General features: G+C 52.7%; 1 protein-coding gene across 1 annotated transcript; it reads right to left on the minus strand.

The window, feature by feature from the left end:
• Nucleotides 1-302: 302 nt before the first annotated feature.
• PTPRF (protein tyrosine phosphatase receptor type F) lies at nucleotides 303-83,995 on the minus strand. The gene is given in 35 exon segments (XM_043875635.1): nucleotides 303-1,969; nucleotides 2,320-2,455; nucleotides 2,535-2,689; nucleotides 2,937-3,062; nucleotides 3,252-3,378; nucleotides 3,592-3,770; nucleotides 3,879-4,164; nucleotides 4,242-4,396; nucleotides 4,703-4,822; nucleotides 5,554-5,729; nucleotides 5,875-5,998; nucleotides 8,984-9,081; nucleotides 12,910-13,025; nucleotides 15,540-15,694; nucleotides 15,972-16,187; nucleotides 16,724-16,817; nucleotides 16,905-17,158; nucleotides 17,301-17,398; nucleotides 18,070-18,648; nucleotides 18,728-18,845; nucleotides 20,131-20,157; nucleotides 23,093-23,286; nucleotides 23,953-24,258; nucleotides 27,655-27,799; nucleotides 28,248-28,384; nucleotides 28,594-28,633; nucleotides 28,635-29,176; nucleotides 30,669-30,938; nucleotides 40,071-40,181; nucleotides 48,640-48,828; nucleotides 60,645-60,786; nucleotides 60,974-61,119; nucleotides 69,713-69,848; nucleotides 76,911-76,987; nucleotides 83,815-83,995. Coding segments are annotated over 33 exon segments (5,721 nt in total). The 5' UTR covers nucleotides 69,804-69,848; nucleotides 76,911-76,987; nucleotides 83,815-83,995; the 3' UTR covers nucleotides 303-1,900.
• Between the last annotated feature and the right edge of the window lie 51,567 nt (nucleotides 83,996-135,562).

The following is a 135,562-nucleotide window of genomic DNA, read 5'->3' on the forward strand; positions in this document are numbered from 1 at the left end:
AGCAGGGGAAAAGGAGAGGGAGGAGGTGAAGGAGAAGGGGATGTGGCGACCCAGAATGTGGCAGGGGGTATGCTGCCAGCCGGCGGAGCTGGGGCTCATGTCAGGGTGCTCCCTCCACACACTTGGTGGCTCAGTCATCAGGCTCCCATCTGAAACTGGTCACCATGCCGAGAGCCTGTCTCATCACCAGATCCTCAGGACAGTCACACTGTCTCCTGAGGAGCAGGAAATTGGCAGAACCCACCCTGAGGGACTGACAGCCCAGACTCGCATTCCAGAAAGAGCGGAGACAAGAGACCCGATTTGTAAGAAATCTGATTATTCAAATTTAATACCATCAAGAATTATGCAATGATGCTGTAGTTTTCTTAACAAATAGAAAACAGACTGTGTACAACAGTGAACTCTACAGCACTAGCATCCACAAGGTAAAAATGAATGTCTCATTCAACATTACCAACCCTGGATTGTTGATCTTGACAGCCTAGCTAGATCTGGGGACGTCCGTCTCGCGTCCCTTGGCTAAAACAGCTATGCACCCTTCCCGCCCCCACTTACCTACCTAGATAGTGCTGCCCAGAGGAAGAGGCCCTCTCCCTGCCCCTCAGCAAGCCGAGATAATAAGAGTTGAGGATAGTACCATTGAGAGAAGTCCAGTAGTCTTGCCACATTGGTTTAGGAGGGCATCTTGAAGAAGTGGGAAAGAGCACTCCTTGGGGGCTTTGAAGACAGCTGCAAACCAGGGAAGGAAGTCATCTGGCCCCCACTCGGAGGACAGACGTGTGCTACCAGGCCCACTGGCCTGGACCTGAACGGCCAGCCGCACCCCTGCTTGGCCCTGAGGTGTGTGGGGTGTGGCACACACCCTGACCAGTGCCCACGGTCTCGGCCACGTGGCCAGACCCACAGCCTACCAACACTGTGCCATCCTGCAATGCTGGACAAAATGCAGGCTCTGTGGACCCAGAGGGAACCCCCAGGCGCCCAGAGTCACCTACCCTCTCATGGGTTTGAAGAAGAGGCCAGGGGGTGCCTCTCTTTTTTTTTCTTGGGTTTTCCTTTTTTTTGGATTTTTTTTGTTTTTCGTCTTTGCTTTATCTTTAACCTTTGCAAAACACGATGGTGATGAGGAACGCCTGCTCCCCCAGACACATCTGTGGTTCTGGGCTGTGAATGTTACACACGCACTGGAATAGAGAACTGGGGGTGAGGGCTTCCCATTTCCTCTCCCCCACCACGGTCTGTGGGGCCTCAAATAAGGCTCTTACGGAAAAATGGAACAGAAATTAAACCCCCCAAATGTGTTTCCCTGCACTTGGCTGAAATAGGGTCTTGTCAGCAGGACGGGAAGGGCAGCCGGGTCAGCGGTGCCTCTGCTCAGGCTGGCGGCCCCGGCTCCACACACGGGGAAGGCACGCTCCGTCCTGCAGCAGCGAAAGTCGTACCAAAGGAAAGGATCCAAAGTGAACTCAAGGAGAAGACAAACTATTCCCCCGTCCCCCACAGCAGCCCAGTCTGCAGTTAAGAATTTGCAAAAAGAAAAGTCAGAGGGAAGAGGCTATAATCCCTGTCTACCCCACTTAACGTATAAAAAGGGAGGCTTCGCTCCCATCCCCCCACCCCATGAGAAGAAGCATGAGAACCGGCAGCAGAACAGAGAGTTCGCAGTGGCTCTGGGGCGGGCCTAGAGGGCAGAAACAGGGCCGTGGTGCCTGCCTGCTGGCCCGCCCCCTCGCCCAGGGCAGTTCTGGGCTCTCTGTGCGGTGTGGCAATGTTCCTGAAATGCTGTGGTCCCAACAGCATCCGTGCAGGAGGGCTGGACGATGGTCGGTATGGCTCAGAGGAGCTAGGTCCCCTCCGGAGCCCCCAGGCGGGGGTGGCGGAGGAGAGGGGGCGGTAGTTACGTTGCATAGTGGTCAAAGCTGCCGAGGTACTCCAGGGCCGCGCGGTAGCACAGCTGGTACTGGTCCTACGGGACAGGGGGCCGGTCAGCACGGGCAGATACCCCCTACACATGGCCAAGGGCACATGCACTGCAGCCAATGGTTCATGGACTTAGCCTTTGCTGGCCAGGAGCAGGGGCTGGACCCAGACATCTGCTCGGGTTTCCCCCCACCACCCCAGTCTGCCCCTAGATCGTGTACCCCTGTAAGGACGGCCACGTGCGACCCTAGCTGGGAGCCAGGCATACCACCGGCACCCAGAGCACAGCTGCTGACGGGGAAGTGGGTCCGGCTCACCCCTCCCCTGTGCTTTGGGCAATGCCAGTGGCATGTGTCTGGGAGAAGCCAGCCTCAGCCTGGCCAGTGGCCTGCATACCTCCGTCTGCACCATGGCTGGGCGCTGTGTGCGCAGGGTCTTCACGGTCTGGAACATGTCAACCACGCCTTCATAGCGCATCCGCTCCAGGACGATGCTCAGTGTGATGAACACCCCGGTGCGGCCCACGCCAGCACTGCCCAGGGAGAGCACCGGGTCAGGGCTCCCACCCCCAGGTCCCCGACCCGCCCAGCCCTCCGCGGGGCCGGCCCCACCTGCAGTGCACCGTGATGGGCCCGTCCTGCCCGAACTGCTCCTTGGTCTTGTGCACCTGCCCGATGAAGTCGATGAAGCCCTCGCCCGTTTTAGGCACGCCCTGCTCTGGCCAGTCTGTGAACTGGAACTGCCGGATCGTCCTCGACTGCCCATCCTGGGAGAGGTGGCAGGGCCCGGGGTCAGGGCTGGACTGGCAGCAGCCCCTGGCCAGGTGGGCAAGGCAGCCCCACAGCTAAGCACCCTGAGGCCATCCTGGGAAATGGGCTTGTCGCCCCCACACCTGACCTTAGATTCCTACGGTTGGAGCAGGGGTACCATGCAGGCAGCCCCCACCCCAGAGGGACTCGGCAGTGTCATACACATGCCTTCATGCACATATACACACTCCCCTGTCCACTCACCCGGGCGTCTGTGACCTTGAACTCACGCAGAATATACTGGGGCATGTTGTACTCGGCCATTGGGTCGACGACAAAGTACTGGTAGCGGGCAGAGCGCTCTGCAGGCCAGTACTGGTGGCATTTCTCCTGTGGACAGAGGGCCCGGCCCTGGGGTCAGGAGGGGAGGAGGTAGGGAGCGGAGGAGGGGGGAAGGGGACCTCCAGATTTCAGAGGATTTGGGAGCGGAAAGCCACAGGTGGTGGTAAGGGTCTGAGGCTATGCTCATGGGGCCGGGAGGGAAAGGCCGCGATTGAGGAGGGCCACTGGTGTGCTCACCCTGCCCATCTCCCGAAGCCTGGTCAGCATGACAATGATGGTGGAGTTGTGCTCCCACAACATGCGCCAGAAGTCCTCCGTGCTCTCCGCCAGAGGCCCCTGCGTGGCTATGTAGGCCTTCTGCTGTCTGGGGCGGACACAAGACTGGACATGCTGGAGGTGCTGATGCCCCCAGGGTCTCCCCATGGCTGCCTAGTCCCTTGGGGCCCCACTCAGCTCACCCCTCCTCTAAGAAGCCCACCCAGGTCTTCCGGGCCAGCCCGACCCTGTTGTGCTCCCCACCGGCCAGGCGCAGGCCCAGCTACTCGTGGGCGTGGTGGGCAGTCACGAGCGTGCTGACCTATAGCCATCCAGGAAGCTGGCGTTGATGTAGTCGGAGCCCTCCACGCCGCGGATGGGCTGCAGACACACACGGGTCAGTTCGTAGGGCATGATGTTCACCAGGCGGTTCTTGAACTTGTTGCAGGGCAGGTTGGCGCTGATGAAGCGAGATGTGTGGGCCTTGGAGTTGGCCAGCAACTAGCGAGAGGGAAGGGCTGGTCAGGCAGGGCTTCCTGGGCGGGGAGGGGCGGAGGGGCGTCCCCATGACCCAGTCCAGGCACTGGAGCCAGGCAGGCCCAGCCCCACCTTGAACTCCAGCTCCATGGCAGTCACACTCTCCCCGGGAGGCACTTGGCCCAGCTTCTGGATGTGGGCGTAGAGGTTGCGGGCGGGCACCTCCGTGTGTCCACACGTGGCGGCCTCCAGCAGCGCCTCGTGGATGAACACATACTGGTCCTCAGTCTGCACCATGTAGTTGCGCTGCGCCCGCATGCACGTCACATGGCCGTAGATGTCCACCGTCTTCTCATGTTTCATCCGCTCCAGCATGGCGTCGATGACGATGAAGCAGCCCGTGCGGCCCACGCCCGCACTGCAGGAACAGGACTCAGCCTGGGCAGAGGCCTCCCTCACCTCTGACCCACCCCCACTGGAAGCCCCCCACCTCACCTGCAGTGCACCACCATGGGCCCTGCGTCCAGGGGGTTGCAGGCCTTGACCCGCCGCAGGAAGGCCAGGATAGGGGTCGGGTACTCGGGGACTCCGTGGTCTGGCCAGGCCATGAACTGGAACTGACGCAGCTCCCGCTTCTCACTGGAGCCACTCTGTGGAGGATGCAGCAGAGATGGAGTGAGTGACCAGGAACCATGCCTGCTACAGCCTGCCCCGACACTGAGGCTGGACCCCGGCTCTCCGACGGGACTCAGAAGTCACACGGGGCAGCCTGAAGGAGCTCGTGTGCTGCTTCTGTCCATCCTGCCCACGGCACCGGCGGGCATGGCCTGCTCACACCTCCAAGCCCTGACCTCCAACACTGACTCCCACTTGCCCCCACTCGCCCAGCACACCACGCACAGACCACGGTGCTCACAGGCTCCAGGCTGGGGCCAGGCACCAGGGCAGGACTGTACCTTGTGGAGCGCGAAGGTGCGCACAGTGTAGGTGGCCAGCTCCACCGTGTCCAGCAGGGTCACCTGGATGAGGCCGTAGGTCTCGGTGCCACGAGCTGGCCAGTACTGATCACATTTCACCTGCAGAGGGACAGCAGGGGAGGGCAGGCAAGGGTGTCAGAGGGACCCAAAGGCTCAGACAGGCAGGGCCCAGGGCAGGAGCTGGCGGAAGGCCCAGCTGTGCTAGCTGCCAGGCCCCTAGCCTCCGAGATCTCAGATTTATCTTGCCACCCCCTCACCAGACCAAACCAGGGCCTCACACTAGGCCGCCACCCCTGCCCTCGCGAGGGGAATGAGGGACGTAATTGAAAATCATTTATTCATGACCAGATCGCACCAGGTGCGTTTTCTGCCAAATTTACCCATAACGTTTATACACCATTTTCAAGCTCTGTAAATTTTATGTTCCAGTCAATGCTTTGCTGTGCAAAAGCAGATAACAGCAGCTCTTTCCACTAATTAACTTAGGAGATGTGTTAAGGCCCCAGCAACACTCCAGCATCTAGGGAACATGTGAATGTCCCAGAAACATGCAGTAACTGGGGGACATATTAACATTCTTGGAAAACGACAGCATCTGGGACAACACATTAACACGGTAGGAAACCACTGGCGTCTGGGGAACATGCCATGTCCCAGGAGCACCCAGCAGCTGGGATACGAGGACAACCCAGGAGAACAATAGCACTTGGCAAGTCCCCTGAAGGGCGTCTTCCCACAGGGACAGGCAGAGGTGCCCAAAGTCACCTGGTGGCCAAGTATCCATACCTGCCCCCCCTCACCCCCAGCAGGGCCCTGCCGCACAGCCTCACCCGGGACTTCTCCTCCAGCCGGGTCATCATGACCACAGTGGCTGTGCGCTGCTCCCACACCATCCGCCAGAAATCGCCCATGGTCTCAGGCAGCGGGCCCTGCGTGGCAATGTAGGCGTTCTGCTTGCGGTAGCCATCGATGTAGTTGGCATTGATGTAGTCGCTCCCGGGGACACCTACAGGCAGGAAGGGACACAGGAGAGCATTATCTCGGGGCCTCCAACCTAGTCCGTGGGCCTCTTCTGGAGGAGGAGACATCACCCACTAAGGAGGAGGAGGAGGAGAGCCAGGGGATGGGAAGGGGCCCCACCCTAGGCTCACCGTCGATGGAGGTAAGGATGACTCGAGAGTGGTCGTAGGCAATGACGTTGGCGTAGCGGTTCTTCGGCTTGTTCACCTCCAGGTTTGAATTCTCCCACGTGAACTGCTGTCCCGGGTCAATCGACTGCAGGGAATGAAGGAGGCAGGTGGAGCGGGGCAACAGCCCATCTCTACCTAGTGCCCCCAGGAGACCCGGCCTTCCAGGTGGTGCCCACATCCCCCGCTGCTCCCAGGCCACAGTCACTGGCTCTGTCCCGTGGTGCTGGGCAAGGCTGAGCCCCAGCTCCCCAGCCATGGGGCACAGAGAACTGGTCAGCAATGTGACAGACTGAAGACTCCTCTGACCAAGGTACCAAATCCGCTTGCCTAGGAGAGTGGTAGGGGTGGGGTGTGGGCAGGGAAGTCCCTCAAGCCCTGCACCCAGCTAGTGAATAAGGGCAGAAGCGAGAGGCGGCCACCTGCGCATGACCCAATGCTGCTGGGCTCCAGACACGCCTGCATGGCCTCGTGCAGCTCTCCTCCTCCCTCTCTGGCTGTTCCTTCTCGGAGGCAGGACACAGTGCTTCTCCGGGGCTCATTCCTCGGCCCTCTTTACACCCTCCAACCTTTCCTGGATGAGCTCACTGGCTCTCAGGACCTCACGCCCATATGCTGGAGCTGACGTAACTCAGCTGTAGCCCAGAGTCTCCCCTGAGCCCCGGTCTGCAGAGCCCACAGGCCCCGGACATCCCACCAGGACGCCCCACACTTCTTCAGTCTCAGCCCTTGCCGAGCTGAGCTCATCGGCTCCCCTGTGCAAACCCGGCTCTGCTGCTGTGGCTCTCAAAGCTGCGGCCACAACCTGCCAGTCATCCTCCAAACTCCTCTGTGCCCCCCGTCTCATCCGTCACCACGTCCCGATGCTCCCTCAGCTCCTTGGCTCTCGCCAACCTGCTGCCAGGGCCTCAGCTGGGCCACCCCCGCTCAGGCTGGGCATCTCCCTGCCTCTTTCCTTTGCCTCTTTCCCTGCCTCTTTCTGTCTTGCAGCCAGAACAATCCTTATAAAATGCTGATCTGATGATCAATTCTCTGCTTAATGCCTTCCATGGGTCCTTGTCACTTCGGATGATAATAACAACAGCTGAATTTCAGCAAAAACTTAACTGTGTGCATGGCGCTATTCTCTGCACTCTATGTATTCCCTCTCCCAATCCTCCTATGAAACCAGTTCTATTATTACCCTCCTTTTACAGATGAATACGACCCAAAGTTCTCAGCACAGCACAACACCTGCCTGTTGGTTTCTGTACCAGCCTGTTAGTCTCCCCAGGTCAGTAAGCACTTCCGTGAGACCCCAGCACACCCCAGCCCTAGCCTGCCCGCTTCGTGCTGCTGTTGGAGGACCTTCTCTGTACATCTGCATATTTAACACCACGGCATGAGGTCACATTTAGCGTTCGCTGTCTGCACTCATCTCCCTACCGACTGAGTTCCCTGCAGGCACTTGTCTCCATACTCCCAGTAGCTAGCAGGGCTAACTGCTTGATGCTGCTGATCATTAAAGGTAACAGAGCTATTGGATCCTGGCTGCAGAAAAGCTCTCGGCAGGCCAGGGTGGCCAGAGGCAGCTTCCTGGAGGAGGAAGGTCTGTAAGGGGAGCGCAGATGGGAGCAGAGAAGCGGCAGAAGGTGAGAGGACACTGCAGGTCTGGACAGTGGGGTGCGGGGCCCCACAGGAGGAAGGGTTAGTGGGACGTGGAACTGGATAAGCGAAGGCCTCGTGGGAACTGGAGGCAGGGAGCCGGACTCGGTGGCTCCATCCCCCTTGTCGGGGGGCCCTGGGCAGGGCAGGCCCCCCAGTGGGAGCTCCACAGGAAGAGGCAGCACCCTGTCCTCTAGGCAGATGTGATCATCAATTCGCCTGCCAAGCTCAATCTCCTCTGCGGAAACCTGACCCACAGCCCTTGGAAGTGGAGCTCTGGTGCCCAGGACAGCAATCAAAGTGGAAGGACGTGTGACCGGAGGGAAGTGGATGCACAGGCAGGGCAGAGCTAGCCCTTCGATCACCCATCCATCCATCATCCACCGAGGCGAATCCTGTGCCAGGCCTGCGCCGGGAGCGGGCACTGAGTGCGTTGAGGCAGAAGACGCTTTAACAACACCTTCGCCAGGACTCCTCACAGAAGTCTGGGCTCTCCTCATCACGTCCTTCATGAGCAAAGCATCTCTCCAGCTGGGAGCTGGAAGCCTTGACTCCAGGAGCAGTGCTCAGAAGCCTGAGCCCCCAGCATGCATGCGTGCTCGGTTGCTTTAGTCATGACCCCATGGGCTGTAGCCCGCCAGGCTCCTCCATCCATGGGATTCTCCAGGCAAGAATACTGGAGTGGGTTGCCATTTTCTTTCCAGGGGATCTTCCCAACCCAGGGATCGAACCCATGTCTCTTATGTTTCCTGTACTGGCAGGCGGGTTCTTTACCACTAGCGCCTCCTGGAAGCAGGCAGAGTTGAAACCATGGTTGAAGGAGGCACCTGGAGGGCCCGGAGCAGGAAGGTTTATGCAGCCCGGGCAGCAGGAGTCAGGCTCCCAGACTCCCCATCTCTGTGACAGGCACTCTGAGCACACGCATGTGCAGGCACAGGCTGCCAGATGGGTTCCACTACTCATCAGTGACGTGACCTTAGGCAAGTCATTCCCCTCTCAGAGCCTCAGCCTCCTCATCTGTAAGATGGGATAACACCAGTTCCCATCTCATAGCATTGTAGGGAGGACATAAATAGATGGTGCATGCAGAGTCCCCAGCCTGGAGCTGGCTGGCACGGAGCTGTCTACAAACGCCAGTTGTTATTACTGATTGTGTTTATGACCTTCCATCTGCCTCCCTTAGCTCAGGGGCATGTGACTTTTGTGTCCTCATCTTGGCGTGCCCGAAAGGGTCTTGACCAGGCCCAGTACCTAAGAAGCTGAGTTCCCCACTGGCTACTGCTGACCCCTTCCGTCTGTGCTCTTGGGCAGCAGTCTAGAGCCCACCACCCGCTCCCCAAACACAGAGCAGGGGCCTGAGGCAGGACAGGAGCTGGCCTGGGGCCAGGCATATGGTGGTGGTGGGGCTGGTGGGGAAGGGATAGCTCACCTCGTACTCCTGGGAGAACTTGAGGCCGTCATTGGCTTTGAGGCGCTCGATGTTGTCAGCCAGGTCGGTGATGGGGATGGGCGGGTGGTCTCGCATACCTGGGAGCAGGGCGGGTACATGAGCAGAGTTAGCGTGAGGCCTGAGCAGGTGGCGGAGACAGCCTGATGCATGGATGTGCGTGTGTGAACACGTGTAACCATGGAGCACGCGGCACTGGTGGCATGGAGATAGCGGCGCATGCGGCGACAGGGGTGGCAGGGCACACAGCGGCCGGGGGCGGGAGGGGACAGGGTGGGGTATGTATGCCGTGGACACGAGTGGGCATGGCCAGGTGACACGGTGTTGAGTGGCTGGTCCTCCTCCCAGGTCAGGGCCGGACACCCAGGCGGAGGGGAGCGGACAGGACAGGGCTGGGCAGCCTCAGCCTGTGCCCTGCCCGCGGGCCCTCCTCTGGATAGCGCTCCTGCCCTCAAGGCGCCAGTCACCATGGGAGGCTCTGTGACGTCATCGTCCCAGCACCCAGCATGTGGATGGAGTGATCACGATGTACGGAGATACGGCAGAGTGATGAGGAAGAAACTCGGAGGGAGAGGTAGAGAAGAGGAGGGAGACACTGGGGCAAGGAGATGGGAGAGGCACCGGAAAGGAGTCGGACTGAGGCGGGAGGTGGAAGAGGCAGAGACGAGAGGGGGCGGCTGGAGGAAGGGGGTGAGGTGAGGAGAGAGCGGGACGCAGAAGGGAAAGACGGGGGGTGAGAAGGTGGAGCGAAGATAGGAATGGAGAAGAGAAGAGCTCAAGGAAGGACAGAGGCAACGGGTGAGAGAAGTAGAGGAGACACACAGAAGCTAGAGTGGGCCCCAAACGGGGAACGTGAAAAACTAACTTGAGATATTCGGGCAACTGGGGACACTGGAACCTGCAGAGAAAAAGAACAAAAACAGCGGGGCAAGAGAAGGACACCCGTTAACCTCTGGTTACATCGCTGTTGGACTGCAGCCAGCAGGGGTCTGGGGGGCTCGGAGGGCCAGCCCACCGCAGCCCCTTCTGCTCCACCCCCCTCAAGTGACAGATGCCCCCCTCCCACCCCCCAGAGCCTGCACGGCCTTGGGGGCCTCTTTCTGTGATGAAATTCTAGGTCCAAGCCAACCTCGTGGCCTCTGGTAACCAAGTTTGACCCTGGCTATTTCCAGATCATTTGGCAAAAGAGAAGTGTGCTTTTAGAGAGAGGGAAGGCACGTGCGGTGAGACAGAAGGGTGAGTCCCCGGCAAGGATGGGCAGATGAGGACCGCGTCGCTCTCTCAGCTCTTCTGTGCATTTCAAGCATTTTCAGAATGAAAGTTAGATCACAAGGGAAAATAAAAAACATTTGCTGAACTAAAAACATGGGAAGGGGGACCCTCAGCGGTGCCGCCATTCCAGCCAACCCTTCTTTCTGGTCACTGGTTCCCTCCCTGGATAACCCTGCGCACAGAGACCCCTCTCCTGGCCAGCAGCCTCGTCCCCTGATCTCAGCACCTCTGATGACCCTCAGCGTGCCCTGCCCCAAGGCCCGCCTCCTGTCCTTCTGGTCCCCCATCCCTTGTAACACCACCTCAGATCCCCTGTGCTCCACCCTGCCTTCCCTTCTCAGATCCCTACAGTCACGGGGATTCAGACCCCGGCAGGGCCTGCATGTCCACTGGCTCATCCCCCACTGGCAGTGCCTCAACCCACTGCAAGGCTCCTTGCCCAGGACTTGGACCTCTCCCAGGTTCCAAGTGCTAAAACCACAGGCTCTCACACAGCCCTCTCAGCCTGGCCTCAGAGACACTCCTCTCCCCTACGTTCTCTCTCTGTCTGCCTCCCCCTCATTGACCATCCTTCCATCTGTCCTTTCTCAACATTCCAGCTCCTTCCCTGGCTGCTCTTGGGCCGCTCTCTCCCCTCCCTGCACCGTTCTCCGGGGGAGAGCTCATCTATCTGCAGACTTTGACCACTGCGTGCTCCTTGGCACCTCCCTCTCCTGTGGTTCCCGCCAGGATGCTGGCGTGGAGGTCCCCCTGGACCTCCCATTCCACTGCTCAACCAGCAACCACGGAGCCATCCTGGGACCCCTGCCCCTATTTCCTCACCCCACGGGGAATCAAGCCCAAGCTCTGCTCAGGCAGGCCTCTACGGCCAGCCCCACGTCCAGGTCCTTCACAACAGTCTGCCTCCCCAGGTTCTCCCCCTCCAATCTGCCTTCCACACCACAGCCAGGATGACACTTCTAGAGCACCCCACTGCTCCCCTGCTGAAAACCCTTCATGCCTCCCTGGCGCCCTCAAGATGAAGCCCAAACCCCTTAGCCTGGCGTGCAGGCACCCTCTGTGACTCACCCTCCAGACTCAGCTCTGGGCTCTCAACACGCCCAGCTCCAATGCTACAGGACACAGTGCCCCCCAGTTGCTTCTGTACCTGCCACTGTCACCGAAAGGAGCTCCCTTCCAGCCCCTCTGCCTGACTGAGGCCCCCAGGGCTTCTCATCCCTCTCAGGGGAGGCTTCTCTGCCCTCCAGGCCCCAGCACCCTGGAGTTCTGATTCCTTGCAGCTCTGCCCACACCTGGTTGCAACAGCCTGGCTCTCCCCCTCTCAGGACACGTGCACTGGAGCGCTGACAGGAAGCCCAGGGTGCAGGAAGAGAGCTGAAAACCCCAGGTGGACCCACAGCCGACTCCAGTGTCAAGCACCAGACCCAAGAATGAATGAGTCTCCAGAATTCTGTGGTCAGCAAACTTTCCCATAAAAGGCCAGAAAGTAAATATTTTTGGTTTTGAAGACATATGGTATGTGTCATATCTACTAAACTCTGCTCTAGAGTGTGAAAACAACCACCGACAGTACATGTATGAAAGGGCATGGCTGTGTTCCAATAAAACTTTATTTTCAGGAACAGGTGGTGGGCCACATTTTGGCCCCAGGCCACAGTTTGCTGACCTCTGATTTAAATGATCCTGGCCTTTGAGTCTTCCTGCTGAGGGCCCAGATATTCTGGAATAGAGACAAGCTGCTCCTGCTATGCTCCCATCTGAATTTCTGACTCATAAAAGCTGTGAGACTAGTACATCATTGCTGTTGTTTCCAGCCATGAAATGGTGCGGTCATTCAGCATGCAGCGCTAAGTAGTTTGTGCACACACAAACCCTGTGTGTGTTACAACTCACTCATTCATTCAGCCGTGTGTTTCACAGGCGCTCAACAAGACCCACCATGCGCCCAACCCAAGAGACGGCAGAGGAGGAAGACAGTTCCTGGCTTCACAGAGCTCAGACTGTCACTGAGGCAACCCCAGCCCAGGGCGAGGGGTGTCATGATGGAAAGGAGCACCTGGGAGCCGAGGAATGACCCCCTCCCCCAACCCCGGGAAGAAGTCTGAGCTGTGTCTGCTGGGGTGCAGACAGGGAATGACAGCCAGAGAGCCCACGACAGTGGTGGGGAAGGAGGGGCAGGCACCAAGGCCTGTGCTGCCTCCTAGGGCTCACACGGAAAATCTGGGCCCAGCCACCAGGAAGGGTCAGGAGCAGACAGCCCCATCCTGCCACAAGATCTGATGAGGCCCACCAACTCACCCCTCTCTGGGTGCAGGGGTCAGAATTCAGGTACAGGGGCTGGCACCCCGGGGCTGGGATATGGGTTCTGTGAAGGTCCCAGCCCTACATCTGGAGGGCTTGACTGAAGACAGGTCAGGGTATAAGGAGCGTCACCCCACCCGCCGAGGCTTCCAGGCCTTGCAGCGCCTGTCCAGCCGCAGGGTACAGGGGTTCCTTGGTCACTTCCTCACAGTGGGTGGGTTCAGGGAGAAGGGTGGAAAGCAGGAACAGGAAACGGGGGCCAGGGTGGGGCCAGGGTCCCTGGGCAGAGAGTGGCAGACCCAGGTGGGGCAGGCAGGCTGGGGGAGCCACCCTACCTGGGGTCTGGTAGTTGAGCCGCCGCATCTCCACGGGGTCGGAGGAGTGGGCCAGCAAGGAGTCCTTCAGCCCAACTGACTGCTCATCCTTGGATGATGGGGAGTGGGTCCTTTTCCTGGAGAGACAGAAGGGTGGTTGGTGAGAACCGAGGTCCAGGCATAGGCAGAGACATGTGGCATGGCCGGCTGCCCCAGAGCTCTGAGTCCACGGCTCTGCCCCTCCCATCCCAGCCTGGGGTCTCTGAGCACAGGGGGAGCCAGGGCCACAGGGTGGGGATGGGCAGAGAGCAGGAGTAGGGAGCAGACAGTGGGCCAGCACAGCAAGGAAGGAAGGGGTCGCAGAGGCTGGTGGCTCCTTCCCACGGGGACAGGTCACAGCTGGGCAGTGGCTGTTGTCCACAAGACCCCCACGCTGAGGCAGCAGGACCCACCAGGAGTAAACATGCAAACGACACGTAAGATATGCAAACATCACAGAGAGCTGGACCCCCGCTGTCTGGCTCTTGGGATCAGGGTAAAAGCGCAGAGCAGCAGGGGAAGGCGTTCCCCTAGCTGGGCAGAATCTTCCCTTGCTGGCCTCGGCTCCCCGGTCTACGGGGACAGGATCAAAGACAGACTGTGGGGTCCATCTGCTGACAAGTATCTAAGGCTTCTGCGCAGGGGACACAGCTGTATCAGGGGAGGAAACTTACGCGAGTGTGCGTGAGTGTGCACCCCACACTTCCCCACTGCCCTGCAGCCAGCGCTCCTTGCACACAGGCCAGGCTCTGTCTCCTGCAGCGCTGCAGTAACCTCAGACACCTGGGAGCCTGGAGGTAGGCTCTGGGGAGTTCAGAGTCAGCCTGTGCATGCATGGGAAGCACTGGCGTTCTGAGCTAAGCCCGTCTCTGGAGAAGGGGCACCCCCTGTGCAGGCCACAGGTGGAGAGAGTGACAGAGCCAGCCCCGGCATCTGCTGAGCTGACCAGACAGCTGCAGGCCAGGAGGCTTCTGATCCAAGCAGCGCCCCTCCCCGCTGGGCCCACACTGTGCACGGGGACGAGATGTGAAGGGGGAGGCGTGTGAAGAGAGAAGGAAGGACTCCTACCTTTCTTGTTTACTAGGTCCCGAAAGACAGGCAAGGACAGAAGAAAGGAACCGTCACTGTTTCCGCCACACACTCAGGCCCTCTCGTGACACAGGGGGACACTGCGGACTGATCTACGGCACCCACGTGGCATACACAGGGAGGGGGTCACCTCTCCTGGCGTACACCAGGACCCAGACAGCAGTGGAGGGGGCTTGAGTGGGTGTGGGAGTCGCTCCTCAGGTTCCCCACCCATGGGTCTTCCAGCCCTGAACCAGGCGAGCTGGTCCCTATTTACCCTGGGAGGAAGGAGCTAACTTCAGGTAGCAGGCACTGGGTCTAGGTCAAGGGTCAGGGTCAAGGGTCGGGAGAGATGGGGCATGGGGCACAGGCCCCCTCGTGTGTGTACCTGTGTGCAGACACAAGGACCAACAAGTGTGCACTGACAGCCTTGTGCTGAGTGCTGGAAACAGGTCCAGCAATGTTCCCATGGAAGCACCACCAGACAGTGGGGGACAGTGTGAGGAGGGGGTGGGAGGGGCCTGGCAGAACCTCGTGGCACCAGAGCCTGGAAAGGAGTCTCCAAGGATGGGACAAGAGTGCAGTGGAAGGGTGCAGGCCAGGCCGGCCAGGAACTGAGTTAGTTCAGTGATGATGTAGGGGGTGGTGGCAGGGGCCAGAGCAGCCAAGCATCTGATGGACTGTCAGGCTGCAGACAGGCTATAAAACTCTCTAGTGAAAGCTGAGAAGTTTTATATTGAGGGTGACAAAGCAAATCTTTGCAAATACTCTTCAGGCTGGGAGGAGGACAGAGAGGAATGGGAACAGTAAGAAGAGGAGGCGGCAGCAGCTATGCAAGAGATAGGACTGAGGTGTACCACATGTGTGTGCGTTACCTCGTGGGGAGCTCACGGTGGGGTGGGGGGCAGGTCAAGGGATATTCATGAGAGACTGGGGGGGGGGTGGGAGGGAGGAGGGTTGAGGGTGACGCTTGGATTTCCGGTTGGTAACTGGGGGGGGGGTGCCCATCCCCTGTGACAGGGACCCTCAGGGGAGGGCTGTGGCAAGGTCAAGACACCCTCTGTCTGGGACAGTTGTGGATGCTGTGGTCACAGTGGGCACTGAATAAATATCCGTCAAGTGAGTGTCCGTGGGCATATGGACCTGGAGCTGGGTCTGCGCCCCTCAAGGCCTGGGCAGGGGAGTCAGGCTGGAAGTTGTCTAGGGCTGGTGTTAGAGGGGATGCTGAAGGTAGGAGACCAGGAGGAGGTGGTGCTTTGAAGCTGAGAGACAGACATGCTCACATCCACCAAAACAGAGACGGACAGACGGACATGCCCTGGGGATGCACCCGAAAAGTCCTTTGTGAGGGTGTGGCTGCTCATCACGCCCAGGCTCACACCAGTGGGTGTGCACACACACTGCTTCTGCTCTCCTGGCTTCTCTCTGAGCCCAGGAGCGTGCACCCCGGGGTGAAGGCCGGTGTGGCTGCCCCGGCCTGCATGTGTCTGGCCGGGGAGGGCCTGGGGGTCCAAGTGAAGGTGGCCGTCCACCAGAGCTCTCACCTCTTGAACAGGAGGATGGCAATGACGATGAGGACGATGAGGATGACTGCCAGGACAGGACCCGTCACCCACAGCAGCTCGGGTTCCTCCTGCTGCTGGACTGGTGTCACCTGGACCACGATCTCGTCAGAGTAGGGGCTGCAGGCATAGCGCTTCTGTGACCCGGTGGAGGAACAGCACAGCGCGTGAGCCCCGGGGTGAGATCCCCCATCCGCCATCCCCCAAACCTGGAGAAAGGGCTCTGGGCTGGGTCTCCCGGAACTAAGAGGTTGACCTGGGCCTGGTCAGCTCACTGGGCCCCTAGGGACGGGTCGGGTTGGCTTTCTGGATCCTAGGGGTCAGTGCCCTGAGACCGCAGTGCAGGTCTGGGGCCTCTGGGGTGTCTGAGACTGGTCTGGGGGTGTCTGGTCAGGCCTGGGGTCTTGGGGAGACCTGATCCACGGGTTCCTTGAGGGAGGCGAGCACAAAGCACTGGTAGCTCAGGTCTGGAGACAGCGGCCGGTTGTAGAAGCCCTCGTAGTTCTTCTTGTCCCCCAGGGTGAAGGTCTCCGGGAGAACTTCCACCTGAGCGGCCACGTATGGCTTCAGCCGCTCTGTCTGCCGCCGGCGCCGCCGCTCCGCGCCGCCCTGCTCGATGGCCTCCAGCAGCTGGCGGCAAAGCACGAGTCACACAGGGGCCTTGGAGCACACGCTCCTGGGCCGAGGCTAGGCTCGCCATCCACGTTAGGGGCCTGGGGCTGGCCTGACTCTCTGGCAGCACAGAATCACGCCAGACACCAGCAGGCAGCGCCACTCCTCCCAGCCAACCTGCTAAGAAGGGGCCCGCTGGGCAACCTGCCCCTCACCCTCACCAGAGAGGGCTGGGGGTCCACCCAAGCCCGTCTGTGGCCTCTAGACCCCTGGAGACTGCGAGACTCACAGGGCCTGAGATTCTCTAGATCTCAGAGATGTCTCTGCCACTTTGCACCCCAGGGGATCCTCCACAAACCCCTCTGGGGAGGTCTCAGTAAGCCCTCCAGGAGTTCTCTGAAAGCTCCCAGGAGCCAGCTCAGAGTGCGTCTCCTCGGAGACACGGGCAGGCTGCCAATCAGAGAATAATTCCAGTTTGGGGGGAGTCCCCAGGGCACAGCCAACCAGCGCAATGGGACTGCCATCAGGGCTGCCCCGGCCGGGTCCCCAGGCACCTCGTCCAGCTCCAGCTCCTCGGGCGTGCTCCACCGTGGCGCCAGCATGCTCCCTCCGATGCGGTCGATGGGCACCACCATGATGTAGAACCACCTGGGCGGGCAGAGAAGAATCAGGACCGTCCTCCCCTGGCTCTTGTATGGCTGGCCTTGCCCCCGGCCCCAAGGTGTGTCTGCACACCTGACCAGTGCCGGTTCCTGCACGCGGGGCATGGTGAGGGTGAAGCAGCCGTCCTCGATGTAGGCTGAGGTCGGCAGGGGCTTGTGCGGCAGGAGGTCGGGGGCCGTGCGGATGGACACGAGGTGCTGCAGGCCCCCTGCGCTGCTGCCGCGGTTCATCAGCACAAACGAGTATTCGGTGTTGGGCTGCAGGTCTGCGATCAGCTTCCGCATGGAGTGCCCGTCCACCTCCACGCTCTGCCCGTTGTACAGGATCTGCACAGGAAGCGAAGCGGGGCGGGGGCGCAGGCGGCGTGTTCGGGTGAGGGGCCCCCTCCCAGGCCTGCGGGACAGAGCTCTGTGAACGCAGACGCGCGGGCGGGGACTGAGTGTGCTGGGCCCAGCCGGCCCCACCTACCCTGAAGGGTACTGCTGACTTGTAGGAGTCGGGCACCTCCCAGCTGAGCAACACGGATGTCTTCATTGCAGCCTCCACACGGAAGTTCTTGGCAAACACTGTTGGGAAGCAAGGAGGGAGGAGTCAGCTCTGGCTGCCTACGGGGAATAAATGGGCCTGGAGGGCTCCCCGCTGGGAAGAGATGGGGGGCAGGGCGCAGGGGCTTAGGGATGGCTGCAGAGGGCCAGAACCCCCACTCCCACCAGCTTCCACTGCACACAGTTCAGCTCCCAGCCCCGGCTCTTCCTCATGGTGAGAACCAAGTGGGACAGAAGCCACAGGACCCTTGGTCGGGCTCTCCAGAAGGGCGCAGGTGAAGCTGGAGCTTACAGACAGCAGGTCAGAGTGACCAGAGGTCAGTGGGACTCAATCACAAGAAGCCATGTGGCCGCACACCAGAGCACAGTGGACCGTGTTCACTAGAGGTCAGGGGGTCATGGCCCCAAGAGGTTAGTGTTGCATACCCAAGAGCGGTGATGCAGTCATGAGAGATCAGTGGGTCAAGGTCACGAGAGATTGGAGTTGCCCAGCAGAGGTCAGTAGGCCAAGGACAGCAGAGGTCAGGGGCCACACACGAAGAATGTGGCGCCTATTCACTAGAGGTTAGTGATCATGGTCATGAGAGATTGGAGTGTCACACACCAGAGGCTGGTGGCTCACAGTCGCCAAAGGTCAGTGAGTCAAGGAGAGCAGAAGTCCCCAGGCGTAGCCATGTGCCCGCAGCACACACCTTGCTCCACGGGCATGGTCCGGGACTGGATGCTGGGGCTGAGCGGGCCGGCGCCTTTGCTGGTGCGTGCGCGGACCTTGATGTCGTAAGTGGTGTCTGGCTTGAGGCCGAAGAGCGTCAGGTGGGTCTCGGCAGTAACGTTCTGAAGCTCCTGCTGGCTGTTGATGTCACGGTACACCACGGTGTAGTTGGTGATGCGCCCGTTCCTCTCCGCCAGCACCGGGGGGTCCCAGATCAGTTCCGTGGTAGACGTGGTCAGCCCTATCACACGCAGGTTTTGGGGGAAACCGCTGGGCACATCCTCGGGGGTCGTGATCTCCTTCTCGAACTCCTCACCCAGGCCGGCCCGGTTCTTGGCAGCGAGCCGGAAGATGTAGGTGGCCCCTTTGTGCAGGCCAGTGACCGTAAAGTGCTGGTCGTCCTTGCCAAAATCGATGGTGTTGGGCCGCGCCTCGTCGGCTCGGCGGTACTGCAGCCGGTAGCCCAGCAGCTCCCCAGGCAGCTCCTTGGGTGGGTGCCACTGGAGCAGCGCCGTGTTCATGGCCGTGGTGCTGACCATCATGGTGGGCCGGCCTGGGACTGAACAACCACGCACTGGGCTCCGGCCCTGCCCTCCTCACGGCCCCGCCCTCAGTTCTGACCCCAAACCCTCACTCACCTGCCCCCGTCGTCGTGACAATTTTGGGCTTGCTGCGGGCACCGTCCCCCTTGGTGGTGTAGGCGGCCACAGTGATGGAGTAGGTGGTCTCCGGGGTCAGGCCGCTGATGGTGGTTTCCTAAAGAAGGAGGAGGGGCCCATTCCCATCACAGGACAGCAAGGAGGGACCAGACTGGGCCAGCCACCCCAGGCACATGGGGCCAGAGGTCTTGGGAGGGGGCTGTGTGGTGCTGGACCCTGTGGGAGGCAGTACAGGCAGGTGGATGTGTGCCCAGGAGGACCCAGCCTTTCTGGGGAGCCACAAGCCTCAGGCAGACAAGCTGCTCATTCTTCCTTTCAGACAAGAACAAAGGGCCACACTGTTCCTTCACTGCATTGTACTGTGAATGACACCTCGTGAGGTCCGGGCACACGTGACACACAGGGCAGACAGCCTCACACGCACGTAGCACCTCGCTCGGCTCTTGGCACGCACACCCATGCAGCCTGCGGCTTCTCCTGCACCAGCAGGCGGAGGGCCACCTGTAGACACTAACGCATGCACACGCACACCACAGAGGGAGGTGGAGGGTGGGCCGAGGCGCCACCCTGCAGGACTGGGTGGGACCCCTCCTGTCCCCATCCAGGCCCTGGCTCTGTGAGCACCGTATGCCTTGCAAAGCTTGCTGGGGCAGGGAGGAGAGATGAGGAGGACAGGGACCCTCCCCCCCTGGGGAGCACACTGTCCCCAGTGATGCCTGAGAAGTCAGCCAGGGCAGTGTCCCCCTGCCTTGGCAGGCCCTGCCCATATGCCCATTTCCAGCCAAGGCATCATTTCCAGAGACATGCGGAAAAACACCATGGGAGGCCAAGCCACACCACACAGAAGGAATAGTGGGAAGACAGGAGGGGACCTGTCACCACCAGCCCTGGTGTCCCTCCAGCTCTGAGCCTTAGGTGGGGCCGCTGCAGCAGCCACCAAACCCTCACAGGCCCCTTCTGCCCTGGCTGGAGGGTCTCCCAGGGCTGGGGCTCCAGAACACACCGATGCCGGAACCCAGCCTCCAGACCCGCCTCCCAGCCTGGGCCTGGAGCAGGTGATTTTTCACTCCAGGGATCAATAAGGCCTAACGATCAGGATGGGATTTAACTCCATCCCCATCTGGGCAGAGCAAGGGCCAGGGCCCAGTCGATCTCGAACACTGGCCTGAAATTGCTGCTTGACAGGCGAGAAGTTAAGGATTAGAGAAAATGCCAATCGCTGCTCAGCTCGGGGCTCAGCGTAAACGCCAATTTTCTCCAGATGTGGCTGGTGCCCTGTGGATCTTGGCAGCTCAGGCTGGGAGGAAAGGCGGGGGCGGGGGAGTGTCCCATGAGCCCAGCCTAACCCAGGTCTTGCCCGCGCTCGCACACCTCTTACTTACATAGTCCTCGGACTCCTCTGGCCGCCACTGACCGCGGGAGAGGGAGAGAAAGGGAGACAGGATGTGAAGGACTCTGGCCCCGAGGGGGCCTGGTTGGGGGAGGGCTGGTGGCAGGCACAGGCCAGAGGGGTGGCACCCCCGGACCACTCACCATCCAAAGATCCCAGCCCCTGCCTCACAAGCCCAGCCAGGGGCACCAGGGCTGAGGGGAGACCTGGAGGGCAGAGGGCCAGAGCAACAGGGCTCCCTGACATTGAGGGGTCGGAAGGCGCCGCCTGGAGGTGCTTAGAGGGAGAGGCTGCCAGACTTGGTGGGGGTGGGGAGACACGGAAGTGTCTGTATGGTACATGGAAGTGGCTGTACTGGTTTGTCAGGAACAGTCCTAGTCTAAGCTTGCTGTCCTGGTATGATTATTCGCAATGTCTCCTTTCCTCTCAGAAGCATCCCAGTTGGGAAGACAAGATTATGAAGTGTGCTCTAGGCAAGTGATGTTGCCCAGGAACAGCAGAAGCTATGCTGTGGCTGGAAGCGGCGGGGCAGACTGGTCAGCAAGATGACAGAGACCGTGAGTGCCAAGTTCAGAGTCTAGACCCTGCCCCACAGGCACTGGGAAAGACCCAGTTCCTTCCCAGGATGCCTGAACACCAAGATAAGAAGGGACAGATCTGGGCTGGCACTACTGCTGCTGCTGATTCTCAATATGTTCTTCTCCAGGCTGTGGTGCATGTAGGTTTACTAGCTGGAGGATGGAGAGAAGAAGGTCCTGGGGCACTGGAGGGCTGGGGGTTGAGAGCTATCCGGCACAGCTGGACATGGGCCATGGGCCATGCCATCCCCAGACCACGGGGTCCTCTGGGCCAACCGCCTTGCAGTGCTGGTCTAATCTCTGTCCGGCAATCCCAGTTGCTCCTGTTCTGGGAAGCTGTCTTGGAAAGTCCTTGCAAGGAGTGTGGGACAAGATAAGGGAGGAGGCCCTCAGCAGTCCCTCCTCCTAGCCTCCGCCACTTTCTAAGGTGTGGCTGGGCCCAGCCCTGCTCTAGGTTCCTTGCCTAGGGGGATGGGGGATGCCCTTGCTATCCAAGCCAGGCGTAGGCATGGAGGGCCTCGCAAGGGGGAGCCTGAGACAAGAAGGGAAAGAGAAACAGGTTGAGGCAAAACACAGGGCCAGAGGATGGAAGGGATCACAGGAGAGAAGACGACAGACAGGTGAAAATGCAGCCAGCGTGAGGGAGAGACAGAAACAGAGGGGAAGGAAAAACAGATCACAGGGATGAAAAGAGACAGGGAGGCGGAGTCAGAGACCACGAGAAACAGACAAACTCGAGATACAGACACACACATGAAAAGAGACAAGTCTGGCCACACAGTCGTGGGGAGTCTGCACCCCACTGATGAGGCCTGGGCTGAGCAGATGGTGCTGTGGGGAAGGACAGGCTGTGATGTCCTTGACCAGGCGCTCAGGGGACAGCTGGGCCCTGTGGCCAGGCTGGGGACCAGGCCCCATCTGCTCATCTCCTGGCCTGGAGCACAATGACCCCAGTCTGGGTGTTGGGGGCTGTAAAGGCAGATCCTCCATCTTCACTCGGCTTCCCTAGAGCTCGGGCACATGTTCACCTCCTGTCACAGGAGATCTGAGGCCAAGAGGACAGTGCCCTTCGTCCTATGGCCCAGCTCCCTCCTAACCACTTGGGACCAGAAGGGGGCACCCGAAGCGGAGCAGCTTCTCTGGAGCCGCAGTGGCTGCAGCTGTGCTGCTGGCCCCCTGGGGCGGCATGGCCAGAGGGAGCCCATTCCCGGGATGCTTCTGGGTGGGTGTGTCCACCCACCGAGGCTCCAGGAAGAGCCCTCAACCTGCCCCAGGAATGCAGGCGGGTCCACGGGCCTGCCTTCTCCCCCTGCTCCCTTATCGCTGGGCAGGCCCAGAGGAGGCAGAGAGCGCCCTCTGGGCAGAAAACTGAACCCAGCCGGAGCTGCAGACATAAAAGCCCTGCCTGCCTGTGGGTGAGTCCAACCCTAAGTGCAACACGAAGAACACCAGCCTGATCCCAGCCTGGGGGACAGGGGTGGTATGAAGAGCCAGACAGGGGTGGAGGGGGAATGTTTGCATTCTGGGGGGGAAGTCAGGCTCCACCCCCTCATGGCCCTGATTCTGGACAAAAAGCCCTTCAGCACAGACACACCGCCAGGTGTCGTGAATCTTCAACAGAATGTGTGGGGAGGGAAGTCGTGGTAGTGATTACAGGCCTTTCCCCGGAGTCCTGAGACCTGGTCTCTTATCTGAGCTCAGCCACCCCTTACTGGGAAGTTCTGGCCTGCTTGTCCAGTCTCCCAGTGCCCCAGGTTCTCCTTCTGGATAGCCAACCAGTGCTGAGAATATCCCAGGAACCTCACCCCAAGCTCCCGGGCAGAAACGCCATCCCCTGAGGATGGAAGAGTGGAGAGGTGTGAGTGAGCCAGGCCGCGGGCCCAGCCCTTGAGAGCAAACATCAGCCTGACCTGATTCACCGAACTCTGCCAAGACAACGGCCAGACAGGGCAGGTGACCGCCCCAGCTGGGAGAGGAGGCAGGCACGTCTCAAAAACCCAGCCTAACTGACAGTGGGTGCATTTCCTGGGGGGGCGGGGGTTGAGGCCTGGGGGCATGCCGACAGAGCTCTGCATTGCTGGCACCGGTGGGCTGAGCCACCGAGGTGACTGCCAGGCTGGGACTGCCACCAGGGCAGGTGGGGCTGGCCGAGCCTGGGTTGGGACAGCTCGGGCAGACCCAAGACAGAGGAGGGAGTGATCCTGGCAGCTGGCCCTAACCTCCTGATCTCAGCACTTCCCCTAATGCCACAGCATGTCTTGGTGTCACCGTCCCTCTGACAGCAGGCAGGGGAGGGGAGCGAACCTGGGCTCCAAAGAGGAAGTGGAATGGACGGTCTCGCCCGCCCGCCAACCCCACCACCTCCGGGGTGCACACCTGGGCCTCGGCCAGCATGACGTCCTGGATGACGGGGGAGCCGCGGGGCTCGCCGTTCTCCAGCCGCACGTAGGTGACCTGGTAGCCGCGGATCTGGCCGTGCTGCTTGCTGGGGACGGGCAGCTTCCAGGAGACGCGCACTGCAGTGGAGTTGAGCGGCTCCACCTCCACCTTCCGCGGTGGCCCGCTGGGCACTGGGGACCAGAAGGAGAAGGAAGTCAGGTGCGTGGGCGAGGAAGTCAGGCGGGCACAGCACAGATCCAAGGCCGTGCCTCCGCACCCACAGCCCAGGAAAGGCCCTGATGGGGATGTTCCTGCAGAGCAACGTGGAGGGCTTCCTCCACCTGCAAGGGGAAGGGCCTGGGACTCTGCGACCACCCTTGGGCCCAGGACTGCCTCACTCGGTGGGGAGGTGGGGCACCAGGCCTTCGACCTCCCCGAGTCAGCACAACCTGTGCTATCTCCCCTGGGCCCCCGTCACCCCGATGTCTAGTGAGGTGAGCCTCGCTAGTGTCTCTGGCACCAGTCTCCCTGGTTCTTGCCCTCTTTGGCCTCAGCCTTTTGAGGCTCCCCTGCTTGGGGAGCCCCGGGGCTGGGATTTGGCCACAGGCTGTCCCACGAGCTCCATCTCCCCAGGTGGGGCCATTAAGCCTGTACCGGGAAGATGGGGAGTCCCCCAGGGGTGCTCAGGAGGCTGAGCCCTGGGCGTCTGTCTGGTGGGGACATCTCTTGCCTAGACCGAGGCACAGCCTCTCCTGTCTCCAGCGTCCTGTTGGGCTGTCCCGTGCGTCCTCACCCTTAGCCAGGCAGCTCTCCTGCACCCTGTGCCCTCCCCTCGCCTGTCCCCCAGCGCCGCCTACCGTCCTCGTCGGTGCGGACCAGCACCGGGCTGCTCTCGGGGCCGGGGCCCACGTCCGTGTGCGCCCGCACCCACACCCGGTACTCCGTCCACTTCTCCAGGCCCACCAGGTCCCAGCTGGAGTGCTCGCGGCCGATGCCGTCCACCACGTGCCGCCCGCGGTCCTCGCCGTCCACCGCCTCGTAGGCCACCGAGTACTGGGTGATGACGCCGTTGCGGCTGTCAGCCGGTGGCGGGACCCAACTTACCCGGACGGTGGTGGAGCCCACGCTCACACACGTCACCTTCTGGGGGGGTGCGGAGGGGGCTGGGGGAGACAAATGGGGGGGGGAAGCAGGCAGATGGAGGGCGGGGGGCCACAGGCATGGCGACCGGTCACAGAGTACGGAAACTCACCCAGGCGGGCTACTCCCCGGGGGGTGGCGTGGTTATTCCCGGGGCCCCTCCAGGTAAGCTGCCGCCACTGGCCGCAGGTCAGCCCGGCTCTCCCTCTGGACCGCAGGCTCTCCCCACACACACAGACACACACGCAGGGCTCTAACACAGCGCCTCACACATCCACCGTCTCACCCGAAACACACACAGACAGCATCAGACACACACAAGCAACGGGGGCCGTGCCACCCTCACCCCCGGTCACACCTACAACCACTCACGGCTGTGCCCACAGCTCTCTCCCTTCCCAGGACAAGTGACCCAATGGCTCTTCTGGCGCGAGGCAGCCTGAGCCTGTGCCTGCCTGGACAGGGTGTCTATGGCCAAGGCGCAAGGCCCTCAGGGGCAGTCTAAGGGAAAGGGCCCATCGGAGGGGCCCTCACTCATCGTTTCCCAGACCCCAGTCGCACTGAAGACTCTAGTGTCATCACAGGGGTGTTCTCATCGTGAGTTCTGCCACCACCCTGCCTGGGACGCCAGCAGCCCCTCAACCCACTGGCTCCCAAGCCCCTCACCTTCAGAGCCTTCTCCTCCCTGCGCTGCGGGGGTCCTGCCCCAGACGCTGCCACCCTGTCTACAACCGGCCTCCAACACCCCCCGACAGGCCCTCTCCTCGTGGCCCAGCTCAGCTGCTCAGGGTCCCCAGCCCACCGCCTGCCCTGCAGCCCCAGGGTCCCCATCTGCTGACCTACCTTCCTCACTGCCCTTGCTATTCAGCTTAGACTCTCACCACTCATACCAACACGCCAAACTGAGCTCCTGCCTAGCCTGCAGCAGGCTCTGAATGACCCCATCCCCCACCTTCTCCCAGACAGCACATGGGGCAGGCAGAAAAGCCCACCAAGGCTGGCGAGAGCCCTGTGAGCACCCATGGCTCCCCAGGGCCACTGGCTGGTCTCTGCTCTCTGCCTGCCACCCCCCACCATGCCGCTTGACGCAAAACACCTTCCACCACCTCCACGCTCCTCAAACCTCCCTTCCTCTCGGCAGATAATCCCACCTCCTACTCTGCAGAGAAAACCAAGACCTCCCGACAGCAGCTCCTGCATCTCTTGGTACCAAACCCACCACCCAGCCAGCTCTGGCTCCGAGTTTCTCCCTCCCCCACCCTGGGAAGGCGGGGGGTGCCTTCCTGTCCAAGGCCAGTCTCTGCCCTCTCCCCCACTTCACAAGGTGCCAACCATCCTTCTCTTTTCCACACTGTCTACTCCTCACGGACACATTTCCAATGACATTTACGTGTGCTCGAGATCTCCCCATCTTAGTCTTCCTACATCCCATCCTTGGCCCCACAGCCTCCCCTACTGCACCAGCTGCAGTGTCCCCCTTCTCAGCTAAGCCTCTGTCTCTACCTTCTTGTCTTCCATACACGCCTCCTGGGGCTCCAGCTCCTCACGCCGGGTCCACCCCTGCGTACTACTACACCCAGTGGTCACGCTCTGGCCCTGACTGCTCAGCAGCAACATCTGGTCTCCTTCTTGAAACCCTCTTCTTCTGACCTCCAAGACACCCCCATCTCCTGGATTCCCTCCCATCTCTGGTCCTCCTTCTCAGTTGACCTCCCACCCCAGCTTTGGATTCCGGCAGCCCGCCAAGCGTCAGCACCCGGATGGCACACAACGTCTTCAGCCTAAGGGCCTTGGCACCAGGTGGGTCCCTCGTACCTGCTTCTGTCTCATTTCCCATCCTAGGGAGCGAGCGGCACCACTCTCCTCCCAGGTCTACACACCACGTACAAGGCTGCATCCGAGGCATCCCTCTCCCTCAGCCCACCTCCACACCTAATCCGTCACGAAGTCTGGCCAGCGGGATCCCAGACAGCTCTCAAAACCACCCCCAACCCCCACCTCCAGCTCACCTAAGCCGCCATCTCTTGCCTAGACCAATGCATAGCCTTTCCTGTCTCCAGCGTCCTGTCGGGCCGTCCCATGCGTTCTCACCCTTAGCCAGGCAAGCTCTCCTGTTCCCTGACCCCAAAGCCCAGATGCTGTCGTCCAGGGGCTGCTCCGGCCATACTGGCTGGCTGCTCGCCCTGACCATAACCAAGCGCCTTCCTGCTTCAGGGTCTTTGGCACCTGCTGACCCCCCTGCCTGGGGCTTCCGTGTCACCCAAGGAAGCCCCCTCGACCCCTCAGATCACACAAGGTTCCAATCACATCTTCTCTCCACTGTTTGTTTCCTCCACGGCACTTTACACAAATATAATTAAAAGCTCATTTGGGTAATTGTGGGTTTAATGTCTGTCTTCCCCGCTAGACTAGGACCCCCATGGGCAGAGGCCACGTCACGGTTGTGCTACTCCCAGCAGGGTGCATGGGCCCCGGCCGGAGTGTGACAGGTGCTTGTAGAATGAATCCAGGAGCACCAAGTCACACACGGCACAGTCACACAATCCCATGTGACATAAGGGGCCTCACAGGACCATCACATGTCATCACACATGCTGTCTCAATGCCATGACCCCAACCAGCCCCACATACTTGGCCCCATTATCACAGGTAGCCTCACAGACGATGGCTCACTGTGGCCATGTGATCAGAGAGCCCATGGGCTTGCGATCTGTCACCGGGAGGGAGAGGTGCGGAGACCCAGACACCCTGAGACACTCTGGTTGGGTCCCGATCCTAAGAACGGCCAATGGACACACCCAGACCCAGCCACAGTGGCAGACACACTCAGGGGCTGCACAGCTTGGGGCTCAGACGTGGACACACTCACGGCATCAGTCTCACGCAGCACACAGGAGCACACAGCACTCCTAAGTGCGTACACACACGGCCTCATGCACATTCCAACACACAAGTGCCACATGGTCCCAATGCGGTCTCGTCTCTGCCCGGGCAGCTGGCTCACATGGACGCTCATGGAGGGGGCAGGAGGCAGGAACATGGGTAACAGGGAGATGAGATGCGCGGATACAGGAGGGAAGACGCCGCTGGAGCAGGTCTAAAACACAGCGAGCACGGCGGTCCCTCCACAAAGGGTGGCCGCGGGCTAATGTGACCAGCGCAGAGCGGATGGGGGAGGAGACACGGAACTTACCTGGGCGGGGGCGGGGCTGAGGGAGGGCAGGAGGTGGGCGGGGAGCAGCGAGGGCAGCAGCCGCCTGGATGCAGACTAGAGGGCACTTACCTGTCCCTCACTTGGGATCCAGACTGAGCCCAGGGCCCAGCGGAACCGACTACCCGCCTGGTCGAGGGGGAGGGGGTGTGTGTGTGAGTCCGTGACCCGCCCAGCTGTAGCAGCCGTGGCTCTGGGAGGCACTTACTGGACTGTGCCGTGCGAGCCTCGATGGTGGGGGTGAAGACGCCCACCCCCAGCTCGGAGCGGGCGGCCAGCTGGAAGCGGTACAGCGTGTCGGGCTTCAGGTCCTCCACGGTGTAGGAGGACGTGGGGTCGAAGGTCACCTTGTGCTGGAAGAGCAAAGAGCACTCACTGACCACCCTGACCTCAGAGGTCACTCAGAGGTCACCCCGAACATGGGTTGTGGCGGATCCCTGGGGACCCACCGTGGCTGCGGGGCCGGCTCCCTGCCACGTGGCCATATGGCCCACGCAAAGGCACCTCACTGACCACATGGGCATGGGAACACCACGGACACGTGGGCCGGGGAACTTGAGGGCTCTGCTGGTGCCATGCGAGCCACAGAGCCGAGGAGACCCAGGATGGACTTAGGGGCTCTGTCCCCAGCAAAGGGGTGACAAAGACTACAGAACCACACAGGCCAGCACGGGTCCCAGCGCCTGAAGGGGCTGTGTGCCCACGACCCCAGAATCCAGGAAAGCCTACCTGGGAGAGCCCAGCACAGACCCCCCAGGGACTGGGAGCAGCCGTCCTCCCTCCACACTGCTGGGTGCTCACCTGCTGGCCCTCGTCCTCCGCCGCCCAGTACACCAGCTCATACTTGACGATCCGCTCCTGCGGGGGCAGCAGCCACGAGAGCTGGATCCTGGTGTCTGAGTCCGCCTCGGCCTGGAAGTCCGCAGGCTGGGCAGGCACTGCAACACCCCAGCCAGGCTCCATCAGCCTCGCCAATCCCCCGAGGGCAGGGGCCCCCAGCGGAGGGAGGCAGGGCCTCACCCCACCCCTGCCCTGCCCCCCCAGGGGCCATGTGTGCAGATATGGGCTTTCATCGTCCCCAGAGCCGCCCCCGCCCCGGCTCACGGCCTGAGGGAGGGGGGTACCACCCAGCCTGGCCTGCACCTACCTCCCTGCTGCGTCTTGACCTGGATGGTGGTGCTGGGGGGGGCCGTCGCCCACGGCAGTGAAGGCTAGCACGCGCAGGCTGTAGGTGATGCCGGGCAGCAGGCTGCCCACGGTGGTGAGGAGCCCGGCGTCCGTGTTGTGCTTGTGCCAGGCGCTCAGAGGGCGGCGGGAGTCGGGGGTGTAGTAGACGCGGTAGCCCCGCACCAGGCCGTTGGGCTCCTCGGGCGGCTCCCACTGCACCAGCATGGTGCTGGCGCTCAGCATGCGTGCCTGCACGCGGCGCGGGGGGCTGGACGGCGCCTGCTCCCCCGTGCGCGCCCGCACCGCCTCGCTGGGCGGCCCGCGCCCGATGCTGTTCACCGCCAGCACGCGGAAGGCATACTCTGAGAAAGGGCTCAGGCCGCCGATGCTGTACCGGGTGGTGGCCACGCCGTCCACCTCCTGGAAGGGGCCCTCCGCGCCCGCTGGGCGGTACTGGATGCCGTAGTAGGACACAGGCTCCGAGTTCCCAGAGTCCCAGGTCAGAGTGACGCTGGTGGCCGTCGTCTCTGTCACCACAACATCAATTGGAGGCTTCGGCAGGGCTGGGGACAAAGTGGAAGGCTCAGGGCTGCCTGAGGTCACGACCCCAGGAGCCGACCCTGCCCTGGGGTTCATCCAACCAGAGTGTGGTTGACCCCCTCCAAGCCCTCCCCCGCAAAGAATAGCCTGAAAAGCCCTCGGTGACCACTGAGGTCACCTAGCAGGGGCTGGTGGCCAGGCCCGTCAGTGCCTGCAGGGGCCTTGGGTCATTCGGTGTCCACCTAACTCGCTTCTAGGATTCCTCTGGACCTCACGCCAGCCCTGGAGGCTCATCAAGCAAACGGATCCAGAGGTGGCCTGCCTGGGCCCGTGCAGATGGGAGACACACAGGCCTCTGCAGTGCATCTGGGCTCACCCATTGGTGAGTGTGTTTAATAGGGGCGGGGAGAGGGAAGGGATTTCCTCAGGGAATGGTCCTGGATTTGAGAGAGATGGATGGGGCTGCTGGCCCCACAGACACCATCACTTGGCTCAAAAGGAGAGGAGAGGCCTCAGGTCCACAGCCAATCCCCGAACAACAGGCACTCACAGACTTGAGTGCCGACGGCGCGCCAGGCACTGCGCTAGGTTTGAGGACACGCTGACACACGGTCACACCGCTGTGCTCATGGGGTTTATACACCAGTGAGAGAAGCAATCAGTGAGTGATAATCGTGGCTCTGGCATGTGTAACGACAGCAGAAAGCAGGGTGCTGAGATGGAGAAAAGTCCAGGGTGTCGTTGAACGGGGTGATTGGGGAAAGCTTCCCAGGACTGAGACCTGGAGAGCTAGGTGGAGCCAGGGATGGCAAGGGTGGGGTGAGGGCAGGGTGATACTCGGGACTGTCGGCCTGCTCCGTTCACAGCAGTGAGGATCCTGCTCTTTATCTTAAAAGCAGTCGGAAGCCACCGCAGGGTGTTTCTCCCTTTTATAACATGACGCTGCTCTGTTAAAAAGATGACTCAAGCTGCAGAATAGGGGGTGTTATCAGAGGGGAGGGAGGAAGCAGAGCACCCCAAGGAATCTGGTCTACATGTGGCTGTCCCAGGGCTCCGGGCAGAGAGAACCCACCTGCCTTGGCTACTGTTTCCCATCCTTCTTTCTGGGAGGCTGGGAAAGCTGAGGGTCCAGTTCTATGGTTAGAGGGGTGTGTGGTGGATTCAGACCCCCAGGGTTCAAGTCCCTGCTCCATCATTTACTTCCCTGTGACTCTGCGCCTCAGTCTCCTAACTTATAAAATGGGAACAACAAGAGAATCTATTTCCCAGGGTGACACCACCTGAATAATATAACCTGTGTTTCCTAACCAGCACAGCATCTGCCTCCCAGGGACCTAGCACCTGTTAGCTCAAATGATTAAGCCAGTCTCTGACAGAAAGCCCTCCGTCCACCACTGACGGCCAGGAGGACCCCCGGGGCCGGGCACCAGCAGAGTAACAACCTCAGCCCCGCCCTTCCCGCCCCCCAACTCCAGGGAAGGCCACGGGCCACGGCCAGCACACCAGCAAGCTCACCTTTCACAGTGACCTGGGCCGTGGCCTCGATCATGCCCAGGGAGGAAATGGCCACACAGGTGTAGTTGGCGGAGCGCACCACGTTGCTGAGCTCCAGCACGTTGCGGCCGACTGGCATCTCGTCCTCCTTGGTGAGCTCTTCGGCCCCCATCATCCACTTCACGTAGGGCATGGGCGCGCCGACGGCGACGCATGTCAGGTTCACGCTGCCGCCTGGCATCACCTCCTGGCTGCTGGGAGGGATGGAGAAACGCGGAGCCACGCGGCGCACTGCGGGAGGAGGGAGAGAGGCGCTCACAGGCCGGGCCGGGCGCGTGTGCGGCGGAAGGGCAGGGGCCCCTCGTCCAGGAAGCCCCTCTCATCAGAGCCAAGGGGTGGGGTCCCTGGGCTCCAGCTGACCCCCACCCATCCTGCTTTGGGGACAGAATAGCCCCCACTCTCAGGGACTGTCTGGAACACGAGAGATTCTGCAACCACGCTCCCGTTTTACAGCCTAGGAAACTGAGGCCCAAGATCACAGGGGAATCAGTGCAAGGCCTCCTAGGGGCCACATCCCAGGTCACTCTCCAGTGCCTGCCACTACCTGCTCCGACCCCCGCCCCAACTAAGGAGGGTCTCCAGCGGGGCTAGCTGGGGCACTAGTGCGAGAGATCCAGGCACGCTAGGGTGGAGGGTCCTCAGAGCAGGACTGGGGCAGGGCAGAGGGTCAGACCGGAAGTGACGTGGCCACCTTCTCTGAGGCCACTGCCTCCACCTCCAGGCCATGATCCCCGGGGAAGAGATGAGGGCAGCAGCAGGACCACCTCTCAGGACCTCAGCCACGCTCAAGGCAGAGCCTGAGAACCCAAGAGGAGGGGCTGCCTCCAGGAGGAACTGGACAGGGGCCAGAGTTCTGGGCGGGCCAGGGACGTGGTCCGCGGGCAGGATGGGTATGACGATGGCAGTAACATGATGAGGGTACCGAGCAGACGGCTTTCGGCACCAATGGACAGGGTCTCAAGGGGGAGGGTGGCTGTGCCTGGCCACAACCTCCAGCCTTGGGCTCCCCAGGAAAGAAGCTGTTCTGAGCTTCTCAGTTCAAGGTGCAGCCTGGACCCCCCCACCCCACCTGCCAAAGTCTCGAGCTTGGTAAAGACATTCGGAACATGCAGAAGGAGGGAAGGCAAGCAAAACCTAGCCATGGGCAGACATGCTTGGCATGCAGACAAGGCATGCAACAGATGGGCAGAGGCTGGGGTGTGTCCTTCCTGGGCACCCCTACACGCAGGGCTGAAGAAGGCAGGCAGCGAGGCGAAGAGACCCAGAGGGGACCACTCAGGGTGCAGGTCTCTAAGGGTCCTTGCTGGGGAGCCCAGGCATGCAAAGGACCCACAGTGCCACATCGGGAACACCTCCACCAGAGGTGCCAGACTGCTGCTCGCTCAGCCTAAAAGCAGAGAAATCAGAGCTGGAAGTAACTGCAGACACCACCTGGTCCAACCTGTGACCTCAGTACACAGAGGTCAAAGCTGCAACCCACAGACCAGACATCCAGCAAATCACCATGTCCTGCTCACACACCACCTAAAATATCTTTCCAACACTTTTCTTGCCAAGTCTACAGGTGAATGACACCTCCAAAGTCCAAGCCACCAGCCTTCCCTGGATTACTATACTGTGTTCTCCATTGCTCCTCCTGCCCTGGTCATCCTCTGACCCAGTCACTGGCCCTCCACAAATAACCGGCACAAATCCTTATCTGTTCACATCACCTGCCCTGTTAAAAACTGCATGGAGCTTTAAACGACTCCTTGGCCCAGACTACGGGACCTCACTTTGCTCAGCCTCAGCTGTACCCACGCTGCCTCCCTCCAAAGCCTCCAGTCAGAGCCAAAGGACTGCCAGTGCCACGGCCAGCACCAGGGACCGAGTCTACTTCCCTCTGTGACCCACGCTTGCTGGGGTGTCAGCGTGTCTCCTCCTAGAATTGGCATCCACGTCTTCTTAGGAGAACCATCTCAGCCCCCACTCTTGGTTCAGGGATATGCGACCCAGATGTGGCTCAAGAGATAGAACCTTTGGCCTTTTGTGAAAACTATTAAGACACGTGGCTCTTCCTCTCCACTTCTGGTCTCTAACCTGGGGGGTGGGGGGCTGGGGACCACCTTGCACAGCACTCGAAAGGACCTGCTTGAGAACAAAGGAGTTACTGAGGAGGGCAGAGGTAGAGACAGAGACAGACAAATGCCTGACCAAACTGTTTAAACACCTGGATCCAGCCCTGCCTGACGCCAATCTACTTATACTTCCAGTTTTGTAAGACAAGTTTCCGTGTTTCGTGTTAAGCTGACAGAAGTGGGCTTCTGTCATCTGTCCTAAAGCTGGGGGGGTCTGCAGAGTGATGACGGAACTGTTCAGGTAGAGCAGTGCTGTGTGGCAGGGGGACACGTGGGTCCCGGGGGCATGGCTGGCAGGAGAAAGCCACGACAAAGAGCTTCCTTTGAGCACTCCCCACAAACGGCAAAAGGTGAGGTTGGGAGGCTCGGACACGGTGCAGGCACTCCCTGGGCTCTGGTGCTGAGCCTGGGGCACAGGTCATGAGGCGCGGCATGCCCGCTGGTGAAGATGCAGCCTGGCTCAAGCAAAAGGGCTCAGCGGTCCTAACTGACCAACTCTCTCCTTGCCGCTCCTCTCTGCCAGGGGCTGCCCCGTCTCCTCCTCGTGCATGGGCATCCAGTTAAAGAGGCGGGAACTGACAGCTGACACTCAGGGACGTGTTCATACACGTACTGGGAGCAGGTCCGTGGGATGAAAAGCTCAGGCCCCTTTGAGCCCTGGCTCACAGGGTGAATGGAGAGACCGGGGCGACTCCGTGAAGAAGCTTCTGGGTCTGTTGAGGCTGGCAGGAGAACACTCTCCAGTTGGCATGAGGATGGGCCCCAAGCCTGTGTCAGGGACACACCTGTCAGCTTGACAGTGGTCAGTGGCAGAATCCTGGGGCCTGATCAGGTCCCTGGACGTGAGAACAAAGAGCCCCAGGAGAAGGAAGTAGGTCCTTGGTGGATAAACCTTAGGTCTCAACCTAAGCCGTGAAGAAAACTGACCAGGCTTTACTTCAAACAGTCCCGGAGGACAAGGTCTTCTTGCCAGCGCCAGGAAATAAGGGCCCTTGGGGAACTAACATTGAGAAGGGTTTGTTTTTATTTTTAATTCCCCCCCTTCCAGATGCAAGTGGAAGGGAGAACCCCAGGGGCTAAGGATGAGTGAGAGGTCAGAGGTGAGCCTTAGCATCACCCCTAGCACCAGGGCAGGGCCTCAAGCCCAGGGACTCCTGGACAGCACACTCCAGTAGGGCACCTCCCTTCACAGGCCTGCTGGGCTTCAGCCAACACAAAGAGCCTGAATGGGTTTCACTGCAGAGCAGACTCATCTTCCCCGCGGTGTAGGGGCTAGGACTACAGAGAGGAGGTGGGGGTGACAGAGGCGGGTGACCACTTCCTGGGATCCTGAGTATCTGTGGAGTCCCGAATTCTGGATGGTCACCCCCCTGTCCCAAGTGCCACGAGTGGCTGGTGCCTCCCTGCAGCAGTCTCACCGCCACTCCTCCTGCCGTCACTGACACGAGGCCTCCAGAAGGGGCAGGACTCGCCCTGGACTCAGTCTATTGACAGCAGCAACAGCAGGGAAGGAAAAACCAGGGCCGGGGAAAAATGCACTTAGGGTCTAATCTTGAGCTCCAACAATGACGGTCTATTACTGTTCCCGAGCATCCTTACTGCTGACATTTTATAGACAATTTCCAAAACAGGGCCTTGCCATTTCTGGATTATATTTCAGCTGTAACTTTTAAGTCTAATTATTTGAGCTGACAACCCCCTATAATAGGGCGGTGCGGCGCCTGGAGGCAACGGCATTCAGTGGAGTGACAGCCTAATCGCAGGGGGGAGGCAGCCCCGCAATCGGCATTCACTCGCGGAAATTTCTCTGATGAAAATAACACAACATTAAGGAGGGGATAAGGGGCAGGATTCACCGTATCAAGATAAAATAACTCTTTAATAAATAACCTTGTGGCTGCCGCAGAGCAGTAATTAAATGCTGGCGCACTCGGCACACAGTTTTAAGTAAAGCTGGAAAAATGTAAGATGTAATTATCAGCACCAAACAAATTACCAGCACGGCAAATCCCCCCCGGAATATTTAGAAACTCATTTCTGCCTTCCCATTAAATATTTGTGTACATGCTTATTTTTGGTGGAACCACAGAATGGGAAAAGGAGAAGGGACAAGGGACCGGGAGGGCGGGGGAGGGGGCCCAGGGGGAGGTGGTGGCAGGCTGGGCTCTCTCTGCTGATGACCGTTTTCTGAACTCGCCCCGGGCAGATTTGCCCGGTCAGCGAAACGGTGTAACTGAAATGCCCCAGAGCTCAGGAGTGCATATGATGATGATCAGGGCTGGTATCTGAGCCGAGGCTGCAGTCCTCCTCCCGACAGGCTCCCTCTCCTCGTGGAGGAAACCCAAGCCACAGAGAGAACGCAGAGGACACCAAGTGGCCCGAGTCTGCTCCCTGGGGTTTCACCCAGTGGACAGGCGGGTCTCCTCTAACCGCTCAGACCAAGGGACAGAGAAAGGACCGCTGCCTGTGTCCCTGCCCCTCGGCCCCTGTTGCTGGACCGAGGGCGGGGAGTAGGGGCCTGGCCCCTCGGGTGTGAGACTGCTCTGGAATGGGCTGCTGCAAGGTATCCAGGAAGCCCTCCCCGACCCACGGCCGTGCTAGGGCTGCTGCGAGGCTCACATATAGCTCTAAGCAGCAGTTGACCGCTTGGTCAGATGTGAGCTCCTGGTCGAATGCCCAGCACCCAGCGTGGGGCCGAGGAAATGCCAGCTGTCTGGGAGAAGGGCTTGGACCAGGTGGGAAGACCCTCATCTGGATCTAGCTGGAGAGGGAAGAGACCAGTCAATGGGAGGCTTCCTCAGTGAGACAAAGTGACCCCACCCACCCTGTGCCCCAGACACTAAGCTCCGTGGGCACAGCATGACTGCCGTCCGGCCAGCTTCGGGGAGGTGCTCAAGGACAGTGCAGACCCTGGAGGACATTCACCCTGGGCTGCAGGATCTTGAGGGGTGAGCTCATTCTAGATTAGCCTTCTCCTTCATCTTCCCAACGGTTTCAGCTGAGCTCTAGCAAATATGGATTTTAAGCAAGGGGGTGGTGGGAACTGTGTAAGGCCCCACAGTTGCACATAAAGCCCTACAACTCTTACAGAGCCCACAACCACTTCTGAGCTCCACCTGGAGCAGACTGCTGGCCTGGCCTGGGCACAAAGGCAGGGCCAAGTCTTGTGCCATGCACCATGCCCACCCAACCTCCCCAGCAGGGGAGCCCAGCTAAGGGGACATGCAGACACATGGGGTGGTCAAGGACCCAAGCAGCAGAAACATGCGGGGCAGGGGGGCTTGCCCACCCACCCCTGGTCCTGCCCGCCTGCCGGCTCAAACAACAGGAGCGCAGAGCCCGACAGGCGGGCAGGCCTGACGGGGGCGAGCCCGAAGAGCTGACCGAGCCCGCTGGTCCCTACTGACGGGGGCATCCCGTCGATGGGCGAACTGTAGATGGATAAGAAGTGAAAAGGACCAACCTTCTCGCTGATCTGAGAGATGAGAGTTTGGGTTGATGGCAGAGTGCGATGAGGATGAGGAGGGAATAAAAAAAGACAAGGAGAAACACAGAGAGAGTAAAAACAGGCCAACCTTCATCTGCCCACACAGCACGGAAACGAGACAAGACTCTTGTGCCCCACGCACACGCACGTGCCCAGAGGTGCGCGCGGACCACGCCGCTCACAAAAGACTCAGGACTCATGGAGGACACGGGTGGACAGGGCTGGGTCCCGCCGGCAGGTGCCGGGCGCCAAAGGGTGGGACAGGGATGGGTGGGAGTGTGGCAGAGGCAGGCCCCCGTGCCTCACGCACACCGCAAAGCTCAGACAGACCCGCTGAGCTCAGGGCCCACCCAGCCCACAAACCCACCGAGGCACATGGGCCACTAGAACCCCGCCACCGTGAGGAAGCCCCACGCTGCATGGCACCAGAGTGTGAGGAAGCTGGTCTGGAGCCTGTGGGGAGAAGCCACGGAGCCGTCGCCCCGTTTCGAGACAGCTGCGGCCCAGCAGCCAGGCCCCTGCAGAGAAGTGGGGAAGGGCGGGGGCAAGTAGGCCAGGCTCGGTGGAAAGCAGGGCCCGTCCCTGGTCCCTGGCAGCTGTGCGTCCTAAGAGCTAGACGGCAGAGACGCTGTGGATGGAAGGAGCGAGTGAGTCACTGGGGGAGGGAGTGGGATGGAGAGGCTGGTCCACCCGGCATGCCTGGGCCTGCTAGACCGTGGGTGGAGCTGCAGGCAACTGAGCAAAGTCAGACGAAACTGGGTGGCGCAGCCCCCGTGGTGCTTTCCCCGCGGCGGCGGCGGCTACCGACTGCCCAGCACGTCCTGCGTGCCCAGCACCGGGCTGGGAGCTCTCCACGCACGGCCCTGTGAAACGCGGCCGCTGTAGGTCTCAGAGAGGTGGTGGGAGCCCCGAGTCTGCGGGACAGAGGAGGGGTGTGAGGTGGACACTGGGGCCAAATCCGAGGAGGAGACATGACCTCGGGCCCCGTGGACGTGGCAGGAGACACGTGATGGAGATAGAGACAGATGGAGACAAGACCCAGAGCAAGGCTGTCCATCTGAAGAGTGCTTTGTAATGGCGGGGAGGGAGGATTCCCCCAAGCAACACTGGGCAAGGTCTGGAGACCCTGTGAGCTGTGACCAGGGGGTGCTATTGCATCCAGTGGGTCGGTAAACACCCAAAAATGCACAGGACAGCCCCACACAGCGAAGGGTTACTTGGCCTCAAATGTCAATGGTGTTGAGGTTGAGAAACCTGACCTGGCGTCCACACTGACTGGATGCTGAGGTTGAGCCCAGTGGGGGCCTCCGACTGGCCTGGAGGGTGACAGGTGCCCTGTCTGGAAGGAAGCTTTACCGCCGCTCTGCCAGGAAGCAGGCGGGCAGAGGCCAGCACTGGCGGCTTTCTCCATGTGTACCCACCCCCAAGAGGGGTTCAGGATACAGCAGCTGGTGTCCCAGAAGAGTAAGGGGCTGATGGGGTTCTCAGCACTGCTGGGGCAGAAAGCAGGGGCTCTGCCAGGACTGTGATATGGAGCAGGGGTGGACCCCAGATGCCAGGGTCCTAGCAGCATGGCTTAGGGTTCTGTCCTAGGGCTACAGGGCAAATCTCTCTCTGCAAAGCAGGGCAGGTACAGATTCAGGTGCAGCCTGGCTATGAGACATGTCCTAGGGACAGACTGAGGACTGGCCCCACAGGTACAGATTCAGGTGGGGCCTGGCTATCAGACACGTCCTAGGGACGGACTGAGGACTGGCCCCACAGGAATGTGTGTGTGCGCCAGGAAGAGGGAGGGAAAACCAAAGTGAGGTTGTCCCTATTTTAGGATTCCTAGCAAGTGGGGCTAGAACTAAAGGAACATCCACATTCCTGGCCCAAAAGGCCTGTGGAAATAGGCCCAGGAAGGCAGTTCAGGAAGACCTGTGGAAGTGGGGGATGGGCCATGGCAGGACCCAGTTAAGAGTCCTGCCTGAGCCCATCATGTGCGGACAGTGGAGTTCCCACGGACAAGGAGGTAAGAACTGCCTGCTCAGGGCCGGAGCCACCAGCTACAGCACCTGAGCTCAGCTCATCCAAAGAGACCCACTGTCCCACCTCGGGCTGAGGCCAGGGTGATGGTGACTTCAGAGAACGCTGCCCCGCCAAGACGATGACGAGGAGCTCAGCCGCCCCGGCTCTGGGCTTTCTGCCTTAGTACGGTGCCTGTAGCTCCGCCTGCCCCTCCTCTCCCTGGTGCAGCCTCATGCAGTGAAGGATTTCACTGCGGAGGCCTCGAAACTCCACATTCTCAACCTGATGGTCTTCTGGAAGAAGTGCTGGGTCAGATCAACACAGCAGTTGGAACTGTCTGGGTGGAGGAGAAAGGTCTCTGAGCAGGGTCTTCAGTTGCTCCTCTCAGAGGGAACTCATTAGGACCCAGTGCATTGGTCAGAAGCTCTGCCGAGGGCAGCATGGGGGGAAGGCCGTGCAATTTGTGACACGCTCATCTTGGCCATCTGGGTGACAGGCATGCTCCTAGCCTCCATGCCCTGAAGCTGCTCCTTAAGACAGTTCAGGTGAGCCCTGAAGAGCAGAACACCTGAGAAGGGGACCACTGGGGACCTCCCATCCCATGCCCCCAGTTCTGATGAGGCATCAGCCACCCTCTGAAGCCCCATTTTCCCCTCACCTGTGGCCTCTTAGGATCTTGTGCCCTGACAGCACAGCCCCTTAATAAGCTCAAGGTTGATGGCCTAATTCTCTCTGATCTGTCTGACCACGTGGCCCTGAAGGGTGGGACAGGCCACTGCGATCGCCCTGCCCCACACTTGGCTTGAGCGGACAGGCAGATGACCCCCGCTGTGAAGCTGTACTAAGCACTTAGCGTGATGAAATCATCACTGCGAAGAAGCGGCATCCACTTTCCTTTAGAAATCCCCCGAGGGGAGACGGTTTCACTTTTCACGACGCCCATCTATGAAGGAGGGTTAAGTGGGGGGGTGGTGGGGTAGAAGGGGTGCCAAGGGCCCTTCCTCGATACTGTGTACACAAAACCCAGAGTGTTCTCAGGAAGCGGCAGGTGGCCAGCTTTGGTTCCCCTTGGGCTGTGAGCACGACAGACTGGACAGGCCAAAACAGCCCCAGACCCTCTCTGCTGGGCACTTGGACTTGTGAACACGTGACCCACTTAATCCCAGCAAGAAACACCTCAAACGCACGAGGTGCTCACCTGCAGGGGCTCAAAGCTGCCTGGGCCTGACCCCCCTACACAAGGGTCCCGGCTGATGACAAGGCACAGCTGGCTCCTCCTCCAGGAAGGCCCAGGCAAACCTGGTCAAAGGCAGGTACATCTGGCCTGAAGCCCACCCTGCTGGGGTGGGCAGGACAGACTCAAGGAAGACCAGGCAGGTGTGAATATGTTCACACACAGACATGTGCGCCTACTCACACACACACACACACACACACACAGTCTGCTCGGAAGGCTCTAGACTCTCGTGGGGCTCCAGGCCCATGAGGCAGGACCTATAAGAGATACAAATGCTCCCAAGAGCGGCTGTTCCCAAAGGCCCTGTGGGAGGAAGGCAAAGTCGGGCAGATGTTAGGAGTTTGCCCAGTGGGAGCTGCTGCTGCTACGGCTGCTGCAGAGAGAGGCAGAAAGGAGGAGAGACAAGGCCCAGGGCAGCCAGTGGGTCCACACCAAGGTTCTGGGCAGCAAGCCCGGCAGGTGTGGCTCGCCCCACAGGGTCAGGCAGGGCTGGACACCACCTGAGTCCTTACCTCGCACGTATAGGTTGGCAGGAGCCGAGTAGCGAGTGCCTGCGGAGTTGGTTGCCACACACTCGTACTTGCCTTGGTCCGACTCCTCGCTGCTCTCAATCTGCAAGGCACCTGTGGGGACACAGAGACGGCGGTCTGGCCTGGACCCTGAGGAGGGCTCTCGACAGCACCCAAGGCTCGGGTTGACCAGATGTGGTAGGCATCAGGGCCACACCTGGCACAGATGCTGCTTCCGGGAAGCTCTCCCTGACAAGCCCAGAGGCCTCTTGGACGGAACCAAGGGTCAAGCTCCGGATATCAACCCCGCCCCACTTGTGGTCTAGCTGGGCCTGTGGACTCGGCCAGGGGCTCCACCCCAACCCCCAACTCCACCAAGCAACTGCCACGCTCTGGCCAGTACGCAGTACTGGAGCCTGTTTGCTAATGAGCATCCCCAATCAGAGCACCACAGAGCCTATGCGTGGGTGGGAGCAGCCTGGAACCCACGGGCGTACAATGCCCTCCTCGGGCAAGGCCTGAGATTCTACTGCCCACCAGAACCCACAGGAAGGAAGGGCTGGCCCTGCGGGCCTGGGGCCCAGCAGCCTCTGCCCACAGAACCCCTCCTCCCCGCCCCCACCTCCACCCCCGCCAGCCCCACCTATTCCGGCTCCTCTCCTCAGCCTGGTCCCTGCTAAAGTGCTTCGACCCACCGCAGCTCCTGCATAATTCAGGAGGCTAATGGAGGCTGCAGCTCCCACTCGGGCCAGCGCCCTGAGGGGCTGCTCTGGCCGCAGACGAACAAATAGGAGCCGGGACCTGGGGAGGGGGAGAGGGAGGTGGGCGCTGAAAATGACCCTCACAGAGGGTGGAGGAAAGGGCCGGGGCCAGTCCTGGCAGGTCCAAGTACCAGGTCGGGGAGGCCAAGGGGAGGGCGAGGTGGGGGATGGGGGTGAAACCAGGACGTGGCCACCCCCGGCCCCGGCAGTAAGCGCCTGAGAGCACTGCTGCTGACGAGGGTACACCGGGCGGACCGTCGTGACAGGAACACCCCGAGGCACAAGCAACACCCGCTCCCTGGAACAAGCTGACAGACAATCACACCCACGCAGGACGCTCCAACGGACAGTTAACAACCCCACAGGACACAGCCTGACAGAAACCCCTGCCTACACAGACCTACCCCACTCAGAGCCCAGGCCGGCTGACGGTCACACCCACACAGGACGCAGACAGAACTGCCCGATCCCGCCCGACCCAATGGGACAGGAGCCACAGGAGGAGCCCTCGTGGCCCAGGCTCCGGGGGGCAGGGGGTGTGGGGTCCCACTGCAGGTCTGAGCTGTAACAGCCTCTTCACCCCCTGATACCTCTCTTTCATCACCCAAATGCTAGGCAACAGGAGGGGCTATGAACACTGGAGGTGGGAAGAGAGATGCTTAGGCTCAACCCCAATGCAGAGGGAGAAAGGGCTGGCCGGCTCTGTGGTCCTGATCGGCTCTTCCCACCAGCATCAGGGCACATGAGGACCCAGGACACATGCCAAATACCCAGCTCCTACGAGAACAGCCCTGATGGGCACCCAACAGGTCATGTTTATGGGATGGATGGACGCTGTCACAGAAAACGCTCATTCAAGCAGATGCGGGTCAGGCCCCTGGCCAAGGGGTGAGGGGGCTGTACGCAGTTCAGCTGAGGGGAGGAGGGAGCCCTGGCAGCTGGTGCCACAGGTGAGGGCAGGAAGTGGTACCTGGGTGGAGGAGGAGGCTCCCTTGCATTAAGAACCAGGACTGGTCAGGGGACCCCACGCAGACCCTGAGACTACTGCACACAGAAACCCCCAAATCTGGAACCAACACCATGAGCCTGCAGTGGGGACTTGGTCCCATCTTCTGCTCTGAAAACAGCTTGAGCCTGAACTCCGAGGGTCTAGAGGTGCCCAAGGATACTGAGAGGCGGGGAGAAAACGATGTGAATACAAATACTACAGAAGCCACCATTTTACAGGATGTCTGCTCTGGGCCAGACCATACCCAATCCTCTCCCTCTGCTCTAGTCATCATACCCCATGAGGTGGGTCCCTGGCCTCAGCCTAAACAGGAGGAAATAGACTTTAGAGAGAGAAACTGAGTTTTCAAAGGACATGAAGTGAGTCAAACTTGAACGTGGCTCTTCGTGGATCTTTGAGTCCAGTCTGGGCTTGGAATCCCAGAATGTAGGGTCCTGAAGCATGAAAGCAGCTGGAGCTCATAGGTCAGGGGATCAGGCTACCCAGGACCCTGTTAATTTCTATTGTCATTCCAGCCTGTTAGTTTTAACTGCATGTCCTTCCTAGTGTTTGCTGGACTGAGGGATTTACAGGGGGAGCCTCAATCTACCACAGGGCCGGATGCTGAAGGGGGAGCTAGCAATAATTAAAGGCCCCAAGACCAAGAAGGTTCTTGAGAAGGAAGGCAAGGCTTGGTCATGCTCCCCCACCTCACGGGAAGATTCTCCATCTCTGGCTAGCCTTGAAGACCAGGGCCTCGCTTCCCTGCAGGAGTCAGCAGAGCCCCTTCTGTCTGCGGGGCTGGCCTAGAGGGCCTGGTCAGTGGGCTTGCAGGCCCAAGGCAGGGATGAGCCGAGTTATGTCCACAATCCAGACTTGGAATGGATGAGTCACAGGAGGGGATGGCTGAGAGTGGATGCGTGTGGTGGCCGGTGGTGCTGAGGGGCCGGAGCTGGAGATGAGGAGGCTGGAGAGGCGGGGATGGGGGAGGTGACGACGGGACGGGACGGGATGGAGTGGTGGTGACAGCGTGGCGAGGCGTGGCGTGGCGAGATGCACGGACAGCATTCTTACCTCTGATTGGTGAACCACCTGGCGAGGTAATTTGAATGCAAATAAGATCAGAGAGAAGCATTAGTACAAAAGGAAGGAAAGCCACAAAAAGCCAAATCAGATAAAATAAAACACGAGAGAGGGCCTTAATAAATACACAGAGAAATTGAGGCCTGGCTAAGGCCACTGCAAGTGGTATGTGAGCAAGCGCCAGCTGCGTGGAGGCGAAGCTGTGTTCCCCAGGTCACTGGCAAGGCTCTGAGGAGGGGGGCAACTGAGTCTAAGTCAGCAGGGCTGGGCGGGGGGTGATAGGAATCAGGACAGTGAGGCAGGGTTTCTGAAGACCCCATGGCTGAGGTCAATGGAGGGGGAAGGTGAAGAGAAGAGGCGATAACCCCACCCTGCAGGGACTCCCAAAGTGCACAGGATGAAGCAGGATTTCAAAATAGAGGACTTACCCAAAGTAAAGCATTTAAGCAGTCAGAAAAAAGGGCTAAAGGGAGGGCTCACTTCAGGCCACCACCAGCCCAGCCCCCCACAAACACACACACCAGCCCCCTCCTCACCATCTGGTGGCAGATCCCTGTGATGAGGTCACTCAACCCTGCTAAACAAAGTGACTGCAGAGTACCCCCAACCTGGCTGGTGAGAGGCAGAGGCCATTCCCTGCACCCCTTTGCCTGTTCATTGCCTTATAACCCTGGGAATCAGCAGCCTAGAGGGCCAGATGCTCACTCTGCAAACGCCTGGTGCGGGGCTGTTATCAGGTCTGGACTGGCTCCCTCCCCAACAGCGGACCTGCTCTCCGGCTGCCCCATCCAGAGGAGTAGGGGCCTGTGGACAGGTCCAGGTCAGTGCTGTCTCTGCCCCTCTCTGCCCACTCCTGGGGAGGGCAGAGTGCCGGGAGACAAACACTGATTACGGCTCATTGAACCCAGTGACACCCACTGAGGAGGAATTATCCATCTTGGCAAGAATGAAGAAACAGAGGCTGAGGAACATCAAGTGCTCGAAGCCCCAGGTCACACAGCTTATGAGGTGGCAGGAACCAACCAGGGCTGGCTCACGGCCTTCCCACTGGACCAGGCTGCCTCCTGCAGACACACAGATTGGAGAGAAGGCAAAGGCAGCACTGGGCCCTGGGCAATGTGTGAGGCACACAGAGATGGTCCAAGGAGAATCATCTTCCCGGTGATCCTCCAGGCGTGGTCCACAGACCTTCAGGGTTCCTGAGGCCCTTTCAGGGGTCTGCAAGGTCAAAGCCGTTTTCACACTACTGAGAAGCTTTTGGCCTTTTTCACTCCTGTTCTCTCATAAACGTACAGCAGAGTCTCCTGGAGGCATCAGGATATGTGATAGCACAACAGACCAAAGACAGAAGCAGACAGGAGGATCCAGCTGCCTTCTATTAAGCCCCAAATTAAAGAGATTTGTAAAAGTGTAAAACAGGGCCGCTCTTCTCACTGAATGCTTTTGTTTCACAAAATATAATTATTTTCCATTAAAAAATGTTGTTTATGTTAACACATAATGGGTTTTTAAATTATTTTAAAGTGGATTAATAAATATTTAAAACCTTCTTGGTCTTAACATCTAAAGTGGCAAATACTGATAAATAAAATCCACACTAACAAAAGCTCTTAGAGACCCTCTGATATTTACAGCCAGGGGTCCTGAGACTACAACGTCCACAGGCTGATCTACTCCTACAATCCAGGTCCGACATGGGAGGGGGAGGGGGGAAGGGAGGGGAAGGGGTGGCCACCTAAATGCTCCAGGCCTGGGATCCCTAGCTCTGGCCTCAGTAATTCCCAAACCTAACCTGCTGTGTGACAAGACTCTGGGCCTCTCTGGAAGGTCGTTTCCCCATCAAACTGAAAGAATTTGTCTTTTCCATTTTCCGTGATGAGTGTGGGAGACAGGAGGGTCCCTCAGATCCACACTGCCCCTGAGGAGTGCCAGAGTGTTCGGATAAAAGGGACCATTGCTGACAGCAGACCCTCCTGGCAGACCAGCTGGTGGTGGGATGAAATGGGGGCTGCCGCCCTCAGGCCCACCAGAGTTCCATCTGTCTGGGCCAGTGGGCCTCTTTCTGCAGCCAGATGCTGGCATCCAGGCTCAGGTGTCTGGGTGAGCAGCGGACAGTGTGGGCAAGTGGTCCTCCACGGTGATGGGGATGGTGGCATGCACACTCAGGCCGTGGGATGAGCGGAGCACAGGAGGTGTCCCACAGTGGTCCTTCCAGGTTGGGCAGAGTATGGGGCCCACAGCAGTGGTTTGGAGCCCCACCTGGCGGTCAGCCCCGTCTTGGCTCCAGTGATGCTGCCCGCTCCTGAATGACTTCCACTCTCCCTGAGTTTGTGCCCATTCCTCTGGGGCCCACACTGGGTCTCAAGTTCAAATCCTTCAAGAGACACAGGCTGTGGCAGCAGGTGACGTCACTTCGGAGAAGAAAGCACCTGTTGAGCAGGGGTTGCGCCTGGGCCGTGCACATGCACTTGTCTCATGCTTTTGCTCCAGGGGGCCACGCCCTGGTGCCATGTGCTGGGGCTCAGTCTGCAGACACCTGAGGAGTTCTGGGTATAGTCGGGGAGGGCCTGAGGTTTGGAGAAGATGAGGCTGTGGCGCTCTGGGGCCCTGGCAGGGCCCAGCCTCTCCTCAGGCCCAGGTTAGTCGGATGTGATAGTAGAAGGCCCTGGATGCCGTCCCAGGGGAGCTCTCCAGCCTCGGATCTCCACGTGACCCTGGGTGGGTGACTCCCTAACTTGGCTGTAAAGCAGGCATGATAATCACAAACTGTCCTACTTCTCACAGTTGCAAGAGAATCAAGTGCAACCAAAGGCAGGAAAGCACTTTGTAAACGGTTGGTGATGCATAAACTGTGAGGTCCCTGTAAAAGCTGAGAGCTTGGGGCTATTCCACTGCATCAGGGAAGCCCCTGTCAGACATGCCTGGCACAGTTCCACACCCTTCTCAACGGTACAGGCCAGGAGCAGCAGCTACTGGGTCAAGGGTCAGGACCAGGGTCAGGCAGTGATGGAAAGAGTCCTGTTATTGAGCAAGTGGGATGACTGAGGCCCCTGAGATGCCATCCCAGGAGCTGGATCCTGGGCCATTACCCTTAGGTCACCGCTTTCACATGGCAGGAAAGGTCAAACAAGAAAGGTTTCCCCAGACCTGAGAAGCAGGTCTGCAAGGACAGGGCCCAAAGGTCATCAGGAAATCGTTTATCCTCAGGGCTCAGAGATATCTGTCCTATCGCTGGGCTTGTGCTGGTCACCCGCCAGACCCTTGCAGGCGGGAGCCAACCCCAGGCCCTCCTTGCAGAACACCCAGGCTAAGTGACCAGAGCTGGAGCCAGATGGTGACAACACATAGCAAGGGGAGTCCTGAAGGAGTGGGCCTCAGGCAGAGAAGGGGGACTTCACGTTCTAGTGAATGTGAGTAGAGAGTGAGGATGTGGCTGGGGGGCTCGCTACAAATCAGGGAGTGACTAGAGCTATGAAGAGCCCCATTCACAGACCCCTCATCACAGGCGTCAGCTATAGCTCTCACCACCACTGCCTCACTTAATCCTCACTGTAACTCCTTTTTAAAGATGAGAAACTGAAGCTCAAAGTTAAGTAACTTGAGTGAGGCCAAGAGGCTAGTGGGTGAAGCCAGGACCCGATGAGAAGAAGCTAGAGACGTGAGCTGGGGAAGAGTGAGAAAGGCTGTGTGTGCCTGTCCAGGAGTGTGCACCTGACCATGGAGGCAGCGGGATGCCACTGGGGTCGTCAGAGCATGTGGGGCACGTGCAGGAAACCCTCCCAGTGCTGCAGGCCCGAGTCAAGGGCAGAGCCTGGAGAGCAGTGTTCAGTGATCTGGGATACTGGAGGAGGAGGGAAGACCAACGTGAAAGCAATGTGGGTGACCAATCAAGAGGGTTAGGGAGTTCCTTATGTGGAGCAGGAGTTGCGGTGTATCCTAAGTTCCAGGTTAGAGGGGCTGCCACTCACAGAGAGAGGGTCAGTGGAAGCAGGACACCATTGTTCGGAATGGAGTTACCCCCCTTCATGGTCAGGGTGACACCCAGAAGGCAGAGGGCTTTTTTAGTCTAGGACTCCGGCAGGATGTTTGGGTTAGAGAGACAGAACAGGGACTCGCAGGCGTGGAGACAGATGGAACCTGAAGCTCCAGGAGTGGGCGAGCCAGCCGGGGGAAGGGCTCTGTCTATGGGGCAAGAGCAGGGCTCACGCGCTCCCTGCCTGGAGGAGTGAGCAGACTGGGCTGCCGAGCAAAGAAGGGGCACTCGGAAAAGAGGGAAGCTGGGGTGACAGGCGAGCGAGTGGGTTGAGAGGGAGGCAGGGTGGCTGCTGAGAAGCCGAGGAGGCCAGTGAGCAGCATTCCGCACGGGAGCCGACTCACGGAGCCGTGAACGGGTGGCACCGGGCCCGGCACACAGCAGGCGCCACATAAAAACTTGACGAACGGAACACGCGGGACGGCGTGCCTTCCCGGAACTGCTGCCACAGACGTCGCCATGCCGGGTGCAGGCCAGGCCTGCGGGGAGGACCATCTGGCTGCTTGGGGAGCCTGCCTGGGGGCTGCGGGCACACGCAGAGGAGTCGAACCGTGGCGGCCGCTGTGCCACGCTGGGCAGCGGCCGCAAACGCTGGCGGCCTGTTTCCTGCCTTGATTATGGCTGTTTTAATTAACTGCGCTACAGCTGCCTCCATCTTGTTGAGTTTTAATTAAATTAAATGAGCTAACACTTCGTAGGCTGTCTCAGGCGGCCGCAGCTGGGACCAGAATCCTGCCCCTGCTGGGTGGCTCATCCTTTCCTCCTCCCCTGGACACCATGGGGGCGCCTACCCGGCTGGAGCTGATGTGGAGGGACTGGCACCCCAGGGAGTGGCAGGACACCTCGGTAGCTGGCCAGGCCCCGAGAGGGGCAGGGTCATGACCTCCTTTGCGGAGGTGACACCACAGCTGATGGGTATGGTTGGTGCTGGTAATCCGGCCTGAGCCCACCATCCCACAGCTAGCAGGAGGGCTCCTGGACTGAGGTTGACCAGCCCAGCCCGCACTGGCGGCAGACGCAGAGCTGCAGCCAAGCTGATTCCAAGGCTCCCTTCCCACAAAAACGGAATCAATTATCCTGGCAGGAGCCTCGCAGGCAGATCGATCGACAGGGCGACACCTCCCGCCCAGTTTCAAGGCAGCATCCTTGCTCGCAGGGCTCCAAGCTGGCTCGACTGAGACATCCAGAGGAGACAGGTGGCCCTGGTGGCCAAAGGATGGCTGAACATCCCCCTGGCTGCAAGCCTTTGAGGTCCAGCCTTTGGAAGCCTGAAGAATCAGACATCTTTGGCCTTTTTCCCTGCCGTCCAGAGAAGCACAGAGAAACACCATCCAGGCCCCCCTCTCAGGCTGGGCTCCAGGGAAGGCGGAGGATGAATGCCCACAGAGTACCTTCGCAGAGCCCAACACAGGCTGGGAAAGACACTCGTGCCTCCAGGCGCAGAGGTGGACTAAAGTCTGGAGTCGGACAGTCCCGGGAAGGTGAAAGAATCGCCGATGATTCACTACCAAGCTCTCTTCCTGGGCATGTCAGGTGGCCCCTACCGCAGTATCTGGCGCACCCACCAGGTGCCCTCTGATCAGCCCTGGAAGGTCAACCCAGGCCGAGGCCTCCCATAGCTTCCAGGCCCAAGAAGGACATGCTGGGATCCGACCCAGCGCCTTTCCTGAAGTCTGCGCAGCCCCTTGACCCTTGCTCTCTGCTCACCTGAACGCAGTTGCTTGATGCGGCCGTTGCTTGCTGCGGGGTCCACAGGGAGGAAGTCCTTGAACCAAGAGATCTCAGGGTCTGGATTCCCGCCTGCTGCGCACAGCATGGTGGCCGTGCGGGCCTTCTCCACCACCTTCAGCTGAGGCCCCATGTCGATGGAGGGGAACCCAAAGGGCAGCTGACCTTCTGCAGACAGAAAGCAAAGGTGCACGTTAGGGCTGGCACCACCTGCCTGATGGGACTGTCATGATTCCCAGGGCAGCTGCGACCCTTGGCTCCTCTCTTCTCTGCATTCTAAGTACGAAGCCTGCCCTGACGTGAGGAACCAGAGTCTGGAGCCCCTCTGCCCAGCCCTGCCCTTCACAGGGCCAGCGAGCTACCAGGGGGCCCACCCTGTCCTGTCAGAGGGTTTACACGTCTGAGAAGTAGGCCTCAGACTGCAGACATGAGTACTTAGCTCTCCAGGCCCTGGGAAAATGATTTTGAGCCTCTCTTAGCCACAGAAGAAAGTGCTTCGTGGACACTGGGCTGGAGGGGGCCCATGGCCCCCACAGTGGCATCACCAGCCACAACTCAGCCCAAAGGCTCCCTGTGCCATCCAGTCCCCACCCTCTTGTGTGCATGTGTAGTGTCCTTTCTGCTACCTGCACCCAGCCTTCAGCTCCACCACGGGGCAGAGCCCCATGTCACAGCCTGGGATCTGGCCCTGACTCTGGGTACCCCTTGCCTTACCAATGACCCGTCTCCACCCTGGTCCCCACCCTGAACCTCCTTCCCTACTCAGTCCTGACCCTGGAGGCCATGGTCAGGCCCGGGGACCAGGTCTGAGCATGTAGAGGCTGAAGAGATTTAAAAAAAAAAGCCCTGTGAGGACATCAAAAGTCGATGAGGGAGGCAAAACTCCTTGGCTGCTTTCTCCCAGCTTGCCAGGGGCTGGGGGCTCACAGAGGAGTCACATCCACAGGAGCAACAGGCAGGGACTGCAGTAGCACACCCCTGCTCTCACTGCACATGGACTCCTGCATCAGCCCTGAGGGGCCCGGATGGGGGCAAGGCTGCGCACCCCCCACCTGGGAGCACATGGGGCTGAACACAGACTCTGGACAAGTGCAGACCAAGAAGAGCTCCCGCCTCCATCACTAACTAGCTCTGCGACCTGGGAGTGTTACTAATCCTCTCCCTTTATCCATTTTTATCTATTAACAAGGTTCAAGTGCCCTCCTTATAAAGTCATCGTGAAGACTACATCTAATGATGCACATAAGGTGCTGCAAAGTATCAAAGAATCTGAACCCCAGGACTACTGGCTGACATTATTATAATAGCAAGGGCTGGGCCACCGGGGCAGGCAAGTACCAAGACTTGGGCCTGGGGCCCCCTTCCTGTCCTGGTCTGGTGAGAGGCGCCCCCTGCCAGGAGCAAACCACAGAGTTAGTATGGCAATTTGGCAGAGCCTCTCCACCAGTGTGGACGCCAGGCTGCACACCCAGTGGGGGAATGGGAATCCTGTCCTTTGTCAGTCTCCTGATAGGGGAGTGGGGCCCCGTGGAGGGGGAGGCCAGCACTACACCCATCTCCCTCCCGCAGGCCCAGCTCAAGGGTGTGGGGATTTTGCCAAGGTCAGCTCCCACGCCAGGGAAAAGCCAAATGGCATCCTCAGAAAGGAGGAAGGTAGAGGCTGGCAGGGCTGGTCTTCCCAGAGATCCAGGGGGAGTAACTGGTGGGGCGGCAGGAGAGGAAGTTGGAGGAGCCCCAGCAGGCAAGAGCAAGACATTTCTCTCTCTGCTGCCACACCCCAGGGGGGGCTCTGCCAAGGCTCCAGCTGCCTGGGGCATCCCTAAGGGACTGTGACGCTGTCAGGAGAAGGGGTGGGGTCTTGGGCTGGGAACCAGTAGGAGTCACCTCCCCAGCTTCTCTAGGTAGCTGGCAGAACACCTCCCCACCTGCAGCCCTACATACTCCAGATATGAACCCAGCGTCTGTTTGGCTGTAAATATGATCCCATAGTGTCCAGACTTTTAGCTCTGATTTTTAAAAGGAAAACGTTAGCTGTGGCAAGAAAAGGGAGGATAGAAATGAAAGCAGGACTTGGGATATGCCAAGCAGGGAAACAGCTTCCCTTGGTCCTGCCGCCACTAGCTTTTCCAAGAAGGCCCAGGCGGGGCTCCATCGACTTCCACCCTCCCTGGACTCCCCAACAGCCGGGGGACACTCAGGGCTGCTGGAGCCATCCCAGCCCACTGGGGCACCAGTCTAGTTCTTCCCAGGCCTCAATTCTACCTGGCTCAGCCCTCCTGAGCAGTGGAGAGGGAAGCAGGGGCAGGGCCTGCCAGAGTTAGGGCCCAGGGGTCAGCTGGCCTCCATCTCTACCCACAAGGTACTGATCAAGGAGAAGGGAAGAACGTACATCTGCAGCCCTGTGTCCTGGGAATGTACTCTGAATTCCTAACACGGGAAAAGTCTTTGGGATCATGCCAACTTAAGGACAATTAATTTTCCTCCCTCAATTACTGTGCCCTCAATGGCTCCGTCCTTGGCTCAGATCATCCCTCAGGCATAGCCGCCAGAGCCTAAAACCGGCATGTGTGAAGAGTCCATAAAACAGCGGGACCCAAAAGCCAGTCCCTTGTGCCAACTAGGCTTCCAGGCGCAAGCTGGAAGGCTGCAGTTCTGCACCTTGGTGGGGGGAGCGTGTCTCACAGGAGGACTCCAGCCCTTGAGGAATGACCTGCTGTTGGCTCTTCCTTCCACACTCACTTGGTGCAGCCCCCCCCACCCCCAGGAACATTCAAATATAGCCAAGGAGAGCAGCCGCTTACTGACGCCTGTGCCTGTCTGGCCAAGCTGAGTACTGAGCAGGCTGGTGTAAACTGACCCACCGTCAGACTGTCACGTTTATCCTCTTCACATAACCCCTGTACCCTGAACCGCAGGAGCTTGGGGTCACTGCACCCTGAACAACTCAGGCTAGGACCAGGGCAAATTCCTCAAGCTGGCGTTGCATGATCACTCCAAACCCATCAACAACGGGGAACACAGAGGCCCAGGTAGGGATAAAGGTCAGGTTTATGGAGCACTTCCTAGTTCCAGGTAATGCGTTAAAATGCCTTGCAAACTGATCTAATCTTTACTGAAACTATGTAAAGTGTATGAGCAAATGGAGGCGCAGAGAGATCCAGGAACCCGCCCAAGGTCACAGAGTTAAGTCGAGGTGGGGCTGGGATGAGACCAGGTGGTGTGACCGACCCCACATCGGGCAGGGTGTGGGCACTGAGATAGGGACGACCCTGGGGGAGTCCCGCTCCCATATCACGCCCTCTGCCGGCTGGGCTTCTGGCTGGGCGCTCCACCGCAGATCCCTGCACACGCCGCGGCTTTTTATTTCCGCAAAACGAACACGACTGCCCCACACACGGCCACCCGCCGGCAAGCACTCACGTTCCAACACCAGCACGTACTGGTCACGCCGAGTCCGCTCAAAACCCATCCTGAGGGCGGCGGGCCTGCGCAGCGCCGCGGGAGGAAGGGTCCCTCCCCACTCCAGACCGCCTGGTAACTATGGCAACGGCGGAGAGCCGGCGCCGCGGCGGAAAGGCGGCGCTTGTGAGTCCAGGCGGGGCGCGCATCCGCGGTCCGAGCCGCTGCGGCCCCTCCTGTCCCCTCCTGGGTTGGGTCACAGCACCCCTTCTCAAGGCCCTATTCCCCAACTCCAGGGAGCCCAGCTTCCTTCCCGCTCAATCGACGCCCCCTGAGTGCGCACAGAGCGGGGAGGTCCCCACACCTGCCCCCTGACCAGGTTTTTGCAGTGCGTCCCTCTGGGCAAAGGTCGGTCCATCCTCTGATAAAAGGCTCCCCGCGAAGGAAAGAAAAACCCGTGGGGACTTTAGTGGACCTCAGAGGTACTGGGGAGCCTCTACGGCTCTCTGTGGATTCTGCCTGCATGCACAGTTAGGGTGCACACATTCCCAGGGTGTGCCCACACAGATCTGTGTACCTGGGTTGGGGACACACGTGTGCGTACGCTGGTCTTTAGATACTGCAGTGGGAACCCTGACTTCTTCTCTGCCATCCTCACTGGGCAGAGGAAGGTGACAGGGTGTGGGGGCTGAGGGGTGGGTGTTGGGAGCCGATGGCTCAGAGAGGGACAAAAGCTTGGCTGAGGTCCCCACAGTAGCAATGCAGTTGGGCCAGTGCTATCTTGGTGGCTTCCTGAAGGAGGGAAGGGCAGGAGTAGGAAACACTTGGGCATGAGTGGCAGGGGAGAGCTTTTGGGGGAAGGGAGGGAGGGGCTGCCCGAGTAAGGGCTGGGGGAGGGTGGGGAGACAGTGGGAAGGTGAGGCTGGCTGGAGCTAAGGCCTGATGGATGAGGCTAGGGTGGGGGTGGACAGGGGATCAGCCTAGGCTAGCGGCAATGACTGGGGGAGGGAGGCTGCTGCTGCCCCCTACCAAACACACACAGGTCTCTTTGTCCAGCTCAGCCCAGGATGCCTGAGGCGGAGTCTGGGCCAGAGGGAGGGGGCTGCACCAGGGAGGTGGACAGATGGAGACGCCTCGCGGGGTCCCGGAGCGGGCGGCACCGTCTGTCAGCAGGAACTCCTCACTCGTGTTTACCCAGCTTCCTGGCGTCTCTGTGCGCACACACACACACACACACACTTACACCAGCTGCCTGGGGTGGCACCGTCTGTAGGCCTGACCCCCTTCCCGGTGTGCCTGAGTGGTCGGCCTGGCCTCACCTCGTCGCTGAACGCAGACACCTAGATCTGTGCACAGCCAGGGCCCCACAGAGAGATACATGGAGAAAGAGACAGGTGCAAAAATAGAAACCTCCATGTGCGTGCGGAGGGGCACCTGCAGTGACAAGCACCTGTGGAAACAGACGCACGCAAGCAGAGCCAGTGGGAGTGCACGCAGAGACGCGGAAACACACATGTGCAGACATGCAGAGCAACACGGATGCTGACGTGGCGAGTCCCCTGGAGACACCTGTGGGGCCGGAGCCGGGAACCACAGACGTGTGGAGACGCACGAGGGGACCTGGTGGGTAGCAAGGCTGCTGGTTCTCCCAGCCCGCCGGCACTCTTAAGGGAGCCAAGGCCGCCTCAGGCCTTGTCCCTGAGGCAGCCCCAACCTTGACAAGGTCAGGGTCAGGACACCCCTGAGCAAGCGGGAAGGGACCCTCGGACCTGCGGGCCCCCACCCTTTCTAGAGCCCCACCCCTCCCCCAGGCAGCCAGGCAGCCAGGGAGGCCTGGGGAGCCTTGGGCTCCCTTCGCAGCTTTCAGTCTTCATTTTCAGCTTTTTCTAAGAGAAAACTCCCACCTCTTCCAGCACTCAGATTTCATCAAACTTGGCATCTTAAAAGCCTGTTTTGTTTTTGAATCTGAGCTGTTTGGGGCCTGTCTCCGAGAACAGCCAAGCAGGCGCGAGGCCTCCCCCTCCCAATCCCCTCCTCCCCAGGACTTCCCTGGCGCCTCCCAGGGCTCTACTCAACCTGGCTGGTGAGGCCTCCCAGCCGCACACCACCAGGGGACCCCGGGGGCTGGCCCCAGGTCTGCACCCTCCACATTCCAGCTTCTGGGGTCTGACACACGCTGAACCCTCCTCCCGGGGTCCCCACCTCAGTCCTACTCCAGGACCCTTCTCTGGGTCCCTTTACCCCCTCTAGGTTCTGGCCCGGGCCCTCCAGACAACTGAGAACCTCCCTCTTGCTCTTAAGGTGCCTGCAACCTAGCTGCTACCCCCATGGCTTGACGCCAGCGTGCTCACCAAGGTCAACCATGACTCCATGGAGCTAAGTCCAGAGGCCACGTCTCAGCGGTCATCTTGCTCGACCTCTTGACAGCACCCCTCCCTGCTCCTTCAGATTCTTTCCTCTTGACTTCCAGGGACTCATCCCTATAGGAAGACCTAGCGTCTGGGGCTCCATCCGGGCCCGCTACCTGTCTTCTAGCTCCCTAAGACTTGCCATTTCTCTCCCCTCTCTCTCCAGCTGTTCCTTGGAGTGCCAGGCAAAATCTGAACAAGGCCTCCTTGACACCCCTCCCCAGGATGCCTCCACACACCTGCTACAACAGATTTCTAAGTGGACTCATCAACTCGCCCCTCAAACGGGTCCTCCCCTCAGACCTGAACCTTAGGAAACAGCACTGCCATCTACCTGGCCCGGAGCCAGCAACCCCGAGTCCCCCGCCTCCCCAGTCCCACAGGTGGCCAGGCAAGCTTTCTAAACTGCATGGAACCCAGTCTCCCTTCCTCCTCTACCCAACTGCCTGGGTTTGGGCCACTGCCACCTCTTGCCTGGGCCGCTGCCCTGACCTCTCACTGGTCTTCCGGTACCCGCCTCTGCACCCTCAGGGACCTTTCTGAAGCACGCCTTTTATCAGGCATTCCCCTGATTAAAATCCTCTCTCCCCTGGCAACCAGAGGCAGGGGACACCTCATCAGGGGTGGAGTATGTGCACACACAGGGGCATTTAAAACCTCCAAGCTGACTAGCTGTTCCCAGAGCTGCTGGTTCCGCCGCGGTCCTGAGGCTGGGACAAAGGGTATAGGCAAGGGGGCCACGCACACAGCGGAGCCCTGTAAGTACCTGCGACTGCAGGGGTGGGAGGGGCAGGCTGGGCACAGGGAAGGCCTCCAGTGTCTGTGGCTAAGAAGAGGCAGGCCTACTGCCCACCCCACAGGAGGAACCATTCAGAAGGGGGTCCACTTGGGCCCCCTGAAGATAGATCAGAACTAGAAAAACAGTGGGGGAACCCAGGTACCAAGAAATCTAGAGTCTTCTCTAGGTCTCTTCCCTAGATCTTCAAGACTTTCCTGGCAATGCCCACCTACTGACACCTCTCCCACCCCCTACGTCTGGGGCTCCGATCTCTCCAGGGAGTGGCTGCAGAGCCTCATATCTGTGTGGTCCTGAATGTGACTACAGTCACAGCGGAGCTGGAGGGACAGGTCACAGATCCCACGGTCACGGGGCCAGAAGCACTTAGGTCACACCTCAGCGGCGAGGGAAGGGCAGAAGCTGGCCTGGGTTCTAGGTGCTAGGTTCAAGAGGCCCTTTCTATGTCTTCTGTGGATGTAAATCAGGGAGATGACGGGCCCAGCTTCCTCAAAACAAGCCAGTTACCTGGTCTCGTATGCAGGCAACAGGAAAGGGGCACGGTCGTCCTCTGCCTGTGACAGCTCTTTCCCCAAACACCCACCCCCTAGTCAGGCCTGGGCCAGGGACAGGGAGGAGGGTGGGGCAGGGAGAGCTGACCCCCTGGGGAAACGTCCACCCACCCTGAAAACACGAGCTTCTCTACTGGCCGTGCTCCAGGTGCAGCCAGCCCAGGATGGCAGGACAGGGTCCATGCTGTCATCCGTCCTCATGTTCAAAGGGGCTTGGCACGGGGCTCAAGAGGGGCTCATCATCCCACAGTCCCCAAACCAGGGTCAAAACCACTACTGAGCCTGGGGGTCCAGGCCCAGCACTGACTGCCCGCCTCCCACCGCCAGTCACTACCCCACAGGCCTGACAGCAGGCCTCCCCCAGAGCCTATGCCCCACGAAGCGGGCAAGACCAGGTGTGCCACGTGGGCACCTGGATTCCTGGGCCTCTGTGGCCCAAGTGGTGTGGTCCTGGGCAGTCAGCAGACACCAAGGCCAGGTGGGAACAGGTGAAAGGAGCCGGGGCTCAGTGCCGGGAGGAGACGAGGAGGAGAGAGTCCCAAGGTCTGGGTAGGATCCCTCTCTGGTGCCCCCTCCCCTTGGCCTGCTGAAGGATAGTTTCTCAGGCACTGAGAATAGCTCAGGCTGACCACTGTGCCCCAGGTCCATCTCTGTCTAGTTGCCCTGGCCAACCACCAGCCTTGAGCAGGGACCCTGTGGGGTCCTGGAGGCAATGCGTCCCACATCTCTGGCCTCCTGCAGCACCAGACTCCCTGCACACACTCAGCCCAGGCTGCTTGCTGCATACCCCTCCCCCGCTGTACACAACAGCCCGTAAGGTGCACACCACCTGCTGTTCAGCCCGCACCCCGTATAAACACTGTCTGATGCACACATGGCATGACACACACCACACCGCCTGATGTGTGTACGCACAAGCACACGCGTGCACACACACAGTCGGATGCAAAGCCCCTGTTTTCTATACAACCCGTAAGGCACACACAGCCCATGAGTGCAACACCACATCACACACCTCACACACACTGCCTTCCAGACAGCACACAGGGCACTCACGCCACACACCACAGGGCACACACGCCACAACACGGGTGCGTGTTGTCTGCGGTATCCATGACCACAGCAAATGCTGCCTCTTGCACTCTGAGTCCGCAGAGCCAAGCCCTCCAAGGCAAGTCAGAAATGGTTCATCTCTGCTCCTTGGCCTTCTTCCTCCTCCCTCCGCCTCTCCCCCTTCCCCTTCTCCTAGGCCCTTCCAGAACCTGCCCAAGTCATCAGGGCCCAGGCCACACCTCGGCTGTCTGGCATCCTCCAGGCTTTCCTGACCACCTCCCGGCTGGAACCCACTGGCCCAGGCAGATCCCGAACCTCCAGACTGAGCTCCAAGACCCTCCTGGCTCCCCCACCTCCTGGAGGGAAAGGCTGGGAAGCAAGGCCTGCCTCCCCTCCCCCTTGGCTCCCCCTCCCTCGCGAGGGAAAATGTCAGATTCCCTGTCTCAGTGGCGGCGGCAGGCGGGTTGGAGGGGGAGTGATTCAGCCTCAAGAGTGCAGAGTGAGAAGAGCTTTTCCTGCCATTACCCGGCGAGGGAGAGGCTGGCGCGCTAATGGCTTCAATTACCACTCAGACAGGAACGCTGGGCAGCTCGCCCCCAGCCAGCTTATGCCGGGCACCCCCACCCTGTACCCAGCCCGGGCCGAGGGGGTGGGGAGGCAGCTGGCTGGGCATCGCAGGGCAGTCGGGACTCCCTGGGAGTGGCAGTCTTGCCCAAGGAGCTGGGTGCAAAGGCCACGGAGTGGGAGTGGTGTGGGGTGCTTCGAATGTGAAAGGAGCTGGGCCTGGCACAGAGCAAGGCAGGGCAGGGAGCCTGGCGTGGACACGCAGGCCTGGGATGCAGCAACCTCTCAGCTGAGCCGAGTCACCCCAGGGAGCCCAGGGCCACTCCCCTGAAGTGCCCGGTGTGCTGAGCTACACGCAGTGCATGGTGCGCGGCACGTAAGGAACTCCACCTTGAGTCCCAGTCCCCGAACCAGCTTCCCCCTCTCCCCAGCCCGCCTCCCAGGAATGGCCCTGGCTCTCTTCTGACCCAGGCCCACAGCTGTAGTCAAACCATCCTTTCACCCTACTCCTACACACACCCAGCCTCTCTGGCCAGCAGGGGAGGCCTGGCACGGTGAGGGGGAGCTGCTTTCCTCAGGCCCCGCCCCCTGGCACCTTTGCGACCTCCTACTCCACTCCTTTCTGCCAAGCCCAGAGCTGGTCAAGGTTACGCAGACCAACCTGGCAAGTCAGCATTTCACCTTCCGGGTGCTGTGTTTCGGGAGCAGGAGGGGGGCTCAGTCAGGCCCACAGCTCCATCCCAACCGGGCCAGAACAGGCCTGGGGCCCCCACGCGGCTCCCCAATCTCACCAGACACCTCTCACACCCAGAAGCAGGAACACACCCCAGACCCCTGCTAGAGAAACCCTCCTCCAAGAAGGCCCCTCTAGGACTGGCGTGTAGGGACTTTTCCTCCAACACTAAAAAGGAGCCTCTCTTTCCTTTAGTGCGAGGGACTGAGAGATGCCCCCTAGGGTGGGAGCCACAGTCTGGCCCTTCGGCCACCTCCCAAATGCCAGGGCAGGGCAGATGGCTCCTGCTGGGGCAGCGAGCAACAGGAGGGAGGGCAGTGCTGAAATCCCTGTCCTGAGGTCATGAGTGGGGAAACTGAGGTCGGGGTGGCAGGGAGGACCTTGCGAGCACCCAACCGTCAGGGATCCTGGTTCAGGGCGACTCCTCTGGGCCCCCGCCCCTCAGGGGAGTGGACGGTGGGGGCTGCATCACCGAGACCAGGTGCAGGCAGCTCACACGTGTGGACCTTAGGGTGTGCAGCTTTCAGCCCCACAGCAGCGCCCATTCATGCTGGAATTCAGCAAAGTGCTTAACTACATCCTATTTAATCCTCCCAACCAGCCTGGGTGGCAGGCATCACGTCCCGATTTACAGATGGAGCAAAATGAGGCTCAGAGGCACGGTTACTCACCCGAGGTCACAAGGTAAGAGAATAAGTGGCCCAGAGCCCCTGACCCTAACCGCTGCCCCTCTAAGCTGGAGGGCCCTGCCCTGCCACGCAGGAGACACACAGGCACAAAGGAGTCACTGAATGGATGTGAACGTGAACATACAAAGCCACAGTGTAAAAACGGCCAACGCAAAAAGACGTTCAACTGTTCTTGTAATCAAAGAAATGCAAATTAAATTGAGATGCCATTTCTTGCCTATTAACTTGGCAAAGATTTTTTTAATGATAATTCCCACTGCTGGTGAGGATGTGAAGAAAAGAGGCCCTCTCATGCCCTGTTTGGTGGGTGTGTAAACTGACAGTCTTCTGGAAATATTGAAAAGGCTAAACATCACTTGTGACCCTTTGACCAAGCAATTCCACTTCTGTGCATCTAGGAAATAATCAGGAAAGTGAACACATCTGTAAGAAAGCGCACAGTCCCTTACTTATACAAGCAAAAAACTGGACACATATGTGCCCAACAATAAGGGAATGGCTAAAGAAATTAGGGTACTTGCATGTGACACTTACCCACAGCCATTAAAAATAATGATGCAGAAAAATACTTAATGGTGAGGAAGATGTTCAAGATATGTTTTTTTAAAAAGCAGTCTACAAATCATTGGGCAGAATGTAATCTTGTTTTTGTTACATATATAATGCATGCACAAAAATGGACTATAAGCAAATAACCAAATGTTAATAGTAGTGGTAAGATAAACAGGTGATTTTTAATTTTTCTTATGTGCTATTTTATACTTACCAAAATTTCAACAGTGAACAGGTATTGGTATTGCAATTTTTTTTTTAAAGCAACAGTCCAAACCACATTTTGAAAATGCGTGCAGACATAGTCAGAGGGCTGCCTTCATTGTAGCAGGTGGGAGTGGGTGGCGATCACGTCACTCCCTGCCTGTGGCTTCCTATGTCCCCAGGAAAGTGTTTCTCAGCCTGGTGGGTCCTGTGTGATCTGCCCTCCAACCTCTCCAGGCTCATGTTGAACTACCTACTCTTCCCCACTTTACTTTGTGTCTTCTAGCCACCCTCCACCCCAAAGCCAAATGGAACCACTCAAGAGTTCCCTGAAAGCTCCACTGTCTCCTGCCTCTGGGCCTTGGTGTGAGCTGATGCTATTTCCCCACCAAGGCTCCCACCCCAACTCCCACTTGTCTTCAGGACTCAGACAACAAGTCCCTCCTCCCCTGAACCCCTGTGCGCCCCCCCACCTCCTGCAGTCCCCTGGGCCTCTCCCGCAGAACGAAGAACCTACTGGAGACTGAAGTGGCAAGGGCAGGACCAGGTCAGATACTCTCAGGACACCAGGCGTCATCAGGGTGTGTTTGTGAATGAATGGAGAAGCCACCAAGTGAGAGAGGTCATTAAAGTCCACATACAGGGCCCCTAGCCGCCAGCCTAGGGCCCTTGCTCATAACAGCGACTGGGAACACACTTCTCTGAAGCCTCTCGCCAGGTTCCACATGAAAATCACATCCACTACCACAAATCATGTACCCCAAGTGACACGTAGTTACCACCTCACACCTCAGGTCAGGCCCCAGATCCCAGCCAAGCAACACCCCGGCTCAGCACAACACAAAGACACCACACACATGTGAAAAATCCAGCGATCATTGCTGTCCACCACTGACCTTCTCCGACCCCAGGGCGGCCAGTTCTCCTTTCTACCAAATATACCACAGTCCACGGTGGGGCTGGGGCTGGCTGGCTGGCTCATCCCCCACATAAGTCTCCCCACCCTCCGATGCCACATCCCTTTCCAGCAGGTACCTTCGAGCACTGAGAGCTTGGCACTAGTGTTGATCTCTCCCAGACTGTTGGTGGCCGTGCACTCATAGATGGCTTCGTCTCGCTGCACACGCAGTGGTTGGATCCGCAGCACAGATCCTGCCCCGTCATCAAACTCAATGACCTGCCGGAGGACAGACACATGGTCACAGCCTGCTCGGGGGACAGACACCGGGGCCTGCTCAGGCTCAGCCTTTCTCTTGCCGAGAAAAGGCCCCCAGGGAGGGAGATCAAGACAAGGTGATATAGGACCAGACCCCAAAATAGGCAGAACCGGAGCCCTGCCTGCCCCTGCCCACCCGAAGCTGTACCTCGAAGCGCTGGGAGCTGACTTTCTTCCCCTTCTTCATCCATGTGATACGCGGCTTGGGTTCCCCCGTGGCTTGGCACACGAAGGAGGCCACCCCTCCTGACAATCCAGTCTGGTCCTCAGGGACCTTCACGAAGACAGGTTTGCCTGGAGAGATAGGAACGTCAAGTCACCACGGGATGGTCACTGCAGAAATGGCCTATGTTACAGGGGGCAGGCATGGGGGTGGGGAAGGTCTATAAAGGAAATAATGGTAGTGATGCCTAGCCCTTATGCAGTGCTTCTTATGTGTTAGGTGCTCTTCAAAGAACTGTGAGCACATGAGGTGGTTTTATTTTTGCTTATAGAGAAGTCAAGGTACACAGAGGTAATGGGATTTGCCCAACATGACAGCCGCTTAGTGGCAGAGCCAAGATGTGAACCCAGGCCACTGAGTCTGGAGTACTGAGTCTGTACTTGAACTGCTACACTCTTCTGTCTCCCATCCCCTCAACAATTCCAAGCTCTAGGACAAAGGCATGCTGAGAGCTGCTGGGAACGGCCCAGCCTCTCTCGCAGACATGACTGCTCTCCACCCAGGTGATGGTACCACCACCCACCCCAAGGCTAAAGCCAGAGACCACGACTCCTCCTCTCCCCGGACCCCACGCACCATCAGTCCCGGAGGCCTAGACCTCCCACCTCCTAATCCAGAGACGTCCTATCTCTGGATGCCTTCCCAGGTGAATGCTTTCCTGTAAATCTACCCTCCCCACCCAGCTCCCACTGACTGGGTGATTGTCTTCTGACGGCCTGGACGTCTCCCCAGAGTTCCACCGAGAAGCAGCAGGAGGGGGAGAAGGGAGTGGGCTTGGACACTGTACAGTCACGCTCACCCACGCCACTCTGATATACAACAGGGTCAACCTGGAATCCCACCACCCACGGTCACAAGATCCCGGAAACCCGGCCTTCATTAAGATGTAGCAACGCCTCGTTAATCCCGACAGCGGATCCATTTCCTATTAATCAGGCCAATGAACAGCTCCAGGAAGGCTGATACCGTGAGAAGTGACCTTTCAGACCACCTGCTCGGTGCTGATGAGGCCAGGCCTGGCCTGGTCTCTGGCACAAAAACATGTTTGTGCAATGATGATAATCCCACTCTGTGCCCGGTACTTTATCTCATTTAGTCCTCAACTGCTTGTTATCCCCAGTTTAGAGGCACAGAGAGGTCAAGTCACGAGCCCAAGGTCACACAGCCAATGAGCGGCACATCTGAGATTTGAATTCAAGCCTGTTTGACTCCAAAACACCTGGCAGAAACAGTTCACCTTGGTGTAGTTGGAGGCTTTGTCACGAGCAGAGTCAGGCGGGTGGTGGGGGCCAAAGCCAGACCAAAGAAGGTTGAGGAGTAAGTTGGGGGTGAAGAAGTGGAGGGCAGAGTACAGTGACTGTTTAAAAGGAGACTGGCTGTGATGGGGAAGAGAAAGAAAAGGTGGCATTTGGAGGGGATGAAAATTGGGAGGGAGGTTTTTACATTCTTCTTTTTTTCTAAGATGTGACAGTACTTTTTAAAAACAATTTTATTTATTGACTGTGCTGGGTGTTCACTGCTGCACAGGCTTTTCCCGAGTTGCAGAGAGCGGGGCCTACTCTCCAGTCATGGTGCATGGGCTTCTCACTGCCGTGGCTTCTTTTGTTGCAGATCACAGGCTCTAGGGCGAGCGGACTTCAGGCTCTCGGGCTCTAGAGCACAGGCTCAGTAGTAGTGGCACATTGGCTCATTTGCTCTGCGGCATGTGGGATCTTTCCGGATCAGAGATTGAACCTGGGTCTCCATGGGCAGGCGAATTCTTTACCACTGAGCCACCAGGGAAGCCCGAAAGATGGTCTTTAAATGCTGATGGGAAGGAGGCAGCAGAGAGAGAAGGTGCTGATCCAGTGCAGAGAAGAGGGACAACAGATGGAGCAGTGTCTCCGAGGAGGGAAGGGTCTGGGGACCAACCACTAGGCTCAGGAGCGACAGTTGCAGTGCAGAGCTGGGAGGGCTCAGCCTTGCAGGGAGCAGGGAGGGGTCCATCGTACCCAGTACCCCAGGGTCCAGCGGGCTTTGCAGGTTTTGTGTAATTATTAAAAAAGGCCAGTAACTATCTCTGAGCCTCATCTGCTAAACGGTGCTAGAGGCAGGGGTCTGTGCAGACAAACTGTGATGACATCTGTAGGCTGCTCCCACAGCTGGACACGTGGTGGACTTCGCCTGTGGGCAGCTATCACGCTCTTTAGCACCAGCAGTATTATCATCCCCATTTTAGAGATGGGGAAATGGAGGCTCAGAAGGTCAAACAACAGATAAATCAACACTGATCTGGTGTAAAGCCAGAGTTTGAGCCAGCATTCCAAACCCTAATCATAGCTCAGGGCTTCCCTGGAGGAGGGAAACTTGGGGACCTACCTGACTTGCACTTAGGAGTACCCAGAGGGGGCGAGGGCAGCCCTGCTGGGGTAACACGCAAACCTGCTCGGGGCCAGGGGGGCACGGGGACAGCGCAAAGGTTCAGAGAACCTCAGGTTGCCTCACTTGCCCCGACTGCCCTCTAAAGCAGGCTCCGGACACTCCCGGTCTGCACAGCCTGTCTTTGTATCCTGGTCCTTTCAGTCAGGTCTTCTCAGATAGGGCCCCTCCTCCCACACTCAGGGGTGGGGAAGGGTCTCCTGCCCACCCCTCCCCCTCACCTCCAGACTGCAGCTCCCCTCTCCTTCTGCTCTGCCACCACCTTAGTCCAGACAACACCCTCCCTCGACTGGACACTGCGCCAACCGAACCAGCTGTGTCCCTGCCTCCAGTCTTGTCCTCTTCAGCAGCCGGAGCAAAGTGGCAGCCTCTTCCCTGATCAAAACCCTCTAGAAGCCTCCCACGGCTTCTGAAACAAGACCTAAACTCCTGTCGTGGTGGACACAGCCCTGCCAGGTCAGACCCCAGCCCTTTACACCCCCCAGAGCCCTGGCTTCCCATCCTCTGGATGAGCAATGCTCATCCTGCACCTCAGGGCCTTTGCATAAGCTGTTCCTCCTACCTCCTAGACCACCTCTTTACCCACTGTCTCCTATCCACCTTTCTGATCTCAGTTTAAACATCATTTCCTCAGAAAACCTTCCTTGCCTCCCTGCTGTCGCCTCCACCTTGACTGGCTTAGTTCTGCGTTTGGGGCTCTCCGGTGACTCCCCTCTGCCCCTCACAGCCATGCTCATGGTTTGTTACGTCCCGTGTGAGGTTACTGCTTTTGCTCACGGTTTGTTCTGTACACGTGTGAGGTTATCACTTTCTCCACATTGTGGAGGAGTATTTGATTCATGGCTGCTTCCCGACAGAGAACAATAACCCTGGGCAGGGCAGAAACCTGCCTGCCTTGATTCCCTCCCTGTCCCAGCGCCAACCCCTTTCCTGGCACAGGGCAGTGGCGGGGGGGTGGGGGGGGGGACAAGGGAGGTAACCTGACGACCATGAGGGAAGGTCTGGGGAGTAGGATGGAGGCCTCGGGCCCCTCATACACCACACTGGGGAGCCCTCAACACCTGCTGGGGAGAGCAGCCCGGGGTGGAACCCCTCTGGTTCCTGCCTCAACCTGCCGGCTGCAGAAACCAGAGGCTGGAACCTGCTGAACCAGACAGCCGGGTGAGTGTGCCTGGGGGTGGGGCCTCTGCGCCAAACAAAGAACCGGGAGCTGGGGAGGCAGCCAGGTACAGGTCACGAGAGAGAAAGGGGAAGGCCTGAGTACAGTGGAGGCTGGACGGTGCCCAAGGCCTGGGGCCGTCGAGGAGGCGGAACCTCCCGGGGAGGCTGGAGAGGGGCCAGGGCCCTGCCCAGCCCACCCACCCACCAGGCTCCAGCAAAGACTGGCAGTGTGGAAGCCCGGGGCAATCCAGGGGGCAGGTCTCTCCCCTTCATCAGACCAGACCCTCACTTCTCTCAGCCCACTCACCCCCACAGGAGGGCACCTGTCATCCCACAGCTCTGCCAAACCCTCGCCTCTTTTCACCAGTTGGACTTTTGGGGAGCACAAATCCTGTCTCCCTGCTGCCTTTCCCACACTCACTCCTGCTACCCTGTCCGGGCTCACCTTTCTCAACTCTTTCAAAAAAGAAAAAGCAAAAAAAAGTACCTGCCACAGGCCAAGCACTGTGCGGGACACAGCTCAGGTCCCGTGGCGATGCCATCCCACCCAAGCCCGTGGGCATCCCCCTTGCCTTTCCATGTGCCCAGCCCCTCTCGTGCACCCTACTCAAGCCTATGAGAGCCTGCTCTGCACCCCTCAGCCTTTAGGCTACAGTCGCTGGTCAGGTCTCCAGGCAGGCAGGCAACCTCAGTGACCTGACCACTCTGCCCAGTACTGACCAGAGCTGGCGTCCAGGGAGGCTCTGAACAGAACTTCCAAGGACACGTGCCTGGAGGGGCTTTTTGCCCCACCAGAATGTGGGGCCACCTCCCCTCACACCCACCCCTCCCTGACCACATGGAAGTCATGGCTGCCCAGGCCTTTGGGCAGCAGCTCCCAGGGGCATATGCCCCGGACACTCTCAGATAGCTGAGCCCATGCCAAGTGGGAGGGAGTGACCTAAGAGAGGAAACAAGTGGGCTGGCCGGGGGGCCATGAGGCTCAGGGTCCAGCCAAACTGAGCTGCCTAAGGCTACTCCCCAGGGAGATGACTGCTATTTTGTACCTTCCCTGCAGGCCCTTGTACACAGGCACACAGACACGCAGCAGCCAGGGGCTGGAAGGGAGGGCAGGGAGGCGGGTTTCCCCGGCCCTGAACAGCCTAATGAGCTGGGGACTCATTAACGCTGGCTCCTGTGACCACTTCTGGCATCCCCGGGAGGGAAGTTCGCTCAGAGACAACCCTGGGCTCCCAGGGGACACACAGGGAGCTCCAGGTCATGGCCTGGGATGGAGGGAGCACGTACGAAGTGTCAGGCGCCTTGAACATGTGACCTCAGTTAACCTTTCCAGGTAGAAGTGACTATCCTCATTGTGCAATAGGAAAACAGTCCCTGAGAGGGAAAGCAACCTGCCGGAAGTTCCATGGAGGGCAGAGTCTAGACGGGCCACCAGATCTGGCCTCCCCAAGGATGGTGGGGGTGGGGTGGGGAAGGCACCGCTGAACCACATACAGCACCCTGCCTGCCCCATTCCAGCTCCACAGACCAGGTCGGGGCTGTGACGACAGATACATCCCCAGTTACTTAGGATTTTACCCACCCACCTATACTTCTAGCCTTTAGGCATCCTGCTCTGCTGCTGCTGCTGCTAAGTCACTTCAGTCGTGTCCGACTCTGTGCGACCCCATAGACAGCAGCCCACCAGGCTGCCCCATCCCTGGGATTCTCCAGGCAAGAACACTAGAGTGGGTTGCCATTTCCTTCTCCAACGCATGAAAGTGAAAAGTGAAGTGAAGTTGCTCAGTCGTGTCCGACTCTTAGTGACCCCACGGACTGCAACCTATCAGGCTCCTCCGTCCATGGGATTTTCCAGGCAAGAGTACTGGAGTGGGTCGCCATTGCCTTCTTCACATCCTGCTCTGGGCTCCTATGATTCCAAGTAACTGGACTGGCCTACGCTATCTGGGAACAAAAGGGAGACAGTCCTCATGGTGGTCCTCGCATGGGCTCCAGGGAGAAGCCCAGGCCCGTTCCTGCATCTTCCCCCCCTCATCTCCTTAGGCAACACCCCTCCTTTAGCAAATGCCCACTCACCCTTCAGGGCCCCAGTTTTCCAGGAAGCCTCCTACCCCCTCCCACGACGTTTAGGTCACTACCTCTGGGGGTGCCAGCACCGCCCCCAGCATAGCGCACGCTGTAGTAACCCCACCGCAGGCTCCAGACGCAGGCTTGTGTGGATTCTTCCCACTGAACACCTGACAAGCACACAGCGGATCAGCAGAAACCTCTTCCTGCTCAGGACCACCTCTGGCCCCACAAGCTGCACTCTTCAGAAACACAAGCCCCGGCTGGGGGAGCCCCCGAGACCCATGCCCAGGTCCCCGCCAGAGCTGACTCGGCATTGACTCGGGACCTCTGGGCTAACTCTTGGCAGCTGCTTCTCCGCCCCTCTTCCCTGCACTTCCCTCAGAGGCCAGGGCCCCCATTCATTTGTCTCGTTAAGAGGCCTATAGAAACACATTTGTCCGCTCCGCGCTCCACTGCTCCGGTCGTCAATTCTCTGGGGCGCCTGCCCTACCTTTTGCAGCAGCTCTGTCCATGTTGCCTGCTTGCCCTGGCTAGAGGTTTCCCAGGCCTAACCTAAGGCTGGCCACGGTGTGGGGGCGGGGACAGATTCAAATGTCTGTTCAGTGTGAGGCAGACTCTGCCTCCTGGGGTCAGGAGACCTCCAGGGGTCAGGTCATCACAGCCCCCAGCCCATGCCCCTCTTCCGCTCTCTGCATGGGAGCAGAACTCAACTCACCTATTTTGGCATCTCCAGCTGGTTCCTGCCTTCAAGACTGTGGTCTTTGGGCTCTGGTCCTTAAGAGACCAGCATGGAGGTTCTTAGACTCTGCTCTGTTCCACTCCGCTCCTACCAGGGGTTCAGGCCTGACTCCACCCTTCCAATTCACTCAGCTACCAAACTCCAGGCCCTGAGCTGGACAATGGTCTGACCCCCTGGGACTCGCAGACCCGACACAGAGTCACATGTGCCCAGGGGAGCAGCACATGACCAAGGCTCCTGGAGGAGGTGATGGCTCAAGGTGAGTGGAAATCGTTAGGTGAAGGGGATGGGGAAGAGGGTTCCTATCCGAGGAAACAGAAGTAACAGGGAGCAGGGAGCAACTGAGAAGTCAGCACGGCGGGGGTGTGGTGAAGGATGGGGCAGGTGAAGGATGAGGTTGGCAGAGGCTTACAGATGCAGGGTCTGGACCCCAAGGCTCCATCCTAAAGGCAACAGAGAGCGAGGGATTTTCAACTGAGAGACGACATGATCAGGTTTTCATTTTGCAACATGACTCCCACCATGGAACAGAGACTGGAGACAGAAAGCCAGCAGGAGGCTGTGGCCTGCAAAAGCCCCGGAGAGCGCTGAGCCTGGCTTGGATGAGGACGTGGAGGGAGAGGTGGATGCATTCCAAAGACATTCAGGAGGGAGAAACAGCAGAACTTGGTGATGGATTAGATGTGGGTATGAGAGTGGGAGGCGGCCCAGGTTTCTCACTTGGGTGGCTGGGTGGGTGGGAAAGCCATTCACAGGAGAGAGAACACAGAAAGATGGGCAGGTCTGGGGGAATGAGGGTGTGGGTACAGGTTCCAGCATGTTGGGTCTGAGCAGGAGGGGAGGCAGTTTCACTCCCAGGTGTATTGTCTCTGACAGCCAGCAGATGGTCCTCCCTCTGCTCTCAAGCTCCCATTTGAAGGCCCTAAGAGTGTCCAGAGCGAGGCCAGCACGTCAGTGTCCAGGGGCTGACTCTGATGAGCCTTGGCCTCCCTGCCATCTCAGAGTCACACCCAGTGACTTCTACCCCAGGCTGTCCCTGCAGACTCCAGCTCTCTCCAGCAGCCCCTACCCTGCCCTGCTCCTGCTAGCCCGGCCCTCTCATCACCAGCACCTTAAGGCTCTCATCACCCCACTCCCCGCACCCCGAGAGCAATACCCTGTCTCCCTCTTGCCCTACGAGCCCCACCCAGCTCAGCCTGGCGGACAAAGGGCGGGGCTCTCCAGTCCCACCCCCTCCAGGATCTGGTCCTGAATAATTAATGAGCCCTTAGGAGAAAAGGCTTGGGTGGGGCAAGAGAGAGCTCTGCACCCAGATACTTGGGAGAGGGGGCTGGGGGAACCTATGGCCGGCTGACCCCAGGTGGGCACCTCTGGGCTCCGGACAGAATGGGAACAGCCCCGTTCCCCAGGGACCTTGGCTCCGACCTCGCCCCTCCCCCTCCGTGTGCAGATTGGCTAAATCTGCCCTGTGCCCCGCCTCCCACCAGTAACCAAGCAGTGGTAACCATGGTGACAGGGCGGCTGCGGCCAGTCTCCTAGTGCCAGGCAGGGGGAAGGGCGGCAGGAAAGGGACCAAAGTTCTGAGTTGGATCTGGGCAGGGGACAATCCCACCTCCCCCAACACACAGGAGGGGCGCCGGAGTCCAGCTTCCTGTGGCCAAGTGCAATCTCTCCCCACTCTAAGGGCCGAGGGGCTGGGGGCAGCGATGCCCCTCTGCCTTGAAGCGGGGGAGGGAAGCAAGGGCTCAGTGTCTACAAGGGCCTAGCCGGGGGGAAGGGCTATGGTGGCTCCCTTCTCACCTTTCCCTGGACCTGTGCACACACCTGGTGTCCCATTCACACATCCACACACGTTCCTTGTGTGCGGCCCCTCTATTCCCACACCATCCCCTGATGCAACCCACACTGTGCCTTCTGCACAAGTCCACAGCAGCGGACACAGTACACGCCTGAGCACATCATCTATGACCACACGAATCTTGGGCACGTCTCACCTCCAGCCCATAAACAGGGTCACACTCACACATGCCCCACCCTGCAGCACCTTAAGAGACAGGCGGGCATTCTACAGGGTGCTCCTGGGAAGTACAGGGTTGGGGTTCTCCTTGGAGGCCGGTGCTCCAAGCAGGGGGCCTCTCTGGGACAGAAGGTCTGGAGGTGTATCTAGCCATCCTGTCTCTCCTGGTGACTGGTCCCATCCCCCCTTCCAGAGTCCTACTAGGAAGAATGCATCCTTTCCATCTGGGAGGCCCCACACCTTGAGGGGCCAGACTTACTGTCGCCATGGGCACCTGCCACCAAACCAAGCATCACAAGTGCAGGGACGAGGGGCACCATCGTCCTCCCTGGGGCTGGCTCAGGGGCCATCCGGGGCTCCAGCACCGCGGCCAGCCACAGCCCGGGATAATCAACCTGTGACAGAGAGAAGGGCAGAGTTAACTGGCTGGTATCCACCCATGTCCCACTGTCCACACGCCACCTCCTGGCTCCCACTCACCACCAAGACCACCTAGTTCAACAGACACCCCCACCCGACCACCCAGACCTTCCAAACCTTGTGCAAACCCAAACTCCTCATCGATTCCCTGGAGACCCCAAGGATAACCCACCAGTCACATGTAGGGAGAGTATGAGAGGCTCTCAGGTCATTCTCTAAACCTGAGTAGGGGGCAGGGGCTACTGAGACCAGAGGATCTACAGGGATGTTCCATTCTGGACCTAGAGTTTCCAGCACGCCTCCATAAGGGGACTGGGACAGGGAAACGGGGTCCAAGAGACACAGACACACAGCGGGAGATGGAGACCGAGATAGAGCAGTTAGCAGACTCAGAGTTCCTGGGGCCTCCTGTTGCCCCTCCTCTGCCCAGCAGAGCCCACATGCTGGGCACAGGCCTCAGAGCACAGCCCTGGTGGTGGCAGACGGGATCCAGGTATCAGAGGCTTGGAGCCAAAGCCACAAGCCGTCTGGGCTCGCCAGGACGCGCTCTGGACGAGTTGCAGCTGCCCTGCCTGGCCACCCTCATCCTACCCAATTCCCATGGCACCAACCTTCTTTACAGGGAAACCACAGGGAGGCCCTAGTGGCCAGGACTGGGGGTGCTGGACCCTGAGAGTCAACCCCACACCTCCTCTGCCCTGCCCCAGTGGCCCAGAGCAGTGCAAGCTTCAGACGGCGACTCACTCACAACTGCCCTCGGGGCTGAGCCAGGAATCTGGGCAGGGGAAGACCGTGCAGGATGGCCTGAATGCCCCCAGGCCTTTGCTTACAGGGCTCCTCGGTTGGGTGTGCCCCTTCGCCCTCCACACACTCTCTACCTGGCACCTGTGTGGAGCACTCGGCGAGGTCACACTGGATGGTACGGACACACTGCTGTCACTCCCCGGCCCTGATGGCGAGCTCCTGAGGGTCTCTCTCCACGGCTCCCATTCAGGGGGCTGGAGATCTGCTCCAATGCCCACCTGCTCAACTCACACCTTGCTCTGGGACAGGGGCTGGGGTACAGAATCCCTCATTCATGCCCTGGGGATACAACAGGGCACAGTGTGATGGTGGACACCCCTCGGGGCTCCACAGTGGTACCTACAGACTCGGCTGGGAGAGTGGGGACCAGACCCAGCTGACCCACAGGGTGAGAGAATGTGCAAGGAGGTGACAGGGCTGGTAACAGGAAGAGTGAGGACTCAAAGATGGCTCTGCTCTGCCCTGGAACTTGGACCCTAGTCTCAACCGGGACAAAGTTCAGAAGAGCAGAGGGCAGGAAGTGAGCAAAGGTGCTGGCACAAAGCAGGAGGACTGTGAACTGAGGTAGGGGCTGACCACAAAGGGGGAAGCGGGGGGAGATGTCTCTTGTCCCAAGATCTTACCGACAGTCTGAGATGGGCTGAGCAGCAAAAGCAAGAACATTGAAGCAGCCTGGTGGGCATCCAGCCCCATTTAGCACACACCTGGGGTTCACAGAACTCAGGTAGTTGAGACCAGGACAGAGGGCATCCCCACCGCAATGCCTTGTATAGCCAAGTTGGGATGGAGATCACGCATCACTAAGGCCCTGTCTGTCTGGGCGTGATCACCATGGCATTGTCGTGCAGCACTGCAACCAACGATAGCGTTCAACTTCCCAGCAGACATCAGGTGGTGAACTGCCGGGCCCGGCTGTCATGGAGGTACGGGCCCTCGAAAAAACCATCCTGCACCCTTGGTCCACGTATCAGCGGCGTGTTGCACCAAAGGACGGGGCAGAGGGGACTAGTACTGACATCATGGAGTGCAACAATACGATGTACACAGAGGTTTCACTCCCAGGTACTGTACAAGCAGTCCAGGTGTGAACCTGTCCGCCCTACCACCAGTGCAGACACACACACCTCTCTTGACATGGACGCCGAGGTGATGAAGCTACAGAGGAGCGACACTGTGGAGGTACAGCCCGGCACAACCATCATGGAGTGTAACTCCCCAGTGTAACAGTCACTGAGCCATAATCCCCTGTAGCACAGTAATCACAGCAGTGCATCACCCAGGCAGAGACATCATGGAGGTGTAGCTGTCCTGGCCAGACGCCATGTGAGTGTGGACAGACATCATGGGTGTGCAGCTGCCCGATGGACATTACCGAGGTACATTATCACAGAGGAATAACACCAGTTATCAATATCATGGGGTGTCAGTCCCCAGCACAGCCACAGCGTCACTTGGTCATATCTGATTCTTCTCTGACCCCATGGACTGTAGCCTACCAGGTTCCTCTGTCCGTGGGACTTCCCGGGCTAGAATACTGGAGTGGGTTGCCATTTCCTTCTCCAGGGGATCTTCCTGATGCAGGGATTGAACCTGAGTCTCCAGCACTGCGGGTGGATTCTTTACTGCTGAGTCACAGAAGCCCAGTACAGCCATCATGGGGGTGTTACTCCAGAGCAGATATCATGTGGTATCTTCTTGGATGAGATTCTGGCCATGGGTGTCAGAGAAAGTGGGCCTCTCGTAAGCCCACCGCCACTGTACAAAGACAACTGGCCCTGACGTGGGGACTCCTGGCTTGCCCTGTGTATCTGGGTCTGGAGTGCCTAGATCACTGGTCTGATGCAGAAAGAGGAGAGACAGAGGTGAAGACGTTGAAAAGATGACATTCCCTCCTAGACAGCTTCTCCCAGCAGTCCATGGACATGAGGACACCTCGAGTGATGGGGAAACATGGGGACACAAAATACAGACACGTTCTCAGGGAATTACTCCGGCCAGCACATAGCTGTCCCGGCCAGGGCTTCTCCCTCACCAGCTCCCGGTATGAGCAAGCTGCCTCCGCCCTGACTCTGGGCACAGAGCCCACCCCAGTATCAGGCAGTGCAGGCCGTTCCCAGCTCCAGGGCCCTGCGCTGAAGTCCCATCAGAGTCCCAGGTCCTGGGTCTAGACACTGGCCCTGCCCCCAGCCCCGGAGTGCTCAGGGTCACCTGTGAGGAGGGGAGTAGGGAGGCGGACTGACGCCTGCCTGGCTGGGGTAGCCGAGAACCTTCTGAATTCAGTGCAGTGGCGTTACGAGCAGAGTGTCCACTTCTGCCCATGGCTGGGTGAGCCTGGACTCTCACAGCCGAGATGAAAACACAGCCTGAGCGCTTGCACACTCGGCTCATCTCTGGATGGCACTGCGGACCATCGGTTCTACCAAGTGACACACCTGGGCAGGAAAACAATTCCGTACTGAATGCTATCGTACAGTATCACTGGATGCCATTTTTCCACACTCAGAATGGTTTTCATATATCCTTTTTCTTCGCTACATCAGTGTAAAGCTGCCAACTGCCCTTTCTTGGGAAGAACTGTCCTTTATTCTGAAATTTTGTCCTTGGTGCTAAAATGTCCTTTCTTACAGGAAGTGATGGGGGATAGCAGATACCAGTTATTTTTTAATAATGTCCTTACTTTGGCAAAATAAAAATTGCTAACCCCACGTCTGGCCTCCAAGTCCTTCTGGAAATTGTACTGGTTTGTGAAATTGAAGAGCCTGGGGATCTCTGCTGTGAGGAAAAAGAAAGGAGCAGGCACCACACCAAGCCATAGGATTCGAACACAAACATCACGGACAGGCCTGTAAACAGAGGCCAGGCCACCTCCATGCAGCCAACCCCTGCCAGCCTCAATGGGGGCTGCCCCAGGGAGACCATGTGACACCAGCCATGGTGGGGTGGGGGCGGGGGGGGGGGTTCCCTGGCTGGAGAACAGCTGGGATCATTCCGAGGCCTCCTCATGAATATGCAAACACAGATTGATTTGTTTCCCTTGGGCACGTGTTATTATTCACAAATATTAATTAGTCTCCAAATACCACCTGTTCCTACAGCTTCCTCCCCACTTCCTCCCTGGGCCAGGACTCTGGCTCCCAGGGGGGCCTGGGGCCCCTGAATGGATGTTAGTAGAAAGAGGGGTATGCAGGGCCCCAGGGAGCGGCCGGCCAAGGGGAGAGGCCAGCGCCTGGGCAAGAGGAATGTGAGGGCGGGCAGCGCCGGGAGCTGTTCATCTCCTCACCGGCGGGCAGCTAACCGAGCCCTTTTGTCACGTCCCGGACACTTCATCGCGTGGCACTGCAGCAGCGGCCGCGGAGGCGGAAACAGGCCTTGTTACACTCGGGAAGGGAAAACCAACGTGTTTCCAACTCTCACCAAACCAACCACCAGATTAAGACGGGAATAAATCAGTCTCAGCCGTTCCGTGACCCCGGCCCCGAGAAAGGAGGCGGCCGGCAGCAGGCCGCCTTTGCTCCTCCAGCTAGTTGGTCAGGGTCTAGTGGCACAGCCAGAATCAGCACCCCCACCCAGGAAGCTGGGACCCTGACCCCCTGGCAGCCCTCAGCAGTTCAGTCTCCTCTGTGAGTGGACGGGGAGCCAAGAAGACTGTCCCAGAGTCGCGGGGAGGTGCAAGCTCCAGCAAAGGCTGAGCACCGGGGGCAGGAGACCAAGGGGCCAGCAGAGGCAGCTTCCTAACAGCTATAACTCCTAGGCCACCAGCCCTCTGGCCTCCTTCCTTGGGGAGTGGAGCCTCCCCTGGGTTAATGTTCACCAACGTGGTGCCTCCAGGCCTCTGTACACATTGTTCTCTATACTGGAAAAAAGGCCTTCTCCTGGCCCAGCCACCAATTCACCCACCAGAACTCAGCTCCAGCGGCTGATCACTGTGAATCTTCCCTGAGTGGCCCTCCTCAGTTTTTCAGATTGGTACAGCATAGTGAAGGAGCAAAAAGTGGCACAGACCCGTGCTTCTCAATCCAGGGAGATCTTGCCCCATGATGGGACATCAGGCGATGTCTAGAGACAGTTCTGATTGTCTGACGGGGGGAGACAGTTCTGATTGACGGGGGAGGGGGTTAAGTGCTACTGACACAGTAGGAAGAAATGAGGGATGCTGCTGGACATCCTACAATTAACAGGCCAGCTCCCCCAAATTAAGGATTATCTGGTCCAAAATGTCAACAGTCCTGAGGCTGAGAAACCCCAATGCGGACAGCAAAATCGTTCCCTGATATCCCCTAGGTCCTGCCCTGGCCGCTGCCCCAGAACCCAGTCCCTATGAGTACCCTGGGCCCCAAGACCCCAGGTATGCTTGACTCTTACATTAGCTGAACCTAGGCCTCTGGATCTCAAGGCATCTTGCCTGCCCCCTCTCAGTCAGTTTTGCCTCCAGAAGCACAGCCATATAGCACACCCCAGTCCTACCCCTTCGCACATGCCATCAGCAAGTGGCCTCCCCAGAGGACAGAGGGCTCCATGTTCAGGCCCCTTTTCTGGTGAGAGTGGGCTCCCAGGAAGGTCAGACCCATAATCCGTGGATGGACAGGTGACCCATACCCATCCTTCCCATCTGACCTTTCCGACTAGTGACACAGCCTTCCCCCTGCATCTTCTGCTGCTGCTGCTGCTAAGTCACTTCAGTGGTGACCGACTCTGTGTGACCCCATAGACGTCAGCCCACCAGGCTCCCCCATCTCTGGGATTCTGCAGGCAAGAACACTGGCATGGGTTGCCATTTCCTTCTCCAATGAGTGAAAGTGAAAAGTGAAAGTGAAGTCGCTTAGTCGTGTCCGACTCTTAGCGACGCCATGGCCTGCAGCCTACCAGGCTCCTCTGTCCACGGGATTTTCCAGGCAAGAGTACTGGAGTGGGGTGCCATTGCCTTCTCCCCCTGCATCTTCTACAGATGCCCAAATCCCACCTCACCACACACAGGGCCTGGCCCCCAGCAGACGCCCGATTTGTGCTCATTTCCTCCCCCTCCCTAAGCCAAACCCATCTCTTCCACAGACCTCTTCACTGGCCATCATGCAGAACCGTCCAGGGGGGCCTGGCAGAAGGCAGGGTGATGAACAAGACAGTCAGGGGCTCTGCCTTCAGGGCACTTGCAGAGGACTCAGACTCGGCTGGAACCCGTCCTCCCCAACTCCTCCTCCAGGTCCCCACCTCAGCGATGAGCACCACCACGGCCAGCCACCCAAGCCAGCCAGGCCTCCTCAAATTCTCCCTTTTCCTCATCCCACCTGTGCAGCTGGTCAATACGTCTGAATGTGTCCTGCCTCCACCCCAACAACCACCACGTTAGGAAGATCTCATCAGCACCCATGTCTTCAGTGGGCTTCCTGCCTCTGGTCACTCCCTTCCAACCCTTCCTGCACACAAACCAGCGCTCCATTCAGTTTACAGAAACGCATATCCAATCAAGGCCCTCAGCTTTGTCTGCTGCTTTTAACCCACAGTAGAGATGCAGATAATGTTTCATGAATGAACAAATGAATGGGAAAATGGGTGGATGAATGTGTGGATGCAGGTTCTTTGATTAAGAACTTTCAGTGCCTTCATATCACGCTCAGCGAAGAGTCTTTAGTCTGACATCCAAGGCCCAACACACTTCAACTGCAACCAAACCCTCCAACTTCATTCCCTGCAACTCTGCTCTGGGCTTCTAGCAGATAGAGAGAAGTCGATTTCAAAGAGACATGGAAGAATGGACCCCAGATCTTGTGAGTATCCTACTCTTTCTTCCACAACCTACAGTCAACAAGAACGGTCTTTTCTATAGAAACATGGTGAATGGGAAGCACAGAGATCCTGGTGGAAGTCCTGCAATGTTACCCAGAAGCCTATTTCACACCTACAGCAGCTGACAAGCTGTATATCATTCCCCAGCCACCTCCACCACCCACTCCAGCCAGAGACTCGAGAGCCATCCGCGACACCTCCCTCCGCCTCCTGTCCCACATTCAACCCTTCACCATGTCCTGTCTACTCGGCCTCCCTAAATAGCACTCAAATCCCTCCTCTCCACCTCCACCACTGCCTTCCTTGTCCAGGCCTCCATCACCTCTCTGCCACATGCACACTGCATCACCATGTCTCTTAGCGACAATCCTTTCACAGCTCTCCACCAATCTGAGTCTAGATCTGAACTGCCCAGCCTGGCCCTCAGGGCCCCTACCTGGCTGGACACTCACCAGGCTTCTGCTTGCTCACGCCAGTCACTCTTGGACAACCGGCAGTGAGGGCAGGGCACCGGGGCCTCCGCTCCTTCCTGGAAAGAGGGGAAAGGATGAGGAAACATTAAGAACAGCACCACAGCAGAACATGTATTGACACAGAAAGACACTCAAAATGTGTTTATGCAGGGGTGGGAAAAAAGCAGTTTATGGGACTGTTCAAGCAGGACGATCCCCATTTAGTAAAAATGCCCATCTCTTTGCTTCATTCACTCACTCCTTCCAGGCTCCTGAGCGCCTACTATGCGCCAGGCTTTCTGCCAGGCACCCTGTATAGAGCCGTGAACAACACAGACCAAGTCCCTGACCTCAGGAGAAAAACTCGTGTCCAAACTCCTTAGCGTGACCTTCCAGCACAGCAGTTCTGCCCACCCACCTCTGCAGCCCCATCTGGCTGTGGTTCCTTGCCAGCCGGCAGGCCTGACAACTTATTTCCTCTTCTGATCCTCAACCTGTGCCATATTCTTACAGCCTCTCAGCCTTGCCTGTGCCCTGCCCCACCGCCAGGACTGCACTCCCCACCTGTTCTAGCCAGTGATCCTTCAGCTCTCAGAGCCAAGAGCACTTTCTCAGGGAGGATGTGCAGGCTACACACTTGGACCTTGCCTCAGAGCAGTGACCACAGATGTGATGATTTATTTATTTACACAATTGCTGAGTGGCCGCTGAGTCACAACCGTAATAAGCTTGGTGCGTGCCGGTTCAGCTCCAGGTCCCCAGCTCCCAGTAGAAGGCCAGCGCATAGTAGGTGCTCCATCAATATATGCTGACTGGGCAGATGGACGCATGAATGAGTTCACAGAAAACAGCCCAACCTGGGAAGAACCACGCCAGCATCCACGGAGCCTTCAAAGAAGCTTCAGAAGCAATGTTTATTTTTGACTCTGTGCTGCTCTATAATTTCTAAAATGAAGGTGTGCTCCTGGATGCCTCTTCCACTGGCACACACACAGTGAGAGGGCCCGGCCCCGTCCTTCTAGAACCATTACTGAGCCCCTACCTGGCGTGGGTCCCCTCCTGGGTCGGGGAAGGGGTCTGACCTGCCCACAGATCTCACAGCCCCCTCCCCACTGCTCAGCAACCATCTCCCCGCTGCCCGCGCCACTCGGGCCGCACCTTCCACGGGTTTCTCCTCGGTCTCACGTCCCCACGCACACAGGGATCCTGCTCCACACGGCAGTTCCATCCTGGCTCCTCCCCAAACAGACCCTGACTGGGTCAGGGAACCCCCCGAGGCCAACCCCCCACACCTGGCACCTGGGAATCAGCCTCACTTGAGACTGACCACCTTGGCAACACAGGTGATGTCCGCAGGCCGGAGGCCCATCCTGACTGACCAGGACAGGCCTGGCCAGCCCAGGACCGTTCGTGCTGACCCTGAAGCTCACAGCCTCTCCTACATCCACTGCCCCCTCCCCCAAGAGCCCAAAGGGCCTGGGCCTCGGGACGGTCACACGCTCCTGGCCCCCAGCCTACTGGCTTCTCCACAAAGCCCCCTGTGGCCCCTGCTCCCAGCACAGGCTGCCAGGGGGGTTTGGCCAGACAAACCAGCTTCCATGTCCCAAACTCAAAGGCCCGTTTGTCTGGGGATGCCCACTGGGGCCTCACAGGGCCAGGCGTGAGGCTGTCAGCTCCACCATTGCTCAGGGACCCTGGGGCAGAGTCCGAGGCAGAGAATGCGGAGGGTCCCCCAAGCCAGCTGCACTATGACCACGCCCAAGGCCACACCAGGAGCACTGGGTCTGGTGCTTGGACCTAAGCTGAGCAGGAGCCACACCTGGATAGGACGGGATATGCCCCAAATGGCCTGGAGATGGGTCAGAGGACAGACAAAACAGTCAGAGAAAACCTTGCACGTGGAAAGACCCTAAAGCACAAACAGGATTCCAGAAGAGCTGGAATAGCACCTGGAATCACCAGTGCCCAAAACAACCTAAGAGAGTGATCAGAATCACCCGTCAGGGTCACCTGCAGAGCTCCCAGACACAGCACCAACCAGGGCTGCTGGGCACACCCAGGAGACCAACTGGAGAAGCTACTCAAAAAGGGCCTGGCTGGTACCAGACCCAAGTTAGGAATCACCAGCTGGCATCCACAAAGGCCTCAGGAGCGAGATTGGCATTGGTGACCAGGATCAGGTGAGCAGGCCTTGGCACCAAGCCAGGCTGGCCCCTGGCAGGGTTCTCTGTCATTTGCCAAGTCTGGAAGCCGGCCTGGCAGCAGGACCAGAAGCAAGTTGAAGTCTAGAGGAGAACGGACACTTCTCTCAAGTAGCTCCCAGGCAGCCCCTGTGGCTGCACCAGAACAGTCCCCAGAAGTAGCTAAAACACTGCCAAGGAACAAAACCACTGTTCACAGATCTGAACACTGGGGACACAGTCTAAGTACATCTGGACCTCAGAGGCAGACACCTCACCTGACACCCACGGCCAGGGCAGGTGGGGAAGACAGGGGACCTAACACGCTGAGGCCACCCCTTCTCAGAATCCCCTTCCACCCGTTCCCAACGTCTCTTCCCCAGGGCTTCACCCTCTCTAGTCTTCTCACACTAGCCCACCTGAAGGTCAGATACACCTGAGCAACACACATGATCCAAGGTATGGCATGAGGGCTGAGGGCTAGGCACTCTCCAGCCTGCTAACCAAAGCTCAGAATTGCAGCTACTTTAGGTGAGCAGATGCCCAAAGAGTTTTAAAAGCCCTTCCCACTGTGATTCTGATGGGGTGGGTTTGCATCACCCGCTTTGATGATTATTACAATAAGAACTGCTAACACCGAGACAGCAATCCTTACTAGATGCCAGGCCCTGTTCTAAGCACTTTCTGCATATTAACTTCAATTTTTAACCACTGCACAAGACATGGACTTCTGTTATATCCATTTTGACAAAAGGGAAAATGAATTCAGAGATGTTAAGCAACTTGTTCAAGGTCACACTGCTATTAAGTGGTTTTGAACCCAGCAGTTTGAAACTAGAGCCTGCACTTTTTACTAGTGAGGCTGTCTTCTCTTGGGCACAGCTCTAACACGCTCTCATACTTCCTCAGACCTCTCTCCTGAGCTCCAGATTCTCACACACATCTCCCTCCTAAAAGACCCCCTCATCCCACCCTCAAATGCTCCAAGCATCTCCAAGGCCAAAAGGTTGAACCATGAGCTTATTATCTGCCTCTCCCCAAATCCACCTCTCATGCTCAAGTCCCTGGCTCAGTGAAAGCCCTATTCAGTCACTCCCAGGAACCTAGACCCCTTCCTCTCCCTCACTCCCACATCCAATAAATCATCCTGTCCTAATAAATGTGTGCCTTGTAAATGGCTCCATGCTACCAAACCACCATTTTCTCTCATCTGACTTACCTTCACCCTTCTCATTGGGTATCCTATTTCCATTTACTTCCCGCAGCCACAGAATCCTCTTCTGGAAACATGAATCTGATCACAGCACATTCCACACACCCCACCCTCTCATTCAAGCTTTAATTATTTGGTGTTTCCCTTTTTGTGTTCTCAGAGTAAAGTCATAGTTACTTAACAGGGCATTAGATTTGCTCTATCTCTGAACACACCACAAGTGATAAGACTTCTGGGTGTCTAGACATACTTTTTTTTTTTCCTGCTTGGAGTGCCTTTTCTTCAATTGGAAAACTCCTATTCATCCCTCAAAACCCAATTCAGATAGCTCATTTTCTTGGTCTTCTTTGGGACTCATCTCATCTTGATCTCTGAACTTGTGGTGAACTCCTCCAATCTTCTAACCTCAGTTCAGAATGGCGGCTGCTTCAGGTGATGCTGATGCTGGGCTTAACCTCAGCAGTTCCTAAGGAGTGGGCTGCCTCTTCGACACAGCAGTTAGTCCCATAGGAAGCATGGCAGCCCAGCTGAAAGTGCCTAGCCTAGAGTCTGGCACACAGTTGGCAATCAATAAGAGGTTACTGAGTTGCTCTGCATTCTCATGATGCAGTCTGTTCCCCCAGGGACCATGAGCTTCTCAAGGGCAGGGCCCTGGCTGCAAGCTTGGTCCAAGCACACAGCAGCGTCAGTCACACGGGAAGCAATCACCACTGCTGCTGATAGATTGCCACACGGGGGATTCCCACGACAGCCTTAGCACCCAGCGAGGGTTGGACAACTCTTCCATTTTATAGGGGGTGAAACTGAGACTCAGGGAGAACAGGATCTCCCCAAGGTCTCAAACTGGAAAGTGGAGGGGCTGTAGTGTATGTCACGGCCTCTGTAGGAAGAGGTCTGGGTCCTATCTCCTGCTGACTGGACTGGACTTCCACAGTCAGGACTGATGAGACCAAGAGTGGAGCGAGCACAGAGAGCAAAGGCCGGCATTTTGCTGCACAGAAATACAATTCCCAAGTAAGGTAGCCAGGCTGCTCTTACTGTAACGCTGCCCCCCTCCCCGAAACCCCCTCCCCAACTGCTTCACCAGCACCCAAACCTAGCCTCCTCTCCTAGAAGCCAGGACACCATACACACGCTCACCATGTGCACAAGCCTGACCAGAGGGGAGGCCAGGAGCTACAGGAGGAAGGAGAGAGGAAGATGAAATATGAAATATGAAAACTATTTCCTTTTTAAAGGGAAAAAAGAGGGAAGAGGAAAAGCAAACAGAACTACAGAGATGTTTCCAATGACAAGGGGAAACTGAGCAGGCAAAAATGTACGAGAAGATGTGTGCACAAGAATGCACGAGGCTGCACATGTACACACACCCTTCCTAGGCTGTGCACAGGGGTGGGTGCAGTGAGAGTGTAAGCAAGCACACAGACTGGGACATGGGCGTGCAAACACAGCAGATTTTGGACCTCTGGCTGCTGCGCAGGCCCAAGTGTGCAAGTGAGAGGGCACTGGGGAGACAAGTGGATATGGAGTGGAGGTGGGGGTGGGAGGGTGAGCTGAGTGTGGAAATAGGGGAGTGTGAGTGTGTGGCCTGGGCTGGGGCTGTGGATGTGGGGGTACTTGGGGAGGCTCACCTGCGCCTTCCTGAAGCCCTAGGCTCATTCATACCATCAGTTAAAAACTGGGATTTTCTTGCTTCCTGAAGCAAGAGTTAATAAGGAGCCAAGCATAGAATTTCCTGAGATTTTTCTGACAGAACCTTGCTCTGGATCCCACTGGATGCCTGATGCCTCTCAAAGGATCCCTCAGCAGATCTCCTGCCTTCTCGGGGGATCCTTCACCATTGAGGATCCCCCTGGAAGCACCAGCCCTGGATCCTTTTCCAGACCTCCCACCCCAATGCACTTCTCTGGTCAGATCCTGCACCAGGTCATTCTGGGAGCCCAAAGGGAGTCTTCATCACCAACACTTCCGCAGTCCAGACTCCCGGGCCTGCTCCCCGGGGCCCCCAGGGGAATCCAGAGGACCCTCCCCCCGACTCCTGCCAGCAGCCTCCTTTCCAGTTCACAGCTCAGACAGGCACCCGGCACCCACCCATCAACCTGTTCCAACTCGGGGGCCCTGCACTGGGGGGTGGGGGGTGTTGAAAAGAGGAGAAAAACTAGCCCCTCCCCCACCCTGGGGTGGACGAACCAGAGGGGCAGCATTCCAGAGGAAAGAGGAGGAGGTCTGGGTCTCTGCAAAGGGGCGGCAGAGATTCCAGTCCGTGGGAGACAGAGACAGCAAGAGACCGGCAAGAGATTCGACAAGAGACCCGGGAAGCGAGATCCAGAGATGGGGGAGGGAGCACAGAGAGACCTGGGAAGAGAGAGCAGAAAGCCGGGAAGAGCACAGAGAGACCCAGGGAAAGAACGCAGAGACCCAAGAGAAGGAACACAGAGACCCGGCAAAGAGCACAGAGAGCCGGGGGAAAGAACACAGAGACCCAGCGAGAGAGAACAGGGAGACCCCGGGGGGAGTAGCAGACAGCAGAGAGACCCCGGGCTTGCTTGGGGGTGGAGTGGGTTGAAAGTGGGAGGCCGCGACACGGGGAGACAGAGATACAGAGGCTTTGAAGGGCGTAGAGAGACGGAAACACGGAGGGAAAAGGAGAAATAAGCCGAGACAGGATCGCGGGCACAGCGATGAGGACCGGGGCACACCAACACGGGACGGGACGGGACGCAGGGCGGCGACTGAGTGAACTTTCCGGAGCGGGTCCGAGTGGACACGTCCTCACGGGACAGGTCGCCCCAGGGCCTTCGGGTCACTGCACCCGGGAAGGGCGGGTACAGCCCGGCCCAGCTCCTCCCCAGCCCGCGCCGGCGACCTGGGCGTGGGGGGTGGGAGTGGGGGTTTCCAAACTCGCGCCCCGCGCACCCCGGGACGGCACGTGCGCCCGGGCCGCGAGCAAGACGGGGGCGCGGCGGCTGCAGATCCCCCGCCGGCGGGGAGGGGGCGCCTGTGCGGCGGGGGCGGGGGCGCGGCCTGGACCCGCCTGGAGCTGGGGAGGCGGTGGGAGGCTGAGGGCCGCCCCCGGAGCGTGTCCGCGCCGGTGGTGGGGGTAGACGAGGCGGGACCCAGGAGGGGGAGCCCCGACGCAAAAGGGAAACTTTGCGCTGGGGGGGGTGGGGGGCGGCGCGGGCTGCGGCTCAGGTGCGGCGGGAGGGAGGGGGCGAGGCGGAGAAAGGGGAAGGCGGCGAGGGGCGGCAGGGAGCTAGCCAGCCGGCGGCGGGTTGGTGGGGCGGCGGGGGCCCGTCTGCCGCGGGGTAGCGCGGGGAGGAGCCGTCGGGCTTGGTGGGGGCGCTTAGCCGAAGCGGCGGGCGCGGCAGGTGGGGGCGCGGCCCGGCCTAAGCGGCGCCCCCAGCCCCCCGGGACCGCCCCCAGCTCAGCTCGGCGAACGCGGGGAGAGGGCGGGGGAGTGGGAAAGGGACCGATGCGGAGGGAACTGGAAGGGGGCCCGGGGGTCACTCACCGCCTATCCAGGGGCCGTCGGTCCGCATGTCCCCCCCAAGCCGCTGGGGCCGCTGCTCCCGCTCCTCTTCTGCCGCTGCCGCCGCCGCCGCCACCGGATCCCACTCCCGCCACCGCCACCCGAGCTGGAGCCGGAGCCGGAGCTGGAGCCGCCGCCTCTGCCGCCGCCGCCACCGATTCCGCCGCTCCCGCGCCAGCTCCAGCCTCGTGCCCGCGCCCACGCCCGCGCCCCTGCCCCTGCCGTGCGCGTCCCCGGCGCCGCCCCTCCCCTCGTGCACTCTCGCTCGTAGAGCTGCTGAGCCGCGTAGGCCCGAGACCGCAACCCAGACCCGCGTCTAAACCGGCCTGGACCCCAATACAGAACCGGAACCCCAATAATGAGTACGGGCAGACCCAAACTTCCATACGAAGTCCGGATCCTATTAGAGGCTCCCAATCCAAATGTGAACCTGATACTACTCTAGGAGCCCATTTTTTCCTCCGTAGAGATCTGAACCTGCTATTGAGCCCAGACCCACCCCCAACTCAATAGTAAGTCCAAACCCCTAAATCTGCCGTGAAATTGGCTCGAGTAGTAGTTTTAATCTGAACCCCTATATTAACCTGAAATACCAATTCTTAGGCTAAAACCGCTTTATCACCTCTACTTGATTGTGACCCCAGCATCAACCCTGGTCCTTAAATGGACCCCAGTACCAATGCTGAGCCCCAATCCCTGTGTAAACCTTAAAATCCAATAGCTACCTTGCTATGGTAGCTACTCAGCACTTTTTTGTGAACCCCAAGCCTTTCCATAAAACTAATACTGCAGTCCTAGCCCCAGGTCAATACCAACACACCTTGTGAACTAGGATTGAGTCCCTAGAAAAGGACCCTAATACAAATACTGACCTCAGACCTCATCCATTTGAGGGGCCATCTAAGACCCTAACTTGACTCACCTCTAGTGGTAATCTTGGAACCTAAGATTTATGAGACTGGCTTTGTAGACGCTCCACACAAATCCACTGCCGCCCCATACTCACTCTCTACTCCTCTGACCCGATGTCAACCCACACCTGAGGCTGGCCAACCCCAAAATCAGCAATGCCAACTGTGGACCTGAGTCAGGTCCTGAATTGGGCCTTGGTTCAGCACTTGATGGTGTTCTCCAAGCCTGATATAAACCTCAGTATTGAATTTCTGACTCCTCATATCAAACTTAAATGCTGACCCTATAAATCTCTGGCTAAACCAATAACTTACCAGAAGATTTACTATAGGTCCTAACTCATAGGAACTTGGTGAGCTCCAAACCAAGAGCCACACCTTGGCACCAAAGTCTCTGATCTCAGACCTACCGGGCAGTCCATGTCACATCAGCCCTCTCCTGCCTACCCACCTCATGAAAGATGGGGAGCCTACCCCGACTGCCTAGGTCAGATGAGGACCCCTATGGGGTCTCTGATCTGTGGGGTCTCTGTGATATCTCTATGAGTCTGGGGGTCAGGTGAGAAATAAAATCTGGAGATTGTTGAAGCACCTGGATTCCTGGAGCACAGTGTAATGTGCAGGGCAGAGGTAGAGGTGGGGGGTCTGGGGCTATGAGCTGAGTGGAGTTCTGGTTACCACCTAATTCACTGCCTGCTTTTGCCCTCGACTTGATTTTAGAAGCGGTGTGTGTGCGCCCCCTCGTGTGTGAGAAGGGGATGGGAGTGAATCTGGGCAAACAATCAGATCCGGATTCCAGATGACAAACGGATCAAAAATGAACATTCCTAGTCTGTGGTTTTTTATCCACTGATAATTTTGGTGTCCTGTGGAGGAGGCATTGCAGTTTTGTGCATCTTTAGACAGTTTGGCCTGTTTTTCAGAAGTGGAGTGAGTTTAGGCTTCGGGGGAGGGTTTCTTCTAAATTTAAAAAAGTATACTTTCTGGCCAGTGATGCCTGCTCCTTGCTGACTCATGAAAACAGTTCTTCTTGGCTTCACTGGCCTACACTCCTTCCCTGTTTGCCATTTCTCAGTCTCTTTTTTACCATCTCCTATTCCTCCCAGGGTCTGTCTACACTGTCCCTTCTTACTCTCTGCCCATGGTCCGTCTCCACCACCACCAACCAAGTGCTGATGACTTCCCAATCTCTCTCCCTGGTATGGGTCTCCTGGGCAAGAATACTGGAGTGGGTTGCCATTCCCTTCTCTAGGGGATCTTTCCAACCCGGGAATTGAACCCAGATCTCCTGCATTGCAGGCAGATTCTTTATTGTCTGAGCCACCAGGGAAGACCTGTTCTAAGCATGGGACCCATATTTCCAAGAGTCTTCTCTAGACCACTCCCCGGTTGTTGGACAGGTAAACTGAATTCACTGTCTCTCCCACCCCAGATCTGCTGGCAGTCCCATCTCAGGCAGCACCTCATTCAATCAGTCACTGGGCCAGAAACAGGGCGTCTTCCCTCCTGCACCTTCATCTAACGCAAACTGTAAAATTTGAAATATAGAAAGGAGCTAGAGATCATCCCAAGGGAGGTGAGCGGGAGTGAGGGATGGAGAGAGAATAAGTGGGGAGGGGAGGAGATGGGAAAGAGACAGAGATAGAGAGCTTTTGACTTTTGGCTTCAGTTCACACAAAAATCTCTCACACATAGTCATAAAAAACACCTCTTAAGACTTACTCTGTGGGACTTCACTGTAGTTTAGTGGCTAGGACCTTGAACTCCTAATACAGGGGTCCTAGGTTCGAGCCCTGGGAACCTAGGGCTCTAGGTTCCTCTAGTCTGGGAACTAGATCCCACATGCCACAACTGAAGATCCCATGGGCCTAAACTAAAAAAATCCTGCATGCCGCAACTGAGACTCAGCACAGCCAAATAAATAAATGAAATATTTTTAAAAAGATCTCAGTCAGTGACAGTGGCTTCTCACACTATATATATATATATATATATATATATATATATATATATATATATATATATGAAGACTCTATGTTGAGTGGGGCCCTGATACACAAAAAACTGCTCAGTATATATTTGTTAAAGGAATGAAAAGATAGATTTTCCCCTTCTGTGCTCAGGGACCGTCAGACATAAGTGACCAGGTGAGGAAGGCTCCCTGACCAAGTCTCAGACCTCTTCCACACTTGGGGCTTCTGTTGGCCTGGCCTGGCCTGGCCTGAGAGGGGCTTGTGGTGTTTGCTGACCTGTTGCCTGCAGCCTGGGCCTCAGTAGGTCTGCAGCTCTGACAGCCCAGTTCCCTCAGCTCAGCACTGCCTGGTCTGTGAACCCAATACTTGGAAAGCCCTGTGGGCCAAGGGCCTTACTCTCCTGTGGCCGAAGTTGGCAGCCCCACTCAATGCTACACCAACCAGGCTCTTGCTTCAACCCCCCCGGGACACAGGGTTCTCAGAACCTCAAACCATTGGTCTCCAACCCCCTGCTCGCCCATCTTTCAGAACCATACGTGGTTCAGGTGTTTGCTGAGGTGGGGCATGAGACTCGCTGCAAGCAGCCGGCCCAGACCTCAGCGTGCCCAGCGCCTGGGACTAGACACAAGGCTGAGGTAAAAGAACCAGAGGCCTGGGCCCTGGGGGCACGTAGAGAGCCTCAGGTGGCTGGGCCTGTGCGTGCATGAGCACTGTGGAAGGAGAGGAGCCAAGACTTAGTCCAGACTGCCAGACTCTGAGCTCGGGGTCCATGTGGACTTGACCTGCTGCCCTGTTCCTGGGCCTGGCGGGGAGGGATGTCCTTGTGCTCATCTGTGAAGGCCGAGTGCTACCACGTGCTAGGTCTGTGTCTGCCGGGCTCCAGCCCCAGGGGGGCAGGGTGAGGGGAGAGCCAGATGTCAGCTCCCACTCACTGTTCACCCTTTGTCCAGGTCCTGGGCCCACTGGATGTTCTGCTCCAACTCATGACGTAAATACAGCTCTTAGTCATCTCTTAGTGGGTCTAAATCAAATTAAATTCAGCCTGAGTCCCTCCCCACCAGATTTGTGAGAATTCCATATCACTCACAGCTCTCCTTCACCTCCCTCCAGTGATCCAAAAATGCCGAGGGGCTCACACAGTCCCAGAGATGCTCAGTCTGTGCTCCTTTTTGGGGAGAAAGGCTGAGGTCTGTTTCAGGCCGGCGCTGCTGTTGCAGACATCAGCCATCCCTGCCGTGGGTCTTCCACTGTTGTCCCCCATCTGCAGGGTCACTCCCCCACCCTTGACTCTTTATGGGGGTTTCTCTCATAGACCCTCAAAGTTGCATCCCCAAGTCCTTGGTGTTTGCACTCACACATAGTCATTTTCCTGGGGGTGGGGGGTGCATGTCAGAGTGGGATGGGGAATGCCTGTCCTCCTGCCCCACTCTTCCATGCTGGAGAACCAACTCCCTAAGACGCAGTGGTGTTCTCCCTCTCAGCCCAGTCAGAAAGAACTCAGACGCCAGCACCACAAAACTGTCTGTGTACCATCTCAGGTGTTGAGTGGGAGGAAAAAGGCCCCGGCCTTGGAACGCAAAAGCCTGGCTAATGGCTTTCACTGCTGCCTGGTGAGTCACTCTGCAGGGGGCGGGGGGGGGGGGGAAGGGGGAGCAGGGAGGGTGTGTGTGTGTAAATGAGACAGGAGTTAATATCTCAATAGAACATTCTGCTGATGACTTCCCCTCAAGCTCTGAGAGAATAGAGGCTACCCAGGGGAGGACACCCCCACCCTCAACTATCAAATCCAGAAACCCACCCTGTCTGTTCTTTCCTTTTTCCCTCCTGAGATGCGCCCCCCAATGGCAAGTGGGCTGACCCCACTTGCAGCCTCCTTACTGTATCATTCCGATCAACTCTCTGTCACGCTCACGTCTCTCCCATCCTAAAAACTCCCCTCCCTTGACTCCACCAGCCCCTCTAGAGTGGGAGAGGGGGAGCGTTTCTCTGTTCTCCCTCCTTGTGAACCTAAGAGCTGTTGACACAGGGAGCCTCCACTCTCCCGTCTCCTGTGCACACTCAGCCCACTGTGATGTGCATTCTGGGACCGTCGCTCCACTGAAGTTGCTCTTGACACGATGACTACCTGGGCTTCCTAGGTGGCACTAGTGGTAAAGAAAGTTCCTGCCAATGCGGGAGACATGGGTTCGATCCCTAGGTCGGGAAGATCCCCTGGAGAAGGAAATGGCAACCCACTCCATTATTCTTGCCTAGAGAATTCCATGGACAGAGGAGGCTGGCAGGCTCTGGTCCATAGTGTCACAAAGAGTCGGACACGACTGAAACGACTTGGCATGCATGCACAATGACTATTCGCCTGCCTACTGCCCAGTCCGGTGGCCGTGCCTGTTTGTGGCTTAGTGGACTTCTCCATGGGCTTTTCCACTTCCCGCCCTTCGCCTGGGTCCCTTCGGTGCCAGCGCACACAGACCAGCTCTGACCTCGTTACATCCCCATCAGCAGCCTGCTGGGCCCCCTGTTCTTACCCTCACACACCAGCCTCGACCATCCCTCACCCCAGCCCCGCTGCTCCCACCTTGCTCAGGGGACCTGGAGATGAGCTGACTGTTGGGTCTCCTCAGATCTCTCCGCTGTGGGCCTGTGTTCTCCTAATGTATCCGCTTTCTCCTGCCTGCACTTTTCTTCTTGTCCCACCTAGATGCCAAGGCCTAATGTTTTAATTACACTCTTGTCAATCCCCCAAGCCCCTTTGCCTCTCTGCCTTTTGATGGTATCTGTCTGGCAGACCCCCAGCTCCGGATGCGCCCTCCTGTCTGCCTTCTTGTGCTTGCTCAAGCAGCCAAGTAACTCCACAGGTCAGAGTGCTGTTCCCATAAATCACAGCCGCTGACTGCACGCAGGCCCTCCACACCTTTCTCCCCGCAGCTTGGAACCCCACCTCTCTGCAATGGCTGTTTTCAACCTTCACCATTCTCTTTAAGCCTCCAACCAGCCCATTTCCTCCTTGCTGGCAGATGTGACCTGGCCTGATCCTTTATAGGATTAAAGCTGCAGACAGGAACCCCCCAGTGTCCTACTAGCACAGTCACACGTCTCCCTACACCTTCCCCCGCGCCACCCCACCCCCGCTGCTTCAGAGAAAACACCCCTCCTCCCATCTCCTGCCCATCCTTGACGGTCAGCCCCTCCTGCCTCTCTCTCTTATCCCGTCTCTCTGAGTTCTCCTTCTATTCCCCCACCCCCACCCCTTACCTGGATCTTTTCCACCAACCTGTCCCTGCAACCTTAACCCTGGCTCCCTTCCCACCGTTGGCCGTTGGGCATTCCTGTCCACTCTGACACTCAGTCAAATATTGCTTTCACTTCCCACAACTTCCCCAGAGCATAACGTTTGAACTGGGTCCTCCATGCCACAAAACACGATGGGCCTTTTCCCCCAGCATTCATCTTACTAATCGTCTTGATTACTAAACTCCTAAAACATTAGCTTTGAGTCCCTTGACACCATACTCTCCTGGTTTGTCTCTTTGGTCTCCTTCTCAGACTTCTTTGCAGGGTCACCTTCCTCCCTTAAATGCTTGTGTGTTCCTCGAGCTCATTCCTAGGCCTTTCTCCCTCTCATTGTGGACCCTCCCTGTTGATCTCATCTGTCCCACAGCTTCGATTACCACTCATCTGCGATGATTCACACCTTTATGCATCCAGCCTGGAGAACTTCCTGTCTAAGCTCCTGACCAGGAGGATCCTAGCCAATAGCCTCGTCATCTCTACTTCCATCTCTCAGAGGACCTCAACCTGGACATGTCTGAGACCTAACACATGGTTCTCATTCTCTTGGGGTTCTCTGTCTTGGCGAATGGCACCTAATAGGCCATTGTCCACCTAATAGGCCAACCAGAATCCTAGGAACCGTCCCCAGATCCTGTTTACTTTACCTCCAAAGCACCTCTAATCTACCCCATTCTCTTCATCTCTATCAATACTTCATCAGTCCAAGCTACCGTTACCTCTTATCTGGACTCCTACGGTGGCTCCTAACTGATCTCACTACATCTGCCCTGCCCTGCTCAAGTCTTATCATGTCACTCACTCCCCTTTTAAAACCTTCTAATGACTTCCCATTGCTCTGGGATAAAGAGCCAACTCCTTAACAAGTACTAAACGCCCTCCCCTTGCCTGCCTCCCACATCATCCAGCACCATGCTCCCCACTGCACAGTGCCCTGCATCTGCACTAAGCTCCTTTCAATTCCTCAAACATCGTGTCCCCTCCCGCCCCAACCACCAGGTCTTTGCACATTCTTTTTTAAAAAATATTTATTTATTTGGCTGTGCCGGGACTTAGTTTCAACAAGTGGGATCTTTAGTTGCAACATGTAATCTCTTAGTTGCAGCATGTGGGACCTAGTTCCCCCATCAGAGATTGAACCTGGGCCCCCTGCACTGGGAATGTGGAGTCTTAGCCACTGGACCACCAGGGAACTCCCTGAACCATTCTTTGTAGAAGACTTTTCTGCTCCATCACTTCACCTTTTAGTTCATTCTTCAACTTTTGGTGCAAGCATCATTTCCTTGGGGTAGCCTTCCCTGATGTAGGTAAGAGTTGTTTGTTAGACATTCTTACAGTGTCCTGTTTCTTCCACATATAATTATACAAACATATCTCTCTGGGCCCCTCATCCCGTCTGGAAGGTGGGTAGAGTCCATGGGGGTTCCCGGCCACATGGGCATTGGGATTCATAAGTGTAGTAGGGGCTTCTGACCATGGCATTGGATCCACACAGGTTTATACCACAGACACCTCCAGGTTTCCAAGGGCTCCCCAAAGCTGCCAGTGCCACCAGACACCCCAGGCTGAAGTGGCCATGAAGGAGGAAACAGACAGAACTGGACTCCATCTTAGGCCAGGCTGCGAACATTAGGCTACATGCACGTTCACCCTCCCAATGGACTCTGAACTTTGTGCCTGGTGTCTATAGAAATGGCATACCAATGGAAAACCAGACCCCGCCCCCCCACCATAAAATAGCCTCAGGACTTGTACTTGGAGTCTCCTTCGCCTAAAAGAATATGCTAATTATCTCTGTAACAGAACAAAGTGGTAGATTCCATTATGTTTATCGGGATATGACCACAGGCCTATTGATAAATATCCACTGTTTATCTAGTCTTGTGACACATGAATCATAGGTTAACTTTGATTGTATCTCTCTTTTACCTTGTCCAGACTAGTTTCAAGGAATTTGGGGAGGTGGGTTTGAGCAAGTACACTTAGGGTGTATAAGGTTTTCACAAAAACTGGTCAGAGGAGACTCTAAGAGCAGACTCTGCCTTGGGCCCGCTGGTGTAATAAACTGCACTCCACTATCTGCATTGTTCTTCTGAGTGAGTTTGTTTCCCGGGACACGTGGCTACAACAGCCTCACTCAGGACAAATCAGTTACTAGGGGCAGGCCAACCTTCGGAGACATACCAGACCTGGCCTGAATTATGCCTGTGGCCCTTACAAGCTATCTAGTCTTGGACAAATTACTTCTCTTGTTTAAGCCTCACTTTCCTTTTCTGTAAAAGGGGGATAGTACCTACTTTGTAGCATTGTAGGAATGACATAACATTATGTTTATAAAGAACGTCATCTGAGCTTTATATCACAGGTTCTTGAAAATAGAAGCTATTTGATGATTATCAGAATTAGCACAACCAAGATTCTAATAGCATTGGTTTGGAGGACCATTTAAAAGCTAATCCCACTGGGGTCCCATATCCTAGTAATCCTCAGCTACTGTTTGAATGAGTGCCAGCTTCATCATTCATCAACCTCCTTCTGCACTTCCTTTCTCCTGCTCCAGCTTCACACTGCTCCCTCCCCAGCCTTTGCCTGTAGTCCTCTGGATATCCTCAGCCTCTTCAGAAGTCCTTCCTCCAATTTCTGCCTCACTGAGGACCTGGTGGCTGTCTCCAGGGAAGCTGCCATTCTCCACAAGTGCAGACTAAGGAGGCAGGGCAGAGCCTTCCTGCTCACGAAAGCCACTCCCACATCATTATTCCTTTCAGCCTCATGGAAAAATTCCTGCTCATTTAAGGCTCATGCCATCTGGCTCTTAAAGTTCATCGATTCAACCAAGATTTATTGAGTTCTTTCCCCTCTTTCTCTACCCTACCTTCTTTCTTAAAAGGCTTAGGTAACTTATTAAAAACATGAATGGGACTTCCCTGGTGGTCCAGTAGTTAAGAATCCACCTGCCGGTGCAGGGTACTCCGGTTCAATCCCTGGTCTGGGAGGATCCCACATTCTGAGGAACAACTAGGCCTGTGCACCACAACTCCTGAGCCCATGAGCTGCAACTACTAAAGCCTGTGAGTCTAGAGCCTGTGCCCTGCAACAAGGGAAGCCACTGCAATGAGATGCCCGTGCATCACAACAAAGAGTAGCCCACGTTCACCACAACGAGAGAAAGCCTACATGCAGCAATGAAGATCCAGCACAGCCAAAAATAAAATAAATCAATAAGCAAAATAGAAAACTTAAAAAAAAAATAAGATGCTTGGTACATAGTAAGACTCTCCTTATATTTGTGACTAAACGAATACATTGAAAAATGTTTCCCTCTCCCCAACCCCCGCTTTAGAATCTCATGTAACCTAAACAGAAAAGTAGAAGGTTCGGTCTTAGCTCTCCATGTGTTATTCAGTTAGAAGCTGGTGCACCATTTTAAATGTTCTTCTAAGCTCTGTGGTTGATTGCGTCTCATAATGCTGGTCACCACCTGGCGCTTGGGATGTAAATTGCTCAAGAAAACTTTGCTTCCTCCCTTGGAACTCCAGCAGAGGTAGGAGGTGGAATCCTCCACCCCTTCACCATAGTACCTTTTTCTTCTTCCCCAAACCATCATATGAGCCTGGGCAGCCATGTGTGACTTGCTTTAATGTAGGACAGAGCAGCTTAGAAGAGGTATTACAATGCAGAAGAAGAAAAGTTACAGTTGAATAATAACTAGAACTTTCCCTGAGATCAGAGAGGTTAAGTATCTCAAGAAGCCAGTGCTAACATCACTCCCCTGCCCTCCTTTATACAGGTTTTCTCTGAATTGCAGCTTTCATCAATTCACCCTTGCAACACAGAAAAGCCCCTCCTTCCCCACCAGGATGGGGAAGTCTCACTCCCTGGACCTCTTCTCTTCCCCCATTCAGTTCCCCAAGATAACTTGTGAGTCATATCTGCAGATTTGATCAATAATGCCTGAATGGACACTTCCTCCCAAAAGTTATTCTTGTGGGAAATGTGTTGGCATTCTACTTCCCATTTTTCAAGGTGGGTTTCTTTACTTCAAGGATTTTCTTTTCAATATTCCATATCCATACTGGTTTCCTTAAATACTGAAGTTGTTAAACAAATACATTCATACCCATAAAGACTACTTAGGCCTAGTACATTTTAAAGCCAAACTGAGAAAGGAAATAATTCCTTAACTGCCTCAAATTAGCATCGTGTCTTCCCTTTTCCCTGGGAATCAGTAAATCCGATTATTGTGGCTAGGGTAGAATGTCTGTTCCTTTCTTGATCCCCTTTGGGATTTGTTTGAATAAGAATATGGTCCTAGTCCCTTTAATGACTTCTCAATGATTTTCACGAGAGAGGATTTGATGGCTTGATTTTAGGACGCCGGCAATTACATTCTTGCCAAGAGCTAATATCAATTTGGGGAAAGAGAAGGGGATTGGCCTATTCTTCCAGTTAACTAAAATGGAAAAGGCTGAAGAAAAAAAAAAAAAAAACAAGGACAGTATTCAAGACTGTGCAGGATAGACCTACTAATCAATGAAACAGACTTGAGAGCCCAGAAATAAACCCGTATACTTATGGTCAACTGGTTTTTAACAAAGGTGCCAAGGCAATTCAATGGGGAAAGGATTGTCTTTTCAACCAACAGTTCTGGGACAACCAGATATTCACATACAAAAATATTAATTTAGACTCTTATCTCATGCTGTACTCAAAAAGTAACTCAAAATGGGTCATATACCCAAGTCTAAGAGCTAAAACTATAAAACTTTTAGGAGAAAACATAGGAGCAAATCTTCAGGACTTTGGGTTAGAACGTTTTTAGATATGCTACTAAAAGCACAAGCAATGTAAGAAAAAATAATAAATTGGGTTTCACAAAAATTGAAAACTTCTCAATTTGAAGAACACCATTAAGAAAGTGAAAACAAGTTACAGGCTAGGAGAAAATATTTGCAAATCTTACGCTTAATAAAACGATTCGTATCTAGAATGTGTAAAGAACTTTTACAACTCAATAATAAGACAAATGACTCAATTTTAAAGTGGGTGAGATTTCCCCGGTGGTCCAGTGGTTAAGAATCTGATGTGCAGTGCAGGGGCCATGGGTTCCGTCCCCGGCCTGGGAAGATTCCACATGCTGCAGAGCAACTAAGCCCTCAAGCCACAATTACTGAGCCTGCACACTACAACTGGAGAGTGCGTGCTCTGCAACGAAAGATCCACATGATGCAATGAAGATGGAGCCAAATAAATAATTAATTAATTAAAAAAAGTGTCCACCTTCCAATGCAGGGACGCCAGTGTGATCCCTGATTGGGGAAATAAATCCCACATACCACAGGACGACTAAGCCCACAGGCCTAAACTACTGAGCCCATTCCACAACTAGAGAAACCCGTGTGCTGCAGCAAAGACGTGACATAGCCAAATGAATGAATAAATGTTTTTTAAAATGGCAAAGTATTGAACAAACATTTCACCAAAGAAGGCATATGAATGGTCAGTAAGCACGTGAAAAGATGCTCATTGTTAGTCGTTAACGAAAGGTAAATTAAAAGCACAATGAGATACCAACACATCAACTACAATGGCTGTAATAAAAAAAAGCAGGCAGTAACAAGTGCTGATGAGGATATGGAGAAACAAGTTTTCACACATTACTTGTGGGAATGTGAAACACTGCAACACTTGGGGAAACAGTTTGAGATTTTTAACACAAATTTACCACGTGGCCCAGCAACTTCACTTCTGGGTATCTTCCCAAGAGAAATGAAAACATATGTCCATAGAACTTATATGTGTGGAAGTTCATAGCAGCAGTATTTACAATACCCCAAAAGTAGGAACAGCTCAAATGTTTATCAACTGGTGAATGGGTAAACAGAATGCAGTCTGTCTGCACAGTAGAGTACTATTTGGCAATAAAAAGGAATAAAATACTGATCGCTTCTACAGATGAACTTCAAAAACATTACGCTCAGCAAAAGAAGCCAAACACAAAAGATCACATATTGTATGATTCTATACATATAAAAAATCCAGAAAAAGCAAATCTATAGAAACAGACAGGTTAGTGGTTGCTGGTGGGAATATGCAGTGACTAGAAATGAGCACAAGGATTCTTTTTGAGGTGATGGAAATGTTTTGTGGTGATAGTTGCACAACCCTGTAAATCTACTAAGAATCATTTAAATGCTACACACACACACACACACACATACACACACACTGCAGAAAAATTACAATTGGGTAATAACTAGGACTTACCCTGAGACCAGAGAGCTAAGTGTCTCAAGAAGCAAATGCTAACTTCACTTCCCTGCCTTCCTTTTTCTCTGGGCTACATCCTTCATCAATGCCCCCTTGCAAAAAAGAAAATCCCTTCCTTCCCCTCCAGGATAGGGGTTTCACTCCCTGGATCCCTTCCCTTCCCTCATTCAGTTCCCCAAGATAACTCATGAGTCATGTCTGCAGGCTTCTCCAAGTTGATCAGTAATGCCTGAATGGACACCTCCTCCCAAAGATTATTCGTGTGGGGAAGGGTGTGGGCATTCTATATGCATCCCATCCCATACAAGACAACAGGGTAGGAAAGAAATAAAAGGAACTGAGGATGATATTAATATTCAAAGTCACCTAAGATAGAGGATCTAAATTTGACTGAGCTTCCTGACAGCCAAAGAGAAAAAGGAAACAAATTGAGTATGCAATTCATAGTGTCTTTAAGACTGAAAGAAAAAAAAAAAAAAGACTAACTTGTTAAGAGCAGCTTTGCTTTTTCAGGTACTTAGACCTGACAAAAATTCTTTCTAGTGAGAGGACACTGTAAGAACTAGTTAACATCTTGAGCACTAGCCTACAGTCAATTTAATATTGAGTTTCTTTGACAGCTTCTTAGAATTAAGAAGAGTAGAATCAGTAGAATTAGGCTAGAGCTGTGCTGCCCAAAGTGGTAGCCACAGTTGCATGTGGTTATTGAAATTAAAATTAGAACTTTCCTGGTGACCCAGCAGTTAAGAATTCGCCTGCCAATTCAGAGGACATGGGTTCGATCCCTAGTCCGGGAAGATCCCACATGCCACAGGGCAACTGAATCCATGCACCACAGCTATTGAGACCGAGTTCTGGAGCTCCAGCCTAGAGCCCATGCTCTGCAACAAGAGAAGCCACTACAATGAGAAGCCTGCACACTGCAACTAGAGAGTAGCCCCCGCTTGCCACAACTAGAGAAAGTCCTCACACGGCAATGAAGAGCCACCACAGCCAAAAATAAATAATAAATAAATAAAATTACAAACAAATAAAATTAGAGATCTCATTTCTCAGTCACCCAAGCCACATTCCAGGTGTTCAGGAGCCCCCAGGGCTAGTGGCTAGCTTATTGAACAGTGTATCTGTGAGGCATTTCCATCACTGCAGAAAGTTCTATTGGTGCTGCTGCTAGAGGAGAGCTTAGTAAAGACAAATAAAAGCTTAGAGTTGAGAATACTGGTGAAAGAGTGGTTCTGTCCGAACTTTGGCATGGGTGGAACTCTTCAATCTGGGTTGGGGATGAGCGGAAATTTCATTTCAAAAACAAGGAGCTGTTTTACCATAGATAACATTTTGACTTTTTCTAACTTTTGAACGTGGAGTGGTGGGATAAACGGGGGTCCCCCCAGGGTCATGCCTCCTTGAGGAGCAACAGTTGGTTAGTTTAACTGTTCAGTTAACGACTAGGCTTCTGTTTGCTGAGTGGTATGTTCATGCTGGCAGGATTTTGATATACAGAGCAGGGAAGGAGTAGAGACAGGCTGGCAGGGAGAGGCTGAAATGTAGATGGATGGGGGAGAAGGGGTAGATGTGGGTTCTGCCTAGAGCAGAGATGAAGGAGTAAGGACCCGAGGGGATTCTGCTATGCAGAGGGTCACGCGCCTTTCTCTTCCAGAGCTCCAGGAAACTTTTAGTCACAGGGGAGTTGGGCTTGTATTTAGGGGGATTTATGTACTTAGGGGGATTTTTCTGATGTGCAGGGGCTTCCCTGGTGGCTCAGCTGGTAAAGACTCTGCCTGCAACACAGGAGACCTGGGTTCGATCCCTAGGTTGAGAAGATACCCTGGAGAAGGGATAGGCTACCTAGTCCAGCATTCTGGCCTGGAGAATTCCACGGACTATATAGTCCATGGGGTCACAAAGAGTCGGACACAACTGAGTGACTTTCACTTTCTTATAATGTGCAGAGACCAACTTCCTGTCTGGCAGAGGGTGACAGAAGCAGTGGCTCTAGGAGATCTAGTCACATAGGGGTTAAACGCTGGGTCTTGCCTGGGATTTTTTTTACCTGATGGGTGTTACTTACCTGCATCTTAGATTAAACCATTCTCACACTCCAGAGTCCAACCTCACTCTGACTGTCAAGCTTGCAGATTTATGGCACAAAGAAATGAAGATTGATCAGGCCTGAGCTGTAATGAGGTTTAGAATCTCACCTCAAAGTCAGAGGGAAATTGTGGAAACCACTCCGAGAAAGAAATGACAACTGTGGTGGTGTCACAAGGCCCCCTCTGGGCCCGTGTCTGCCTTCCTGAAGCCTGAGATACACAAAGGCCAGAGCGGCCCAAAGGGCATGTGGCCATGTGACTCCTGACCAAAGAGACAAGAGCTCTTTGTACATAACAACACACTGGCCAGGTGCCAAGAGGAGATTGTGATGGTGGTAGGAAGAGTTTGTCTTTCTTGATATTCTCCCAGCCAACAGCCCTCGTCTTCATCCCCATCCCTCCACGTCTAGAGTGAAACCAGATGGAACTGAACAACGGACAGCTTGATCCAGAGCCCGAGGAGGCAGCTTCTGTAGGACGGAAGGAATGACCAGACACAGACAGGTCAAGCCAGAGATGCGAGTGAGAGGGGTCAGGTGAGGGTTTGGTCCTTCCAGTGTCAGAGGGTGGTGGTTCTGACCACACGGAGAGGCTGCATGAAAAGGCCCTTGTAGACAGTGGCACTGGTAGGGTCCAGTTATTCTTAAAAATTCTCTGGATACATTCTGTATAGATTGAAAGAAAAACTCAAGTCGAAAGTCAACAATGGGGACCTCCCTGCTGGTCCACGGGGTTCGATCCCTGGTCGAGGAACTAGCTCCCATATGCAGCAACTAAGGGTTCGCATGCCACAACTATAAAAAAAAAAAAAAAAAATCCTGCATGCCACAATTAAGAACTGGCACAGTCAAATAAATCAATAAATGAAAGTAAATATTAAAAAAGAAGTCAACAATGATTTTAGTACTTTAGGTGTGTGTTTTTTCTGACTAATATTATAGTTATTTATAGTAAACTCTGCTTCTCCCTCTCTTCCACAATCACAGAGTCATGGTGAGTAGTGTCAGTAAAGACTACCCGGAAGTATTGACCAAGGCTGGCAACCCCATCATCCCACTAGGAGCGATAAGGAATATACTGAGGAGCAACGAGCATCCAGCAATGGATGGAAAAAGAAGAGAGACGGGGGCGGGGAGGGGGTGACTGTGTGGGGTGGGAGGGCATGGGAGGTTACAGTCACACCTGGCTCTGGAGCAGCTGGAATGTGTAATTGTTGAAAATGGATGGTTCAATCAAGCAGCGCCAGACAACATGGAGGGGAGGCACCTGTGCAGGGAGCTGTGTGGACATGTATGATCTGAGCACATGTGGAGTAACAGATGCAAACTGTCGTCACTAAGGAAGCGTGTGATGATCTGCTGCCATTCTCCAAGGCTGTGGCCAAAAGAAACGAGGAAGTATTGATATGCGATGGGAGTCACTAATCCTGTATATTTCACGTTGTTAGTGGTTTTGCCAACATATGCAATTATCCCAGGGAGATAGGATACCTTTTATTTTGTTTAGATGGAGAGGGAGAGTCCAGGAGCTCACATTAGGTCTTTCCCTTGAAAAAAAAAAAAAGACTCTTTACCCATACAGGGTGGGGATCAGGAGCGGCTGGAGCTGTGAGTTCTGGCTACACCTCACAAACTGGGGAATGATCACAGGATAGAGCTTGGGCCTCACTGGACCTTATGTGAGGTGGATTCAGGTTCAGATCTTTATTTGCCCCCAACGCCACACACTCCCACTCTAACCAGTGGACTTTATTGGCATCTGGATCTCTGGGAATCAATGTTAGATCAGCTGTGATGCCCAGTGGTCTCTAAAATGTCTGGCGTAATCACAGACCCTGAATGAGGGCAGGGCATGCAGAACCCCACAGATTGGCTAATCTGTGCTCCTGTATGACCCTGCCAATCCACCTAACCCGCCTCCCTCACCATTCCTCCTTGAAAGGTACTTTAATCAGGATTCTTTGTTGCACATGGCAGAGAAAGGACAATTTATTGGTCTTCTATGTAACCGAAAAGTCCAAGGTATGGCAGAAAAAGTTTAAATTCTGCATTGTGCTTTTAATGTGAGTCAGCTATAATTAGTACGTGTTTTCCTTGTATAATTTCTACAAGGGGGAAAGAACTTACAAATACTTTTTCCAGATGCCAAGAAATTCTACCACACTTACATTTGCTGGTTGGTTTAAATAAAACAAAAGCACTGAACTCATACTCAGCAGGTTAAATATTACAAGGTTGATGGAAAGTTCAATTTTCTATAACAAACTTACAATGAGTAAATACAATTTCCTACAATAAACAGGCATCATAGTCTCAAGGTTAAGGGTTATAAAACAATAAACGATTGTAGTTAAAATAGAATTTTATAGGAGAGCTTCTTGCATACAAACTACTCAATATCATCATGACAAGATACAAAATAAGAATAAATGTAATTTGAAATAAGATCTTAACTCCATATGGTTAATATTCTCTCTCTCTCTTTCTATTCCTTGTACCTTCCAACTTACTCCTGGTCTTTGCCATACAAAAAATTATATTCAGCCTGATGCTTTGCATTCTCAAAAGCCCTCATAGCAATAACTTCTCATTCTCGCAAGATTTCTTATTTATTGTTTAAACTACATTTTCAAACACACATGAAATAAGATTGATATTAAATGATGATATAAATGATATTAAATATAATGTTTCGTTTCCTCCAAGGATGGATATTCAGACAAGGCTGGGTCCAGGGGCTCAGATATCAAAGTTCTCTCCTTCTCTGTATCTGTCCATGTCTCTCTCCATCTCTCATCTCTACTTGATCTCTGGTTCACTTGGCTTGTTGGCCTCATTTTCTCCTATTGGAGAATTTTTCCTTCATGGGGTCAGTGAACTAGCCTCGGGTGGCTCCAGCCTGAATGCTCAGAAAAGGAGGGAGCATTTTCTTGATGGAGTTGACAGGAAACCCCCAGGGAAGAGTCAGGTTGGCCCAGCGTGGCCACGGACCCAGCCCTGGACTAATCACTAAGGCTAGTGAAATGGAATGATCTGCAGGCCCGTGTCGCACACCCGCCTCTAGGTTCTGCGGCTGGGGACTGAGTGGGGCTCAGTGCCACTTAAACCACACAGAATTACGGAGGGATATTCCTTCCAGGCAGGGATGCCAGGCAGGCCACCTCAGGCTAGGACAAAACGGTGGAAGGTGATGTTACATTGGGTCAGTAGGGATAATAAAATTGTGACATTGCTCATCAAAGCCCAACTGGCAGTGAGACCCAAAGACCCATTAACAGACTATAGAGTTTTTAATGCTGAAGTGGATTATCGAGAACACATTTAAAGAACTTGGGTGTGCCACAGCCTTCCTGGCATGGGTTGCTACCTGCCTTACTTCCCAGCGCTAGATTGGGTATTAAGAAGCATGCTGGATGTTAGCTCCAGTGGCCTGCAATTCCAGCATTTTTAGCATCTGCTCTGAAGGTGCAGCTGCTGCATTAGAAAGGTCAGGTCCTCAGGTCGCTGAGACCATCTTTAATGAGGGAGGGCAGGCCATTTGGAATGGCAAAGGGGTCTGGAAAAGAGGCTTGGCTGACAGCCTGGGGCAACCCTCAGAAGCTGCACTTACACCCTTGAATGACATAACCCAACTCTGCCTCTGGGTCCCAGATGGAGGTGAGGAGTCCGCAGAGTGCTTTACCCAGAAGTGAGCAATGGTTGACAGTGAAGGGGAAAAAGTGGGTCCAATGGGCTGGGAGGGTACGGAGCACCTCTTGAGGCCCAAACCTCCTGTCCTAGAACCACAACAATCACCCTGATTATCAGGACCCTGATTACACAGGACCCTGTGTGCCCTGTAAATGGACTGTGGAAGCAGTTGGTGCTGTTTCAAAAAGGCTGCCCAGCAGCACTGAGGTCCATGCATGATGACTTTGGGCCTTGGGGAGGGAACAGATGCTGGGGCTAATTAGGGCATGGCTCCTCTGGCCCACGACGGCAGAGGACATCCAAATAAAGTGGGACACCTGTGCCCAGTGCATTATGTGGACAACACTGCTTCCCGACCAGCCTATGTGAAGAGGACTCAGAGTGGCAGGCTCTGAGAAACAGTGTGCCCTGAATATTGTCTTCTGAAACCGGAGTCCAAATCAGGAAGACACAGCTCCTCCCATGTGCAGGGGTCATGAAGCATCCTCCACAGTAGGGGTGTGGAGGGAGAGGTTCTCAGTTTATGGATTTCCTGTCTTTATAAACCCTCACCAAGAAATTGTGAGATTTTTTTAAGAATCATTTTGCCAGCAGACTTATAATTGGCAAGGCTAGGACCACTCCCTAAAATGGACCCTAACCCAAGGAATTCCATAGAACTTTATTAAACATGCATGGAAGGCTCTCTCCAAATCAACAGTGGCAGTGACGCTGGTGTGCAGATGCTCTGATCCCCGCCAAGCCCTGGGAACAGCGCTGCTGACGGCTCTCTAGCATAATAGTTGCACGGGAGCCATGGACACTGATTGACCTTATTTTGGGCTTGATAAAAAGGGGACACCCAGGGACAGTCTCACTCAGTATGCCACCGCGCTGAAGGATAAACTTCAGGTGACTGATGGTTCGTCACCATGGAGGATCGGTGGAATGGTGCACAGAAAACAAGCTGAGAGCCTGAGGAGCAGACATCTGCTGTTTTGGCCTGCTCAGAAGCTATTTATCCTTCCTTTGGTGACCACACTCCACTTTTTACTTAGGAAACCACACCTCAGCCACTCTCAGCCTGTGTTGTTTAGGGGTCAGGCACTAGGGGAACCCACGACAACCATCAGGCAAGACATAAAGGTAGATTCCTGATGATACTGTTTAAGCCAGGGTTGGTAAAGTTTTCTACAAGGGCAAATAGTAAATATTTTCAGTTTTGTTGTCCTTAGATCTCCGTTGCGACTACTCCACTCTGTGGTCATAGGGTGAAAGCAGCCATAGGTAATATGTAAACAATTAAGCATGGCTGTGTTCCAATACAAAGGTATTTACAAAACAGGTGGCAGGTTCGATGTGACTTATAGGCTGTAGTTTATCAATCCTTTGTTTAAGTATCTGGATCCAGCTGAGCCTGAAGCCAACTGCCCTTGGGATTTTTCAGTTAATGAACCAGTGCGTTCTTTTACGTAAAGCAATTTGAGTTGGTATTCTTCTCAATACAACGAAAAGCTTTCTTACTAATTTACCCAGGTATAGAACCAGGGTTGCAGACTGGAGAGGGGGTTTCACAATGGATTTGGCAACCCCAAGTAGGCAGGAGACAGATTTGCCCTAAGGGAAATCCTATATCTGATCAGGATGCCTGACTGTTTGTAACATGCAGCCAGAGAGGCAGGGCTGTTAAGAGTGTACATCCAAAAAAAAAAAAAAAGAGTGTACATCCAAGCAAACTTCCATGCAACGGAGACCTGGAAGTGTGGGCACCTACCTGTCTGAGGACGCTGACCATAACCGCATGATCAGTGGAACGGGAAATGTCCCAGTGAGGCTGAGAAGTCAACCCTCTCTCTTGGTGAGGAGTGGGAAGAGATGAATGCTGAGGAGGATAACAAGTAGGGAGGGATGCCTGATGACCACATGGAGTGGGAGCCTAGAGACACCTTGATCCCAGATACCTACTCCTCTCTATTGGAATATGAGAGCCCTCTTTACAACAGTTAATCTGGGGATAGTAGATGATAAGGAGAAAGAAAAGCGTGTAATGAAGGGAGGGTGGTGGAAGGAGAGCTGGGAGCTGGAGCAGAGGGTCACGGGGAAACTTATCAGTCACTTGACTGATGGATTAGAGGATGATTTTGCCTAAGATGGGCACCCCCACCTGTCCAGGCGTGTGGATGCTCCAAGCCCTTGCTGCCTTTCACGTGGAAGGGATTTGAATTCCCCTTTATGAGGAAATAGGAAACTCCAGCCTCAACAGATATTCAGTTCCTTAAGGGGGTCAATCTTTCTTTCCCTTGAGCAGAGCAGTTGGGAGCCCATATACTTGGACTGGTTTGGGGTCCGGTCTTTCTTTACCTGCTGGCTGAGCAGATGCCAACGGACAGGATGGGGCAAAAAGGCACTCTGTTCCTGGGATGGGAGATGACCTAGAGTGGCAGGTTTCAGATAGGAAGAGTTTGCATTGAAGTAATTACAGAGACTAGAGGAGGCTGTCAGGGTTCCGCCCGTATTCCCCCGGGAAGGTTTTTTGCATACCAACTCCAGAGCACTTTCACACTCAAGAACGTGCACTCTACCTTTGTCAGATGCTGAGATCAGATAAGGGCCGGGGAATTGACACGGAGGAGGGGCAGCCTTTACCTGTGAGTGTGGGACTCCCTGGTCCTTGGTCAGGATGACCCACAGTAGTCACTCGGTCGTGTCTGACTCTATGACCCCATGGACTGTAGCCCATCAGGCTCCTCTGTCTGTGGAATTCTCCAGGCAAGAATACTGGAGTGGGTTGGAGCTTCTCAATGCATTGATTGAACCTGGGTCTTCTGCATTCAGGCAGCCCTCAAAGTCCCCGTGTGGAATGGAGCCAAGTTTACCCTCCATGGAACTTTGCTCAGTATCCCACCCTCACTAGAACCCCTTCCCTGCCTGGTGACCCCACCTCCCTCTCTGTTACTGGTTTTCCCAGGAATTCTTAAGTCTCCAGCACACAAATTCTCCTTTCAGGGTTTGCTGCTGGGGAACCAACCCAAGTCTCTGTGGTCCTGTGAACTGACAGCTCTGACTGCACAGAGCAAGCAGACAAGGCGCCTGGCCCCAGGGTTGAGGTTGTGACCCCAGGTCACTGGGAAGGGGAAGGTGCTCTCACACGTGTGCACGGGTCCCAGAAACATTTGGAGCGGGCTGTTTCCACGGTGCACAAGTCCAGCTCTGAGTATCTGGAATGGCTAAAGTCAGTCAGCCTGGGGACAATTTGGCCAGGTTTTCTTGAACAATTTTAGACCCTCCAGAATCTGGATGGGCCACCTGCATTTCAGCTCTTAGTGAGGGAGGTTGGGATCACAGGACAAACTCAGGGAGCTGGAGGTGATGTAGGTCAAATTCTCAAAAGATGAGGCCTGGGGGAGGGGGAGATGAGCCCTTAGTCTGAGGGCCCCTCATACGGGCTCCAGACCTGGGTAGATACCACTCCTAAGTTTGGTGCATGGAGATTCCTGGCTCTTATGTCTTCCCAGAGGGCCCAGCAAAAGGCAGACAGCCTTGGGGACAAGCCAGGACAATCCAGGACTTTGTGTCATGAAACCCTCCACATTCTTCTGCTCTGAAAATGTTATAGATCGTGGCAGTGAAGGGTATGTTATAGGACACCATGCCTGCAGGAAAAGAACTTGGCGAACCCAGCATTACTCCTGGGGAAGGGAGACTGAAGTGAGCAGAGCAGCACCCAGGAAAGCGAGGAGCAGGAGATGCGGGGCAACAGCCCCTGGCAGAGTAGCCAGCTTCCGGCTCAGCTTCGGGTGAATCCCAGGACCCGTGGGTTTGCCTCCACAGCCATCACACATTCCTCAGATCTAGGGCATCACCACAGGTTTTGGTAACCAACAAGAGTCCCCTGCAGGCCAGCGGGGGTCAGAGGAGAGACCCTGGAGTGACAGTCCTGAAAAGCCAAGCTGGGACTGGCAGGCAAGTCCATGAGCAAAGCTTCAGGAATGAAGGCAAGGATGGGATGGGAAGGGAGGAGGGGGCAGTGCATGGGGCCTGAGCCAGAGGAAACAGCTGGGCACAAGCAAAGAGCACATCCAGTGCTCTGCTAAAGACCAGAAGCACCTCTTGAGCAGGAGAGGGTGGGGAGATGAAGCAAGGCCTTCCCAGGGGTGCTGGGGACTGACCAGCCGGTGGTGGCCTCTATCTGGCTAAGGATGAAGGGAGTTTTATATGCTGATTTTGAGAGGCGTGGGGAGGCTAGAGCCACCACAGAGAGAGAACAAGGAAGAAAGTTTGGGAAGAGGGGAGGGACGTGCAGCTGCTGTGGATGGAAGGACTTGGGGAGAACCTGTGGGGAGCACTGGACTTCCCTGTCATCTCACAAACCCTCAGGAAAACCCACACTATCTATTGAGGCTTTTGGAGCTGGAATGCTATTTATCTGGGATGCAGCCACATACGGGTTCTGGGGTCAAGGCTGTCAGGGGAGAGCCGGCACAGCCCTGGGTGGCCCACTCATACACAGGCGACATGATAAGCCAGTGAAATCCAGAGAAGGTTCAAGTGAAGGCGTGAGAGAGGCCTCTGTGCTCGGAATCCAAATGAAGACCTCCTGTCTTTCTCCTCCCTTTCCCAGGACAAACATGGCTCCATGCAGCCCGAGAGAGGGAGGTTAGTGGGAAGAATGGCTTCAGGACACAGACAGCTCCCAGCTCCAAGAGGAGGATGACGGAGGGCTTTGCTGCTGATCAGTCCCATTGGCCAGATCCTGGAACTGAAACTGCCCTGCGCGGGGGATATTTCAGGGCACATGTGCCAGAGGGAAAGGGGGATTGGGGAGCCCACAGTGCCTGCCTTGAATTTGATTCTTGAACTTGAGGTGTGACTCCTTCGGAACTTCAGGGGCTTCAGAAAAAATGGAGGGACTTTGTGAGACTTCATGCAAAACAGTGGGCTTGAGCAGGTGATACAGGCCATAGTGAGTCAAGGAGGGACCCTCTCTCCAAGGTCACTGCAGGGGTGCTCATCCCCAGGGCTGGCTTTCCGGGGAGCAGGGGTATCTAGATGTGATGCTTGTGAGGAGGGTAAGTGGCGAAATTTGAATTATAGCTGCTGTTGGGACACCACTAATATCAAAGGCTGATAAGCCTGGCAAAAGGCAGTTTACCCCTATACTGTGGGTCTGTTTCTTTTTTTTTAATTTATTATTTTAAAAAAGTATTTATTTATTTTTGGTTGTGCTGGGTCTTCACTGCTGTGTGTGGGCTTTCTCTGGTTGCAGCGAGCAGGGGCTACTCTTTGTTGCGGTGCATGGGCTTCTCATTGCAGTGGCTTCCCTTGGTGCAGAGCATGGGCTGTAGGTGCATGGGCTTCAGTAGTTGTAGCTCTTGGGTTTAGTTGCTCTGTGGCATGTGGAATCCTCCCAGACCAGGGACTGAACCTGTGTCCCCTGCACTGGCAGGCAGATTCTTATCCACTGTGCCACCAGGGAAGTCCCTGTGGGTTTGTTTTTAAGGCAAGTAAGATCATTCTGAACAGAAAAGTATTCCTTTTAGTTGCTGACATCTGCCAAACTTCTGGACCTGTTGTTCTCAACTCTGTCACACACAACCCATACTTATACATATAACATTTCCTTGAAGGGGATGCTGGCTGCTCTGCATGAACTCAGGACAGAGAACCATTATCCCTTATCCTGACTGACTTGGGAATAGCTCACTGGACTTTCATGTGAGTGAATACCCTGTGTATAATGATCTGAAAGTTAAAGCCTCTTAGTCATGTCCAACTCTTTGCGACCCCATGGACTATGCAGTCCGTGGAATTCTCTAGGCCAGAATACTGGAGTGGGTAACGTTTCCCTTCTCCAGGGAATCTTCCCAACCCTGGAATTGAACCCAGGTCTCCCACATTGCAGGTGGATTCTTTACCAGCTGAGCCACAAGGGAAAACCTAGACCTTATCTCTGTGTTACAGGACAGCAAACTGTGCAGTTAGCCCGTAAACTGATGCAGCAAATGCTGAGGGCTCTGCCCATGAACAAAGGGGAGCTTCAGTCTGGGCCTGACCCTTGAACACAGTCAGAGAACAGGACATGTGGACAGTCCCCCTCCAGATGAAGAGCTGGCTCCTTGACACACGAAATCCAAAGAGCAGTCCTAGTAACAAGAACCACTAGCCCTAGTTCTAGTGCAAAATTACTTGACTGGGTCCGAGTGGCCCTTCTCCAGTGGAGTAGCAATCGCTCTGGGACAAGGGGCCCCAGAATATGAAAGGGCCATCTGAAGCCACTGTATTCCAAAGGTATCTTTGTGTATAGCAGTTGCAAAGTTCCCTGGACTACTCCACTGCCTGTGCTGAGCATGAGGACAGCACCCCTGGAAAGAGCTGCAAATAAGACAGAATAGAATGAGAGGGAGAGAGAGATGCAAAAGCACTGGCTGCAAAAAAAATAAAGAATGCAAGAAAACCTGTCCTGTGATATGGAGCAATTGTTGCATTTGTTCTAGTGGCATGCTGCTTTCTTCCTGTTGGTGACACCTGTTATTCCTTGGGGGAATATCTCCTGAACTTTGAAATATCTTGGTGTGAAGGTCACGGTGTCCTGCCCACCTGACTTCCCCCAGACCCTCAGAGAGAGGTGTGCCACCCAGGCCTGGCCAATCAGAATGCCCCAATCCCTAGGACACAGAGATCAGGCCAGAGAAGGCATGTGATCTGTGCTGGACCAATCACCAGTTCTCTGGGCCCTGCAAACGTACAGACGCTGAGAGAAACAAAGGTTTTTTTCTTTTGTGTTGCTAAGCTGAGAATATGTGAATTTGGAGCTGTCAGCACCTATCTCCCCTGGCAACATGGAGGAAATCCGTCTAGAGCCTGAGAGAAGAAGCTCAACACGTGGAGGGAAGCAGAGGGAGCCCTGTTAGCATCAGGGAGGTGCTGGATCCACTGTGCACATTGCTCTAGTGCTGCTTGTGGCCCTCCCCCTGCAGTGAGCCTCTAATCCACAGCTCCCCTTTTTTCTTTTCATTTTTTCTCTTTTTTTCTTTCACTTTTTCTTTTTCTTTTTTTCCTTTGCTGAAGTTAGTTTGAGATGAATTGTAACTGAGAGTCCTGACTTCTACTAATAGCATCAATTCATTAATTCATTCATCAAACACTTATTGAGTGTCTAACATATACCAGGGACTATCTTATATCCTAGAGCCACAACTATAAACCAGTGGATTTGATCCCTGCTGTAAGAGAGCTTACTGTTGTGGGAAGAGGCAGAATAAAAAGACTCTCACAATCAATTATTTTATATACTAATTCTAAGAAGCGCCATGAAGGAAAACCTATAAAACGGAGCTCTGTGAGGGCAGGGGCCTCCATTTCTTTCACTCATTGATGTATCCTGCGGCACATAGGGTGCGGACTGAAGCGACTTAGCAGCAGCAGCAAGCAGCAAAAATACCACTTGAACAAAAGACAAAGTTGCAGACATAACAGTGGGGAGGTACGAGGGTCAGGGAGTTTTTCCAGACAGCAACATTTAAGCTGTGATCTAAAGAACAGGGAAACCTAAATGGGAAGGAAATTTCAAGAAGAGGGGATATATATATACATATATAGGCTTCCTAGGTGGGCGCTAGTGATAAATAACCCACCTGCCAATGAAGGAGAAGTAAGAGATGTGAGTTCAGTTCCTGGGTTGGGAAGATCCCCTGGAGGGCATGGCAACTCACTCCAGTATTCTTGCCTGGAGAATCCCATGGACAGAGGAGCCTGGCGGCCTACAGTCCACAGGGTTGCAAAGAGTCAGACGTGACTGAATGACTCACACACACACACACACACACACACACACACACACACACACACACACACTCACACACTTTGCAGCACAGAATAAACTAGCACAACATTGTAAAGCAACTATACTCTAACAAAAATCAAGAATAAAAATAAAGAACAGGGAGGAGTTGGCCAGGCCATAAGAGCAGAGGGGGCATAAATCACGGGGGGTGGTAGAGGGAGCAGGCCTAACTGAAGGAGTAAGCGGAGGCTGTGGGGCTGGGTATAGGGAGAACCGGGTGTGTAGTAGGAGAGGAAGCTGGGGCTGGGGGTCTCATTAGAGGCTGCAGCAGCCACATTCGGGAGCTGGACCACAGTCCCAGGGCAGCGGGACGCTAGTGTTAGAGCAATGAACAGAGTAGTCAGGGTCCTTGGGTCTTAAGTGGAAGTAGAGAATGAACGGAGTAGGGCCTGAGCAAAAGCAGGGTGTTGCTCTCACCCTGGTGAGAGATGAGAGATGATCGAAAAGAGGGCATAGCCACGATATTTACAATGATTACCATCAAATGAACGGAAATAATATTCGCATACCCAATGGGAAATGGTTTCCTGAGCTGGAAAATGATTGGGTAAATAAATCAATGAATTTCAGGGAAATTTGATAAAAGAATTATATACCATGATATATCCTGGCCATGAAAAAAATTTTTTTTACGATGAAGGAAAAATATTGCACGGCTCCTCAGATTAAGTGAGGTTACAAAAGGGGAAGTTTTAGATTGGTCTTAGGCTTTACTTCAGCATTTCTAAATGCTAGACAATAGGGAGAAATGATTATTAGTTTCGGATGAAAAAGATGGTGACACAAGAATTCTGTACCCAACAAATTGTCATTCATGTGCAAAAATAATACAAACATATTTCAGATTTACAGAGAAGGGTGTAGAAAATGTATCACTCATGTGTTCTCCCTAAGCAAACAACCTGCAGACATACTTCAGTGGCTCAAGAGATGAATTAAAATTAGGAACTTGAAGATGGGAACACTGTAATATAAAGGTTTGGTTGCAAGCATTAAAACCAACTAAATATATCATAAGACTTGAACAACAACAACAACAAAATATGTAGGGTTGAAAAGCAAGTTGGATTTATAAACTCACAATACATTTTAAAAAACAGGGAAATAAGAGAGCAGAGGGCAAGACAGGTAAGGATACACACTAAAATCTCTATTTGACATAAAATAAAACATAAGGGAGTTAGGAGATATAGATTGTTCTTTACTTTACTAATCAGAGAAATGGATGTTTAAGAATATATTTGGTAAATATAAAAGTTGATCACCAGTTAAATTAAAAACAAGATTACTATCTTTTAAATCACGGGAGGTGACAAAATAAAACAAACTATATAGCAAAAAGCAGAAAGTAAAGGATTCCTAAGTAATAGAGATACAATGTGTAAAAAGATCATAAAAAATAATCTGATAATAAGATCTCAAGTGACTTCAAAAAAAACAGGGGTGAGGAGTGGAGTACACTTAATGATCTTACCTTATTTGGAGGGAATTTATTAGCTGATTTGATTTTTGACATTGACAGAAAAATCTGTTTCAATATTTAACAAAATATACAAGCATAACCACTAGAAGTGGAGAAACAGAATTCAGATCTTCCAGACCACAGAAGGAACAAAGATATACTATCAAACCTCAAAAGGCATGAAGAGAAAAAGGAAATCTGAGCATGATCAATAGAAAATATAGACTAAAATAGTAGGCATGAGTCCAAACATATCAGTAATTACAGTAAACCTTCATTTTCAAATGATAGGATGGTCTCCCCAGCAAAGAAATGATAATCAACTGTAAAGCTATTAAAATCAAGAAAAATGTTCAGGAAGGATGCCAGAAATAAGATCAACACACCAAAATCAATAGCTCTGTTATTTGTCCATAGTAATCAATTAACAACAGCAACTTCAAAATACCTAGGAATAACTTAAAACAATGTGTGGAAGATAAGGCAATGACAAATTATCCAATAGAAAAATAAGCAAAGGTCATGAACAGTCAGTTCACAGAAAAAGAAAAATGGTCCAGCAGACATAAAAACAAGTTCAACCTCACTGGTAATCAGAGATATGGAAATTGAAACAATATTAATACCAAAAGCAAAAAATGATCCTTGATATGTAGTGATGGGGATGGAGTGGGGAAGCACATTCTCACAGGAATAAACATCAGTAAAGCATTTTTGTAGGGCAATTTGGGAATGCTTTAAATTTAAATGCATGTGTCTTTTGACCCAGCAGTTCTGCTTTCAAGAATCTATTCTACAGAACTATCTGCACTCATGCCAAGATACTCATTGCAGAATTATTTATAATAATAAAAAAGGAGGGAAACACATATCTAAAAGAAGAGGAACGATCAATTAAATTACAATATATCCATATGTAAGAGAGGGCCAAGCAGCTGCCCCTCTTCTCTGCTTAGGTGATTTTAACATTTCACCTTGAAACAAACCTTCTCCATTCAGGGAAGGATAGCTTTTGTGGTATCCATTATTTATGGCAGTGTACCCCTTGCCCTGAGAAAATGGTGAAATAAAGCTTTCGGTGGCTTCATCAAAGCAGGATTCTTACAGATGTCCTTGCTATGGAGGTTTGGTCTTTGAGGAGAAGGTAAGCTGATTTGCATGAGAAGGATGCGTCCTCTGGGAAGGAAGGGATGGCAGTTATTGCCTCTCTTCTCTGACATTTGAAGTTAAGGAGCCCTGATCAGGTGGAACACTAATGTCCTAATGTAGATCTGCTGGTAAGAAGAACACAATGGTTTCCAATGCAGAAATCATTATGAAGGAAGTGGGAACCTGGGCTCAAAACAGGTATCTAAGAGCTCATAGGGAAAGCTGTGCCTTTAGGTCAGGGCACCTCGGCATGGTCATGTTTTGGGGAAACTATAGTCAAGTTGCAACTCTTTTAAGAAAGACCCAGGTCAACAATGTAGAAGAGTAGGTCATCAGAGTAGAAGAGCATTCATTGGGTTGTGGGGCGCAGGTTCAACAGGAACACCATGTGAAGTCAAGTGAAGGAAAATTACTAGTGACTCAAGAGGGTCAAGCTGACCCCCTTCTATGGAATGTCATGTAGAGATGGATAAATATAATGGCTGACAAGTCATGGTGTTACCTGGCTCTCTATAGCAATCTGACCTCATTTCCAAATACTGCTCCCTCCCTCGGTCTGGTCTAAGCCTCTTTATTGTTCCCTAAACATGCTAGCAGGTTCTTGTCAAGCCTTTGGTCTTACTTTGCCTAGAAAGCTCTTTTCTTATTTATTTTGCCTCACTTCTTACAGGTCCACTCAAACATTACCCTTTGAGTGAGGCCTTCCTTGTTCATCATTCGAAAAATTATGAACCTCTTCTCCTTCCACATGTTAGCGTTCCCCATTGCCTTTCTCATTTATCACTTATTTATTGTGTTTATTGCGTTTATTGCTCATTTCTAATCCACCTTCTCCCACCCTCACTAGAATGTAAGCTTCATGAAAGCAAATCTTTTGTATGTTTGGTTCACTGATTTATCCCCAGGACCTAGAATAGTGCCTGACACATAGCAAGTGCCCTATGAATATTTGTGGAAAGAATAAACATGTACTCATAGAAAAACCCTTAAATACATAAGTGAAAAAAAGCAAATTGCCAAATAGCATATATAGTATCATATAGTATCATAATATGTGTGTTTGTGTGTAAGGGGAATAAAGAAAAGATATCAAACTATGTGGAAAAGAAAATGGTATGGGGTAATTGAAGTGATTTATTTTTTAATCACTTAAAAATTAATTTTTCATTTGTATACTCCTGTCTTATTCATATTATTTTACAGAAGAGTATTTATTTGTTGTATAATAAACTAGATAACAAATGAATAATTTTTATAACTAATATTAAGAGTTGTGTTCGACTCTTTGTGACCCCATGGACTCTAGCCCACCAGGCTCCTCCATCCATGGAATTTTCTAGGCAAGAGTACTGGAGTGGGTTGCCATTTCCTTCTCCAGGGGATCTTTCCAAGCCAGGGATTGAATCCGGGTCTCCCACATTGTGGGCAGATAGTTTACTGTCTGAGCCACCGGGGAATTAATATTAAGGGTAACATTTTAAGAACAAGGTCCAGACTTTTGGTATTGGCAGCATATTTTGTGTCAGATTTGTCCTCTTGAAGAAAAATTTATAAACTCTGGCCAAAATATTTTTTAAATGACTTGAAATTACTGGAGAATGACCAAAAAATAGGAAGAAACTTGAGGAAATTCAATTCTTGAAAGAATAGAATATGCTGGATGAGATCCATGTTTATATGGTCTCTCCTCAGAGAACACTTCCCAGATCTTGCAAAGCATGAGGATAGAAGACAGCAGAAAGCTATAGCCTGAGGAGTGAGGGGGCAGGATTTAGGGCAGTCAGAGAACTAGAACTTGAAGAAGGAAAGCCAGGAGGGAGGGAGCTACAGAAGGCGGAAGCACCAAATCTATTCATAAAATTTCCTCAAATCCTTGGCTGACTTCTAAGCTATATAAGTGGAGAGACTCCAAAGAAATTAGGGAAGATAACTTCCTGAAGCCTGAAAGAGTTGAGCAGCAACTTCCATAGCTTTTCACTTCAAGGGAAGCAGTACCTGGAGTTTGAATATCATCATGTTAGGGGAGCTTGGTAAATACCACGGGCATTCCATTGAAATTCCAGAAGGACAGTGACCAGCCCAAGGAATTCTCCCTAATAAGGCCAAAATTAAAAGAAATGATTTATAGTAAAGCATATAACCAAGGTTCCACAAGCTCAAGGTGATACACCAATAATTTACTGCCTACTATAACAAAACTCAGCCTTCTTCAGGGGAAGATAACAGAATCCAGAATCTCCACAACGTTTCTTACCTATAATGCTCAGTATATAATAAAAAGTTATTAGACACATGAACAACAAGAAAACGTGACTCAGTAGAGAAAAAATAAGGCAATAGAAATAAACCCTAAGATAACTCAATGTTGGAATTAACAGACAAGATAACTGGGTTAAAGAACCCACAGGAAAACATAAAAAAATAATGTGTTTAGAACCTCAGTGGAGATACAAAAACTGTAAAAAGGCAAAAACAAACCCCCAAACTCTGTGAATATTTATTGAATTGTATGCTTTAACTGGATGAAGTGTATGTTATATAAATTACATCTGAATAAAATTGTTACATATATTTAAAATTGTCAATGGAAATCCTTGAACTAAAAAATATACTAACTGAAATAAAACACTCATTGAATAAGATTAAAAGCAGTTTGGGAAAATGGCAGAGTATGATCCTCCAAAAATTCACTCCTCCATAAAACAACAAAAAAATTGGAAAACAGTTGATACGATTAACATATGCAGAACTATAGAAATTAACTAGAAGCTTGGAGCAACCTGGGGAGCATGTATTCAAGAAAAATGGTTGAATCTCAGTTAGAGCAGGAAGTTTTGTGACATTTAAACTTGCTTTAGTCTCATCTCTCACTTTCCAGTCCTTCAGTAGCCTTGAAGGGTAATAGCCCAATTCCCTCTTGGGAAGCCCTCTTGGCAGTCACTGGTGGGAATAAAATGGAGCTGGAGCTCTTTCAAAGACTTGTTACCAAGAAGTGTCATTATTTGGCCTGTCCCTAAAAGACCGCAATTACAAGGCTGGTTTGAAGCTAGCTTATATAAGCAGCCTCATCCTTAAGGGAGGTGGGGGGTGGTGTTTGTTGAAAAAAATTACAGGCACATGTTTCAACTTCATGGCTACCTGAGGCAATAAATGACAGCTGAGGGTAGCAAAGACTAGCCAAAAAGCATAAAAGAAAAATCTCAGGAATGAGATGACCATGGGGTCTTGAAAAGTCCTTTCATATTCTTGGCAGTTTACAAGGTCACATACTTGTGTAGGGCTGTGTACATGCTCAGGAAGACTAGAGAAAGACCCAAGCTTTCACTTATGGCTGGCCTTGAGGATTTGTGCAAACAGGAAGTACAGGCTTAGGTGGAGTAGTAAACTGCCTGACTAGTGTGGAAGGTACACCCCAACACACACGCAGAACCCCTTGGCAATGACTTATTGGTTCTGGTTGTTTAAGGAAATATCTCTCTGTCCAATTGTTTGCTAACCAACAAGCTAACCAAGTAAAAACCTATTGGCCACACACAATAAAGAATATAGGCTTTGTGTGTATGAGTCGCTCAGTCATGTCTGACTCTTTGGGACCCCATGGTTCCTCTGTCCATGGAATTCTGCAGGCAAGAATACTGTAGTGGGTTGCCATTCCCTTCTCCAGGGGATCTTCCTGACCCAGGGATTGAACCCAGGTCTCCTGCATTGCAGGCAGATTCTTTTCCATCTGAACCATCAGGGAAGATTAAAAGAATTAATTCAGAGAAGTTGCTGAAAACAAAAACAAACAAACAAAACTCTACACAACTACAAGTAACAATAACACAAGCACTGGGTGGAGGTGTGATTGCCAAGTACCACATAATAGTATTTTAAATGCCTAGTTTTAATGAAAAATTATTATTCGTTTTATGTGAATACAAAAAAAGTTGTCACAGGAAAAAGGGAATTAATAAAAACTGTCCCTGAAGAAGCCCAGATGTTAAACCTCCTAGACCAAGATTTAAAATTGACTATTTTAAATATATTCAAAGCACTGAAGAAACCATGTCTAAAGAAATAAAGAAAATTATGAAAATGATGTATCATCATTTAGAGAATATCAACAGAGACGATTATAAAAAAATACCCAAATGGAAATTCTGGAGTTGAAAAATATAATTAGAATGGAAAATTCACTAGAGGTCTTCATCAGCAAATTTGAGTAGGCAGAAGACATAGTCAGTGAACTTAAAGATAGCTTCAAATTATAAAAGCAAAAACTAACAATTAGAAGATAAAAAAAGAAATGGGAGACTTAAACAACACTATAAATCAAGTTGATCTGGTGAACATCTATAGAATATTCTACTCAGTACCAACTAAATGTGCATCCTTCTCAAGTGCAAATGGATTATTCCCCAGAGAAGACCATATGTTAGGCAATAAGACAAGACTTTGTAAGTTTGAAAGAACTGAACTCATACAGTGCAAGTTCTCCAGGCACAATGAAATAAAATTAGAAATAGTTAGGGAGTTTGGGGTTGACATGTACACACAGCTATATTTAAAAAGCATAACCAACAAGATCCTACTGTATAGCACAGGGAACTCTGCTCAATGTTAGATGGAAGCCTGGATGAGGGAGAGGGGGAGTTTGAGGGAGAATAAAGAAAAAAAAATCTTAAAAGCAGTCAGAGAAAAAGGACACAGAGGAATAATTATAAGAATGTCAGCTGACTTCTCATCCAAAAAAAAAAGTCCAGAAGACAATGACATGATATTTTTGAAGTGCTGGAAGAAAAAGATTGCCAAAATAGAATTTTATATTGAGTGAAATATATTTTTTTTAATAAAATGAAATAAAGATATTTTCAGATAAGCAAAAGCTGAAAGAATTCATTGTCTCAAACTACACTGTGAGAACTACTAAAGGAAGTTCTTCAGGAGGAAAGAAAGTGTTATTAGATGGAAAATTGGATCCACAGGGAGGAATAAAGAGTACTAGAAAGGAAATATATATGTTTAAAAATAAAATAACTATTTTTATTTTAAAAATTCTTTAAAATTCAGTTGTCTGTTTAAAGCAAATGGTGGCAATGTACTGTGGGGCTTATGAAATGTTGTTCTTATGAAATATAGCACAGAAGATAGGATGAGGTGCAAATGGAATTATACCATTGTATACAATCTTATGTATGATGTTGTATAATATTAATTCAGCATAGATTATGGTAAGTTATGGATGAATATTGTAATCCCTAGAGTGAACCACAAATAATAACATAAAGAAGTATAGGTAAAAAGCCAAAAGACTCCAAAGAAGATATATGAATGGCCCCATAAGCACATGGAAAGATCTCAATATCCTTAACTGTCAGGAAAATGCAAATCAAAACCCTATTGAGACACCACTTCACACTCACTAGAATGGCTATAATAACAATAAAAAAATAGTTATAAGTACTGATGAGGATGTGAGGAATTGAAACCCTTATATATTGCCAGTAATGTAAAATGTGTCACCTTGGAAAACAATTTGGCAATTTTTCAAAAGTTTAAACACAAGATTGCCATATGGCCTAAAATACTCAAACTCCTAGGTATATGCCCAAGAGAAATGAAAACATATATACATACAAAGATTTATGCACAAATGCTCATCATTCATTATAGCCAAAAGGTGGAAAGAACTTATATCCATCAACTGAAGACTGGATAAATAAATTTGGCTTATACATACAATGGAATATTATTTTACCATAAAAAAGAATGAAGTATTCATCCATGCTACAACATGGATGAATCTTGAAACCATCATGCTAAGTGGAAGAAGTCAGCCACAAAGACCACAAATTATATGATTCCATTTATATAAAATGTCCAACACAGGCAATTCTAGAGACAGAAAGTGGTTTATTTGTAGACTAGGGCTAGACGTGGGCTGGCAGCAGAGGGAAGGGAGCTAAATGATACATGGGTATTTTTAGTGGGAGTAAAATTGTTTGTGCTGATGGTTGCACAACCCTATGAATATTCTAAAAATCACTGAATTGTATACAGTCGACCCGCGAACAGCACAAGGGTTAGGGACACTGATTCCTACACAGTCAAAAGTCCACGTGGAAATTTACAGGTATCCATGGCTCCACATCCGTGGATTCAACCAGTGAGGAGGGATCGTGAAAAAAATCTGCATGTAAGAGGACCTGCATGTTGTTCAAGGGTTCAAACCCATGTTGTTCAAGGGTTAACTATACTTAAGTAGCTACTGTCGTATGGCATGTGAATTAGATATCAATAAAACTCTAAAAAATACCAATGGAGAAGATGAAAATGGAATACTAAAAATACTTGATTAAGCCAGAAGAAGGCAGAAAAGAAAGAACAATGAAACAGAGAACACAGGGAATAAGCAGAAAACAACTAACAGTATGGTTGACTAAAACCCAGCCATATCTATAATTATATTAAGTGCAAATGGACTGAAAGTGAAAGTGCTAGTTGTTCAGTCATGTCTGACTCTTTGTGACCCTAAGGACTGTAAACCACCAGGCTCCTCTGTCCGTGCAGTTCTTCAGGCAAGAGTACTAGAGTGGGTTGCCATTCTCCAGGGGATCTCCCCAACCCAGGGATCGAACCTGGGTCTCCTGCATTGTAGTCAGATTCTTTACTGGGTGAAGTAAAGAATTCCTTTACCAGGGAAGCCTGTAAATGGGCTAAATATCCCAATTAAAAGAAGGAAATCAACAGACTAGATTTAAAAAAAGGACCTTTTAATTCTTCCTGAACTTTGTTCTGGGGTGCAACCAAATTACTTTTAAGCGGTTTGAGACTTTTAGGTCTTGGTTTTATGATTTTTTAGGTGGGTTTGCAGTATTGCTCAGTCCAAGACTCATTTTTCCCTGCTCCCAAGGCATTCTATACAATGCTTGAGTACTCTGCCCCATGTCTGGTGAATTTAGGGTTTTTCTGGTCCTGTGTGAGTGAGTGCCAGGTGCAGCTCCCTCTAATCCTTTTGGATGGTTCTTTCTCCAGTCTCAGAAAGTTTCCTCACACACATACACCAGTATATCTGTTGAATCCTGGAGTGGGAGCCTCTGCAAACCCTCAGGGTTCTCTCTCCGGGCCGTTCTCCACTGTTTTGTGTTCTGCCCTATATAAACTCTAGCTGCCTTGTCTCCAGACTCTCGGTTCCATCCTCTCAACTGAGGACATCTTTAGATTCTGCCAAAGTTCCCCTTACTTATTCCATGACCTAGAAACTCTTTCAAGGGAGTAAGTTTGGGAAATCATGAGACTTACTACATTTGTTTCCCATTCTCAAGGATCACTATTCTTTTTTGTCTGATGTACTATATCTTGAAAACTTTTCATGTATTTTCTCTGTTTCAGGTGAGGGGATAAATCTGATTCCTGGTACTCTATCTTGGCTGGAGGTATAAGAAAGCTGGTGGTGTGGCCATTTTAATACTGGAAAAAGTAAACCTCAAGACAAGAAATATTATCAGAGATAAAGATGTCATCTCTTAATGATGAGGATCCACTTTTCAAGAAAGATGGTACTGAAAGCTCCAATGATTGTGAATTTGACTAGTTCTCCTGATAAGTCTGTCAATTTTTGCTTTATATATTTTGAAGTTCTATTATTAGGTGCCGTTATGGACTAAATGTTTTTGTCTCCCCCAAATTTGTGTGTTGAAGTCTTAATTCCCAAAGTATTGGTATTTGGAGGTAGGGCATTTTGGTAGTTAGGCTAAGATGAGGTCATGAGTAGGACCCCCATGATGGGATTAGTGTTTTTATAAGAAGAGGAAGAAACCAGAACTCTCCCTCTCTAGCATGAAGCAAGAAGGCTGCTATCTACAAGCCAGGAGGAGGAGTCTCATTATGAACTGCTAGCACTTTGATACTGGACTTCCCAGCCTCCAGAACTGTGAGAAATAAATTTCTATTGTTTAAGCCACTCAGTCTGTGGCATTTTGCTATGGCAGCCCAAGCTAGCTGATAGGTGCATATACACTGCTGTCCTCTCAGTAACTGATAAGACAAGTGCACTAAAAATAGTAAAGATATAGGAAATTTGAACATTATCAAACAATTTGACCTAATGTACATTTATATAACACTGATGCAACAACTCAGGAATACTTTAAAATATACAAGGAGCATTTACCAAGGTAGACCATACACTGGGCATTAAGACAAATCTCAATGAATTTCAAAGGACTGAAACCATACAGAGTATGTTCAGTGATCATCTTGGAATTAAATGAGAAACAAACAAAAAGAAATTTTAAAAAATGGAAAATTCCCAAATATTTGGGTATTATAGAACACCATTTAAATCCATAGGTCGATAAGGAATTACAAGGGATATTCAAAACTATTCAGAATTGAATGGTAATGACCTTACACCAAAATCTGGAGGATGCAGCTAAAGCAACACTTAGAAGGAAATTTATAGCTTTAAGTACTAATATTAGAAAAGAACAGTGTTAAAATCAGTTATCAATGCTTCCACCTTAAAATTTTAAAAAAGAAGAGAAAGTTAAATTCAAAACAAGGAGGATAAAGGAAATAATAGAAATCAGAGTAGAAACAAAGGAAAGAGAAACAGATAAATACAGAAAATCAACAAATCCAAAAATAAATAAAAATAACAAATTATTGATATATGCAGAACAGTTTGGCTTAAAAGCATGTTAAGTGAAAGAAGCCAGTCAAAAGAGTAGGATTCCATTTTCCTGAGGTTCTAGATGGTAGCCCACTGATCAAATGCAGCCCAATGTCTGTTTTTTTATAATCTTGAGTTAAGAATGATATTTACATTTTTTTAGAGGATTGTAAAGGAGGAGGAGAAGTAGTAGTGACAGAAATTGTACGTGCCCTGCAAAGACTGAAATGTTTACTGTCTGTCTCTTTACAGAAAAGTTTTCTAATGGTTGATTGAGACAAACAAAGCAATGGTAATACAAATGAGAGTGGTATTTACCTTTTGGATAAGATGGGAGGATCTTGACTGGGACAGGGCACGAATGAACATTCTTGTGTAATGGAAATGTTTACTGTTTTGATTGTGATGACTACTTGGATGTCAAAACTCATTAAAATCTGAGCATTTTATTGTATATAAATTTTACCTCAATTGGAGAACCAGGAGGCCTTTCCCCCCACCATGAGCTGCATTCATTGATTAAATTAAAAAGGTATCTTTTAAAAATATGTTTAAATTTCCCTCCTCATATCTTTCCTTCTAAGTGGGATTGATATTTTGAATAAAGAACTTTGTTTTAGAGTTCTTCTTTGAAATGTTTAGCTTGACTGAGAGCTCATCAAATAAAAAACAGGTTTTATAGAGCTTCAGAAATTATTGTTTCCTTGGGATTATGCTTCCCAACTAACAATTTAGCATGATTGAAAATATAAATTTATGTTGTGAAAATTGCAACAGATGCTCTCTTTCCAATGTTTATCTGTCTATATGTGATTGGGGTTGAGCAGTGTATTCGCTCTACTTACATGAAAAAACATGTGGCAAATTATTTTGCAACATCTTCTGTTTTCCATCCATTGGTATGAATTTAACTGATAGAAAGTTGATTTGGTCTTTAAACTGATGTTAAATTCTGTTCCAGTATGATTCTTAATTTTGACAGTCCAAGTTTTGAATTTTTCTTCTTTCAAATTTGTGATTTTTTTTAATGCAAAATGTTGACCTGCATTGGCTTATCTATATGTATATCAGGAGCCCTAGTTCCCTTTCCCTCTGTTGAAATGATGAAATGGAATTGTTAGGAAAAACTTTGTTATATAGAATTTGGATTTTTCATAAAGCAAGATACAGGAGTAAAAACCCAGAGTCACTAGAGGAGCTAATAATAGTATTTTAGTTTTTATTTTAGAAATATTTCATGTATAAGTAGGTTTCTATGACTGTTTTAGATAGTCAGCTGGCAATGAACAACAGGGAAGAAATATTGTTCTAAAAGTTGATTTAAAGATACCACTTCTGAAGAAAAAGGAGGAACAGTAGAAAATGGACATAGAGTTCTTAGACCTCTGCCTCACACCACATATAAAAATAAATTCCAGATGGGTAAAAATATAAATAGTATATTTCTAGCAATAGCTGTCTGGAGAAACTGCCCAGTATAGAGTGCTTAAAATGCTGGATGAAATACAAAAAGCATCTTTCTTTTTAAAGACATGGCAATGTCAGAAAAGGAAGGGAAATTGTCAGAAAGAAGAAGAAAGCTCAACTCCAGAAGAATTCCAGCTGGAGTTGGTGTTTGCCTGGTGACATCTGCCAATCCCTGGTGGCTTAACAAAGTGCAGAGGATAGGGGTTGAGTGTAAGAGGGCAGGGAGTTTGGATTGAAAATACATAAAGCTGGGATTCCCTGAGGCTGAACTAGAAAAGTGACTGAACTGGAAAAATGCCACCAACAGAAAAAGGCAAGGTGGATACCCATCTCCAATCTGGGGCTGTGCTCACTTGGAAATGATGTCTCATACATGTGCATCAAAAAAATCTCAAGACCCAAACTTAAAATAATTCTGGGTTTGTAGTGCCCTAACTGCCTGGCAGAAGCAAGCATGTGAAATTTTCTGCAAAGGAACACATTTTCACCTGGGCCTCAATTGCCACAGATAAATTTTCACAGTATATGAGTTTACACACATTTGAAGAATCCTCAAACACAAGAGGTAATAAGACACTATGTGTGTGAATCAGCAGAAACAACACCTAGAAGAATCCGACCTGCACATATGATAGCTACTTAGAATGATCAGTTACAGAATACAAGATACACATTGGAGTGGGTAGCCTTTCCCTTCTTCAGGGGATCTTCCCAACCCAGGGATCGAACCAAGGTATCCCGAATTGCAGGCAGATTCTTTACCAGCTGAACCACAAGGGAAGCCCAGAGACACATTAACTATGTTTAAAGAAATACAAAAGACACCAAAAGTTTGACAAAGTAGCAATGGACCATCAAGAGGAATTAGGCAGAATTAAAAACAAACCTTGCTCCTTGGAAGAAAAGCTATGACAAACCTAGACAGAGTATTGAAAAGCAGAGACATTGCTTTGCTAACAAAGCTCTGTCTAGTCAAAGCTACGGTTTTTCCAGTAGTCATGTACGGGTGTGAGAGTTGGACCATAAAGAAGGCTGAACACCGAAGAACTGATCCTTTTGAGCTGTTGTGTTGGAGAAGACTCTTTTTTTTTTTTTTTTTTGGGAGAAGACTCTTGAGAGCCTCTTGGAGAGCAGGGAGATCAAACCAGTCAATCCTAAAGGAAATCAATCCTGAATATTCATTGGAAGGACTGATGCTGAAGCTGAAGTTAGAATACTTTGGCCACCTGATGTGAAGAGCCAACTCATTAGAAAAGACCCTGATGCTGGGAAAGATTGGAGGCAGGAGGAGAAGGGGATGACAGAGGATGAGCTGGTTGGATGGCATCATCGACTCAATGGACATGAGTTTGAGCAAACTCCAGGAGGTGGTAAAGGACAGGGAAGCATGGCGTGCTGCAGTCCATGGGGTTGCAAAGAGTTGGACACAACTGAGTGACTGAACAACAACAACAAAAACAAACCAAATAGAACTTCTGGAAATTAAAAATAAAATGGGAAAAAATAAAGAGCTTAAAGGGGAGATTATACACAGGTGGAAGGGGAAGATATAGCTAGGAGATTGCCCAGAATGCACTAAGAAGAGACAAAGGCAGCATTTATGTGATGGATTAAGAGATAAGAAGGAGCAAATGAGAAGACTACCATAAACCTAATAGGAGTTCTAGAAGGAAAGGGAGTTGCAATATTTGGAGATTATCATTGAGAATTTCCAAAACAGATGAGAGGTATCAATTTTCAGTATAAGATTCAAAAAGACAAACAATTTTCAAACAGGATAAATACAAAGAAATATACATCTGTATAAGATGAAGAAAGAGCAAGAACAGATCATTATGAGGGGACAAGAATTTGACTGAAATCTGTCTTTTCAGCATCCACAATGGAACTCAAAAGATGGGAGGATTATATCTGCAAAGTGCTGGGAGAAAGTAATTATTGTTGAATTACAAGCTCAGTAAAAGTTCTTTCAAAAGAGAGGGAAAAATAAAGGCAAAATAAAGGACAAACAAAAACAGAGGAATTTACCTTCAATGGACTAAAGAAGATGCTAAAGATAAAGCACCTTTAGATGAAATACTGATCTTCAGTAGTTGAGGGAAATGTAAATTAAAGCCACAATGATACTACTACACACCCACTAGAAGCATACAATTTAAAAAGACTCACCACATCAAACGTTGATAAGAAATTGGAGCAACTGAGATGCTCATTCACTGCTCATGGAAAATGTAAAGTGGTACAACCACCTTCGAGAACAATTTGGCAGTTTCTTTAAAAGTTAAACACATACCTACCATACAATCCAGCCATCCCACTCCTTGGTATTTACAGAAGAGAAAAGCAAATATATGTCCATACAAAGACTTGTACTAGTATTTATAGCAGCTTTGTTTACAATAGCAAAAAAAAAAAAAAAGAACAAAAAAAAAAAAACGTGAAAACAATCCAAAATTCACAAACAGGTGAATGGATACATAAATTGTGGATATGCAAACAATGGAATACCATCTAGCAATGAAACAGAATAAGCTGTTGATGCACACAGAATGAATGTTCACAATATGATAGGTGCTGAAAGAAACCAGCCCAAAGTACAGTGTCATTCCTTTTATAGAAAACTCTAGATTATGTGAGCTAATCTTTAGTGACAGAAAAATAGATTAGCGCCTGTCTGGGGATGGGGCAAGGGCAAGTAGGGGTGGGAGGTAGTGATCACCAAGAGTCATGAGGAAACATTTGTGGGGGATGGGTAGTTCACTGTCTTGATTGTGGTGATGGTGATGTGAGAACTTGCCAACTGCACACTTTAAATATACACAGTTCATTGCATGTCAATAATACCTCAATAAAGCTGTAAAAAATGGTAAGAGGATGGGAGGGAGCAAGGAAGGAAGGAAGAAAGAAAAGGAAGAGAGGAGGGAAGAAGGGAAAAGAAAAATGAATTCAGTGGTGTGCTGGAGCCTGCAAAATTCGACCATCTCTCCCCACATCCACATTCAGTGATGTTACATTGGTAGCTTGAAATAGAACATGGTGGGAGTACATTCACTACAAACCAGGGATCCTCCTAATCCCAGTTACTCCTAACCACTGCTTGTACACTGGCAGAAGAAAATCAATCCTAGAAGTGCCTTAATGCAAGGGGGAAAAAATGTGGGCAAAAAACATGAGAAATGTGAATAAGTTTAAAAATAAAATGTAAAAATTTGTTAATAATATCTACTTCATGGGGTTACAGACAATGAGGTAGATCTAACATAGAGAACAATAATAGCACATATGGTCTGAAATAGGGTGACTGGAGTTGAAAGATCCCAAGACTCATGCATTGATTGGGAGGAGGACACAGATATTAACTGTAGACTTTTAAGTTTAAATATAAATGTTAAAATGTTTAGAGCAACTACTAAAAGCATATAAGTGAAGTGTACACCTTCAAAAGAGGAAAAAATTCAATGAGGGAAAACTCTTAATTAAATCCAAAAGAAGGCAAGAAGTGGTGTGCTGGAGACATCTTGTGCTGATTCCTGAGAGTTAATTGGTAAATTTTAAGGTATTATGTGAATCAGCTGTTAACCATGTCTATGATTAGAAATGAAAATGGCAACTTACAATTAAATATACAACGTTTTCTAAAAAGAGGTAATAAATACTCAAAATATATCACTTCATAGTTATTTTACTATTATCTGTGCTCTTGAAGTTATTCTTGTCTATTCTACCTGTCTGGTGGAAATACTGTGTGCTATTGCTCATTTTTCCAAACTCTGTAATTAGTGAAGTCATGTTGGTAGCTTGAAATGAGCCATGATAGGAGTGATTACACTCAGAAATCTGGAAACAGTACAAATCAGGGCTTGGTTAATTGTTTTGTTGATAATCTAGACTCAAGATAGTGATGAAGAAAAATGTTAACACAGGTTAAGCTTTAAGGTGTGTTGTGTCTGCAAGCTTTATATTGGGAATAGCACAAAATATTCAGAGGAAATTCTTTTAATATTTGAGACTATTACCTAGCTCAGCAAAGAAGATGTTCTTATTAATGTAAACAAAAATATAAACCAACATCGATGGCAGAAGCACACTTAGAGAGCTGGTGATTAAACTTTTTCTAGTTCACCACTGTCAGAAGGGGTGGATGTGTGTGTGTGTGTGTATGTGTGTGTGTGCGTGCGTGCAGGTAGCAGGACAAAGTGAAATCACAAGATAAGAGTAGAAATTATTTCAACTATTTTTACAGCCACATGAAAGTAAAGGATTAGTCATCCTATATTAAGAAACAAACAAGCAAAACCCAATTAAACCCAGTTACACGTTGTTCACAAGAGACACACCTAAACCATTGTTGTTGTTGTTAAGTCACCCAGTCGTGTCCGACTCTTCACAGCCCCAGGGACTGCAGCACACCAGGCCTCTCTGTCCCTCACCATCTCCTGAGGTTTGCGCAAGTTCATGTCCATTGCATCGGTGATGCCATCCAGCCATCTCATCCTCCGACTCCCTCTTCTCTTTCTGCCCTCAATTTTCCCAGTCATTGGACTTTTCCAATGAGTCAGCTGTTCTCATCAGATGACCAAAATACCGGAGCTTCAGCTTCAGTATCAGTCGTTCCAATGAGTATTCAGGGTGATTTCCCTTAAGATTGACTGGTTTGATCTCCTTGCCGTCCAAGGGACTCTCATGAGTCTTCTTCAGCACCATAGTTTGAAGGCATCAATTCTTCAGCTCTCTGCCTTCTTTACAGTCCAGCTGTCACAACTGTATGTGGCCACTGGGAAGACCATAGCCTTGATTATATGGACTTTTGTCAGCAGAGTAATGTCTCTGCTTTTCAACACACTGTCTAGGTTTGTCATCGCTTTCCCACCAAGAAGCAAACGTCTTCTGATTTCATGGCTGCAGTCACCATCTGCAGTGATTTTAGAGTGCAAGAGGAGGAAATCTGTCACTACTTCCACCTTTACCCCCTCTATTTATCATGATCTTTTTTTTTAATATTAGTTTTAAGCCGGCTCTTTCACTCCCCTCCTTCACCCTCATCAAGATGTTCTTTAGTTCCTCTTTGCTTTCTGCCATTAGAGTGGTATCATCTGCATATCTGAGGTTGTTGATGTTTCTCCCACCTATCTTGATTCCAGCTTGTAACTCATCCAGCCCAGCATTTCTCATGATGTGCTCAGCATATAGATTAAATAAACAGGGTGACAGCAGAAAGCCCTGTTGTACTTCTTTCTCAATCTTGAACCAGTCAGTTGTTCCACACAGGGTTCTAACTCTTGCTTCTTGTCCCACATACAGGTAACTCAGGAGAGAGGTAAGATGGTCTGGTATTCCCATCTCTTTAAGAGCTTTCTACAGTTTATTATGATCCACACGGTCAAAGGCTTTGGCATAATTCATGAAACAGAGGTAGATGTTTTTTGGAATTCCCTAACTTTTTCTATGATTTAGCAAATGTAGGCTATTTGATCTCTGGTTCTTCTTCCTTTTCTAAATTCAGCTTGGACATCTGGAAGTTCTTAGTTCACATAATACTGAAGTCTAGCATGCAAGATTTTAAGCTTGACCTTACTGGCATGGGAGATGAGGGCAATTGTCTGATGGTTAGCACATTCTTTGGTACTATCCTTCTTGGGAATTGGAATGAGGATTAACCTTTTCCAGTCCTGTGGCCACTGCTGAGTCTTCCAGATTTGCTGACATATTGAATGCAACACCTTGATGGCATCATCCTTTAGGGTTTTGAATAGTTCTATTGGAATTTCATTGCATCCACTAGTTTTATTAATAGCAGTGCTTCCTAAGGCCCACTTGACTTCACACTCCAGAATGTCTGGCTCTGGGTGGCTGATCACACCATCATAGTCATCCAGTTCATCTAAATATTTTTTATACAGTTCTTTCATGTATTCTTTCTATCACTTCTTGAGCTCTTCAGTGTCTGCTAGGTCTCTACAATTTATGTCCTTTATTGTGCCCATCTTTGGGCAAAAAATTCCCTTGATATATCCAATTTTCCTGACGAGTTCTCTAGTCTTTCCCTTTCTGTTGTTTTCTTCTAGTTTTACACACTGTTCCTTGAAGAAGGCCTTCTTGTCTCTCTGTGCTGTTCTTTGGAAATTTGCGTTTAGTTGGATATACCTTTTCCTTTCTCCCTTGCTTTTCACTCTCTTCTTTCTTTAGCAATTTGTAAGCCTTCCTCAGATAATCACTTTGCCTTCTTGCTTTTCTTTTTCTTTGGGATGGTTTTGTTCACTGCCTCCTGTGTAATATTAAGGACCTCTGTCCATAGTTCTTCAGGCACACTGTTTACAAGTTCTAATCCCTTGAATCTATTTGTTACCTCTACTGCATATTCATAGGGGATTTGACTTAAGTCATACCTGGCTGGTCTAGTGGTTTTCCCCACTTTTTTAGTTTAAGCCTGAATTTTGCTATGAGAAGCTGATGGTCTGAGCCACAGTCAGTGTTTTTGCTGGCAGTATATAGCTTCTCCATTTTCCCCTACAAAAAATGTAATCAATTCGATTTCAGTATTGGCCATTTGGTGATGTCCATGTGTAAGGTTGTCTCTTGTGTTGTTGAAAAAGGGTATTTGCTATGACCAGTGCATTCTCTTGGCAGAATTCAGTTAGCCTTTGCCCTGCTTCATTTTGTTCTCCAAGGCCAAACTTACCTGTTACTCCAGGTATCTCTTGACTTCCTACTTTTGCATTCCAATCCCCAGTGATGAATAGAACATGTGTTTTTTTTTTTTTTTGGTGTTAGTTCTAGGAGGTCTTCTAGGCCTTCATAGAACTGATCAACTTTAGCTTCTTCAACATCGGTGGTAGGGACATAGACTTGGATTACTGTGATGTTGAACGACTTGCCTTGGAAACGAACCAAGATCATTCTGTCATTTTTGAGGTCGTACCCAAATATTGCATTTTGGACTCTTTTGTTGATTATGAGGCCTACTCCTTTTCTTCTATGGAATTCTTGCCCATAGTAGTAAATATAAGGACCTAAAGCATAAGGACAAAGAAAAGTTGGAAGTAATAAGATGGGAAAGCATGTAACAAACAAAGCAAACTGGCATAGCTAGATTAATATCAATCAAAGCAGACCTTAAGGCAAAAAACATGCCAAGCATAAAAACAATCAGATAAAGATGATAAAATATTAAACTTACTAGAGTTCACATTTCTCAATGCCTATATATTTGGATACATTTCTAAATATATACACGTTATATATATAAAACTTTGAATTATATTAAGCAAAAATCAACAAAACTACCAGAAAGAATCAATGTATCTATTATAATTGTGGAAGTATTTTTTCCAAAATAGACTTTATTTTTTAGAACAGATTTATATTTACAGAAAAATGGAGAAGATAGTATAGAGATTTTTTCTATACCCCCTCACTCAACCTCACTTGTTATTAGCATCTTATACTAGTATGATGCATTTCTTATAATTAATGAACCAATATTGATAAAGTGAAAGTGTTAGTTGCTCAGTCACGTCCAATTCCTTGTGACCCTATGGACGGTAACCTGCCAGGCTCCTCTCTTCATGGAATTCTCCAGGCAAGAAGACTGCAGTGGGTAGCTATTCCTTTCTCCTGGGGAATATCCTGACCCAGGAATCAAACTTGGTCTCCTGCAATGCAGGCAGATTTTTTTACTATCTGAGCAACCAGGGAAGCCCAATATTGATATAATATTATTAAATAAAATAGTTTATTCATATTTCCTTAGTTTTTTTTACCTCGTATCCTTTTTCTGTTCTAGAATCCCATCCAAGATACACATTACATTAGTCATCATGTCTCCTTAGGTAGGTTCTTGGCTGTGACAGTTTCTCAGACTTTCCCTGTTTTTAATTACCTTAATTGTTTTCAGAAGCATCAGTCAAGTATTTTGCAGGATACACCTCTATTGGAATTTATCTAATGTTTTTTCATGATTACACACTGGTAATGTTTCTGAGGGGAAGCCAACAGAAGTAAAGTACTATCATATCATGTCATATCATATCACATCAAAGGTACATAGCATCAACATGACTTATATAACTGTGCATGTCGACTTTGATCACCGGGCTGAGTTAGTGTTAGGTTTCTCCACTGTAAAGTTTTTCTTTCAATTCTCTACTCTTTGGAATGAAGTCATTATGCGCAGCTCAAGCTAAAGGAGTAAGGAATTATACTCCCTTTTTCTGAGGGCAGAGTATCTACATAAATTGTTTAGAATTCTGCAAAGGAGATTTCTCATTTCTCCCCCATCTGTTTACTTATTCAATCATTTATATCAGTATGGACTTATGGATATTTATTTTATACTTTGGGCTATAATATGTTACTACTTAATTTTTTTATTCATGTGGAAAATTTTCAATACAAACCTATTAAAATTTTAAAGACTGAACATTCAGAAAATCAGTAAGGATATAGAAGATTTAATAGATCAACTAATAGTTTGATCTTATGAACACAATTATGGCATTACACCCAACAACTGAAGAATACAAACATATAAATTATTTTGAAGCATACATGGGACATTCATAAGATTGATCATGTGCAATATATTTCAGAGAATTAATGCCATTCAAGCCACATTCTTTGATCATAATGCAATTACATAAAAAGCTTTAAAATTCTATAAATTTGAAGATTTAAATGCATACCATCAGAATGATTCCTGAGCTGAAGAAGAGATGAAAATGTAAATCAGGAAATATTTAGGGACTTTCCTTTGGTTCAGTATTTAAAGCTTCATGCTCCCAATGCAGCGTCTCAGGTTCGGTCTCTGGTCAGGGAACTAGAGCCACATGCTGCAAATAAAGATTCCATGTGCCACAACTAGGACCTGGGGCAGCCGAATAAAAGTAAATTAAAAATAATAATAGTAATAATTTTTAAAGGAGGTATTTAGATCAAAATATAAAAGAAATACAACATATCAAAACTTGTGGGATGCTGCTAAAGAGAAATTTGGAGAGACATTCACATACTTTATTCAGAAACTTGTACAAGGAAAGAAGAAAATTTAAAAATACATGTGCTAACCATCTAATTTAGAAATTAAGAAAAAGGACAACAGAATAAGCCTAATGGAGAAAAAGGAAGTACCAAGGAAAAGAGCCAAAATTACGAAAAAGAAAACGATATAATTGAACAAATCAAGAAGGCTGAAACATTGTTCCTTAAAAATGATAATAAAAAGCAAGTTGGAGGACTCCATTACTTCATTTCAAGACCTATTCAAAGGTACTGTAATCAAGTTTGTATAATAATGGCACAAAGGTAGGCATATAGACCAATGGAAAAGAATAGAATACAGAAATTGACTGACACATATATGGTAAACTTATTTTGTACAAAGATGCAAATACAAATTTGGAGAAGGATAATCTTTTCAATAATCAGTGCTGGAACTATTGCGCATTCATGTAAAAAACTGAACCTTGACCCATACCTTTCACTTTACACAAAAATTAACTCAAAATGATTATAGACTACAGTAAAATCCAACACTCTAAAGCTTCTTGGAAGAAAACATAAAAGAAAATAACCATGTCCTTAGAGTAAGCAAAGATTTTTTATATACAACAAACAAAATCTAGATCCACTAGAAAAAAAATAAATTAGACTTCATTCATCACAATTAAAATTTTCTGTGCAGGACACTGTTAAAGAATGAACAGATAAGTCATAGCTTGAAAGAAAATATTTGCAAAGCACGTATCTGTCAAAAAATTTGTGTACAGAGTAAATTTTTTAATTCCCAAAATTCGGTAATAAGAAGATAGTTCTATTTAAAAGTAAGCAATCATTTTAAACATACAGTTTACCTCAGAAGATATTTGGACAGGAAATAAGCATGTGAAAAGATTCTCAACATCATTTGATATTAGGGAAGTGCAAAATAAAATTACAGCATGACACTACTACACATCTATTAGGAGGGTTAAACATACAAAGAAGCAAACAAAAACAGATAAAACCAAGCATTGATGAAGATATGGAGCAACTGGAACTCTCATACATTGCTGGTGGGACTGCAAAAATGATACAGCCACTTTGGAAAACAGTTTGACAGCTCATTATAAGTTAAACATACATTTTGCCTGTGATCCAGTAATCACACTCCTAGGTATTTACCCGAGAGAAATTAAAATTTATGTTTGCACTAAAACCTGTGTACAGGGCTTCCTTGGTAGTCCAGTGGTGAAGGATCTGCCTTGCAATGCAGGGACACTTGTTTGATCCCTGTCCAGGGATAACCCCACATGCTGCATGGCAACTAAGCCCACGCACGGCAACTACTGAACCTGCATTCCCTAGAGCCCGTGCTCCACAACAAGAGAAGTCGCTTCAATGAGAAGCCTGAGCACTGTAACTAAAAAGTAGCTTGCTGCAACTAAAGAAAGCCCACACGCAATGATGAAGACTCAGCACAGCCCCCAAATATTAAAAAGCCAAAACATCTCCCAAACTATATACAAATGCTTATAGCAGCTTTATTTATAATTGCATAAATCTGGAAACCCAAATATTCATCAGTTTGTGAGTAAACAAACTGTAATACATCCATACAATGTAATACTACTTAATACAACATATTATAGCAATGAAAATGAACTAGCAACATACATTAGCAAGAATGAATCTCAAAGATTAATGCTGAGAATAGAGAGCAAATCACAAAAGAAAAAATACTCTAATTTATACTGTATTAACATCACAGGCAAAACTAAACAATATACAGTACTTATATATGTGATAAAACTATAAGGAAAAGCCACAAAGGTGATCAAGACCAATTTGGGATGATGGCTACCTTTGGGTTCAGAGAGGAGGGAGGAGGATGCATTTGAATTTGGAGAGGAGCATATAAAAAGCTTCAAAGGTTTTGTTGTTGTTCTGTTTATTAACCTCGCTGTTGAGTTATATTTTGCTATTCTTAAAATTTTGCATATATGTTATAATACTCTTTTGAATGTATTATCTATTTCATAATTTAACAAAGATAAGCATCTAACTGCAATAAAAGGCAGTTGAGAATAACTCGTATTGGATCTTTTTGCATCCAATATCTCTTCAGATCTTGGCCAACTCCTAAGATGCACATACACACAGTAAGACTCCAAGAAGCTTAGAAAAGAATAGCTGATAGAGTAAAAGGTTGAACAGGGATTTCAACAAATGCATGATGTTGAGAAGACAGAAGTTGGAGTTCAAATACTGCCAGGGTGAAAGGATTTTCATAAAATTTAGGCTTTTAGTTGTGACCCCAGAAAAGCCATCCTTGGTTTAAGGTCCACACATTAAGAGGAAGTTCCATGACCTTGGAACAGGGCTCTGCTCCAAGGGTAAGTCCAACCCTCGATAGGATTGAGGCATTTGCCCAATAATCTCCCCTCCAGAGTACCCTTCTTATAGCTGGACTATAGAGAAAGCTGAGTGCCAAAGCATCGATGCTTTTGAACTGTGGAGTTGGAGAAGACTCTTGCGAGTCCCTTGGACTACAAGGAAATCAATCCTGAAGGAAATCAATCTTGACTATTCATTGGAAGGACTGATGCTGAAGCTCAAACTTCAATACTTTGGCCACCTGATGCAAAGAACTGGCTCATTGGAAAAGACCCTGATGCTTGAAAAGATTGAAGGCAGGAGGAGAAGGGGATAGCAGAGGATGAGATGGTTGGATGGCATCACTGACTCAATGGCCATGAATTTGAGCAAGCTCTGGGAGTTGATGATGGACAGGGAAGCCTGGTGTGCTGCAATCTGTGGGGTTGCAAAGAGTCAGACATGACTGAGTGACTGAACTAAACTGAACTAGCCTCCAGAAGAAACTTTAATCCTCTTTGTAGAAAGACAACACCATCAAATCCTCAACAATTTTTCATACACAATGACAGGCATCAATAAAAATTATGAAGTATGATTGAAACAGAGCCAAATGCTTAAAAATCAAGAGAAAAATAGATCCATACATGATTTAGATATTGGAGTTATCAGACTGTTATTAATATAGTTAAGAACATACAGGTTTTTAACCAGAAACCTGAAATCTATATGAAATGATTAAGTTAAATCCCAGAAATTCAATAGATAGGTTTAAAAGGTGACTAGACACAGAGGATTTATAAACTGGAAGACAGTCTAGAAAAGAATACATAAATTGAAACACTGAGAGTTTTAAAAAAAGATTTTAAAAGACAGAAGTAAAGGATCTTTAAAAACCCATAAGAGACATAGAGAAACAGTGGAAAAGTTTAATATATGTATAGTAAGATTCCCAGGAGAAAAGAGAAAATGAAACAGAAGCAAATGGGACAGGCATGAAAATACAAATTCAAGAGACTTTTTAAATTCTATGAGCTAAATACACACAAAACCATGCTCAGGCACATTAGAGTCAAACTAATAAAAACCAAAGACAGAAAACATATTTAAAATGGCTAGAGAGGGGGAAACACATTACTTTCATAGAAGGAACATTATGACCTATAGCTGACTCTTCAACAGAAACAATGGATGCCATAAAACAATGGAATGCCTCCAATCTAGAATCTATACCCAATGTAAATATCCTTCAAAAATGAAAATGAAGTTGTTTCCCAACAAACAAAAGCTGGGAGAATTTGTCACTATCAGAGCAACATTAAAAACTATTAAAGGGGGTTTCAAGCTGGAGTGAAATAATTCCAGTTGGAAGCACAGCATTGCAGGTTCATACCCAAGGAGTGGGGAGTTATGTTTTACCTCCCTGAAGGCAGAGTATTTATATAAATTATTTGGAATTCTTGTACAAGGGGGATTTCTCTCTTCTCCTTTATTTATTTATTCTATTATTTACCTATGGACTCATGGCTATTTATTTTACACTTTGGCTTATACAGTACTCTTTTACTTTTTTTTCCTTTGCTCAAATTGATCCAGCTTTGGCCACT

The sequence above is a fragment of the Cervus elaphus genome, chromosome 20 (genome assembly GCF_910594005.1).
Source record: "Cervus elaphus chromosome 20, mCerEla1.1, whole genome shotgun sequence".
Lineage (NCBI taxonomy): Eukaryota > Metazoa > Chordata > Mammalia > Artiodactyla > Cervidae > Cervus > Cervus elaphus.